Raw genomic sequence first — 144,179 nt, 5'->3', positions numbered from 1 at the left:
CCCATGGGCATAAGATGCGAGTGAATGTTTGTGTGGATGAGTAAACTGGGAGTATGTTGTCTTGTCTCGGCTACCTCCCCTTCTTTGGGGGAAGCGGCCTAGGTATATACAGTAGATGCGGTAAATGTGTAATGGTGCTCAAGGACAGTAACCTAGTCCCTGTGAAGGACAAACCAAGAGATCTGGGTGTCCATATTATGTAATAGGTTAGTGCATTGTCCCAGAAGTACAGTACTGGGTTGAGTCCCATCATTGGTTGCCTCAGATTTTTCTTCACGTTGACACTGATTTCCTATCATACTTTGAAGCCTCAGATTTTTCTTCACATTGACACTGATTTCCCATTATACTTTCAAGCAACACACCATATTTTGTAACACAAAGTCACATAACTTCCACACTAACCAGGATGTAGCCACTAAACATAAGGAGTGGGCTGTCCACCTGCCACCTTTAAGTTCAAACACTCTTGTATTACTCCCCAGACAGAATAGATACCTCATTGTAAGTCTTAGCAGCAAATTAACTGATTTAACTAAAGGGGAGTCCATGGCAAAGGCTGGAAAGATTCGGTGCAACCAATAGGACTTGACCCCATACCTCTGCTTTTCAAGGAAGCACACTAACCCATTACCCCTATGGCAATGATCTCTTGCCATTCAGAAGGCATACTGTCTCAAACTCTTCTATATAGTCAAGCCTCAGTATACAATACGTCAGATTGGTATGCGATAACGATGAACTAAAAGTTACACCTAGTTTTGCAGTAATGGTGGCAAAATTCATTTATACAATAATTGTGGTGGCTGCATATGACAGTCCTGTGCATACATGATGCCTCCTGCACATGCATATAGTTAGCTGTTTAAGCCAAGATATTTATTGTACATTTGCTGCAAACGTCTGTCTTTCATTCTGTTTTGTGTGTGCAGGGTCATTGAAACATCATTGCTATTGACGTAACAGTACAAATGTGCAATATGAAGTGGTGATAACTTTTTTTGTGTGAAATATTGAAACTTATGTCTTGGAAATCATGTCTGGCGAGGATGTTACCCCTAGTGAAAAGTGTGGTGCTAGTGAGGGTGCAGAGGGCAAACCTAAAAGGGTACCAGTTAGTATATTTTTTGAGGTTTTATGTTGTGGCCCTTGACCCTTAATGTATCCCCCATTGAACCCATGTGATATCCAGCTACGTACAGTCATGAGCAAAAATTCATGGACACTTCCTGTCAGATGCAGATTTAAAATATGTTATATTAAAATGCTGATGTGAAATCAATATGAAGCAAACAGCAAAAGAGGATGAGATGGAAGGATACTCTGTGATGTTCAGGGAGGAGTGGGAAATATAGAAGGCAGGAGACAGTCCTGGTAGCCTAGAGGACTGCCAATGAACTTTTGCTCATGACTGCACAAGTATATGATGAGTCATTGAGATCAGTTTTCACTTGACATAACCCCATCACCTACCAAGGCGTGACTGTTTATGGTCTGTGATGCAGTAAGGGAACCAGCCTTCTTCCCAGTTTTATGACTGGATTACATGGGTTAATAACCTTACTGTATATGTGTAATCTACTGAGTTACATAGTCTGTGTTAGAAAGCAGGGATGATTAGTGTCCAAAACATCACTTATGAAGAATGATGTTACAGTAATCCCATGATTATCTGACATAATAGAGCCAAAGACATGTCCGGGTAATGGCTCCATCTGGATAATGGGCTTCTCATCTGGCCTCCCTTCATACATAACCTAACTTTGAATGCCAGTGTTAAAGGCCACTGCAGAACATCGTACAACACTTGTTCCTATTGTTTAACGCTGTCTGGTCAAGCAGCCCTGTAAACCACAGCCAAGCAGTTACCATGGTCAAGCATACCCATCAAGCACAGACAGTGCAATCACCACTGCAGGGCCATACCTTGCAGTGACATGAGAACATGAAAAAACTGGCTACACAAGAAAAATGCAGTGGACACACAAAACATATGGTAAATTGGAATAAAATCATGGTACAGTACAGTAAGGTAGAATAAAATCACCATCAACATTCACAATTTGACCATCCTGCATCAGTCATACCCAGGATCTCCTGCTTCTCTGGGTCAGTACTACCCTCTTCCCTTTCCCTGGTGGAGTGGCCATCATCACACACCCTAGGAAGAGGCATGCAAGGAATAGCAAGGCCTGAAGCAGGTGGGGAACAACCACAAAAGCCACCACGTGCGCTGCCATAAGAACTGTCTGAGAGGAGCTGTTCACTACGCTGTCGCCGTGCGGGAACTGAGAACAACTGATGGGGTCTCTAACGGACACTGGGTGAACTACCCAGCCAGACAGGGCGGCACCACCGAGCTATTCCCGTCTGGCCTGGCACGAAACTGTTTGCACGGCTGTAATTTCCACTTGGACATATGCATTGTGTCCGGATAAAGTGAACAAATATTGGTTTTGAACAGCCAGCTCACAGTGTCCAGGTAATGGACATCCAGATATTAGAGGGATTACTGTATTTAAAGTCAACTTGATCACTTTATTTCAAATTATGATTTTTGCAACGGTGGCAGCTGACTACATTTAGTTAAAATGTCATAAGAGGGTCACTTAGCATGTTGAGTTACCATTCCATTCCATTCCATTGCCAGATGCCATGTATCCCAAATGGGGTGGCCAAGGGCATAGAGTTAATTGTTTTACAGGGAGGGGCACTAATCCTCCACCAACCCCACTTGACACGTAGGGATGCCAACAGCATCTGGTGTTCCCAGGCAGTCACCCATCCAAGTACTAACCAGACCCAACGTTGCTTAACTTCGCTGATCGGATGGGAAGCGGTGTACTCAACGTGGCATGGCCGTCATTTATTAGCTTAACCGGAAGACCGGGTCGAACTTGTGACACCTTTATCATAGTCCCAGGCCGGTCCAAGAGTTACCCATTGCATTATAATTAGGAACAGAAGACTGAGAAACTTTGTGAAGCTTTGGTACATGGCTGATCAAGTAGGGCTTTTGTGCTAATGATTTTCCACATGCTTCACACTTAAATTTCTTCTCCCCTGAATGAAGAAGTGCGTGTCTGTTGAGGTTACCTTTGTACTTAAATAATTTCCCACACTCCAGACACTCATACTTCTCCTCCACTCCTGTGTGTATGGCAGCATGTCTCATCAGTTTCTCTTTAAGTAAAAATGCCACACTACAAATCTCACACTTGAAGTCTTTTATTCCTGCATGTAAAAGTGAATGTTTAGTTAGGTGGTCTTTTCTGCTAAACATTTTACCACACTCCATACACTCAAAATTCTTCTCTTCTGAATGAGTTAGTGAGTGCTTGGTGAGTTTCCTTTTCATATTAAACAGCCTACCACTGTCCACACACTGAAACTCTTAGCGTGGGTAGCTGTTTCATTCTTCCTTTTAAACATTTTGCCACAAACATCACACTTAAACCTCTTGACTCCCGATTGAAGTAATGAGTGATTTTTCAGGTGCTCCTTTCTATAAAACATTTTCCCACACTCCAGACACTCAAATTCCTTTACTCCTGAATGAAGCAGTAGATGTTGGGTGAGGGAACTTTTTTGAGTAAACATCTTACCATACTCCATACACTCAAAATTTTTCTCACCTGAATGAATTAATAAGTGTTTGTTGAGGAAACTTTGTCTGTGAAATAATTTGCCACACTCCAGACACTTATAATTTTTTACTCCCGAATGAAGTAACTTATGATGTGCAAGTGAACTTCTGTGATTAAGTATTTTTCCACACTCCCCACACTCAAACTTCTCTCCCTCTGAATGGCTAAGCAGGTGTTGATTAAGGACATCTCTTCTGTTAAACATTTTTCCGCACTCCAAACACTCAAATTTCTTTACTCATGAATGAACTAGTGAGTGCTGGGCAAGGAGTCTTTTATGAGAAAACAGTTTACTGCACTCTATGCACTCAGATGTCTTCCCTCCTGAATGAGTAGATAAATGGTTGGTGAGATGCTCTTTTCTGCTGAACAGTTTACCACACTCCAAGCATTCATCCTTCTTCACTCCAGAATGAACTAATGAATGCTGCTTTAGCTGACTAGTATTAGCAAACCATTTACCACACACCAAACACTCAAATTTTTCACTTTTGCTGGTGATGCAACATGGTCTGATGCATTTTCCATGGCCCTGTTGGAAGCTGCACCACCCTCCTCATAATCAAATTTACCATCTTGCCCTTCAAAACCCAACTTCATTACATTTCTAACCGAGTCTGGCACATCATTGTCTACAGCACACACCTCGTCATCATTTTCACAACCAACCTCATCAATTGCTACTTCATGTACCTCCATCACTACCTTTTTTGGTTCTCTTATTGCCTGTCAAAGGTAGGCCTACACATTTTTTCTGCTCTGCTCCCTCTCACATGTGAACTGTCAAATTAACTATAACACCTCCAGGTGCTATACTCTTAATGAAACCTCCAGCTCTCTACTGTCAGCCAGACATAATTGTTCTTCACTGTCATCCAGCTTCCAGCCAGGCTCAAAATGTCATCAATATAATAAGTGACCAACACCACTGTCTTTCGTATGAGATGTTCACCTTATGGCTGAACCATCACTAACATACACACAGTCCGACATAATGAACACTTCATTACTGATATCTAAGCTACACCCACAAAACATCCATTAATGTCAAGGATATGACCCAAACCACTGTTTCAAACACAAATTGTCTGGGCATCCCAGACTGAAACTATCTTGAGTTTGGTTCAGCTTTCCGTGAAAGGGAGAGCTTTTTCAAGACTTTGCCCTCTGGTTCCTTATTTCTTGCATTAGAATAAGTTAAGTGATAAATTACTCAATAATGTATACACTTACATCTACTAGTACTGAGGATATCACAAGTTACCACAGAGGACCTTTGCCTCAGAGAAATATATCAACAGTTCTTGCATTGACTGGTAAATACTACGATGAGTTTGGGGTTGTAGTTGACTGTTATAGGATGTGTTGATGTGAGATGTTTTGTTGGAAAAGAAGTGACAGTGTGATGTGACTGGTGTCCAAAAACTTTGTGCTCCCTCCCTCACTCTAGGTCTTTGTGCTCCACTGTCACCTGAAATAATACACATTTCATCATTACCTTAGTATCAACACTGAGCAAGAAAGAAGTCTACATGAACATTTAGGGTCAAATGTAACACAACATTACCTCACAAATGGCATCAGCAGCAGCATCCTCATCAACAGCTCTGATGTGTTAACTTCTGACTAACAGACTGTTGTAGATCCAACACCACTGCTGCTATCAAACCACCCACCTGAAACACAAGACACTGAATTAAGTAAATTTAAAGCTATGCAGTGTGCACAGATCCATATACAGCATATACAATACTGCACATACACATGTGCAAGAGATGTAATACCAGTAAATCCTCATTTATAATTATTCTGTGTTTAGGTAAGTGTGAGCAGTTAAACCATTCCTCAGCTGAATTACATTTCTCTGAATTACCACAGCAATATGGGAACATTCCATTTGTTTCTTTTAAAGAGCTCAAAGCTGACCCTTTACGGGAATTTTGATAACTGCTTCTCATAAAAAGTCCAAAGCTGACCCATTAAGGGAATACTCAGGGATGAGTGAGACTGGTCACTCTCATCTTGAATGTCAAGACCAACTTCCCTAGCCCCAGCTTCCTATGCTCCTTATCGGGCGACATAGGATTGGATGATGGATGGATGGATGTGCACTACTGCTCCATCCAGATGGGTCAACCCCATAATTGTTCCAACACGTTTTGGTATGGTAATATACCATTTTCATGTGAGTCAGCCCTTTTTTCACCTGATGGCTACTGTCCAAAGTGCATGATTTTGTTTATCATTCCAGCTAAGTACCATAACCTTAAGGTCCCTTCTCAAAACTTCATCCACTGTTTTCCTTGGTCTGCCAGTAGGGGATGCCCCTTCCACAACCAACAAGGTTCTTGATCTTCTAATAGATCACTGAAATACCCAAATTCAGTTTTTTTCCCATAATACATTGAGCTGATAGCCAACCAGAGGACTGTACCATGTCCAGGCACAAGGATAGGGGATTCAGGCATGTACTAATTAGTTACAGAGTCCCCATAGCACTTTTTTACCAGTTTATTTCTTACATGCCTCTTTATATTCCACTCTGTGTTACTTATGCAATTTAATTTTGCATTAAAAAAGCATAAAAACTTAAAAGATATACTGAGATGGAATATTAAAGATAAGTTACTAATAAGGAGCTGCAATGGAGCCTCCTTTACCAACAATATTAACCCTGCTTAGGTGGAGGTGGGCCTGAGAGACCCCTCCCCCCTTCCCCCTCCCATTTTGTAGTTCATTAACTTCTAAATACCCAGGAGCCCTGTTCTCCTCAGTAGCTTCCTAACTTTGTATATCCATGCAAAGGGTGAGGGAGTTACTTCAAGCTCTCTCTCCATTTCCACAGTATAAGGGTATGTGAGTATAAGTTGGGTATGTGAGACCTACGTCTACCAGGTGTGTGAGATATTTTGTTTCCCCTGATTGCATACAGTAAAAGTCCAATTCTTCGGCATCCAATTCCCCGGCAAATCTGACATTTCGGCAGTTTTGAGAAATAGTCCCATTTACGAAAATCTCTGATCGTTCGGCAGATTTTCCGATTTTTTGCGTCCCCTCTACTGCTGGGGACTCCTTCCAGCAGTAGCAGACTCCAATCAACCCCTTCTATTGTACATATGTAAATAAGGAACCTACTGTAAGTTTAGGTAAGTGCATGTGAACTTGTAGGCCTACTGTATCATTACATTTATATACAGTATGTTCACTAATTTCTTTATTTTTCATATTCATGTATAGTACTGTATTCATTACAGTATTGTACAGTATCAAACAGTATACAGTACTCTCTCCAAACACATTTGTAATGATATGAGTAGTGATGATAATGTTCACCGAAACATATAAGGTACTGAGTGGGTAGGGTTTTCGATAATTCGGCAATTTTGATATTTCGGCACTTGCCTGGTCCCATAGATGCCGAAAAATAGGACTTCTACTGTATGTGAATGCAGTGTTTGGCAGCCCTTCTTCACACCATGAAGCACCATCCCATACCAAGCTTGGGATCACTCAAGCAACCATTCTGATTTTTTTTTTTTTTTTTAATAGAAGGCCAAAATTTATTTACTTTTTTTCCTTTTTTTTTTTTCCCAAAAATTTTTAAGAATATAAAAAAACTTCATTTTTTTTACATGTTTCTGTTGCAGAAACATTAATATATTACTCTGTTTTCAGTATTGGAATAAAGGAAACATAAACATTTTCCCAGAATTTTTATATTTTGGGGTCTGAGAGACCCACGTCTACCTGCTATGCAACACAGACCGACATCTGCCTAAGCAGGGTTAAGGCTGCAGGTTATCAAGCATCACCCCCATCCTCTTCACAATTTGTACAAAAGGATAGCATGTCACTATTCTTCATAATTAAAACTAAGAGTACCTTACCATTGACAAAGGTTTGAAGTACTGTACTGTAGTCATAGTAATGACTGAAAATCTTAAAAGGGTAACTGATGCAGGGGTAATGAGTTTGTAGACAAATTTGAACCATGTTCCTGGATTAGCTGCAGTTAATATTAAGGGGGAAAAAATACTGTGAAAGGAATATGTGAAGAGAACTTGAAGGTAAACGAAATTGCAACAAGTTAAAAAAAGTTAAGGTTGAAGCAAATGCAAGAGACAGTTGGCAGAAATGGCTACGTTACATTATAAGAATGATGGAGAAGAGATAAGTGATAAAAATAGTAGAGTACTGTACTGTATTATGACAGCAGATGAAATAATGTGATAAAATCAGAGAAAAAATGCATGATTTAACAATCATGCTCCTATGACTCACTCGGTTGAATAAAATCATCTGATATTAACACGTTACCCGCGTTTCGGCAATATGAGTTCTCTCCCAGGCCGTGTTTCACTTCAGAACTCACTCCCACCAGTCTGCAAGGAGCTATCACAGCGAAAGGATTTATGTTGCTTTACTGAGTACCAATGAGGGATATGCCTTCATAAAAGTAGTGTGTCACTGGTGGCCCAGCACGTGGTATCCTGACATTTTCTTCTCATGTTGCATGATGCACCACCAGTGGATCACTGAGGTAGTGTACTACTTTGGCCCAGGTAGCGCAGTCTCCGCTCACCCTTATCTGGCGCTTCTGTTTTCTTTGGTTTGTACGTTGGGTCTGGTTAGTACTTGGATGGGTGACCGCCTGGGAACACCAGATGCTGTTGGCATCCCTTCGTGTCAGGTGGGGTTGGTGGAGGATTAGTGCCCCTCCCTGTAAAACAATTAACTCTAAGCCCTTGGCCACCCCGTCTGGGATACATGGCGTCTGGCAATGAATGAATGAATGAATGAATTGTTACCATCTCATTCTCTGTCGTGAAGTTCCAGGTGGCACTTGGCTATTTAGGTAATTGAAGGAAGTGCAAGCAAAGGTCTAACACTACCTTTTTTATTATTATCTTGTTTCTTGTTCATTTTTCCTCCTTCTAATCTCTTCACCAGCATTCTAAAGTTTTTTTTTTGCATCACTGAAGACGGTGTTTCTTGCAACCAAGCATAATGATAGCTGGGTACATTGAATGCCGTAATAGTAATCATCAGTATCCAGCCATGGATAATTACAAGTATTGGTTATAATTAATCATTTATAATTATTAAACAAAGTTTAATAACCAGAAACATCCAGCACTTATCTTTTTTTGTTGTTCCTAACAAAGTAAATGTAGAACTGTTAGAAACAAGAGTGGTTACTCCATTTTTTCTTCTAGTAAAAAATCACAAATATTTATCATTATTAATTTACTCTGGTTGTTTGTTTTTTCAAGAAAAGTGTATTTGCATCTCATGGCCCTAGTTCTGCAACACGGAGTTGTTTTTCAATGTTTTTGTGTAATTAATAGTATTGTTTGACATCTAAATGAAATGTAATAGTCACTACTGGAAGTCTGATATATATTCTCCAACTAAATAGGCATTTCTCTAATCTTGTATCATCATCGTATTCATCATGTCTTCAACTGCAGAAGCAGCAACAAAAAATCTGCCCAGCCAATATTTGTGAAGGTGAAATACATGAAAAAGTGAAAATAAATTATTACACATTATTGCACCATCAGTGTACCAACACGCTAGGAAAGAAGACATCACCAGTGGCTCAGCACGTGAGTAATGTGTTAAGCTGGAATAAAATACAGTACCTAGGCACAACTGTTGTCCTTAGCACGAGAGGGTTAATGGTATCCATTATTAACATTCAGGATCTTATGACTTATTCAGCTGAATAAAAATATTTCACATTAACTGGAAAAAATATCAGAAGTTGACCCAATCATAAGTGGGTTAACTGACAGTACAGTAACCTATTACTGTACTATACTGTAATGGCAGATTCCCCTGCGCTACTGGTACACCTTGAAATGATGGAAATGTGAACAGTCTGTTAGTTTTTTATGTTACCAGGTCAGTACTTAAAGTATAATTTGTGTGTGTATGAGATATACTGTATATTGTTTCATTTCATTTTTCAAGACTCCAACATGCTTCCATGCATCAGCCTTGGTCACCTAATGGCAGCTCTCCATACTGCTCGATCTCGAGCAATCTCCCTATTCAGTCCCTTATGCGTGAGGTCACGCTCAGCGACCTCATCCCACGTATTTTTCGGTCAACTCTTGGAACTCTACCCCTAACGTTAACACTTCTTACTTTCTTACCCCAATTATCATCCCTCATCTTCTCCACATGCTCAGACCATCTCAGTCTACCTCTCCGCATCACAACACTAATACACTCCAGTCCCATCCTACCTTTCAACCCTTCCATCATAAACCTAGCCTCCTGAGGCCTCATGCTCAGGGACACACTTCTTATTCACCTAATCATTGTCATTTCTGTACATTTGACCCTGCGAATATCTTCTTCCTTTACTGCCCAGATCTCACTACCATACAGCATTACACTTCTAATGCATGCTGCGTACAAAGATCCCGCAGCATAGAGTGAGAGCCCTGTCAGGGTCAGGAGAGGCAGCAGCTCCCTGAACTTCTTCCAACCATTCCACACTTTAGCCACAGAGATGGCTCCAGCCCCACCTCCAGCACATAACATGTCCTCCAAAACAAAACTCTTCAACACACTCAAGAGACTCGCCAGCATGTTCAGTCCTTTCACACCCGACAATCTCCACCTGCTTTCCCAACACACTACCCACATGAAAGCATCATCATCTCACAGTCTACCTCTAACACCACTACATCTCTTATGCACCCACCTATTATCACAAACACTGCACAAGATGGAATTACTGTACTTATCACACCCTTGTGGCAAATTGAATGTGGCCACTCTTCTTCAACAGTACTGCCACCAGACCTAGATAGCAGCACTTTTGTTTCTTCTGCATTTTCTTTTAAGCCCTTGTGACCCATACCATCTCCCCACTTCCTAAATCTTTCCTTTGTCTCCCTTTCATTCTTTGCAATCAGTACCGTACCAAATCATCAGCATAGAACATCTCCCACAAGAGATGTATGCTAATGATTTGGTGTTATTATATATATATATATATATATATATATATATATAGGTAGATAGATAGACAGATATATTTGGTGTTGATAATATATACTGGTGTGTATATATATATATTATATGTATACAGGTAACTCGCACGGAACACGAGGGTTTCGTTCCTACCGTGCCGTGTTAGGTGCGAAATCGCGTATATTTAAACTACTCCGTATATTGCTCCCTAGACCCCCCAAATGTGTTGTTTTGCTGTTATCTGTCACTAGAAAGCACTTTAAGTGGTTAGAAGGTTTATTTAATGTTATAACTCACAAATACAGTACTCCTGAGCAAAACTTCAACACACAAATACTGTACGTAAACACAAGGAAACATTCCGACGCCGATCATAGGTAATAAATTAGGTTAACTGGTACCAGTGCTTTAACTTACAAGTACATACCAGAACAGTACATATTTAACTTAGAAATGCAGTACTGTGATATCGAATGATTTCAGTACATAATCTGTTAGGAATGGCTGGAAAAAAAAAAAAATGTTATGAATACATTTTCACCTTTTTGATATATGTTTATGGTAGTTTCGAGTTATTTTTTACGTTATCGTTGTGCCCATGCTTGGAAAAGGGAGCGAAAGAGTTGAATTTTCAGTCCTAAATGAGAAAACTGCACGTCCTCCAAGGCTAGACTCTGCCACGGGAGAATAAAGTGGAGGGTCAGTCCGATTAGCAATAAGGAAGTTGTGTCACAACTTCCAGCTCCCACACCACGAGAATGGCTAAAAATAGAATCGTAATGCAGTTTCAGAACTAACAATAAGTCTAATTATTACGAATACAGATACAAAGCAGAAATAAATACGTTTTCAGACAGGGAAAACTTATTTCTTCCGTCATAACATGTTCATCTTTCTCAATCATTTTATGTTCATCTTTATCATTTTACCTTGTTATTTTCGCAATGTATATTGCTGTCTCGTAAACAGGGTGGTTGTTTGTGTTTTGCAAGGGAGGAAAAAGGTTGTATTTTCTGTCTGGGTCGAGATAATGGGTGTAACTATGTGTGGTTAGGCATGGCCACAAGCGAAAAAATCGTACATCCACTCATCACGATAGCCGGTGGTGAACTGACAGATGATACATGAGACGGTGAAGTCAAGGTCATGTCGCAGATTTTCGTTCACTTCCCGAAAGTTTTCACAGTTTTCTACAAGTTGCAAACCATTACAGCAAACCTGAGCAAATAGGTAAAGATACCAAGACAAAAATGTATTTTTCTCTTATTATAAGTCTTTAACGAACAAACAAAAAAAAGGCAATATTCCGACGCCGATCATGGGTAATCATATAAATCAGGTTAACTGGTTACAAGGCTTTATTTAATGCTTTAATTGCTTACAAGTACATACCAGAACAGTAAATATTTAACTTACAAATACAGTACTGTAGAAAAGCAGTACAGTAAGAGTTTAACGAACAAACAAAAAAGGCAATATTCCGACGCCGATCATGGGTAATCATATAATTAGGGTTATCTGGTTACAAGGCTTTATTTAATGATTTAACTTTATTTAAGTGCTTTCAAGTACAGTACATACGAGAACAGTAAATATTTAACTTACAAATACTGAACAGCACTGTGGAAAAAACGAACAAATAAAAAAGGCAATATCCTGACGCCTATCAGGTAAACTGGTTATAAGACTTTATTTCTTGCTTTAACGTTATTTAATAGTACTTTCAGTTGCACATAAACTTACCAGAACAGTACAGTACTGTAAATATTTAACTTACAAATACTGTGCTACTGTACTCGGGAATGTCTCACCCACTGAATAATTTCCCGCCTAGATCGTCACGTAATCAAATCAAACCGCGCGCTGCGGTGACATTCGAGGATTTGATCTTTCAAAGGCCTCTCCTGCGTTAATTTGTAGTTTTCATAATGGTTTTTTAATCTTACGTTGTCTTATATGTATCCCAGCCCTTACCGTGTATAATTGCGAGCGCGTTCCGTGAGATCGTGTTCCGTGCGAGTTACCTGTATATATAGTTATATGTGTGTGTGTGTATATATATATATATATATATATATATATATATATATATATATATGTATATGTATATATATATTTATATGTATACAGTAAAAGTCCTATTATTCAGCAGCTGATTATTCGGTAGATCCGACATTTCGGCAGTTTTGAGAAATAGTCCCATTTACGAAAATCTTTGAATGTTCGGCAGATGTCTGGAATCATCTCGTCAGTCCAGGAAGTGTTATCTGTGACTTGTAGGCCTAATGTTTCATTACACTTCTGTATGTTCACTAATTTCTATTTTTTTTTCAGATTCAAGTATGGTACTGTATTGATTACAATATTGCACAGTGTCATACAGTACAATAACCACCCCCTCCAAATTAGCGAGGGTTACGTTCCAAGCCCCCTCGCTAATTCTTGAAATTCGTTCATTCTTGATGCCTTCCTGAAAATGACATTTACCAGTAATTGCGTAGCCCATGAACCACTGATACTGTAATGCATTACCCATAAATAAATGGTGCTTGTTAAATCAGTTTCCCCGTTGTTTTTAGCTGTACGGCTGTGACAGCTCTAGTATTTTTATTCCTCAGCATAATGGTGGAAGGGACTGTCCTGTTTAACTAAACCTAACCTAACCGAGTTTAACTGTACCTAATAATGTAACCAAACCTAACCTAACCTAAAGTCAGAAAAATACTTAAAAATAAACTGGAGGAATATGAATTTGCTAAGGTCTCTCTGATGAAAGTTAAACTTATATTTAGCGCTCATTCTTTTGTTTGTTTTTGTGTTTAATGTGAAAGAGAGAGTATTGATGCAAACAGTAATATATCCCATTAACCCCTTAATAACCTCCGGCATTGAACAATCCTTTACAGTACCGATGTCAGTGATGTCAAGTTAGTGTGAGCTTTAACCCGCGCCGTCCCGAGGATGTACTTCCACGTCCTCACGTTTTGTCACAGCCAGTCCCGAGGACGTACTTTAACGTCCTGCAATTGCAAGGTTCATAATTTCCACAATTTTCAAAATTCGCGGGAGATTTTCGTTTGGCCCGGGTACCCAAGCCTCCCCTACCTGCCGCCAGGCGGGCAGCATCCTAGACCCCGCGTGACCCGCGCTCGCCCTTGTCTCGGTCACTCACCTGCCAGCAGTGACCCAGGTCAGACATGGCGCGGAAAGGTCTCTCAGATGAGCAAATTGCATCCGCCCTGGAAGCCTTCACTGGAGACAGTGATTCTCCACTCGATGATGATGTGGTGGATCGCGATTACGTCCGGCCAGAGGAAGAAATAAGTAGCAGTGATGAGGAGGTCCCTTCGCCCCGAAAAACGCGGTATGTGACTTCCCGTAAGGCAAGGGAAGGCCAGCCTGCTCCCCAACCACGTGCACAGCTATCTCTCCATCACGATTCTGATCAGGACGAGGATGAGGACGATGAGGATGACGGAGGCCTAGGACGTGATATCGCCGCGTAGTTGGGAAAGGAGAAAATATCACCACGTGGATCAGAAGGTGGGGTGAGACGACACCTAATGTATGGTCCAAGTACTTTGTCTGGGGAAGTAGCAAGTGGTGTGGTGGGATTGCTTGGAGAAAGGGAAAGTGTTGTGGCGGCAGCGCGGGGTGAAAGTGAGAGTGGTGTGGGGATAGTGCGGGGTGAAGGGGCCAGTGGTGTGAGGGAGGCAGCACGAGCACATGGTGCTCGTAGGCCTAGGGGAGAGGAGGTTGAGTCACTCCCCAGCACTTCTTTCGGCCCTGAATATTCACAAACTTCCTCCCCACAGCCCCAGGATGTGGGGAAAGGAAAAAAAGGGAAGGGAAAGGGTAAAGGAAAAGGGAGAGGGAAGAGAAGTGCAAGTGATGAGAGGCGCCGCTCTCCACCTCCCCAACCTCCCCCACCACCCTCACCTCCCCACCCTGACGAAGGGGACGATGGTGACGTGGCTGGAGACGGTGGTGTCACGTGGAACTGGGAGGATGGGAGTAATTTTACTCCCATCATTCACCCTTTCACTGAGGAGTGGCGGTCAGGTTGCACGGCTCCAGGTGTAAATGCTGGGTCGTCACGTTTAGATTTTTTCAACTTGTTTTTTGGTGAGGCGTTTGTTGGGCGCATAGTAGAACAGACAAATATATTTTCACAATCCCAGCACCTTGAAAGTGAACGCCTAGGAACCACAAGCAAGCATGCAGAACAGTATGACTATCCCGTGACTATATCAGAGATGTTCCTATTTTTTGCCCTGGTAATCTTGATGGGTGTGGTGAGGAAAAATCAAATTCCTGCCTACTGGACAACGGACCCAATCATCCTAACACCTTTCTTTGGAAAGGTGATGGGTCGTAATAGATTTCAGTTTATTCTCGGCCGCCTCCACTTTTTTGATGCAGATGATCCAGCCAATGCAAATAACACCGATAAAATGAGGAGAATTAGGCTGGTATTTGATCATTTACGGGAAATGTTCCGCTCCTCATTTTATCCCTACAGAGACCTCGTCATAGACGAGAGTCTTGTGTTGTGGAGAGGCAATATTTCCTTTAGGCAGTACATACCCAGCAAGAGACACCGTTTCGGGTTCAAGATCTTTGTTATGTGTGACTGTAAGACTGGTTATGTGCAAGACATAGTCTTGTACACGGGCGCACAGACAGATATAATAGAAGATCAGAGTATAGGACTCTCTGGGGCCGTGGTGAAGACAATGATAGAAGAGTACCTTCATCGTGGTCATGTGTTGTACCTGGACAACTGGTACACTAGCCCTCTTCTCGCTAGGTTCCTCCACCAACACGACACCGGAGTCTGTGGTACAGTCAAGAGAAACCGTCGCCATATGGTCAAGATAGGGAGGAAACTTGACAAGAATGAGGTGGTTTTCTTCCAGGCCAATAACATCCTTGCAACCCTGTGGAACCACAACAGGGAAGTTTGCCTCCTATCAACTGTTCACAGCCCCCTGATGCACCGCACAGACTCCGTGGATCACCGTAGCGAGAGGAGGCGCAACGTATGGAAACCAGAGTCTGTACTTGCCTATAATCTGAACATGAGGCAAGTTGATCAGTCAGACTCGATGATTTCAAGTGTTGACTGTGCCAGGACCACGATGAAGTGGTACAAGAAACTCTTTTTCCACTTGCTCGACATCACGGTCCTGAACGCCCACTACCTGCACGCAATGACCACCGGAGTATCTGAGACCTTTGAGGGGTTTGTGAGGGAGCTGGCACGTGAAATAATCACCAAGCATGCCCAGGAAAGACCCCCACACCGCCCCCGCGCCCCCCGTGCTGCTCAGACTCCCTTACATCTTGCAGGCCGCCACTACCCCAGCGCAATCCCTTCCGAACCAAACCGTTGTAAACCCCAGTGTCGCTGCCATGTATGTAAGCACTCGACACCCCAGTGTCGCTGCCATGTATGTAAGCACTCGACAGTCAGACCATCCACGCAGAGAAAAGACACAAGATACGAGTGTGCAGTGTTGCGTTGTGCCTTCAGCCTTGTTTCAAGGAATATCATAATTTCCTACACTTCTGAAACTGTGTGGGAAGGCGAAATGATGCTCATGATAATGGTAAGGCCAGTCAGTAGGTGCTAAGTCAAATATAAAGTTGAAACGGGTGTTATTTTTTCAGAAAAGTAATGTATAAGATGAGAATTAGTGTAAGTGGAAAGAATTGTTATCAAAACTACACCCACTGTGTAAATCTGGTCAGTAAATATGTGATAGCAAGGAAATAAAGTGGAAACGGGTGTAATGTTAGCATGAATAAAACGTATAAGTTGAACATTACTGTAAGTTGTCATAATTGATGTCACGAGTACACCCACATTCTGGTCAGTAAGTATGTGATAGGAATTATATACAGTGGAAGATGTTGTAATGTTAGTAGTAAGGTATTTTATAAGTTGATTACTAGTGTAAGATGAAACAAATGATATCGCGATAACACTCCCTGTGTAAGTACGCGCAAATATTACGCTAAGTTCCATCGTACATTCAGAAATGATGTAATATCAATTATATCAAGTGTTTACATGTGCAATGTTAGTGTAGAATTATTATATAAGTACAAAAATAGGTTGTAAGTTGAATTAGTTGTCATAGCGACTTCACCGTGTGTGTTACTATGTGCTATTATTACGCTATATATTTACGTAAGGCCTGAAATAATCTCAAAACAGTTCTATAAAGTTGAAAAGTGTATAATAATATTAGAAAGGTATTATGTAAGTAGAAAAAGCACAATACGAGTTGAAACAACAGTCACAGCGAGTTCACTCACTACGTAAATAAGCGCTAGCATTACGCTAAATGTTATCAAAAGGCCTGTGAATACGTAAAAACAGTTCAATATAATGTAAAATGGTATAATGTTATTGTAGAAGTATTATGTAAGTAAAAAAAATTATATGTATCATGATTTTAGAATGTTAGCGATTCATCGGAACCAAGTTGGCCGATTTTGCTCGTTTCTCACGATGGTACAATGCTTATTTCTGCTCTATTTTTGTATAAAATCCAATATACTCTTTTATCACATGTTTTTATGTTTGTAATAAATTCATTTCTACTTACTTTCATTGGTTTCCCAAACTTATAATACCATAGAAAACGTTTGATGCTCACACCGCATAGGGAGAACACGGGGCCAGGTGGGACCAAGGCATACCTGGTTAAGCTAATTAGGGACCCCGGGGACCACTTTCTTTTGCCACCGGCCATTGTTTCTGACCAAAAGCGAAAGTTTAAGCAAAAATAAAAAGGGTCGAAAAATGCCCGGGATTGGGGGGTACCAGTGGTCGAAAAGTGGCCGGGACGGGGTGGGTTAAAGAAAACTGAACAATTATGGGAAGGGAACGAAGGTCACTGGTATGTTTACACGACTCTACGCTACGATTCCAAGCAGTCAGGCGGTCGGTTAATCTCAGATGTTTTCGTCTATTTGGTAAATGCACCATAACTTTATCAATTTTTCCGTGACTCATAGCGAATCATAGCATGGGTTTAGGAAGCTAAATAACACATTGCTAGGTGAGCCAGACGATTATCTTCACATCTTAAAGAAAAACAAATTGATTTCAGAAGAATGGAAGAAACTTACTCTTCATACTCAGAGAGGGATTAAATTTCTTCCATTTTCTTAAAGATGTGAAGATAATCATCTGGCGCACCTAACAATGTGTTATTTAGCTTCCTAAACCCATGCTATGATTCACGGGAGAAGTTACAAAGTTACGGTGCATTTACTAAATGGCCGAAAACATCTGAGATTAACCGACCCTCTGACTGCTTGGAATCGTATCGTAGAATCGTGTAAACATACCAGTGACCTTCGTTCCCTTCCCATAATTGTTCACAGTTTTTTCATAGCTCACTAACTCGACATCACTGACATTGGTACTGTAAAGGGTTGTTCAATGCCGGAGGTTATTAAGGGGTTAATGGAATACATAACTGTTTGCATCAATACTCTCCCTTTCACATGTTTATATATATATATATATATATCTATATATATATAAAAACGAATAAAAGAATGAGTGCTAAATGTACGTTTAACTTTCATCAGAATTCCTTCACTTAATTTTATGCAATTTTCCGACTATTTTGTTTTGTGTTTGGAAAAAGTACTGTATACATCACTCACTCCAAACATATTTGTAATAATATAAGTAGTGATGAGGTCACCAATACAAGTGATGTACTGAGCTGGTAGGTAATACTGTATTCCGTATCATTTCGGTCATCCAGGAAGTTTTATCTGACTTGTATGCCTACTGTGTCATTACACTTGTATATGTTCACTAATTTATATATATATATATATATATATATATATATATGTATTTCAGATTCAGATTTAGTACTGTATTGATTGCAGTATTGTACAGTATACAGCACTCTCTCCAAACACAGTTGTAATACCATAAGTGGAGATGACAGTGTTCACCAATATATTTAAGGTACTTAGTGGGTAGGTTTCTGATTATTCGGCAAATCAAATATCTCGGCATCATCCTGGTCCCATAGATGCCGAATAATGGGACTTTTACTATATATATATATATATATATATATATATATATATATATATATATATTAGTGGTAGGCGGTGACGACCATCATCCACTCACTTGATGTAGTGCTGCCTACTTCTTCCTTAGCCTTTATCATTCTTTTTCTCTGCCTGCCCTCCTCTCTTCCTATTTCTCCCATCTTTCCCGTCACAACTTAATGCTTTTCTTTCCGTTACAGGTGGCTTTACATTGAGTGACAAGCCAAATGGTTTCCTGTAAGCCAAGAAACCATTTACAGTGCTGGGTGGTAACCATATAACCAAACCATACGTGCTCCCTACGTGTCAAGTGGGTTGGTGGAGGGTTAGTGCCCCTCCCAGTAAAACAAATAACTCAAGAGTCAAATGGCCACCCCGTACGGGACAATGGCGTCTGGCAGTAGATAGATAGATAGATATATATTTATATGTATACAGTATATATATATATATATATATATATATATATATATATATATATATATATCCCATTGGATCCCAGGGGTGCTGGGCAAGGCATGACGCTGGGTGGGTACTAAGTGTACCGCCCTCCGCCTATCGTCTCATAGTCGCAAAGCTCATAGGTCCCTACCCGGGGGTTCCCTACTTTATAAGGACTTGAAAAATCCCAGTTCTGTCCAATATTCTGGACACTGGGCTCCGATGGGAGATATATACATATTTATATACCTATATATATATATATATATATATATATACATATTTATATACCTATATATATATAGATAGATATATACCTATATATATACCTATATATATATATATATATATATATATATATATATATATATATAATATCTATATATATACAGTAGAACCTCTTTGGTCCGGATCTCTTTAATCCGGACTTCTGTTAATTCAGACAAAATTTAAAAATAATAAGCTCCAAAAATATGTTGAAAGTAATTCTAAAGTCATTTTCAGTATCGGTGCGGAAAGCGATCATCATTCGTTTAGTCTCGGATCACGCTAGGTCTCAACATGGGCGCCTGTTTAAACACACGCTAGCATTCGTTCCATCAAGTAGTTCACCGACCACTAATATTTTTACGCTGTATTTCAAAAGTTAATCCTCCTTACCATGCCCCTTAATGCAAGTGTAGCTTCTGCAATGAATAAAGGTGTTAAAAGGAGGAGTTTGCTTACACAAAAATGGGTCAGAATATTCTGCAGTATTCAGTGATTACTGTAGGTTATTTTTTGTACTTAAATGTGCTTTACTTTTACATCAAACATTAGCTTCTTGCCCATATGGGCGTTATCAATATGCCAAAGATGACAATGCATTTTTTGCCTACGTAAGTTTTATTTTTATTCCAAATATTACAGTTAACTAATTAAGTTATTTTTTTGCCTGCACAGGCCTTAGTCACTTACTACAATTTAAAATGTAGGCTAGTTTCTTGTAATGGCCTTACCTGTAAATTATGCAATACAAAACTATCGTACATGATAGTTTGGTTATTTTAGTATCCTTTCATCTTTTGCAGTTATGTAGGGTTGACATATGCAACATATGTTAATAATTAACAAACATACCATTATGTAGATAGTTTTTGGTATGAACTGGAGATTACCCTGATGGTCCGGACAATCTGCTAATTTGGACAACCCTTCCCCCCCATATAGTCCGAATGAGAGAGGTTCTACTGTGTATATATATATATATATATATATATATATATACACCTGTATATATATATATATATATATATATATATATATATATATATATATATATATATATACACCTGTATATATATATATATATATATATATATATATATATATATATATATATATATATATATATATATATACTGTATATATATATATATATATATATATATTGCCAGACGCCTCAATCCTGTTTGGGGTAGCCACAAACAATTAGCCTCCAAGTCGCCCTGTCCCCCGCCATTTCACTGCCTTGCTCCCAACTCACACCCCCCTCTCTCATATACCTCTCCACCCCATCCCTCCATCTCATCCTCGGCCTCCCCCTCCCTCTTCCTCCCTCCACCTCACTCACATACACTCTCTTCGTCAGTCTTTCACCCTCCATCCTCTCCACATGGCCAAACCACCTCAGTGTATTCCTCATAACGCTTCCTATCACATCCACATCCACACCACAACACTCCTTTATATCCTCATTCGTCAGCCTGTCTCTCCATGTGACTCCACAGGCTCCTCTTAAATAACTCATTTCCACTGCTTTCACTCTTGACTTGTGTCCTTCCAACAACGTCCAAGCTTCACTTCCGTACGTTAGAGTTGGTATCATAATACTGTCATGTAGTAACTTTTTCACTTCCATGCTCACTTCCCTGTTTCTTATCACTGTTTTCAAAGAACCAGCAATCTTTCTTCCTTGCTGTACCCTTTCAAGCGCTTCACCCTCCAAACCTCCATCCCTACTCATCACACTACCCAAGTACTTAAATGTACTCACATTTTCCAATTCCTCACCATCCAACCTCGCTGTACATTCACTGACTTCACCTCTCTCAAAGACCATCACTTTACTCTTCCCTACATTCACCTTTAGATTCCGTTTCCTACACACCCTCCCAAACTCATCCACCAAGCCTTGCAGCTCCCCTTCGTCTTTACTCAACAACACAGTATCATCTGCAAACAACAGTACAGGGAGTTTCCAAACACTATTCTCTCTCACCAGGGCCACTCCAACATCCACTACCCTACCTTGTACCTCTTTTATTACCCCATCCTGTACAGATTGAACAACTATGGAGACATGACACATCCCTGTTTCAGCCCAACTTAGTTCACCATCCACACACACTGCAGCCTTCGCACCATCGTACATACTCCTCACAGCATTCAACAACTTCCCATCTACTCCATATATTCTTAACACTTTCCACTATCCTTGTCTATCCACCCTGTCATATGCTTTCTCCAAATCCATGAAAGCCGCATATAAGTATATACTGTATATATATATATATATATATATATATATATATACACTGTATATGTATACACAGTATATATATATATATACTTATATTTAGTATAATAAAATCAAGCATATATATAAAGTACCATCCATACATACCAGCTAACACGGTCTGTGACGTTAAGGAACTTGTATTTTTATAAACTGCCATTTGATCTGAGGACTGTGCAGCTTGTCTCTCTTGGAGCCTCCCCGAGACATAAATTTGAAGTCCAGATTTGTTTGACAGTTCCGTTGCTGTGACTTACATTCCCTGATAAACACAGCTGCAGCTGTTGTTTGCACTCCACCAGTTAAAGCTTAGTGAGTTTTATCTTGTAACCTCTTGAGTACAAATATCTTTAGTTTTATCATGCTGCTTCCAAATTATTTTATTCAACCTGAAAATTGGCTCAGTGGACAGTATTTAAAAAAAAATAATAATAATTCATGCTGTTTTGCAGGTTTCTCCTTGAGTGAATAAAACCATCTGAAAACAGCACTGAGCTATAAAATATGTCATTGGATCCCAGAGTTTAAGTAAATTAATAATGATAATGACATAACTACTTCACTATACTCTGCTTTGTAGTACTGTAGTTACCTACACACCAGGGAACAACTGAGTGAGTGAGCCTTTACAAATCTCTTGCATTACTCTGATCTTTTTAAAGCACATTGGCATACCTATCAGTTGTCAAACATGATGGTGCTTTTACTGGTTTTAGAAAAGCAAATCAGCAAATGGCAGACTTAGAAAGGTTGTGCTGTACCAAAGCTATCAGCACCTACATAGTTGTAGCACAATGAATGCTGTATACAAATACAGTATTCCAGCTAATTTGTTTTCCTTAAGCTCCTGTCACACAAAAGCGACTCAAGGGCTGACCGCGGTGCGACTGAAGGTCGTAACACATTTTTTCATTGATCGTCCCTTGATCTGCTGACAAATCCCGGACTCTTCAGGGCGCTCACGAGCCACTGGGATGACTCGTCGCGCCTCACGACTTGCTAAAAGTCATGTCACAGTTGCATCACAGTCGGGAGTGTCGTATATAGGTCGTGATGCTGTCTTAGCTCAATCGGATGCGTCGTGATGCTGTCGCCAACAAAAAACCACCTACCTACTATTACCCACCTGCCTCCTGCCACCACACACTTGTCTCCACCCACCTGCCTCCACCCACTTGCCATCTGCCACCACCGACCAGCCACCTGCCTCCACCCACTTCCCTCCACCCACCACCCACTTACCTGCCTGCCACCATCTTACTCACCTACCACTTACCCACCTACCACCCACTTACCCACGTACCACTCACCACCCACCTACCACCCAACCACCCACTTATCCAAGTACCACTCACCACCCACCTACCACCCAACCACCCACTTACCCACGTACCACTCACCACCCACCTACCACCCAACCACCCACCGACCCACCAGAGCCTTCCTAATCACTTATGACTCTACTGATGAAGCCAGCTCAAAATAAAACCTACTTTTGTTTAATAAAATTTGGAAATCTATTACCATACATCAATTACCTCTGTTAACTATATGATGTGGGGTTGATGAGGATATTGTGGGGTTGGGATGGTTATACTGTATAAGGTTGGGTTGGGTGTCATTGGTGGTCCGGGTGTGAAGCCCCGCCCCACGCTGGGTGTCATTGGTGATCCAGGTGTAATGCCCCGCCCCACACTGGGTGTCATTGGTGGTCCAGGTGTAGTGCCCCGCCCCATGCTGGGTGTCACTGGTGGTCCAGGTGTAGTGCCCCGCCCCATCCTGGGTGTCATTGGTGGTCCAGGTGTAATGCCCTGCCCCACGCTGGGTGTCATTGGTGGTCCAGGTGTAATGCCCCGCCCCACACTGGGGGTCATTGGTGGTCCAGGTGTAATGCCCTGCCCCACACTGGGTGTCACTGGTGGTCCAGGTGTAATGCCCTGCCCCACACTGGGTGTCATTGGTGGTCCAGGTGTAATGCCCTGCCCCACACTGGGGGTCATTGGTGGTCCAGGTGTAATGCCCTGCCCCACGCTGGGTGTCATTGGTGGTCCAGGTGTAATGCCCCGCCCCACACTGGGTGTCATTGGTGGTCCAGGTGTAATGCCCTGCCCCACACTGGGTGTCACTGGTGGTCCAGGTGTAATGCCCTGCCCCACACTGGGTGTCATTGGTGGTCCAGGTGTAATGCCCCGCCCCACACTGGGGGTCATTGGTGGTCCAGGTGTAATGCCCTGCCCCACGCTGGGTGTCATTGGTGGTCCAGGTGTAATGCCCTGCCCCACACTGGGTGTCATTGGTGGTCCAGGTGTAATGCCCTGCCCCACGCTGGGTGTCACTGGTGGTCCAGGTGTAATGCCCTGCCCCACGCTGGGTGTCATTGGTGGTCCAGGTGTAATGCCCTGCCCCACGCTGGGTGTCACTGGTGTTCCAGGTGTAATGCCCCGCCCCACACTGGGTGTCATTGGTGGTCCAGGTGTAATGCCCTGCCCCACGCTGGGTGTCACTGGTGGTCCAGGTGTGATGCCTTGCCCCATGGGTCAGTCTTGGGGGGGTCAGGGTGCATTCCCTAAATGCGTCACGCAGTCGTGTTGTGTTCGTGGGTGGTCGTGTCACGGTTGTGGCCGACAAAAATCTGTTAAATTTCAAATTTGAAGACTTGCAGCTCCGTCGCCTCGTGGTTGCCTCGCAATCTTGTCACATTCTTGAGGACATCACGACTGGTCGTGAGGTAGTCGTGACCTGGTCATGAGGCAGTCGTGAGCAGAGCAGACTCGGGGCCAGTCGGGAGGCGTGGGAGCCAACTAGGACATGACCATGAGTCGTATCGCGGTCAGCCCTTGAGTCGTGTATGTGTGACAGGCTTTAGACACTGGTTCTCTTGTTTTACTCAGGTATGTGGTATAATTTTTCAGTTTTAAAGATTTCAGACATTTAACTACATGACAGGAATAATTCTTCCATAGTTTATATATATATATATATATATAGATAGATAGATAGATACCTACATATATATAGATATACATGCATTCCGAATAAAAGGAATAGTCAGTGTGAATGACACACAGTTCTCCCAAAGAGTAATAAATGATTGGAACTGATTACTTAATAATGTTCTAGACAAAAACTAATGTGAACGAGTTCAAACATGTTTAACCCACGCTGTCCAGGCGACGTGAATTAACGTCCGCACATGATGTGCACTCATGTCCTGGCGACGTGAATTAACGCGGCAACATTGCAAGATGCATAATTTTCACATTTTTCAAAAATCGCGCCTGATTTCTGTTTCGCCCGCCTACACAAGCCTCACCTACTCGCCGCCAGGCGGATAATCCCGTAGACCCAGATTAACCTTACCAGACCCTTTGATCCTCCACTTACCTCTCAGCAGTCACCCAGGTCAGATATGGCGCGTCATGGGCTGTCAGAGGAGGAGATACAAGTCGCCCTGGATACCTTTACAGGGGACAGTGATTCCCCAATGGACGACGACACCCTCGATGTCGATTATGTGCAGCCTGAGGAGGTAACCAGCAGCAGTGATGAGGAGGTCCCTTCCCCAAGGAAAGTCAAATGTATTACATATAGGAGGGCAGGGGACGGTCAGCCTTCACCACGTGCCGCATCTAGGGAGCAACACCTACCATCAGATGAGGACGAGGACGAGGAAGCAGTACATGGTGGCGTATTTTCCTGGCTGGGGAAGGAAAAGATATCGCCACGTGGGACTGGGACAGACGGCACATCGCGACTGTTCCACAGGTATGTTCCTTCTATGTGTTCTGTGGCAGGAAGTAGTGGTGTGGGGATGGTTAGGGCAGTAGAAAGTGAAAATGTTGGGATGGGAGAGCTCAGACAGATTCGTGAAAGCGAGAGTCGTGTGGGGGAGGCAACACGTCAACGTGGTGTTCATGTTAGGCGTAGTGTGAGTTAGCAGAAGGTGAAAGCACTTGTCTAACATGTAAAGGGGTAATATGTTATATTAGAAGTAAAATAAAAGGTGAATAATTAGATTTTGCATTGAAAAAATAATGACGGTACCTGAAGTCACGTGGTAGCGCTATTGCTATGCTCATTCTTTTCGTAAAGCATGTACATCTATAAAAGCAATTGTATAACATGTAAAGGGGTAATATGTTATATTGAAAGTATTATAAAAGGTGAATAATTAGATTTCGAGCGACCTGAACTCACGTGGTTACGCTATTGCTATGCTCATGCTTTTCGTAAAGCATGTACATCTATAAAAGCAATTGTATAGTTACTGTAAAGTTAGTATGTAAGTTGAAAAATAGTCTAAGTTGAAAGTCATACAACATACATTCAGTAGGTAAATAAGCGCTAGGAAGAATTCTGTTCACGGTGTAAGAGGAGTGGGAAATTCCCCAAGGGCTCTAAATTTAGCCACCAATTATGGGATAAGCTGTCTCCCAGTGTACCACCATCCCACCTCACTCTCTCTCTCTCTCTCTCTCTCTCTCTCTCTGTATATATATATATATATATATATATATATATATTAGGATAAGGCTTACTGTAAATCGTCTACTACTGTGAAAGCAAATGTCTGACATGGAAAAGGCCAGAATGTAATGTGAGAAGTACTATAAAGGGGGAGAAAATAAATTCAGAGGTGAAAAAATAATGACATGACATGATTTACCTACGTAAATTAGCTATGCTAATTCTTTTCATAAAGCATGTACATCTGTAAAAGCAATTGTCTAACATATAAATGGGTAATATGTTATGTTATAAGTAATCAAAAAGGTGAAAAAATAGAATCTGAGTTGAAAAAAGCATGAAAGACCAAGTTGTCACTTGGTAAATAAGCGTTATTCTTATGCTAATTCTTTTCGTACAGCAAGTACATCTATAAAACTAATTGTATAACATGTAAGTGGGTTATATATTATGTTATAAGTAATCTAAAAGGTGAAAAAATAGAATCTGAGTTGAAAAAACATGACATAAAATGATCTCACTTGGTAAATAAACGCTACTTTTATGCTAATTCTTGTCATAATGCCTCAAAATATTTACAAACAATTATGTAAAGTTGAAAAAGGTATGATGTAATTGTGGAAGTAATATGGAACATGAAAAAATACAATAGCTGATGAAATAATGATGTTTTCTACCATCGGTGACATAATCGACCGATTTCGCTAGGGTCGCACAATGGTACATACCTTATTTCTCAGTTTTTTCTGTATAAAACCCAATATAGTGTGGTATACACATTTCCAACATATGAATACATGATAATAAACGTATACTGCATCAGTTCAGAGTACCCGTGCCACCATAGAAAACGTACGGTGAAAAGACTACTCATAGAGCATTGCAGTACCTGTCAAACTTACGTGCTCCAGGTAAGCCATTTCTGGACCCAAGGGACACCTTTCTTTGTGATTTTCCTTAGTTTTTGACCAAAAGCGAATGTTTGAGCAAAAAAAAAATGGTCCAAAAAAGCCGGGACTGGGGCGGACCAAAGCTCAGAAGACGTTGGGATTGGGCGGGTTAAGATCAATACAAAGCACATTAAAAATGAGTAAATGCCAGAGAGTTTAAGATGTAGCCAAAAAAGTGCCAATAGGTGTAATTAGCTAAATAATACTGGTAATTTCATATTCTGGTGGAAAGAGCTTGAAAGGAATATCCATTATCACAGCATCCCTAATAACAACAGGTGACGCCATTGTTTTCAGGTTTATGATTACATGCCTGTTGTTGGTAATCATTACAAGTTATCAAGTCCTCACTCTTGTTATAAAGTTTAATTGGAACAGCTTAGATTAGTGCTATATAATTAGACTAAGGCAACAGGCAAGGCCAACAGTGATAGTTATTCAGGCTTTACCAAATGGGCGCGGCCTCTCCATATTTTCTGTTGACATGAATCTTTCACAGGTTACTTATATTATTCTTGCATTATCACAGCTACTGGGCATTTTTATAAGCCAGAAATGAGGATTTAGAATGCGTAAATATTCCACTGACGTTTGCCAGTCAGCCGGTCATATTTAACGTCCTTAACGCGCATTTTTAAATTTGAAAGCAGTCAGTCAAACGCAAGTGGTATTAGGTAGGGTTAGGTTTGGTTAGGTTAGGTTTGGTTAAATCATTAAACGGGATAGACCGATGCGTCCAGTCGGGGTGGTGGTTGGTAAACAACGCGGATGGTTGAAGACAGGGATCGTCGGTAAACACTAGAGACTTTATAGAGAGACCGGACAGCCAATATTTTCTGCTGCTCGTTGATTGGTTGGATTATAATGGGCGCCATGATGGGTCCAATGTCAAGAAGCCTGTCTGCAGATTTGTCATTGAGTATATCTCGCCACCAACTGGGGAATGTGACTAATTGCCTAACAAGATGTCGTTTTAATAATAAGGTATATTTCTTATTTGAACAAATGAAGATTTATGTTAACTATAAATTTCTACACATCTGTTGTATTTGATTGCTTCTGTAAAAACCGTCATAAGTGCCAAATGGTAATGTTGACAAATCAGACTGTTGGTTGGTGCCAAGACGTGATGTGCTGGTACTTTTTTTGCCTGTAAATATGGTTGGTTGTGCTGCATATGGATGTACAAACAGAACTGGACCTCGTATGCGTCTTTTCCAATTCCCTAGAAATCCAGGAAGAAGGAAAATATGGGAAAATAAGGTCGGATGAATGAACTGGTCTGCCAGGGACAATTATCAACTTTGCCAGGTAAGGTATATTCATTTTACGTGTAGTTTTCCCATTAATAAAAAGATTTTCCATACTGTAATATACACTGAAGGAGACAGTATTAAGGAAACTGGATGTTTTCATAACGAAAGTGGAAGTACATTACATGAGAAGCTTGATCTCGTGTTTTGTCACGAGGTAAGACACTAAGATTGATGGCCTGATATTCCAGTTAGAAGTCTAAGTTAAGGATTTTCAACAAACAGTAACCTATAGAGAGATTATCTACTATGGAATTTCCTGCTATCGCTTCAGGACCAGGTACTGGAGCACTATTAATGTTAAGCTGATAGCTGGGCAAAATATGTAAACGCTTGGTAGTCATGTATCTAACGTCATCTGCAAACTCGCTCATCTTTATGTGCTTGGATATTAGCCTACGTAATGTATAGAGGAATATATCATATTGCTGCATCTTTATATATTAAAAAGACAACACCTAGTGGAAACATAGAATTAAAAATATTCAAAAACCGTCAATAATACGTGAACAATAGTTAACTGACTGGTGGTATCTAGCAACACGCCACTGGTCTCTATATGAACGCGAGAGAGCGACTCAAACGTATAAACATTGACACATAATGCCGGCTGTCCAGTCTCGCTTTCTATTGGGTCTCTAGTTAACACAGCTGCAGGCGACCAAAGGGGGTATGCTACCCCTGGGGAGGGTCATGGGGTCATAAAAATCACATACTACAAAACCTATCAAAATGTTCCTAAATTATCGGTACATATTACCCGACCAGTATTTCCCCTCCAGCACCAAATTTAAAAGCCCGAGTGAGAGTTTAAAGGGACGAAGGTTGGAAGCACGTGGAGGGGGCGTGGCAGTAAGTGGACCAAGTGTACATAGCGAATTTTCACTGAAATCTTGCACCAGATGTGTTGTTTTTCTGGCTGTGTTCATGGTAGCCTCTGGCAACTTTGTCTTGAACAAAAGGAGCAACCACGCGGCCGTACTCTCACTCTGGCAGGCCCGGTCCTCCCATTGGGGGAAAATACTACTACTACTGCTACAACAGCAACAACAACATCGGCCGCACTCAGTGCAGGACGAACGTTCATATTGTAAGCTTGCTCGTCTGTTTCCCGAGTCTGGCTTACTTTACCAGCTTTGTTATACCATTCGTGTTGTTTTCACCCCTTGTGTGTCACCACTACATTCATTATGGGTGACCAGAGGAATAGGAGAAAGTTCAAGAAAACAAGAAAGCAACATTTGAAGGAATTGAATGGGAAGAATAAACAAACGCCACCACCACAACCGCTGCTACAAACAGCTGACGCGTCCCCACTCACAGTACCACCACCACCAATCACAACTTCACCACCACACATTTCTGCCAGCAGGTCCTCATCTATCTCAGCTTCAGGAAGAAAGGTGAATATCAGTGCCCAAATGGAACATGTGAATGTGGAAATGAAGGTGAATTCATGCTGGTAGAGAAAAACAGCTTTTTGTAGTGGATAAATTCCTTCGCCCGATGCGAGTGTGGTGAATTGATGACAGTGAAAGTGAAAAGTGAATGTGGAATGGCAAAGACATTTGAAGTAGAATGTGAATTGTGCTCTGAAAAAAGCACATGGTGTACTTCTGGATGGTGCCACATCTGTGCTGCAAACTGTGAGTCACATGGAGAGACAGGCTGATGAATGAGGATATAAAGGAGTGTTGTGGTGTGGATGTGGATGTGATAGGAAGCGTTATGAGGAACACACTGAGGTGGTTTGGCCATGTGGAGAGGATGGAGGGTGAAAGACTGACAAAGAGAGTGTATGTGAGTGAGGTGGAGGGGGGAAAAGGGAGGGGGAGGCCGAGGATGAGATGGAGGGATGGGGTGGAGTGGTATATGAGAGAGGGGGGTGTAAGTTGGGAGCAGGGCAGTGAAATGGCAGGGGACAGGGTGACTTGGAGGCGATTTGTTTGTGGCCACCCCAAATGGGATTGAGGCGTCTGGCAATAGATAGATAGATAGATAGACTTATTATTAGTGTTATGCTGGTGGTCTTTGGATCGACTTCTCGCGCCAAAGACACCAGCGACTGAGCGGGGTCCTCTTTCTAGACCGGAAGTAGAACACTTACAAAGGAACAGGGCATAAAAAACTCTGCAGGACACTTTAACACATCTATTGCCTTGGATCAATTTCCTTTCAATATACATACAGAGGTACAATGGATATGATTGAGATAAAATGACAAGGGACTTAATATTACTATAACATATCATGGGTACAGTCTTTACACCTGAGTTAGCGTGGGGGTTAATAGCACAGAGTTGTGGTGACGCTCACTTATACAATTTACTTCACTGGAGTATTGTTAGTAAGTTAGTCCCCGAGTCGCTCACTTATGATATTGCTCTGTTTCTAGGGAACTTAGTACTCTAATAACGCAGTACATAGCATGATCTTTACAGCTTAGTCAATATAGGGCAAATAACACAGAGCTCTGGCGACACTGGTTTACATACTTCATATCACTGGACTTTTGGTAGTGAGTTAGTCTCGGAGTCACACAATCTAGGTATCACTCTGTTTCTAGGGAACTTAGTTATAGGCACAATACTCAGGGTTGACTGGAGTAGCAACCCTTGTCGGTTTTATTTCTGTCCCACTGCCCAGTATCACTGGAGGTCACTGTCACTACTAAGTCTTTTCACATAACACTGGGAGTTAGGGTGTCATCACTTCATCATTTGGCCTGGGTTAACCTGAGGTGGTGCCCGAGAGTAGGAGGGAGGCCTTCCGGAGAGTCCTCCTGCAGGAGACACTGGATCGCTCTCGGGTGCGTAATGACCCGGGCGTGTGTCTGGTCTGGGGTGCAGGGAGGCCCTTCCTTGTTAGGGCCTCGAACTGGTATGTGGCCCTCGGGACCAGGGCCAAACAGGGCCAGGAGTCCAGCCTGCCACCTCTCACTCCGGGTGGAGGGCCGACAGCGAGTGGGGCAGGAGCAGTCCCGCCTTGGGGTCCGTGGGCTGGCCCTGGGAGACTTGGAACTGCGTCCGCCCTTAGGTTGGGGTGCCGTCAGGGGTTGACTGCGGCACCTCGTCTGCGGGGCATCTGTCAAGAACCGGCATCGTCCAGGGGGTGGGTGCAGGGCGTGGACCTCGCCTTCAGCAACAGGACTTCGCCACCACTCCTGGAATGGCAGCACATCTAGGGAACCACACCTGGAGGGAGAGAGGGAAGGGCGTCCCACGCAGCACGCAGGTGGAGAGCGGGCCGCACAAGGGACCTTCCCCTCCAGGGAAACCCCGAGAGCTGTGGACGAAGGGTGTACAATGGCCGTCCCTTCCCGAACATGGATGATGGCCGTTGTTGCGACTCCACAGCCCTCTGGGGTAGCAGCAGAAGGAAGTACGGTGGCCGTTCCTTCCCTAGTACGGACGATGGCCGTTACCGTGGCTGTGCCTGCCCTACAGGAAGTAGCTGAGGGACGTACGGTGGCCGTTCCCTTCCCGGTATGGACAATTGCCTAGGAGGAAGGTAGAGTCCCAGAGGATTGGAAGTCAGGTATAATTATTCCCTTGTACAAAGGAAAAAGGGAAAAAGAATTGTGTGGTAATCATAGGGACATTTGTCTTCTTAGTATAACAGGAAAAGTGTATGGTAGGATACTTATTGACAGAGTTAGAGAAAGAACAGAGAAATTAGTTGGAGAAGAACAGGGAGGCTTTAGGAAGGGAAGAGGTTGTGTAGATCAGATATTCATTCTTAGATCTTTAGTGGAAAAGTTTCTAGAGAAGGGAAAGAAGTTGTATGCGGCTTTCATGGATTTGGAGAAAGCATATGACAGGGCCATGTGGAGAGGATGGAGGGTGAAAGATTGACGAAGTGAGTGTATATGAGTGAGGTGGAGGGGGGAAGAGGGAGGGGGAGGCCGAGGATGAGATGGAGGGATGGGGTGGAGAGGTATATGAGAGAGGGGGGTGTGAGTTGGGAGCAGGGCAGTGAAATGGCGGGGGACAGGGCGACTTGGAGGCGATTTGTTTGTGGCCACCCCAAACGGGATTGAGGCATCTGGCAATAGATAGATAGATAGATAGATATGACAGGGTGGATAGACAAGGATTGTGGAAAGTATTAAGAGTATATGGAGTAGATGGGAAGTTGTTGAATGCTGTGAAGAGTATGCATGATGGATGGTGCTAAGGCTGCAGTGCGTGTGGATGGTGAACTAAGCGAATTTTTCTCTTTAATGGTTGGGTTGAAACAGGGATGTGTCATGTCACCATGGTTGTTCAATCTGTACATGGATGGGGTAATAAAAGAGATACAAGGTAGGGTAGTGGATGTTGAAGTGGCCCTGGTGAGAGAGGATAGTGTTTGGAAACTCCCTGTACTGTTGTTTGCAGATGATACTGTGTTGTTGAGTGAAGACGAAGGGGAGCTGCAAGGCTTGGTGGATGAGTTTGGGAGAGTGTGTAAGAAACGGAATCTAAAGGTGACTGTAGGGAAGAGTAAAGGGATGGTCTTTGAGAGAGGTGAAGTCAGTGAATGTACAGTGAGGTTGGATGGTGTGGAATTGGAAAATGTGAGTACGTTTAAGTACTTGGGTAGTGTGATGAGTAAGGATGGAGGTTTGGAGGGTGAAGTGCTTGAAAGGGTACAGCAGGGAAGAAAGGTTGCTGGTTCTTTGAAAGCAGTGATAAGAAACAGGGAAGTGAGCATGGAAGTGAAAAAGTTACTACATGACAGTATTGTGATACCAAATCTAACGTATGAAAGTGAAGCTTGGACGTTGTTGGAAGGACACAAGTCAAGAGTGAGAGCAGTGGAAATGAGTTATTTAAGAGGAGCCTATGGAGTCACATGGAGAGACAGGCTGACGAAAGAGGATATAAAGGAGCGTTGTGATGTGGATGTGATAGGAAGCGTTATAAGGAACACACTGAGGTGGTTTGGCCATGTGGAGAGGATGGAGGGTGAAAGACTGACGAAGAGAGTGTATGTGAGTGAGGTGGAGGGGGGAAGAGGGAGGGGGAGGCTGAGGATGAGATGGAGGGATGGGGTGGAGAGGTATATGAGAGAGGGGGGTGTGAGTTGGGAGCAGGGCAGTGAAATGGCAGGGGACAGGTCGACGTGGAGGCGATTTGTTTGTGGCCACCCCAAATGGGATTGAGGCGTCTGGCAATAGATAGATACATAGACAGAAATTCAGTGAGTGTAAATACTTTATCTTCAGTGTATTTCAAAATGCAGTTTGACCTTGGACTTCGTGGTTTTCAGGACATGGCCACAGCAACAGGACTACCTGTAATAAATCTGAATACTTACGAAAGGTATCAGAAAAGAATTGAGAAATTGTGATATTAAATACAGTATAAGCAAATTAGTGAGCTTGTACAGTAGCCCAGGCTGTATTTGACTATTACAGAGAATAGCTGAATATATATCAAGATGAAGATGGTATTGTGAATGTTGAGATATTGTTTTATGGAACTTGGATGTCTAGAGGGCACAATTCTCTAGAGTAGTCGTGGAGGTGCATAGTGGCACTGGAGTAGTCGTGGAGGTGCATAGTGGCACTGGAGTAGTCGTGGAGGTGCATAGTGGATTTGTACTGGATGGAGTTTTATTTTCCAAATACTGTGCATCATGCAAGTACTGGGAAAATATGGTGAAGAAGGATCCCAAAATAACTACCAAGTATAATGCATGGAAAACAAGGCAGAGTTGTGAAAAGACTTTTGCAGAAGCTTCAGGAAAAATGGAGGCTAGTGAAGCTAAAGTGTTGTAGAGCAGGTCCCTGGAAAAGAAATTAAGATGTGATATTTTTGCTGGTGATGGAGACTCATCTGCTTATGTGGCTGTGAAGAGTCTTAATGATGGAAAAGGCCCCTATGGGGAAAAGTACCCTGTTGTAAAGGAAGAATGCCTAAACCACGGCTCTAAGAGGATGGGAACAAGACATCGTGAACCGAAATAGAAAATGAGTGAGCCTGTGAAGAGGAAGTCTGGAATAATGCAGATGAGGACAACACTTGGAGGTGCTGGAAGACTAGCAGAAAATGTGATTCTTAAAATGACTGATTATTATGGTGACACAGCGAGAAGGTGGGTAAAAAATGGAGCTGTTGTGCTGGAACTACGGGATTCGATTCTTGCTACTTATTACCATCTTACCAGTACAGATGAGAATCCCAGGCATGAGATGTGCCCCTCAGCAAGTTTAGGGAAGGATTTCTGGTGTTTCTACAATAAATTCAGTGCCTTAGGAGAAACACCCAGACACAAGAACACGAAAGTGCATCCACACAATCTTATAGCTTATGAAAGGAAACACTTCTTGACCATCTGCTTTGACTTGACAAAGAATGATCATCTTGAGAGATGCTTGAAAGGTAGAACTCAAAATGTAAATGAGTCCTTCCATTCTAAACTGTGGAGAGTCTCAAGGTAAAGTTCCGTGGCTTGTCTAAGGTCACATTTGCTATGTAAATGAAAGTTCTAGAACACAAAATCGAGTACATGCATAGCAGTCTTTATAATGAACTCCATGGAGGCATCACAAGGAAGTCGTCACTTTAACGTACTGAAACACGACGACTGAGCTCTTCAGGCAAGATGTCAGTAAACTACCCCAAATTAGGTAGCTATGCTTTGTCTATTCAATCACTTCTTGCAGTCACAATTCAACAGTTAACTGTGTTGCATATGAAAAAGTTACATTGAGATCGTGAGTTTGTTTTAACAAATCGCTGTGCCCGTTTAGTAAAGAATTCCTTAAAAACGGTTGTATGGAATTGAATATACGCCTGCATCAGTTACAGTGAATAAATGAGTACAGACTCGCATTAAACAGGCAGTATTGTTTCATGAGCCAAGGGATGAATGGTGCAGTTGATTCTGGACAAAATATAAACGATTCCTCGTCAGGACAATTCGCACCCTGGATGATTCCCCGTCATTCTTTAAATATAATTGATGAATGCTATACTAATTAATTTTCACGGGGAACTCTCAGGGTCTATTTTCATTCTATAGCGTAGGCTTTTTATATTGTAAGTTGCATATTTAGTCAATGATTAACTTGCTTCTGCCTCTCTGCTGACGACTGAAATATATTCTGGCGTCACTCATAGCTGTCCTCATTAATTTTTATTGGTACTACATCATCCTGGGTATGTTTTCAAACGAGTTTGAATTGATAAAAGCTAAGTCTACTAATACCAAGTCGGATCACTTCCTTCTAAAACAGCTCCAAGCTCGTTCAGGGGGCGGAGCATCGTAGTGATGTCGACTGGCTCTGGCATGAAACCCCAGTGTTCATTTGACTCCTGACCATGCCGGTGAGTGTATGCTTGCTCCACTCATCAGACCATGACACATTTTCAGTTCGGAGAAGTGAGGTAAGGGACTGAAATCTGTGAGGGAAGGAGTAGGGGTGTGAGGGAACCTACTGTATTATAGGGTTAAACGAGTCTGCACTTCTTCCCCTTCTTTGTTTCCCTTATCATAAATGTTTAATATGAGTCTGCCCTTTTATACATTTTCTGTTACTTAAGCCAGCTGACGTCACACAAGCCACGCCTCCCTGCGCACAGACGGAAAGTGAACCGACTTGGTATTAGTAGCCTTAGGATATAAGTGTATATTCATCTCAACAGTATCCAATGTCTTGCGTCTGTTAGCCATAGCGGACGCAAAGCGTGGGACAATGTTGCCAAATCAGCGGAAAAGTCGCTAGATCAAGAGTATTCTATATTTGCGGCAAAATATATCATCTAGCGGCTGGCTGAATTTTCTGGAGGAATAATTTTCTACCGACATTACAAAAATTATCACAGCAGGCCTAATAGCTTAAATGACCAATACACATTTAATATGAAAATTAATAAAAATATCAATAGATACTTTGCTATATATTTTAGCTTATTTCGATTAAAAAACGAATTTTGAACTGAAAATCTCAAGTGGACGTGTGTTATTGCCGTGCCGCGGTGGGGTTTGGCCGTTCGAGTTTCTAGGACGACGCTACTCAGTCAAGGCATAGAGTGTCCGAGTCAAGCTTAGTAAAGGCCAAACTTGAAAACAGACTGCACACAGAAACCGTAAATACGGTAATTTGTGTTCGTTCTGGCTTGAAAAGAACAGAGAAATGCTGTTACAGCTATGAACACCTAAGGGATGTATGTAGCAAGATCAACACTGTGCAAGTATATTCAGAGTCAAACCAACAAGGCACATCTTCCTCAGCTAGGAGTGAAGAAATGAATGACATCCGTAATTTTCTGTGATGTAAAGGTGAGTCCTCGCATAGCACAATTTTGCAATAATAATGTTATTAAATTGGGGGGAGGGGGAATCTAGCGGATATTGAGTAATTTTGGCGGAAATCGATTGCTTGTTTAGCGGAATTTTGTCTGAAGCATTTGACAGTGTTGCTACACGTACGATAATTATCGTACCTGTATGATAATATTGCCTCTGGTATGTTGTTCGATACAATTTTCAATTATCGTACGGTTTGTACGATAATTTTGGATTGAGAGCTAGCATGGCAGTAAATTTTGTGGCATGCATAGCTAATCATGCACAGTTGTCCCACAATTTGACAGATGAGTAATCTTAGGGGCTAATATAATGGTGATCACTGAAAGTACTTCTTTTATGGTCTTGCTGAGTTATCATCTGCAAGAGGAAGCACATTTCTATGAGTTATCTATTTAGGTTCTGTGGACTGCATTCTGCTGCTAGTTAGACTGATTTTCTAGATTGGCACAAAGGGTATTTCGTATAACATTATTTTTGTAATGAATGATATGATTATATTATACCCTGGGTGTAGGGGGGTTTCAAGAATACTCCCCCAGTATCCCTGCTTGTCGTACGAGGCGACTAAAAGAGTTGTTGGTGGGTTAGTGCCCCACCCCGTAAAAAGAACTAACTAACAAAGCGAATAAAGCGCCTTGGACCCGGACGGAGCATACGTTGACGACTAAGGAACGGACAAAGGACATTCTTAGGGTGGGAACATGGAATGTGAGAGGAGTGAATGATGAAGTGAAAGAGAGTGAGATTGTTCAGGTGCTTGAGGGTGCAAAAGTGGCTATATGTGGATTGAGTGAAACTAAATGGAAAGGTGAAAGGGTGAGAGAAAGGGAATATGGTTTAGGTTTATGTGCGGAAGTCAATGAGAATGAGAGGGCAAGAGAGGGAGTATGTCTGATGATAAGCAAGAAGTGGAAGGAGAATATAAGAGAGTATGAAACAGTGGGTGCAAGGATTGTATGGGTGAGGATGAAAGTAGGTATACAAGCGTGGGTGATTGTATGTGCGTATGCTCCGACAGAGGATCGAGTGGCAAGAGTGAAAGATGAGTTTTGGGCGAGAGTAGAAGCATGTATGGACAAGTTTGAGAGGAGCAAGAGAGTGCTGTTGATTGGAGACATGAATGGCAAAGTTGGGAATGTACGAATGGTTGGTCAGTGGGGTGTGCCAGCTGAAGTAGATGGGAATGGTAGTGCTTTGGTGGACATCTGTGCTGGTAAGGGGTTGGCAATAGCCAACACCTACTTTCGTCATAGGATGATCCACCGGTATACATGGAGATTAATGAGGAAGATGGAAGTTGAACTTGTTGAATGAAAGGCAATGATAGACTACGTGTGTGTGGATGAACGAATGAGAAGACAAGGGTTTGATTGCAAGAGTGTGGAGAGGGTGGGGAAATGGAGTCTCGGACCATCACTTAGTGATGGCCAAGGTAAAGCTGCAAAGAAAGTGGTTGAGGAGACGAAGGGGAAGACAAGAGGAAGCAGCTCCTGTGAGAAGAGTGGAGAAATTGCAAGATAGTGAGAAAATGACAGAGTATAAGAGCATAGTGGAAGAATGATTGGGAAGGTATGAGCAAGAGCAGATGGAAGGGGTGGAAGATGTATGTAAGATATTCACGGAAGAGATAAGCGCAGCGTGTGAGGCGGTTTGTGGAGTGAGGAGGAGATGCAAGAGTGTGCAAGGGACAGCATGGTGGAATGATGAGGTGAAACGAGCTGTGGAACAAAAGAAGTAGGCGTATAGTGAATGGTTAGCGAGTAGAGGTAGGGGAAAAGATGAGAGAGAGAAGAGAGAGGTATATGTGAGCAGGAGAAGGGAGGTTAAGAGACTGGTGAAGGAGAGTAAGAAGAAAGTGGATGAAGAGTTTGGGAAGAATCTGAGTGTGAAATGGAGGGAGAGTAAGAAATTCTTTTGGAAAGAGGTAAAGAAAGTAAGGCAGTGTGAAAGGGGAAATAGTAGGGGAGTGAAAGATAGGAATAATAGATTGTTGGTGGAGAAGGGAGAGAAATTGAGGAGATGGAAGGAGCACTTTGGGGCTTTGTTGAGTGTAGAGAGTGAGAGCAGTGCGAGTATAAGTGGTTGGGGAATGGCTGGGAGAAGAAGAGATGAGAGGAGGGAGGAAGAGATCAGTAGGGCGGAAGTAGTGGAGGAAGATTAAGTTGGGAAAGGCCCCAGGAATTGATGGAGTTAGTGGTGAAATGCTTAGGTATGGGGGTGAGATTGTTGTGGAGTGGATATGGAAGTTGTGTAGATTGGCTTGGGAAGAGGGAAGGGTTCCAGAGGACTGGAAATCAGGTATAATTGTTCCTTTATACAAAGGAAAAGGGGAGAGAGAAGTATGTGGTAACCATAGGGGTATCTGCCTATTTAGTGTGACTGGTAAAATATATGATAGAATATTTAGTGTGACTGGTAAAATATATGATAGAATACTCATTGATAGGGTTAGGCATATGACAGAGGAGCTAGTTGGAGAAGAACAAGAGGGATTTAGGAAGAGAAAAGGGTGTGTAGATCAGATATTTGTTCTAAGATGTTTAGTGGGGAAGTATCTAGAGAAGGGAAGGAAAGTGTATGCTGCCTTCATGGACTTGGAGAAACCTTATGACAGAATAGATAGGCAAGGTATGTGGAAGGTATTAAGAGTATATGGAGTGGAGGGGAAATTGTTGAGTGTTGTGAAGAGTATGTACGAGGGAGCTAGGGCTACGGTGAGAGTGGATGGTGAACTGAGTGAGTTCTTTGATCTGAATGTGGGACTGAAACAGGGTTGTGTGATGTCTCCAAGGCTGTTTAATATATACATAGATGGGGTTGTAAAGGAGGTGCAAAGTAGGGCAGTGGATGTGGGGGTAGCTCTAATGAATGAGGGTGAGATTTGGAAGATTCCGGTGTTGCTGTTTGCTGATGATACAGTATTGTTGAGTGAAGATGAATGGGAGTTGCAAGGTTTGGTGAATGAATTTGGGACAGTGTGTAAGAGGAGGAATCTGAAAGTTAATGTAAACAAGAGTAAAGTTATGGCGTTTGAGAGGAATGAAGTCACGGAATGTGCAGTGAGGTTCGATGGTGAGGATATGGAGAATGTGAGTGTATTCAAGTACGTGGGTAGTGTGATGAGTAAGGATGGAACTTTGGGGGATGAAGTGCGTGAAAGGGTACAGCAGGGAAGGAAGGTTGTTGGTTCACTGAAAGCAGTGATGAGAAATAGGGAGGTGAGAATGGAAGTTAAGAAGTCACTGCATGATAGTATTGTGATCCCTACCCTGACGTATGGAAGCGAGGCGTGGACCTTGCAAGAGGGTAGCAGGTCAAGAGTGAGAGCAGTGGAATTGAGTTACGTGAGAGAAGCATGTGGAGTGACATGGAGGGACAGGTTGACGAATGAAAAAGTGAATGAACGTTGTGGGGTGGATGTGGATGTGGTTGAGAAGATTAGGAGAAATACGCTGAGGTGGTTTGGACATGTGAATAGAATGGAGAATGAAAGACTGACTAAGAGGGTGTATGTAGTTGAGGTGGATGGAGGGAGAGGGAGGGGCAGACCGAGAATGAGGTGGAGGGATGAAGTTGAGAGGTATATGAGGGAGGCAGGGGTGAGCTGGGGGGAGGGTAGTCAAATGGTGGGTGACAGCGACTTGGAGGCGTTTTGTCTGCAGCCACCCTTTGCGGGATTAGGGCATCGGGCTATAGATAGATAGATAGATGATTATATTATAATATTATCATGAGATTTTCATGGTATAACCTAATTCTGATACAAAATAAAATGATTAAATATACACCAAAATAAACATCAGTACCTTAAAAACTTACGGGACTGATGAAAATAATTGTAATGGGTACGTTTTCAGTTAAAACACCAAGGTATTGGCGACAATTTTAAGATGCTCCAGATTAGTGAGTGAATGGTTTGGCCATGTGGAGAGGATGGAGTGAGAGACTAATGAGGAGAGTGTATGTGAGTGAGGTGGAGAAGGGGTAGAGGGAGGGGGAGGCCAAGGATGAGATGGAGGTATGGAGTGGAGAGGTATATGAGAGGGGGGTGTGAGCTGGGAGCAGGGCAGTGAAATGACAGGAGACTGCGACATGGAGGAGACTTGTTTGTGGCCACCCCTTACGGGATTAAGGCTTCTGGCAATAGATAGATGAATGAATTTAATTATGTACGATAATTCTAACGAATAAACGATAATTTTGAAGAGCCGGTACGATGATTCCCATCTAAAAGTGTGGCAACTGATTTGGCAACACTGGCGTGGGGAGAGGTATGGCTGAGCTCACAGTGTAATGTGTATTACACTGTGGCTGAGCTACAGCTCTTGAGAAACAAGGCGTGACATTTTCGACTAAACCAAGTCGGATCACTTGTAAAACGGCTCCAAGCTGGCGCGGGGGGCGGAGCATCGGAGTGACGTCGACTAGCACGAAACCCAGCCAGGGCCAGTTGAGTCCTTGAGTACAACGGTGGTGAGTGGATAGTTGCTCCACGAAATTATTGACACTACCTTCGCGAGACGACCAGGTGTACAGGCCAGCCAGGTCTTCGCTACAGAATGTCATATTGTGCGGTGCGTGGTTGCAATTCAAATTATTACAAACGGGAAAGAAATATTATGTTGCATCGCTTCCCGAGGGATGAAATATTGAAAAATAAGTGGATTGCTGCATGCAAACGAGAAAATATCAATCCAAAGTTTGCAAGAGTTTGCAGTTTACATTTTAAGCGAAGTGACTATGCAAGACACATGGTTTATGAAATGCTAGGCCGGCCAGTACCGAAAACTGTAAGGAAACTGAATTATGATGCCGTGCCAATGGATCACCAACGTGCATCACAAGGTAAGATTATTGGTTCTTCCCTCGCCTGTGACGTCACGACACGTAGCCCGACCCATGGTAAAATAGCTAAAGCATAGTAGTACCCATGGTAAAATATCTGGGAGTTTTTACCATGGCCTGACCAGGGACACACACTGCATCACTGACCCTTGAGGGTGGTGGCAGAGCCTCATGTGATGCAGGACCATTGGGTAATTAACCCGTGGTATGCACTGGAAACATTACGTTCTGTAAGAGCACCATCGTCTCAAGGAATAATGAGTGATAATTAAAAGCAGTTTTAAATAAGAATGGGTTAAAGGGTGGAATAACATGAATTCGGTCAGTGTTACTTTCATGACTTTTTTTTTTTTTTTTCTAGATTTAGCTTTTATAGTACACTGTTCTCATCCCCCACCAATAAAATTTCCATGTCAGGTCCTAAACTATGCCTGTTCTACCTCAGTTTTTCCTCTTAATTTAAAGTAGAGTTATAGGTTTTCCTCGCAGGGGACTGTCTTTTATATTTATTTTTCACAGCCATTGTCCCATGGGCATAGATATGTGAGCTGCCTAGTATGTCCGTCAAGGCCTTGCATCAGTTCTGAAACAAATTATACGAAAATAATTTTGACACTTCCCCTTGCCGCTGATTATATTTCAGGTGGTCCAAGTTCAGGCTCTAAGCTGTCAAGCGTTGACATCTGGTGAAGCGTTTTGTAATTTTTGGATACAGTAGGCTGTGATTCTCAAACGTTGTACATATTTATATACACGTAACATCTGTGTATTACTCGTATAATTTTAATGTAAATCGGTTGTTCACTTAAGGTTATCAGCCCAACGTTAAAGGATGAAAAAGTTATCGTACATCGCCTGATTCGCATTTCAATATATTTATACGGTATTTTTTCCTTTACTACATACCATTTGATGCCACATTTCACGTTATAAAACCAATAGATCACTTGTCACCTTTGTAAGTCATAACCCCAAAACTAGGATATTCGCTAGGTAAATGTTATTGATATTTAAATAAACGACGGGGAATCGTCCTGACGGCGAATTGTCTTTATGTTGCGAGTTGTCCCGCTCGGAGAACATGCCGTCCAAATGTGCAGTACTCGGCTGTATTTCGTCCTATAAACGTCACATTGGCATAGTTTTTCATAGATTTCCTGAAAATAAAGATCTTAGAAGAAAGTGGATTTCGTTTTGCAAGAGTGAAAACATCAATCCAAAGAGTGCACGAATTTGTCAGTTACATTTTAACGACGGTGATTATGAGAGAAATCTAAAATATGAATTGTTACGCCTGCCAGTACCCAAGAAACTAAGAACATTGAAGGTTGGTACTCTGCCGACTCTTCACATACCAGACATTGTAGGTGAGTTCAGCTTAGTTGTAATTCGAGTCTTCACATACCAGAAGCTGCAGGTATTCTTATCTGGGGGTTCATTATGATCCTTAGGGAATATACTGTACGTTAATGGTGCTAAAATTCCTGAACTGCGTATTGGCAACTTGTATAATAATACCGGGGCCACCACAGATCCTCAGTCCAGTCAGCAGCTGGACAGGAGGTGAGCAGCCCTTGACACGGTGACAGGTGCGCCATTCAATTGAGCAAGAATGTTGTTGCATGAATAGTGCTAACTGATTGATTAAATATACCATCAGGGAGTTTAGGTTTTGTTAAAATTCTAAGAGTGATGGAATTGGGATATTATTTTGGTTAATGTCGGTTTTCAGCCCATACTGCTTTTTCCCATGAAACATAGGTTTTTGTGGTATTATTTTACAAGTGGACAATATGCAGTTTTGGAATTTTAGCACCATTAACGTATAGTATAGTCCCTAAGAATCACAATGAACCCCCATTACCCCATTTAGAAATTGATATTTTCAGAGATAATGAATTTAATTTAAAATTCCAAGAAAACCCTACCTTGGATCTTCACTCAGCCACTCCAGGTAAAAAATGCGTGCATTCGTACATGTGTTTTTCTTAGGTCTGTATCACCCACTTATAGGCCTACTTTAGGTCCATCCATCCATCCATTGCCAGATGCCATGTATCCCAAATGGGGTGGCCAAGGGCTTAGAGTTAATTGTTTTACAGGGAGGGGCACTAATCCTCCACCAACCCCACTTGACATAGGGATGCCAACAGCATCTGGTGTTCCCAGGCGGTCACCCATCCAAGTACTAACCAGACCCAACATTGCTTAACTTCGCTGATCGGATGGGAAGCGGTGTACTCAACGTGGCATGTGATGGAATTCAGCCAATGGATTTGAATCACGTTCTTTGATTCAATCTGGATGGAAAATTCAAATCCTTCTCGCTATGGCCTCTGAAGAAGAAAGACGTGCTGTGTGTCCCGGGTGTGATATTGATTATTTACGGGTGATTAAGCGTTTCCACTCAGAACCTGAAGAGGCTATTGAGTTTTTTAGAAGACACGGTGTATTACCTTCTGAAGTTTATTGCCCAGACTGTCAGGAACCGTGTAAATTTAGAAAAGACAGACATCAGTGGTACTGTGGTCGGTACTAAAAGTACGCAAAAACCAAGAAACGGTTACAGTATAATTTTTGTGTTTCTGACTACAAAGGAACTTTTCTGGACAACACACACCTTCTGGCTTGGCAAATTATATTGTTCATAAACCACTGGATTCAAAGGTTCTGGAACCACGACGTTATTGCCAGACGACCCTCGTCCAGGACATTAGTATCTCTAGGGTAAGCATTCCCCTAGGATAGGTTAGGTATATTGGGGTAGGTTTGGTTAGGTTCAGTGTGTTTGGTGAGGTTATGTTACATATTCCCCTAGGATAGGTTAGGTATGTTGGGGTAGGTTTGGTTAAGTTTAGTGTGTTTGGTGAGGTTACGTAACATATTCCCCTAGAATAGGTTAGGTATGTTGGGTTGCATTTGGTTAGGTTTACTGCGTTTGGTGAGGTTATGTTACGTCTGTCTGGTTAGGTTTCGTTTGTTCCGTTATGTTACCCGGTGGTGCAGTATATTTTTCTGGTGGTTTTTGATGCGATTTGAGTTGTTTTTTACTTCATTTTTTTTTTTTTCTGCATGATTTCACCTACTTGCCCAATCAGAGTTCATGATTGGCAAAGAGGGGAAATGAGGCATTTCTGACAAAACTGAAGGTCAAAAACATTCGAATCGCATCAAAAACTGCCAGAAAAATATATTTCACTACCTGGGGGGTATATTGTTCACTTATAAAAATTTACCTTTTTTGTGATGGTTTTTTATGTGATTCATTCGATTTTGAGCATTATTTCCATCAGAAATAACCAGATTTTGATATCCCCCCCCTCAATCCCCCTGCAATAATGTGGGATCTGGGGAATCAGGGGTTTTATGGAGGGGAGAAACATGGAAAATTGTCATTTCCAAGTGAAATGGTGATAATCGAATGAATCATACCAAAATCCATCGGGAAAACCTAGGTTTTGTGGGTAAGATACGAAGGTCTAATCTTAAACCCAACCCAACCTAAAACCTAACCTAACTTAACCTAAACAGAACGTAACCTACTGTTCAAATCTTACATACTCTTACCTTACTCGTCAGATAGGGACACTGAACAGATAGGGGCAAAACACTGTGGGACCTAAGAAATTCAATGCTTGAACTGTTGTTTTCAAAACAACTTTTATGCGGCCAGGAACAGAGGGACACCTGCCACACTGGACAAACACATCTACTCTGATTTTGAAATGAAAGTGGGAGGTAGTGGGGGGAACAGAGCAAACTCTGAATGGCTGTAGGTGATTTGGTGACGGCTGTGATTGGCATACTTATTGCCGGCGTTGAGAGCTCAGTTTGAACCAAATTTCGTTGAGCCAGCAAGTCATCCTAGGTGGGTCGGAAGGGGGAGAGTAGAGTGGGGATACCCAAATATTATTATATCTGCCTTAAAACCAATTTGCGATGGAAGTATAAGGAAACTGTTGATGAACTTGAAGAGATGAGTGTGAACACAATAAAATTGACGGGAATTATTATGGGCTGAAAATAGATCTATCTATCTATCTATTGCCAGACGCCTCAGTCCCGTTTGGGGTGGCCACAAACAAATCGCCTCCAAGTCGCCCTGTCCCCCGCCATTTCACTCCCCTGCTCCCAACTCACACCCCCCTCTCTCATATACCTCTCCACCCCATCTCTCCATCTCATCCTCGGCCTCCCCCTCCCTCTTTCCCCCTCCACCTCACTCACATACACTCTCTTCGTCAGTCTTTGACCCTCCATCCTCTCCACATGGCCAAACCACCTCAGTGTGTTCCTCATAACGCTTCCTATCACATCCACATCCACACCACAACGCTCCTTTATATCCTCATTCGTCAGCCTGTCTCTCCACGTGACTCCACAGGCTCCTCTTAAATAACTCATTTCCACGGCTCTCACTCTTGACTTGTGTCCTTCCAACAACGTCCAAGCTTCGCTTCCGTACGTTAGAGTTGGTATCACAATACTGTCATGTAGTAACTTTTTCACTTCCATGCTCACTTCCATGGAAGTTGCCAATATGCAGATCAGAGATATTACCACCATAAATGCATGATATATTGGCAAATTTTTACAAGCTGCCATTACACCCCCAAGGTTGTGCAGTATATTTTTCTGGTAGTTTTTGATGTGATTTTTAAGTGATTTTGACCTTCATTTTTATCAGAAATGCTTCATTTTTCCTCTTTCCAATCATGAACTTTGACTTGATAAGGAGGTGACGTGAAGCATTTTTGACAGAAAACGAAGGCAAAAATCATTCAAATCGTATCAGAAATCACCAGAAAAATATACTGCACAACCAGTTAACCTAACCAAACAGACCTAACCTAACCTAACTGACAGAAAGTGAAGGCAAAATCACTCCAATCGCGTCCAAAATCTCCAGAAAACTATACTGCACAACCGGATAACCAAACCAAGCGGACCTAATCTAACCTAACCTAGCGTAACCTAACCTAACCTAACCTAGCGTAGCCTAACCTAACCTAACCTAGCGTAACCTAACCTAACCCAACCTAACCAAACCTGCTGCATTGGAATGCTTACAGGGATACTGTGGTCCAGGTTGTGCAGTGTAGTGTTCTGGTATTTTTTGACAAGATTTGAGGACCTCCATTTTTGTTGGAAATGCTCCATTTTACCTCTTTCCCACTCATGAACTTTGACTGGAAGAGGAGCTGAAATGAAGCACTTTCGACAGAAAACGAAGGCAAAAGTCACTCAAATTGCATCAAAAACCACCGACTGGAAACGTGTATTAATGCGTAAATAATCAGTTTCACACCCAAGACACAGATCATGTCTTTGTTTGGGAACCATAGCAAGAAGAATTTTATTTTTCCTCCCAGAAGGAATCGAAGACTGCTCTTCAAATTGATTGGTAGAATACCATCACTTGACCTAAAGAGTGCCTGTGAGTGGGTGAAACAGACCTAGCAGACGCATGCGCAGTTGAAGGACAGAGAAACATATGTACGAACGCATGGAATTTTTACACGGACTGGCTGAGTGAAGATCCAAGGTAGGGTTTTTTGGGAAATTACAATTAAATTCATTATTTCTGTAAAAATAAATTTCTGAATGGAATTATAAGGGTTCATTATCATTCTTAGGTAATACACCTGTACTATGTGTTTATGGTGGTAGTATTCCTGAACTGCATATTGGCAACTTGTAAAATACTGTAATACCCTTGAAAGCAGCAGCTGTGGCTCAGTGGGTTAGAGCACTCCGCTCTGGCTGAAGGGTCGGAGGTTTGAGTCCACCCAAAGGTCATCGGTAGACATCAGGAAGGGCATCCAGTCATAAAGCGCTGCATGCTCCAAACCTAAGTCCTTTGGCCAGGGGCAACGTTTTAGCCCTCATTGGAGAAGGGGCATGGCATTAAATAAAATTAAATGAAAAATCTACTGTTTCCATTAGCAGGGAGTTCCATGTGTGAGCTATCGGACTGAAAAAGAATCTTCTGGATTCTGCATAGGAACGTGTGGTTTTATTTTACTATCTGTCTATCTGTCTATTGCCAGACACCATAATCCCACAAAGGGTGGCCATTTGACAATGAGTTAGTTGTTTTACAGGGAGGGGCACCAACCCTCCACCAACCCACTTGTTGACACGTAGGGAGCACGTATGGTTTGGTTATATGGTTACCACCCAGCGTTGTAAATGGTTTCTTGGCTTATAGAAAACCATTTGGCTTGTCACTCAGTGTAAAGCCACCTATAAAGGAAAGAAAAGGAATAAGAAGTGACAGGAAAGATAGGAGAAATAGGAAGAGAGGAGGACAGGCACAGAAAAAGAATGATGAAAGCTAAGGAAGTAGGCAGCACTACATCTAGTGAGTGGATGATGGTCGCCACCACCTACCGCAAGTACGCAATGTGGAACCCAGTAAAATAAGGGTCATAGACAGGTAGGCTACCAAAAAAGAACTTTAAATTTCATACCATATGCAAATGCATAACAGCCAAAATATTAACCCTTTGAGATTCCGATGAAACGATTTTGAGATCATAATACCAACCTTTGAGATTCTGATGACTCAAATTCGAGTCAAATGAAACAATATTTTCTTTTGGCTTGTTTTTCATCTCCTATCTGGCCGTGTTCCACATACACTATTCTGTTTATCCTTTTCAAACTGTTTGTTTTTACCGTGACAGTACATCAGATAGATATGCATAATAAATTGCTTCTTACTGCGAATAATATTGGTATTACAGTACCAGCATGGATATTTGCTTGTGTGACTGAGAACTTTCGCTTTTCTCTGTGAAAATTAACATAAATTGCCATAACCTATATATCAATAGAAAGGGAATTTACTGTAGATTGACAAGGTGCTATCAAAATTCAGGTTTTTTTATTTTTATTTTTTTTTTTACAGGAGGGTGTGTGATTTTTCCCGCATGTAGTATTGGCCTTTTAGCTATCGTATTTGCTTTTTTCAACCATACTACGATAAAGATCAACTATTCAGCTTTAAAACGGTACCACATTCATCAGTCTACCATAAAAAGTTAGTGTACAGTGGCCGATTAAGTACAAAAATCGCTCCGCAACAGTGCGCTCTATGTGCACCAGGCTGAATCTGGCACAGACACAATCAGCAGAGAGCCGAAAATCGCAAAGGGTTAATACCGGTACTGTACCTAAAAACCTACCTCTTCGCCTGAACATCATACGTGTACAGTATGTTCATATACCCGTTTACACCCGACTTTGGGTATGCGCTCCTTCCTGCTTTTTTTTTGGCCTGTGTACTTGTAACATTTTACCGTTTAGGTTAGGTTAGCTAGCTTCTTGGGCGACAGTTTTTTCTGGTGTGTTTTGGATGATTGGACCTTCGATTTTCATGGATTTGCTACATTTTTTTTTTTGGGGGGGGGGGATGAGCACAAGGAAGCATTACCAACAAAATTGTCAAAAACATTCAAAACATAACCGAAAAAATTGTTGCCCAACAGTTAGGGGTGTATTGTATACGGTACTTGTAAAATTTTACCGAATGTTTAATATATATCTTGAATGAGTGACTCCTTGTGCCAAGTGCAGGTGCTACAACAACTAAATCTTAAGGTTTGATGCTAGATAATCCACTGAAAATTCTGTAGCAGTATATCATATCCTGTCTCAGCAGCTTTCCCTTGATTGAGTACAGACCCAGGATATGAAGTCTTTCTTCATAGGGGAGATGTTCAAGATTTTTTATTTGCTTGATCCGGCTGTGCTGTACAAATTCTAGCAGTTTCAAGTCATTTGCATATCTAGAACTCCAAATAGGAGATGCAAAGTCAAGAGTGGGACAGATGTCAGTGATGAATAAAGAATACAATATAACCTTGAAATAATGGACTCCAGTATACCGGAAATAATTCGCTTTTATCTGACTCAAGGAGCTGACCGGACTAAATTAATATACTATGTATCGGAGAAAGTTCAATAAAGCCAGAAGTGGTCCGGAATGCCTGATCACTTCAGCTATGTTCACCACAATAAGGTAAATGAAAGGCATGTTTATCGGTGTACAGTACTGTATTGTTTTATTGTTTTATGTTATATTATACTGGGTACCATTTGATTATTATAGAGAATGTATTATGCAGTGCAGTACAGCAGTGGTAGTGAAAACAGTTAAAAACCGTTGGTGTGATCCAGACTAATGTCTGATAAATCAGATAAGTCTGGGTTAGCAGGGGGAAGTCCAGATGTCACTTTCATTGGAATTTTGCTTTTTTTGGAATGGCTTGGGACCCAATTAGTCCATTATAGTGAGGTTTTACTGTACATAAATTGAGTTGTGCGGCCAAATGGCACTTGACTTGAGTAGGTAGTGGCAACACCTCCAGCTTTTGCAGTAGAGAGTCTTACATGGCTATGGAATTTCAGGTTGGTATCTATTGCTACACGAAGGTCTTGGTGGGAAGAACAGGTTTTAAAAGGAACACTGTCCAGGTAGTAAAAACGGTCATCCAGAGCATTTGCATGTGAGTGGGTGAATCTCCAAAATGTACATTTATATAGGGGAAATTCGAGACCCCAAAACTTTGAAGTGTTGTTGAGTGTTGATATTGTGTTTTAATTCTAATGATGCGGGGTTTGCTTACCTGGTTGCCTACCCCGTTATGATTTGACAGTATGGCTCAATAGAAATCTGTTTTTCAAGAATTATGGCAGCCCATACCTGCTGGCACACCAGCCCCATTTCCTATAGCTACACATCATCATCATCATCATAGAGAATAGAGTAGGGGCTGAGTTTTGTGCCATGTGCAGGGTTGGGGTTGGAGGTGGAGAAATGGAGATAGAGTTTCAAGCCATCAGCAAAGATCATATATTTGCATGTTATTTCAGAGCCAGTGTAGTTAATAAATTGCAATAAAAAACAGAAGAGGGCCAAGTACAAAACTGTGAGGCACTCTGCTGAGAACTGGTCTGGGTGAGCTAGCATGACCGTTTACAGATACTGACATAGCACATCCCAAAAGAAAGCAACGTAGCCATCTAAAGAGATTCCATTCATAATTAACTTGTCTAGAAGGACCTGGTGATTCACTCTATCAAAGGCTTTCATGTATAGTAGAACCCTGTAATTGCCAAACTCAAAATTGTCGGCATCACTAATTAGCGAATTATTCCTTAAAAAATGATAAAAATTACAAAAATTGGCGCAACACTTAGTTTAAACTTGGCACATGGTTGTACAGTACAGCTTGGTGCGGGCAGAGGGGCGCAGCTGTTGTGTACTGTTGATAGCGGCCTTTCTTGAGTACTCTCAGTGATGCTCTCGTTGTAAAGTGTTAATAAATTATGACACCAAAACGTCCTGCACCACCTTCAGGTAGTAAGCCACAATTTAGCAAGCGTCCTAAGAAAACCATGACTCATGAGGAGAAAGTGAATATCCGTGATATGGTAAAAGGAGGACAATTGAATTCGCAGTGACCAGGAAAGCTAAAGTGAACGAGAGTGTTGTGTGGTACCTTAAAAAACAAGAGGCCCAAATATGGCATGCTGTGACTAAAGTGTTGGTGGTAGTGCCAAAAATGCAACAAATATAAGGGACAAAGTGGTAACATGTATGGAAGTGGCACTCTCTTCTTGGCTAGATGATTGTAGAGGTAAAAATATGTCACTGAATTCAAACCTCATCCATGAAAAAGCTCGCAGTCTTCACTCCCATTACACAACTGAAGAAACAGCTAAGGCAGGCTGTTCAACAGACCCTGACCCAAAGTCCTTCACCTCTAGCAAGGGCTAGTTTGATCTTTTTCGAAAGCGGTTTTCACTGAAACATGTTAAAATTTATGGTGAATCAGTGTCGGCCGATCACAAGGCTGCTGCCACCTATCCAGCCATCCCTATAAAAAAAAAATAAATAAATAAAAAAAAATCGATGAGAAGGGCTACAAGCCAGAACAAGTCTTCAGCGCTGATAAAACATCCTTATTCTGGAAAAAAAATTATTGCCAATACCTACGTAAGTAAGCAGGAGGTGAGTGCACCAGGTTTTAAGGCTGCAAATTATCAATTTACTCTCCTTGTATGCGGCAGTGCAGCAGGCCATATCATGAAGTCTGGGCTTATCTAGTGTGGCGAATCCAAGGGCTTTGAAAAACCAAACGAAAGCATTTCTTCCTGTTTACTGGATGTTCAGCAGCAAAGCCTGGATGACCAAACTTTCTGTTCAGTGATTGGTTTCATAAATGCTTTATTCCAATGGTCAGGCAGTACCTGAGTGATCAGGGCCTGGAATTCAAAGTTCTTATCCTAGATAATGACCCAGGTCACCCAGATCCACAGCATTTATAAGCTGAGGGGGTTGAGGTTATGTACCTATGTCCAAATACCACCTCCCTTATCTAGCCCATGGATCAGGGAGTAATTTGTGCATTTAAAGCCCTGTACACCCATCGGAGCATGCAGAGAATTGTTGAAGCCACCACCTCCCCCAATCCTAATTGTACTGTTAGAGATAGATGGTTGCAATTAAGTTTCCATAATAGAAAAGATATCAATTTCCTAATAATAGCAAAAGCTTTGAACATAATACAACTTATTCCTTAAACAGTTTATATTTACAGAACCAAATGATAAAGAACTAAAAGTAGATTGCACCCATGATGGGGTTGGCTTTAGTTTTTTGTAGGCTTTGGGTTTGTTTGAGAGTCATCTGTTAGGTTAGAAGAAGGGTCTGCTGAAAGGCCAGAGTTGCCATTCAGAGTGTTGGCATGTGGGGCAATACAGGCCCCTTGATTTGGATCACTGGTGTGGTCTGGGTGCTTAGCTGCCTGACTGGAGCTGTGGGCTCGTTGTTTGTGTCTCTCTCTGCTTGTAAGTGAAATCACGAGTAATGTAAACCTGATTGTATCTGGAGTTTCTGGGGGTTTTTGGAGTGGTTCAGTAGTCCAGCTTAGTAATAAATTTTACATGCTGCAGAGAGGAGAGAGAATATTGGCAAATAGCTTCAGCTACTTTTAGCATACATTGTACTATCTGCTGCCACTGTGTAATCATTTTATGTCTTAGTAGCCAACCTGTAACTGAAAACAAATGTAATGCTTTTAATCTCATACATAGTAGCCTAATCATTCAAGATGAAGGAGGTTCCTAACAGCCTTGGATTAATTACACTATCAAAATGTCAATTGCAACTAAAGTTACAAACATTGAAGGCAGGGAACTCAGCACATTGTTTCACTCCTGGGCTGCACCCAGTCCTGGTAACCTAGGGGAACCGCACCTAGGTCAAGGGCATTTGCCATGAATGACTTAGTGTCTCACAGAGGAGCCTAATATCACACACAGTGCATCTGATAAATAATTAACCAAATTGGGGACTCTTGATTGACTGTAAACTTCATAAAATAGGTACTTCTTTCATTCAGTATTGGATAGCTGAGGTATATTACCTGAGATATGACATAAATATTTACCTATTTGCTCTCTTACAGACACAGGGGATACTGCAGTGCAACAGGCTGAGCCACACAGCATACCAGATACTCTGCAGAATATACTGTACATAATGTGGACTGTGGACGATTAGGTAGTTTTTTTTTTTTTTCCCACTGAAATACTGTTAGTCATGATTTAATAATATGAGAAATAACAGTTTCACACAAATACTTTGATATAATGATTATTTTAGAAAATTACACAAACTTACACTTCATGCTTACTTTCACACTGGTGATCACTATGTAATGGTCAGACAGGCACATCCCTTCACCACACATTGCTATGCAAAGTATGTCAAAGGATGCCTTTTTATTTGTTATTAAATGTACTTGTAGATGCTTCAGTGCAAGACAAATTGTCAGTTCCACCAGCTGCTACTGCAGAAGGCATTGAGATGCTGCAGTTCCAACATGAACAGTTTAGGAAGGAAAGGGATGCTCTTCATATCAGTACCAAGAGGGAAGTAGAATGCATTAACCAGCACATGTTGAGGAAATTGCAAAATTTAGTGAAAACTTGTATAGTGTGTCTGATAAAGTCAACTGTTAAAAGGAAAGATTAAGTTATTGTACTATTTATCTGAAACCCAACTTAAATCCATTTTCAGCAGTAAACCTCTTACATGCTGGAATGAGGAAAATATTAGTCGGACATTGATTCTCTAATTCTTAAGTAAGAGGACATATGAATTTCAAAGAAAAAAGTGGCATTATCCTCTTCCATCTAAATCAGCACTGTTGCTGGGTAGCAAATATTGATGTGGAGCCGGGTATGTAGACTGTGCTGCAGACTGTATCCCTCGTGATTGTCGCATCACACATGCATTATGTGAACTACTTGCGTCTTTTTGCAGTATTGTGTGGATTACGGTGTCAAGATGAGTTTTTCAAGTGAAGAAAGTGGTGGTGAACATCTGCAGATTACCCGGAAGCGGCAAGTTAATAAAGACAAGTGGATTAGGAACGAGAGAAAGAGAAAAAGGGACAGTGGTGAAGCTTACATGACTACAACTGGACAACTTCAGCCAAGACGCAGTATTGGACCTGCGTGTACATGTGCAAGTAAATGTTATGATGTGCTCGGTATGCAGTGTGTTACAGACATTTTCACTAATTATTGGGCATTAGCAAATTACGACGCCCAAACTAGTTACAGTATATTGCGAGTCGTGTAACATCCACTGATTGTAAGAGAAGCCGCGTTAAAGACAGGCCAAGTCGTGTTCTCCGAATTCTGAAGTACACGATCATGAAAGATGATTCAGTGATCAGAGTCTGCCGCACAGCTTTCCTGAACATTCATGGTGTGTCTGAGAAGCGAGTGCGTGTCGTTGCTAACAAATTAATAAAGACAGGCACTGTTAATAAGGATCAGAGAGGTAGGCATACACCTTCCAGTAAAGTGTCAGAATTCAAAAGAAACCTGGTGAGGGAACACATTAGAAGCCTTGTAACACTTTCAAGTGACTGTTCACAAGTTAAGAGCTCTCACCGTAAATACTTGCCGCCAGGTCTCAACATCAGCATTTTGTATGACCTATATAAGGAGTGGATGTGTGTTGAAAAAAAAGGTGATGAAAATGTAGTGAAACTGTGGTATTACAGAGATGTTTTCACCAAAGAGTTTAATATTGGGTTTGAACCTTCACGAAGTGACACATGTAATAAATGTGATAAAATAGATCTAGAAATAGCAGGACTAAATAAAGAAACTGATGAGGAATGCATTCGTGACTTGACAGATGAGAAGACTGTACATTTATCGAGGGCTGAGGCCGGGCAGATTCTTCTGAAAAGGATTTCCAAGGAGACTGATGAGCCACATATTGCTGCAGTTTGTATGGACATGCAGCAAAACCTCCCCACACCAAAGCTCATCACAGGACTACAGTACTACAAGAGGAAATTGTGGACCTACAACTTTGCAGTTCATGACCTTAAAAGTGGTGAAGCAACCATGTACCTGTGGAATGAAACAGAAGCTAAGAATGGGTCTGCTGAAGTTGCTTCTTGTCTTGATCATTATGTGAACAGTGTAATTGGTAGTGAAAAGACAAAACTAGTAATCTTCTCTGATAACTGTGCAGGACAAAGTAAAAACAAGAACATGGTGCTATCTTGTTTGCGGTACATTCACGGAGGCCGTTTTACTAATATTAAGCATTATTTCATGGTACCTGGTCATTCATACTTATCGTGTGATCAGGATTTTAGGCAAATTGAACTGAAAGTGAGGCCAGTGCCTGTGTACACAACTGACCATTATGCCCAGCTAATTAAAGCAGCACAGAGAGTTCTTCCCTTTAGTGTTGTGCGCATGAAAAGAGAGGACTTCAAGGATTATGACAAGCTACAACAGCAGGTGACATGGGGTTATGTGAAATATTCAGGGTTCTTTGAGGCAAGACTGTTTAAGTTTTCTGACCAGTACAGGCATGGTTTTGAAGTACAGCAAGACTATGATGCTCTTCGTCCAAGTAAATATGTCTGCCTCCAAAAGAAACGCCAGAAGAAACCCCTTGATCTATCAGAAACTCAGCTTCAGCCAAAGTATCCTGTACCTGTCAAACTGTCAGCTGAAAAACTGAAGGACATCCAGGATCTTATGCAGTATGTGGTAAACGATGATCCTGCGTACATACACTTCTATGAAGACCTTATGAAGGACCAGGAAGCTGTGATGGGGGCCATGCCTGGGCCAGCAGAGGATGACCTGGACCACGACGACCTTGGCACCTGCCCTCAGCTTGATACCAAGCTGAAGGCAGGTGTCCTACCCCACAAGTTTGACCATCAAGGGAGGAGTACACCAGTGAATGCAAACAGAGCAATATTACAGAGAAAAAGGTTAATTCAAGAAATGCTGGTAGAAAAAGAAAATAATCCAAGTGTCCCAGGTAAGTGTGTCATTATTCCAGTAACTAGCTAGGCTATATAGCCTACACGTACTGAGAAACTACCCTGATAACGGATATAACGGTACTGTATACCTTAAACTTTTATTTTTGGATGTAACAAGCTGATGATCATGCAAGAATATTAGGAATAAAAGATTACCATATTTGATGTATGGACAATTCTCCGCCAGGACAGTTCACACCCTGGACGATTCCCTGTCATTTTATAAATATACCGTATTTAATATTAATTAATACTATAGTACTGTAAACCCTCGATGCAATGAACTAATTGGGGGGGAGGCATGGGTTGCTATATCCAAAAGTTTGCAATGTATGAGGGGTTTGGTATTTCTGAGGGATTACCGAACTCAGTTCGCTATGTAAGGGGAGTCATTTGGTTGTGTGTGCTGAAACATAACCTAAACTAACTATATGAAGTTTTACATGGAGAATTCAGTGGTCTGTGAAGTTGTACATGTATATAAATACAATACTATATGAAGTTGTACATATAAATACAATACCTGTAATAAGAATACAGTACAGTATAACATAATACTTTTACAGTACACTTACTGTGCCAGGAAGGGGTGGTGCTGTCACCGTGGGCTGCTTTGCAAACTTCTCCTGCATTTAGCGATCTTTGTTCGCAATATCTGGGAGTAGTTCGGTCTTGATTTGGCTGTTTGTTATATCTGAATTTCGCAATACCGGGGTTTGTTATATCGAGGTTTTAGTATAATTAATTTTCATGGGGAACCAACAAGGTCTGTTCCTTCAATGATATAGGCTTTTGGATAGTACAGGTACATAAAACCTTACTATAACGGATTAATTGGGGCCCAAGCCATTCTGATAAATCAGCCTCTGGACTTTCCCCTGCTAACCTGGACATTTTCCGATATATCAGACAGTAGTCCGGATTGCACCAAGGGTTTTTAAACTGTTTTTACAACCATTGCAGTAATGTATTGTATTATACATTCACTACAATAATCAGATGGTATAATATGCATAATAATACACCTCTCCCCCACTATTCAACAGATATGAGTTCCATAAGAAATGGTTGAATAATGAAATGGCCAGATAATGAACCGATTTTTCCTTAAGATTGTTAAGATATAGGGGGGTTGGGTTCCTCACCACCATCATCATTAAAAAAAATATTCAATAAAGATGGAAAAAATACCGGTATATGTGAACGAAATTGTCACAGGGATTTGAGCTGTTTTCGTATAGACCTACATTCTCAAGGAAAAGTTATTTAAGTCCTACATACATCCCAGATGATTGACATATGATTTTTGATCAAAAAAATATTGGAGAACAAATGAAATATGCCTACTCATCGGTATTAAAGAAAGCCACCTGAACGCCTTTGATAGCATGTTTATTGCTGATCCTGCTGACTGGACGTGACGTCACCACACCAGACAAACTCAAATTTATTCAGTTTAAAACAATAAACAGCAATGGAAGCCTAACTGGAAGCGCTGAAACCTAACTGGGGGACTTCGACACCAGGCTTCCCAATGATTATTATTAGGGTACCTACATACTGAGAGCAGGCCCATAGCCATGGGGAGGCTATGGAGGGGCTTAGCCCCCAAAAAACTCAATTACCCCCCCAGAAGTTTTTCACTTAGAAGCGTATATGATTTGCTTACACGCAAACAGAAAATATACGAAAATTCAAGCCAGATATGCTACTTATGACACATGCTTTGATTCTATACAGCTACATGTTTAATGACTTAACATATGGTCATGATGTAATTCATTATGTGCAAAATAAGCTGGTATAGGTTATAGGTGTTAGACTGGAATATAGTTTCTAATGGTTGAATGAACCGTATCAGTGTTGCGGCGGTTTGCATGTTTATATGGCACATGCTGCTAGGAAAACGTCTTGCAACACTGATTCAAATTCAAACTTATACTGGTGAAAACACTGTGAAGCTTACCTGGCAGTCTGGGCCCTGGCACACTAAATTCTGTAGTAGGTGCAGTGTAGAGCGTCACTCAACCGACAGTGTGAAATGGTGTTTTGTGGGACAAGTGATTAGGTAAGCACATCTCATAACCTCATTAGTAATATCAGTGCCAGTTTGCAAATTGCAAATACTGCCGGAATTATAATTAGCATTGAAAAAGGTATGAGTTGAAACTTGTGAAAGTTGAAAAAGCTATGAGGCTTCATGTGTAGAGAAAAGAATAACGTTCATTTTGGTACCAAAAAACTGGTTTCAGCGGGTTTTAGTACTTACACTAGTACCGTATACCGGTAATGCTGCATATATTTAGTTCATGTTCATACAATACATTCTAGAAGAAATATATATATGTATAAAAAAATAAAGCCCCCCTTACGACGGAGAGGGCCCCCCCAAATTTCAAGTCCTGGCTACAGGCCTGATTGAGAGTAGCGTCACAGGGGGTCCAGGTATAATAGAAAATTGTGGACGCTGGTCGCCATTTTGACTCCACCTCGTCCACTCACTCACTGCACTGTACTGTAATGTCTTTTTCCACACAGTTGCTTGAATCTTGTTGATAAAAGTGGACGTGATGCCGCGCTGCTGTGCCTATGGATGCATTAGTAGGTTAGAGAATGGGTTTATGCTGTACAGATTTCCAGCAAATCCAGAAAGAAGGAAAATATGGATAAACAAAGTCCTTCGTCTGGAGTGGGAACCATCTTCATCATCATACTTATGTCAGGTACACAGTATGACTTTTCATGCACATGGCTGGAGGCTTGCTCTTGTTTTTGGTACAAAATAGAAAATCCATCCATCCATCGTCCAGTCCTACTTTGTCCCATGAGGAACGTAGGAGCCTGGGGCTAGGCAAGTTGGTCCTGACATTTAAGATGAGAGTGACCAGCCTCACCCATCCCTGAGTGGCATTACGTGAGCAATAAACCCCAACCACCCCTTGGATATAAATCTTCACTGGCTCAATCTGATTGGAGCACCTTAATTACCCACTAAAGCACCAGGCGCCATAATTTGATTAAATGGTTACCACTCAGCATAGTAAATGGTTTCCTGGTGTGCAGGACACCATTCGGCTTACCACTCATTGTAGAATTACCCATGGGCAGAAGGAAGAGGAAAGAATGAAGAAATGAAAGACAGAAGAGGGAGTGTAAAGTCACACGTCAGCAAAAGGACGAGGAAAGAATGAAGTAAAGAAAGACGGAAGAGGAAGGGCAGAGAGGAGGGAGGAGTGGAAAGGCAGACACCCTAGAGCAGCACTGTATCGAGTGAGTGGATGGTATGTATTAAATATGAGAGGGAGATACTCAAAGAAAATAAGGACAGGTTAATCATTGGGAAAAAATTACATAAGAAGTTACGATTCACAAATAGTCCACACTATTTAATACTGTATGCTTAATTGTTTATGCATATTTATCTGTGTTCTTACATGTCACGTGTTCTGTTCTTGCATGTGCTTTGTGTATTATGCTTACATGGAGAAATTGTGATTCACAAATAGTCTGCGCTCTTTAACGCTGTATGCTTATATTGTACTACTTTATGTGTGTTCTTACATGCGTCAAGTGTATTATTCCAACGTGTTTTATTATATGGTATCTGTGTTATTTTTACATGTACAGTATTCTTACGTGCAATATGTGTAATCATCTTCCATGTATTTTCATCCATCCATCCATCATCCAGTCCTATGCTGCCCCATGAGGAGCGTAGGAACCCAGAGCTTGGCAAGTTGGTCCTGACATTTAAGATGAGAGTGAGCAGCCTCACTCGTCCCTGAGTGGCATTTCATGAGAAATAAACCCCAACCACTCCATGAATATATACCTACACTGGCTCAATCCGACTGGAGTGCCTTAATTCCTCACGAAACCACCTGGTGCCATAATTTGGTTATATGGTTACCACCCAGCATTGTAAATGGTTTCCTGGTGTACAGGAAACCATTTGGCTTATTGCTCAGTGTAGAGTTACCCATAGGGAGAAGGAAGAGGAAAGAATGAAGGGAAAAAAATCAGGAGGGAGTGTAAAGTCGCCCATAGCAGAAGGACGAGGAAAGAGTGAAGGAAAGAAAGACAGAAGAGGAAGGATGGAAGAGAGGAAAGTGCAGACACCCAAAGCAGCACTACATCAAGTGAGTGGATGGTGAGCCCCCCCCCCCACACCTACCACTAACGTGTATTTGACATGTATTATTCATTTGTGTGTTCTGACGTGCATTGTGTAATATTTCGTGTATTCAGTACTTTATATGTATTACGTGTACCAGCTGTATTATTCTTTGATCAACCTTCTATGAATTTTGCAAGCTTATTTTTAATATATAATTAATCTATCTATCTATTGCCAGACGCCTCAATCCCGTTTGGGGTGGCCACAAGCAAATCACCTCCAAGTCGCTCTGTCCCCCGCCATTTCACTACGCTGCTCCCAACTCACACCCCCCTCTCTCATATACCTCTCCACTCCATCGCTCCATCTCATCCTCGGCCTCCCCCTCCCTCTTCCCCCCTCCACCTCACTCACATACACTCTCTTCATCAGTCTTTCACCCTCCATCCTCTCCACATGGCCAAACCACCTCAGTGTGTTCCTCATAACGCTTCCTATCACATCCACATCCACTCCACAACGCTCCTTTATATCCTCATTCGTCAGCCTGTCTCTCCATGTGACTCCACAGGTTCCTCTTAAATAACTCATTTCCACTGCTCTCACTCTTGACTCGTGTCCTTCCAACAACGTCCAAGCTTCACTTCCGTACGTTAGAGTTGGTATCACAATACTGTCATGTAGTAACTTTTTCACTTCCATGCTCACTTCCCTGTTTCTTATCACTGCTTTCAAAGAACCAGCAACCTTTCTTCCCCTTTGTACCCTTTCAAGCACTTCACCCTCCAAACCTCCATCCTTACTCATCACACTACCCAATTACTTAAACGTACTCACACTTTCCAATTCCTCACCATCCAACCTCGCTGTACGTTCACTGACTTCACCTCACTCAAAGACCATCACTTTACTCTTCCCTACATTCACCTTATCTTATCGACACTATTCACCCAAGTACCCAAGTTTGAAAGGGATGGTGTAATACATGCAGTGTACCTGTAATGTTATGATTTCCTAAGTAGCTAACGCTTCGCAGGAACACTTTGAGCAAGACCAGTTTGAACATAAACGTGCAGATGGTAAAAGGATACTTAAGTGGAATGCAGTACCAACTATCTTCTCTCACCGTAGTATTCCCAAGCGTAGAAAATCTCCCATTAAGTGAAGCCTTCCTGAGAAACATAGGAAAAATGATGACAGGTCCGATCATACATACTGCAACAACCAACAAAATGATGACGTCTTGAGTGCTTGTAAGTGTTCTAGTTTCACTTCAGTATTATGAAACTTAAACACTATTCATCCAAATAACTTGAAGCCTACATATCCACCAATCTACTTTTTTTTTTTTTTTTTTTTTTTTTTTTTTTTTTTTTAAATGCACAATACTGTTTTGGTGTCAGTTTTACGTAATGCACATCTTAATTTGCACTAGGTTGGGTAGGTTATACTGTAATTAGGGTACCTACATACTGAACGGACAAAGGACATTCTTAGGGTGGGAACTTGGAATGTGAGAGGAGTGAATGATGAAGTGAAAGAGAGAGAGATTGTTCAGGTGCTTGAGGATGCAAGAGTGGATATATGTGGACTGACTGAAACTAAATGGAAAGGTGAAAGGGTGAGAGAATGGAAATATGGTTTAAGTATACGTGCGGGAGTTAATGAGAATGAGAGGGCAAGAGAGGGAGTATGTCTGATGATAAGCAAGAAGTGGAAGGAGAATATAAGAGAGTATGGAACAGTGGGTGCAAGGATTGTATGGGTGAGGATGAGAGTAGGTATACAAGCATGGGCGATTGTATGTGTATATGCTCCGACAGAGGATCGAGTGGCAAAAGTGAAAGATGAGTTTTGGGCGAGAGTAGAAGCATGTATGGACAAGTTTGAGAGGACCGAGAGAGTGCTTTTGATTGGAGATATGAATGGCAAAGTTGGGAATGTACGAATGGTTGGTCAGTGGGGTGTGCCAGCTGAAGTAGATGGGAATGGTAGTGCTTTGGTGGACATCTGTGCTGGTGAGGGGTTGGCAATAGCCAACACCTACTTTCGTCATAGGATGATCCACCAGTATACGTGGAGAGTAATGAGGAGGATGGATGGTGAGCTTGTTGAACGAAAGGCAATGATAGACTATGTGTGTGTGGATGAGTGAATGAGAAGACAAGTGTTGGATGCAAGTGTGTGGAGAGGGTGGGGGAATGGAGTCTCGGACCATCACTTGGTGATGGCCAAGGTAAAGCTGCAAAGAAAATGGTTGAGGAGACGAAGGGGAAGACAGGAGGAAACAGCTCCTGTGAGAAGAGTGGAGAATTTGCAAGATAGTGAGAAAATGACAGAGTATAAGAGCATAGTGCAAGAAAGATTGTGAAGGTATGAGCTAGAGCAGATGGAAGGGGTGGAAGATGTATGTAAGATATTCACGGAAGAGATAGGCGCTGCATGTGAGGTGGTTTGTTGAGTGAGGAGGAGATGCAAGGGACAGCATGGTGGAATGATGAGGTGAAACGAGCTGTGGAGCAAAAGAATATGGCATATAGTGAATGGTTGGCGAGTAGATGTAGGGGAGAAGCTGAGAGAGAGAAGAGAGAGGTATATGTGAGCAGGAGAAGGGAGGTGAAGAGACTGGTGAAGGAGAGTAAGAAGAAAGTGGATGAAGAGTTTGGGAGGAATCTGAGTGTGAAATGGATGGAGAGTAAGAAATTGTTTTGGAAGGAGGTAAAGAAAGTAAGGCAGTGTGAAAGGGGAAATAGTAGGGGAGTGAAAGATAGGAATAATAGATTGTTGGTGGAGAAGAGAGAGAAATTGAGGAGATGGAAGGAGCACTTTGAGGATTTGTTGAATGTAGAGAGTGAGAGCAGTGCGAGTATAAGTGGTTGGGGAATGGCTGGGAGAAGAAGAGATGAGAGGAGGGAGGAAGAGATCAGTAGGGTGGAAGTAGTGGAAGCAATGAAGATGATCAAGTTGGGAAAGGCCGCAGGAATTGATGGAGTGTATGGTGAAATGCTGAGGTATGGTGGTGAGATTGTTATGAAGTGGATATGGAAGTTGTGTAGATTGGCTTGGGAAGAGGGAAGGGTTCCAGAGGACTGGAAATCAGGTATAATTGTTCCTTTATACAAAGGAAAAAGGGAGAGAGAAGTATGTGGTAACCATAAGGGTATTTGCTTTCTTATTGTGGCTGGTAAAATATATGGTAGAATACTCATTGATAGGGTTAGGCATATGACAGATGAGCTAGTTGGAGAAGAACAAGGGGGATTTAGGAAGGGAAAAGGGTGTGTAGATCAGATATTTGTTCTGAGATAAATAAGTGGAGAAGTATCTAGAGAAGGGAAAGAAAGTGTATGCTGCCTTCATGGACTTGGAGAAACCTTATGACAGAATAGACAGACAAGGTATGTGGAAGGTATTAAGAACATATGGAGTGGAGGGGAAATTGTTGAGTATGTGAAGAGTATGTACGAAGGAGCTAGGGCTAAGGTGAGAGTGGATGGTGAGCTGAGTGAGTTCTTTGATCTCAATGTGGGACTGAAACAGGGTTGTGTGATGTCTCCATGGCTGTTTAATATATACATGGATGGGGTTGTAAAGGAGGTGCAAGGTAGGGCAGTGGATGTGGGGGTGGCTCTAATGAATGAGGGTGAGATTTGGAAGCTTCCGGTGTTGCTGTTTTCTGATGATAGTATTGTTGAGTGAAGATGAATGGGAGTTGCAAGATTTGGTGAATGAATTTGGGACAGTGTGTAGGAGGAGGAAGGTGAAAGTTAATGTAAACAAGAGTAAAGTTATGGTGTTTGAGAGGAATGAAGTCACAGAATGTACAGTGAGGTTGGATGGTGAGGATTTGGAGGATGTGAGTGCATTCAAGTACTTGGGTAGTGTGATGAGTAAGGATGGAACTCTGGGGGCTGAAGTGTGTGAAAGGGTACAGCAGGGAAGGAAGGTGGTTGGTTCACTGAAAACAGTGATGAGAAATAGGGAGGTGAGTATGGAAGTTAAGAAGTCACTGCATGATAGTATTGTGATCCCTACCCTGACGTATGGAAGCGAGGCGTGGACCTTGCAAGAGGGGAACAAGTCAAGAGTGAGAGCAGTGGAAATGAGTTACTTGAGAGGAGCATGTGGAGTGACATGGAAGGACAGGTTGATGAATGAAGAAGTGAAGGAACGTTGAGGGGTGGATGTGGATGTGGTTGAGAAGATTAGGAGAAATACACTGAGGTGGTTTGGACATGTGAAGGAGAATGAAAGACTGACTAAGAGGGTGTATGTAGGTGAGGTGGAGAGAGGGAGAGGGAGGGGTAGACTGAGGATGAGGTGGAGGGATGTAGTTGAGAGGTATATGAGGGAAGGGGGGGGTGAGTTGGGGGAGGGTAGTCAAATGGTGGGTGACAGAGCGACTTGGAGGCGTTTTGTCCGCGGCCATTTTTTGCGGGATTAGGGCGTCGGGCTATAGATAGATAGAGACATACTGAGAGTAGTAACAACACAAGAATGGACGTCATTTTGACTCGGGCTATAGATAGATAGAGGCATACTGGGAGTAGCAGCAACACAAGAATGGACGTCATTTTGACTCCAGCCTAACATATTCGCTGACTCCTTCCTGCCCGATGTGCATGCTGCTATCTCTCTCTCTCAGGTGCAAAGCCACAACAGTACTTGCTGTGAATACTGAGGAAAGCATAACACAAGAGTAGAAGGTGATGAATGAGAAGTAGAATGTTTACAATCAATATTACTTTATACAAACCCAGGCTCAGCAGTACAATGCAACACTGTAGGACAGGATCTACTGATTACTTTTTATACTGTATTTTTTACTAGTTTTCACATTGCTATACTTTTACTACCAAGTTCTATCTTTTTTTTCTCCTCTGCTTTTTTAAGTTCTTCATTCATCTTTTTGCAGCTGAAATGCAAGCGAGCATTAATGAACTTACTAATAAGTTTATTCTTAAGGTTGTGACGGTTGGGAAGTTCAAAGTCTTTAATTAAATTCATTGCTTCATCCATGAGTGTTTTTTTAACATTTGCCTTTCCTATTATATCACCTTCTTTCCTAAACATAAGCTCTACTTTGAGAAGCATGTCATATGCTTTATCTGACACTGTAATAAGTTCTTTTTTGCACTCTTTGAGCAAAGTAAGATCTGCTTTGTGAACTGCCTGATCAGGTGATGCTATAACTTCTCCCAAGCACTCATTACAGGTGGTCTCTGTGTGTGAACACAATTACCTATCAGGTTGTACAAGCTTCCACTCTCTGTCACTGGCAAGTCCTGCTCACATTCATCACTGAAGTTTATCATGCTAACTTCAGACACATGAGAATTTCAATGCCTTATCTAAAAAGTCAGCACGGAACTCCCCATCATCTTTTGCATAACTACCTGAGCTTGGAGGAGTAAGGAATTGAGCTGTATTTATCATCTTCAGAGCATACTTGAAAGCAAGGAGAGATGGCGTAGGTTTTCTAAGGCGTACAAGTGAGAAGAAATTTTCTATACAGTCCTGAACTAGCTTCGATGTGAGCAGGAATTTGTGCTCTGCATCCAAAAGCTCTTCTGCAATATCCAAAACCTAGGATGTTGAAATAATTACTCCAGGTTGGATGGGTTTCCACTCTTCTCTGCTGCCAATTTTCACACTTCTGAAGATGTGAATCACTTCTTGTAAGAAATTTACAGCTTCATCATATTTTTTAGGATAACCTGATGTACCACATGCAAATCACAACTGAAGGACTTTTTTCACTGTGTGTGATGATCCCTGAACCCCCCTCGTGTTAACTCGTGTTATTGCTTGAAGTTGATCTGGTCTATAAAGTCTTCAGATCCTTCCTTCCTGCTTTACCTTTGCCTTAAGCAGTCTTCTGTTTTGTCTCTTCACCTTCCGAAGATTGATATTTAGCTCTGCGACCTTATTCCTACTTATAACTGATCTTGACTCTTCACTGTGGTAGGTAGGGGCACTCACCATCCACTCACTCGATGTAGTTCTGCTCTTGGGTGTCAGCCCTTTCCTCTCCTCCCTCCTTTTCTCCTTCCTCTTGTCTTTCTTTACTTCTCTCTGCCTATGGGTAACTTTACACTCCCTCTTTGTCTTTCTTTCCATCATTCTTTCCTCTTCCTTCTGCCTGTGGGTGACTCTACACTGAGCAACTAGCTGAATGGTTTCCTGTAAACCAGGAACCATTTACTATGCTGGGTGGTAACCATATAACCAAATTAAGGCACCTGGTGGTTTAGTGGGTAATTGGGGTGCTCCAATCGGATTGAGCTGGTAAAGGTTTATATCCAAGGGGTGGTTGGGGTTGTTGGTCATGTAATGCCATTCAGGGATGAATGAGGCTGGTCACTCCCATCCTAAATGGCAGGACCAACTTGCCTAGCCCCAGGCTCCTGTGCACCGCGTGGGATGACGTAGGATTAAATGATGGATGGATGGACTCTTCATCTTGAATGGTGTCATCTTCCTCTACGGCATATTTGGGGGCACAGTCTTCAACTTCAGCTAATGTGAATAGGCAGAGAAAACAGGAATGAAATTTGTCGTGAATTATTATTGAATTTAAAATTAAGAACGAATGTTGCCACCCTCGCATTATTTTACAGATATTTTTATGGCAAATGCTCAGACGAAGCTGCGTCCATGGTGCCACCTGTTCATGCCTTCGCTCATGCTACACGGGCATCTGGTAACGCTCATGACTGGAATGTCACTCAGCCATATTGCAGAACTTCTGTCCATCAAAATTCTTTCATTCCCCGTACTGCATCTCTCTGGAATTCGTTTCCCCAGAGTTGTTTCCCTCCAAACTTCAATCTACAGCTGTTCAAGGTTAATTGTTACACATATTTTATGAACGAGGACACCAGTAATCTGGTGTATGGATTATGATTATTATTATTATTTTTTAATTAATTTGTTTTTCCTTCCTCTGTTGTTATTTAAGCGCGTTTTGAATCATTGGCGCAATGGTCACCCGACCATGTGATGGCGAAACACTCACTCAGGTTGAGCACATGACTGCACTTGGGGGTAATAGAAAGGGCCTTGGATGGAGCCATTGTGATGCTGTAGTATTTCACAAGGCGAAATAGAAATGCAGACGGATGAAGAGGCAACCAATCAGCAGAGCAGAGCACAAGAGACTGGGCAGCTCAGCCTGTCTGTCTGGTGGTGCACAGTTTTAATTGTTGAAATGGTGGGGATAACCATGTCGAACAACAGAAAAGGGTATAGATTTATAAATGTTGAAACAATGAATTGTCGAATAATGATCAATTGAAAAGTGAAAACTTGGTGTACTGTACAGTACACTGATAAACATGTCTTTCATTTACCTTATTGTGGTAACATAGCTGAAGTGGTCAGGCAGTCTGGACCGCTTCTGGCTTTATTGGACTTTTTCTGAGATATGAGAATTTAGTCCGGTCGGCTCCTCGATTCCGATAAAAGTGAATTCCGGTCTATTGAAGTCTGTTGCATTGAGGTTTTACTGTATTTATAATTTGCACATTTAGTCAATAATTAACTTGTTTCTGCCTCGCCGTTGACAACTCTGAAATATAGTCTGGCTTGAGTGTGTGGAAGAGTTTTGTTATTTTGGAGACATGTTGTGTGCTGGAGATGGGGCTGGAGCTAGCTTTGTGGCTAGGGTGAGAAGTGGTTGGAAGAAGTTCAGGGAGCTCTTGCCTCTCCTGTCATTGAGAGGGCTCTCCCTGCGTGCTAAGGGGTCTTTGTATGCAGCATGTGTTAGGAGTGTAATGCTGTATGGTAGTGAGACCTGGGCAGTGAAGGAGGAAGATATTTGCCGGCTCAGACATACAGAAATGACAATGATTAGGTGGATGTGCAGTGCGTCCCTGCGTCCAAGGCCTGGAGGGGCTGGGTTTACGATGGAAGAGTTGAGAGGTAGGATGGGACTGGAGTGTATTGGTGTTGTGATGAGGAGAGGTAGATTGAGGTGGTTTGGACATGTGGAGAGGATAGGGGATGATAATTGGGTGAGGAATGTGAGAAGTGTTAATATTGGGGGTGGGGTTATGAGGGGTAGACCGAGAAAGACATGGGAAGAGGTCATTAAGTGTGACCTTAGGGTTAAGGGACTGAACAGGGAGGCTGCAATGGATCGTGCAGCGTGGAGAGCAGCCATTAGGTGACCAAGGCCGACACATGCAAGCATGTTGCCTTTAATAACGAAACGAACCCATAGCTGTCCTCATTAATTTTTATTGGTACTGCAACATCCAGGGTATGTTTTAAAATGACTTTAAATTGATATAAGTGTGTATTCATCTCATATAACAATATTCAATGTCCTGTGCCTGATCAGACAAAGTGGATGCAAATCATGGGGAAAGGTATGGCTGACCCTCAGTAGTTGCAGGTGAAGTGACTGAGTTTACTTAGACCAATGAGTAATTAACCAGTGACAGAAGAAGTTGCTTCAGTATTTCCGTTTTGCTTTGCACTGGAAACATTATGCTCTGTAAGAGCTGCCCCATTGTCTCAATGAATAATAAATGAATTGTAATAAAATGCAGTTGTAAATAAGAATGGGTTAAAGGGGGGAATAACATCATCACAGTCAGTCTTTTTTTCATTTTTTTCATTTTTTTTTTTTTTTCCCACTGACCTGATAAATACAATTACATATGAGTGTGTTCTCCCAGATGATTGGCTGAAGAGTGTAATTGTAAGTGTGTACAGGGGGAAGGGTGATGCCCTGGAAAGAGGAAATTCATCCATCCATCATCCAGTCCTATCTTGCTTCATGAGGAGTGTAGGAGCCCGGGGCTAGGCAAGTTGGTCCAGACATTTAAGATAAAGAAATTATGGAAGCATAAAACTTTTAGACCAAATAATGAAGGTAATATTGAGAGTTCTAGAAGGTATGATTAGAGAAAGAGTGAATATTGATGAGATACAGTTTGGTTTATGTCAGGCAAAGGAACCACCGATGCCATATTCATTGTTCAACAGCATCAGGAAAAATATATGAAAAAGAAAAGGGAACTGTACTTTGTTTTTGTTGATGTGGAGAAGGCCTTTGACAGAGTCCCTAGAGTGTTGGTAAGGTGGGCAATGAGAAAACATGGGATCGAAGAGTGGCCGCCTCTCACATGACTTGAGATATGGACTCCCATGGGAGATGTTGTTTGCTGATGATTTGGTGTTGATTACAGAGAATGAAAGGGAGGCAGAGGAAAGATTTAGGAAGTGGAGAGATGGTATGGGGCACAAGGAGTTAAGAGTAAATGCAGATAAAATACATGATGCTGTCTAGGGCTGGTGGTGGTACTGTTAAAGAAGAGGGTGATTGGCCATGTGCAATTTGCCACAAGGGTGTGGGAAGTAATTCCATCTTCTGCAGTGTTTGTGATATGTGGATGCATAAGAGATGTAGTGGTATTAGAGGTAGACTGTGAGATAATGCTGAATTCATGTGTACGGTGTGTCAGAGTGAGCATGTGAAGACTGTCAGGCGCGATAGGATTGAACTTGCTGGTGAATCTCTTGAGTGTGTGGAAGAGTTTTGTTATTTGAGAGACATGTTATGTGCTGGAGGTGGGGCTGGAGCTATCTCTGTGGCTAGAGTGAGGAGTGGTTGGAAAAAGTTTAGGAAGCTTTTGTCTCTCATGACATTGAGAGGGCTCTTCCTCCATGCTAAGGGATCTTTGTATGTAGGATGTGTTAGGAGTGTAATGCTGTATGGTAGTGATACCTGGGCAGTAAAGGAAGAGAATGCAGGCCCAAATGCACAGAAATGACAATGATTAGGTGGATGTGCAGTGCGTCCCTGAGTGTGAGGCCTGGGTGGGCTAGGTTGAGAATGGAAGAGCTAAGGGGTAGGATGGGACTGAAGTGTATTGGTGTTGTGATGAGGAGAGGTAGATTGAGATGGTATGGGCATGTGGCAAGGATGGGGGATGATACTTGGGTACAGAAAGTGAAAAGTGTTAATGTTGGGGGGTAGGGTTGTGAGAGTTAGACCGAAAAAGACTAGGGACGAGGTCATTGAGTGTGACTTCAGGGATAAGGGACTGAATAGGAAAGCTGCCAGAGATCAAGCAGCATGGAGAACCGCCATTAGGTGGTCAAGGCTGATGCATGCAATCATGTTGAAGCCTTAAAAGACAAGACAAAGTGAAACAAATCACTTCCCCTTGCTACTGATTATATTTGTGGTGGGTCCAAGCTCAGGCTCTAATCTACACAAGCAGTGACATATGGTGAAGATTATTGTTATTTTTGGATGTAGTAGGGTGAGAATCTCAAACTTACATATTTATCGGTGGAATCTTCTAAAAATTGCAGTCTTATGAGGCTGGGTACACACTGTAATTTGAGAACTCCGCAATTTCAAAATAGCTGATATTATGGGGAAAATTACTGAAGGGTCTGTCATTGCAGAAAAGTTGCCCCCCTTATCAGGGCTCTTGTTTGGCAAGTCACAGCTCGCAAATGCGAGTATTTTTTCCCTTCTGCGAACAAATTTTACATGCAAGTCGCCTTTTGGCGAGGAGAAAATACATCCACTTCAAAGCCCAGTAAACTACAAAATAAGTAAATCTCATTTAGATGAACAAAAAAGCACGTTGTGATCGATTATTAAGTCTTTCCTTGTTGCCACTGTGAATTTTTAAAACATTATATGATTCTAGTTATCACAGTGTGTAAATAAATAAATACTGTATATTTATTGCTCATAAAATATTTCAGCTTGTAGTCAGTTTGGCTACTAAAAATTTCTTTGGCTTGTTAATCTGAAACCTTAGGAGCCAAATGGCTCGCAGCCATCGGCAGTTAGCAAGAGCCCTGCTTATCCCCAAACCTACATCAAACTGGTCACAAGCAAACAATAACAACCTTCATGCTTGGCCTGGGAAGGAAGTGCTGTGATTGAGTGTGATTTGTTTCATAATTGCCATGCTTGACTAGTTTGGTTTATGCCCAGCTGGATGCATGGACTTCAGGTAATGGTGGCACATAATGCACTAGGGGGAGGCAGTGGCTCAGTCAGTGGACAGGTGACCTGCAGTCCTGCTGGACCCAGGTTCAATCCCCATTGGGGCAAGGACTTGAGTTTCATGAAATCAAACTTTACTGATCTACCAGAAGACCTGCCGACATGTCATAAAAATACCCTCGCTAATACCAATACACCAATCATGTATGAGACAGCCCTAGCAAGTGTTCAATATGGACTATAGGTGTTAGTGCTGAATTGGTAACACGTAGAGATGTGTATGGTATGTAGGAGGACTACTGGGCCTTGAAAGCAGTCTGTCAAGCCTATGCCCAGAGTCGAACACATTTTAAAAGGGGGTGGCGGGGCATTGGAAAAATGTCACTTTTGATGGCAACATCCCTCGAATTTCGTGTCATTTCCACAATTTACGAGTGTTGCAACCTTGCCTAATATTGCCACGTATTATGAATCCGCTATTTAGAATTGCTCGATTTAAGAGATTCCACCAAATGTGTATGTATGTATGTATGTGTGTATATACAGTATACATGTAATGTATATAGTTAACCCCATTTTGCAGTGGGAGAATAATTTTATAAAGGGGGACTGGTGGTCCCAGGCAGGGGGGTGGGAACCACAGCGGAGGGAGTGCAATGTCTTCAAACACAGACCCCCAGCCCTGTTTAGAGATAGCCCCCCCCCCCCCCCCTTTTTTTTTTTTTCCAACCTTGACTTGCACCTTACCGACTTGCCAACAATACCCATGTTTGTAACACACCAAACTTCCTCTTGCATGTCCCACCATCCCAGTGTAATGTGCTCTCCTGTCTGTTCATCTCACCCATTTCTGCTGTGACACTAAATATAATAGCTTTGTCTACCAACCAACCTGCATTATGGTATGGACAGCTAAATCTGATGAAACAGTATTACGTGAAAGTGTTTCATTGCCCACAGCAACATGTGGGAGGAAGAACTTGGGTTGGTAAGGGTACAAAGAATGAAGATTGACAACAGTGGAAATTAGACTGCATGTGAATGTGTGTGTGTGTTGTGCATAAATTGGGTTGGATAAGAAGCATCGCTACCATAGTTGTGCTGCAATGGACAGTGTCATCCTTGTTGATGAAAAATAGCCAATTTTCAATTTTGACAAAATTAGATCGCAGTATGCCAGCATTTGTAAGACAGGAGATGATGGAGTTGATGAAGTAATTATTATTCACTTTTTTTTTCTCTCTTTTTCAGCAGCAGGCACAAGCAGACCAGAAACTAGTGAAGGAGCAAAGAAGAAAATTAAATTGAAGAGCCATGCGTCCAGCCAGACCATCCTTCAGGTAAGCCTATACAAGGAGGTTATATATCTCAGTAAATAGGTTTTTGTGCATGAGTTGCCAACTGTTTTTGATGCCTCTATTCAGTAGTATGCCTATGAAAAGCATCTTTTCGTTGATTATTGTTCTTCAGTCATATATAATGCCTGTATGTATTTTAATAATTATAAAGTTGTGTTTTCATCTGTAATTATAATCTTTTTTTCCATTTAGAATGAAAATTATATGGGATGTATCTGAAAGAGCTTTACAATACTGAAACAACATACTGTATATATTAATTAAAAAACATACATAGTAGTTTGAAATGTCATTTTGTAGCAAAAACACTCAAGTAAGATGCATGCAATAGCCTAGTACCAGTACTGCCACTGGGAGCTCTCCCATCATTTGAGATCAAGATGGTGATGTGGACAGGTGCAGTGTGTGCTCATTGTGTGTTTTGGTTTGAAGAAGCAAAGGTTGCTACCCAAGTTCATAGGAAGTTTCACACACAGTATCACAAGAAACCTCCCAGTAGGCCTACAATTTACTTGTGGCACAACACATTTGTTGAGACTGGATGGTATGTGTGCCATGCAAAGTCACCCAGTCGCTCATGTTTTACTGACGATATCGTGGAACAGGTAATGGAGAGTTTCACTCGAAGTCCACAAAAAGTCAACACGATATACGTCTCTGGAATCTGGTATACAGTATTTGCATGCAGGGTACATGTTATGTTTGGGTTGGTGGAGGGTTAGTGCCTCTCCCCGTAAAACAAATAACTCAAAGTCATATGGCCACCCTGTACGGGATAATGGCGTCTGGCAATAGATAGATAGATAGATAGACATTATACCCATACCACATGTAAAATCAGCTCACCAATAAAGTGGTTCATTGGGATTGGTTGACATCAGGAACAGTTTTATGGAAATCCAAGTTATGGGAGATACAGAGCCTTTGACTAACGCAAGAAAGCCTTGGTTTAATCACGCTTGTTCTAATGCTGTCCGCAACAAGGAGAAGGCCTACAAAAGGTACCGGAGCCAACCCACCCCTGAATCACATAATCTTTACGTTTCTGCCCGGAATCGTGCTAAGTCTGTTCTTCGCTCTACTAAAAATAATTTCATCCATACTAAATGCTCTCAACTCTCCAACTCGAATTCTTCCCGCTCCTTCTGGCACCTTGCCAAAAATCTTTCTAACAACTTTACCTCATCATCCTTCCCTCCTCTTTTCTACTCTGATGGTTCTGTAGCTATTTCTTCTACTGATAAAGCAGATCTCTTCGCACAGACTTTCTCCTCCAATTCCACCTTAGACGATTCCGGTGCTGTTCCTCCATCACTTCCCCCCTCTGACTTCTTCATGGCTGACATTAAAATTTCTTCAGTTGATGTATTTTCTGCCATTACTGGCCTCAGTACTAACAAGGCATATGGGCCTGATGGGGTCCCTCCTGTTGTTCTCAAAAACTGTGCTTACACCCTGCCTAGGCAAACTATTTCGCCTTTGTCTGTCAACTTGTACCTTTCCTTCTTGCTGGAAGTTTGCTCTCATTCAGCCAGTCCCAAAGAAGGGTGACCACTCCCAACCCTCCAACTATCGTCCAATTGCTTTAACGTCCTGTATTTCAAAAGTTTTCGAGTCAATTCTTAATAGAAAAATTTTAAGGCATCTTTCCTATCACAACCTTCTTTCCGATCGTCAGTATGGGTTCCGTCAGGGACGCTCCACTGGCGATCTTCTCACCTACCTTTCAGACTCCTGGTCATCCTCCTTTCGGGACTTTGGCGAAAGCTTTGTCATTGCACTTGACATCTCAAAGGCTTTCGATCGAGTCTGGCATAAATCTTTAATTTCCAAACTGCCCTCCTACGGTTTCTATCCTTCTATCTGTGCCTTCATCGCTAGCTTCCTTTCTGGTCGTTCTATAGCTGCTGTCGTAGACGGCCATCGTTCTTCTCCCAGATCTATCAACAGTGGTGTTCCTCAGGGCTCTGTCCTATCACCAACTCTCTTCCTTTTATTCATCAATGATCTTCTAAGCTGTACATCTAACCCTATCCACTCATACGCTGATGACTCCACCCTTCACCTTTCCATTCGGTTCCCGCAACGCCCATCTCAACAGTTACTTCAAGAAACAAGGGATGAGGCTATGGCACACCTAATGTCTGACTTGGCTCATATCTCTGACTGGGGTAAAATAATATGGTTGTCTTTAATGCATCTAAGACTCAGTTCTTACACCTATCAACCCGACAAAATCTTCCACAGGTATACCCACTAATGTTTAATAATATTCAGATTAATCCTGCATCATCCTTGAACATGCTTGGGGTTTCATTTACTCGGGGCTTATCTTGGAAAGATCATATTACATCTCTTGTAAAATCTGCTTCCAAGAGATTGGGTGTGCTAAGCCGACTCCGCTCTTTCTTTACCCCTTCACAATTGTTGACTCTATACAGGGGTTTTATCCGCCCCTGTGTGGAGTACAACTCTCATGTGTGGGGAGGCTCCCCACATACAGCTCTTCTCAATAGGGTGGAGTCAAAGGCTTTTCGTCTCATTAACTCTCCTCCTCTTACTGACTCCCTTCAACCTCTGTCTCTTCGCTGCACTGTTGCATCTTTATCTCTTTCCTATCGCTACTTTAATGGTCACTGCTCCTCTGAACTGTCTGCTTGCATTCCTCCACCTCTACGACGGGCGCGTAGCACCCGTCTGGCAGCAAACTCTCATCCCTTTTCTGTCCAACTCTCTAATGCAAGAGTTAACCGTTACTCCCAGTCTTTCATTTATGCAACAGGTCAGCTCTGGAACTGTCTCCCTCTGTCTGTATTTCCTTCTGCCTATGATCTCCAGTCTTTCAAACGCAGTGTGTCCAGGCATCTCAAAATGATCGGATCTTGAATTTGGCTCTCTATTGTATTTTGTTTTTCTCTTGGAGGGAACTGTTACTGCGGGCTCATGGCCTTTGGTTCCTTCTTCCTCGCATAAAAAAAAAAAAAAAAAAGTGGTAAAAACGATCCTGGTCAACACCCTCCCCCTGAGTCACCCTAAATGACCCTCCCGGGCCTGCCCAGACCATTTCAGGCTGGCCTTAAATGTCCCTAACAGTGACACTAATCCTTGTGTTTCTTAAGTTGAATAAAATTGTGTGGAAGATGCAAGAATTAAAAGAAAACTCTTTGGTAAATTGGACCATGTCAGCAGATACAAGTCCAAGTATTGATATCACCGTTCTTTCACACTTATTTTTTTTGCTACCGTTACTGCACCTGTTTTATTTACACATTTGCATGGTAGGAAACAGTTACTTCATTATTCGATGCTCTTTTTTGTTTGGTAGGTGGGGACGCTTACCATCCACTCGCTCAGTGTAGTGCTACTTTCGGGTGTCTGCCTTTTCCTCTCCTGCATCCTTTTCTATCTTTCTTTCCTCGTCCTTCTTTCCTACGGGTGACTACACTCCCCCTTCTGTCTTTCTTTCCTTCATTCTTTTCTTTTCCTTCTGCCTGTGGGTGACTCTACACTGAGTGACAAGCCAAATGGTTTCCTGTACACCAGGAAACCATTTACTATGCTGGGTGGTAACCATATAACCAGATTTTGGCACCCGGTGGTTTAGTGGGTAATTATTGCGCTCCAGTCGGATTGAGCCGGTGAAGGTTTATATCCAAGGGGTGATTGGGGCTTGTTTACGTAATGCCACTTGGGGTTGAGTGAGGCTGGTCACTCTCATCTTAAATGTCAGGACCAACATGCCCAGCCTCAGGCTCCTATGCTCTTTGTGGGGCAATGTAGGATTGGATGATGATGGATGGATTGACCACTAAGTTTGAAAATGTTACATACTTTACATACTTTAAACGAAAGTAGAGTAACAGCTGGAAGCAAGGTAGCAATGCAGAGGAAGGGTGCTAAATACAGTACTAGCAGTCAGCTGACTGTGTTTATGTAACATCACATCATAAATATTGATAGTTTCCACCTTTTTATAATCACAGGTATTTTTACAGTTCCAGAATGTTTTATTACAGCTTAAAAGGGGGAGTCAGTATAGGGATTATCCAGCCTGTAAAGTTTGAAAAGTCAGTCCTAAAAGCATGGACAGTTAGCCAGCAGTCAGCTGTATGGAATGAATGTAAAGTACTCTTGTGGAGAGGAGAGAGAGGCTGGATGAGTCTGAGAGACACTGTTGCTTCATGCTTTGGTTACGAGGGCCACAGATACATAGGTTACTGACCACACCAAGGTATTGTAATGAGGTGAGGTGTGACTCCCAACTTAGTAGAGTACAACCCAAGGTTCACCTCCCGCAGATACAGATAAGTCTTGCATAGGTGTACAGTTTTTAATATATGATCTTAGCCTAATTACAGGGTGTCTTTAAAGGTACTGTACACAGCACCACAGGTATGCAGTAGAAAAAATTATACAGAAGGGTACACAATACAACCTTTCCTTAGTAAAGTAAGGTCCCATGTAGTACTAAGTAAACAACAATGGATATGCACAAAACAATACTCTTTTATTTCTAGAGTAGTGTTCTCTGCCAGGTGTCCACTTTCCCCACTTTAATGCCAGCCCACTTAGAAACCCAGTGTACAAAAACTTGCTCCCACAGTTATACACAAATTGTAAGCCTCTTTCTAAATGTCCTGACTATTATATGTCACATACAAAACCATTTCACTTCAACATCCTGATCACTGCATGCCCCACAAAGCCTCAGTGCCAGCCACCAACTCCTCACTGTGCCGCAACTGTTTCCTCGGCTGCGCTTCCACTGTTTCTCCCTGTCAGCGATTTGGTTAAAACAACCGGTTGTGGTCCTCTCAGCTTCCGCTCCAACCATGCCACCATTGGTAACCCCTCAAAACTCACTGTACGGAGGCTGTCTCCTGTCTGCACAAACAGCCAGGTCAACATCAGCCAAAGACTCCTGAAAGAGGTTCCACATTCTCAGTCCTGGGCGATGTAGTTCCTCAAAAGTGGAATCCAGGATACATATTTTATTGCATATCATTCTATAGTTTCCACGACACAGTCAGACGCCTGCTTAAATCACAGCAAATCCTGAAGAGTCATCTGCCACCCCACTCATGTTTACCCTCACCGTCTGTCAGCTTGAACCTGCACAGTACACGTTTTACCAGCCCACTAAATTCGTAACACTGACCTTACTGTACTACAATATTATAAAAAGGGTTTTGGTCAAGCTTAACCCCTTTGTTACCACATTTCTCCCCCTCCCTCCCCTGCTCACCTACCCCCCCCCCCTGCCAAACTGAAAGTCCCTCAGACGTGGCTGTTTTGTGGGGTAGTATTTATTTTATCATTACATTGTTTCTTTGCTTTATATTATTTATTTTTGTATTGGTAAGTAGATATTGACCACGAGATGTGTTTATGATATGTTACAATATTGTAGATGACAATATTACATGTCTAACCAATCGATTTGGTAAACATACAATATACAGATAAATATAGTAGACAGAGATATAAATCAATGAATGGGGAAGAGAATAATGATTGTATTCTTTACCTTGTAAGTATGAAGAAGATCCATGAAGAATGAGGTAGGTGGCAGGCAGCTCAAAAGTAGGTGGGGGTGGGGTGATGCGCTTCAGGGCCAAACTGATACCAGAATCAGTATCACTTTCCACACTACTATCACTCACTTCACTGTCATTCTCAGGCATGTACTCCTCATCAGAGTCGGTCACAGTTGTATCAGATTGTGTTTCGTTATTGTCAGACACTTCTAAGTCACCATCCAAGTCAGATTCATTGTCGGAGGATGCCATGGCACTGAAGTAAATCCAAAGGCACTGACACATGCGGCTGCTTGAAAAACACTACGGCATGCTCCCACACACTTTCCCGCGGTACCACTGTTGCTAAGCTAGCGAGAGTCCCCTTACCAAGAAGCATTGTCTGGTTATGTTATATCATGTGTTATAGGGCATTATATACACCAAATTCAAAATATGTAGGGTACAATGACCTACACAGCATATCGGGGTCATTTTCATAAAACTATGCCCCATGGCAGGGGAGTGCAGCATCAGAGACAGAGTTGCCATATGTCATCGCACATGGGATCACAAAGCACCCAAACCGAGGAAGAGGAAGCCTAATAGGTCCCTATAATGATCGTGAGTACCCTAGTACTCACGATCGTATTCGGTTCCGCTGCCCTAATTTCATCTTGAGTACAGGGATACACATTTCAGAAATTCGGTAAAGAAGGGGTTAATGTCAAAAATTAATAAACCTCAAGAATGAAACTTATATCATGAACCTTTAGTATGTTATCAGAATACACAAAAAGTAATGCATTTCAAGGGCATTAAAAATTGAGGCATCTGTAAAAGAAACAGTACTAACATCAAGAAAAAAACACCCCAATAAGAAAAAAAAAAAATCATGTTAATGGTTTAGAAAGAGTAAAAGCAAAGTACAGTACGTCCAGAATTTAGAATGTGAAAACATGAGCTATATGCTAATATGAGATTACAGACTTAATGGCAATAATATTACAAACTTCAAGCTAGCATTTACATTATTGTATTGTTATTATACAAACAGAAAAATAGCACTGAAGGCAGGTAAAACAGGCAGCAAAATATGCATGCATACAAAATTTCACACAACACAGAATTATGATACAAAGATAAAGTCATGTAAATATTACACACTTCCTGCTTTGAAAATCTGACAGAGAAAATATCTTGGATGATAAAAATAACTTTATTTCTAATGTGTTATGATAACGGGCAGTGTTGGATATCATGATCTGTCAGTATGCCCTGTCCACAACAGCATACGCCAGAGCAGGCAGCCACAACTCCTCGCACTCCACCACTAGAGAGTGTACACGTACCCTGAAATGAATAAAAACAATTTTATGTTGTTTGATGAGACTGTTTGATTTATTTTGTGCACCTCAAGACTGCGATTAACCATCCGTTTTGTCATATCCTGTGTGGTAGGTGGGGCGCTCACTATCCACTCACTCGATGTAGTGCTTCTGTCGGGTGTTTGCCCTTTCCTCTCCTCCATCCTTCTTTCCTTCCATCCTCTTCTGTCGTACTTTCCTTCATTCTTTCCTCGTCCTTCTGCCTACAGGTGACTTTACACTCACTCTTCTGTCTTTCTTTCCTTCATTCTTTCCTCTTCCTTCTGCCTGTGGGTGACTCTACACTGAGTGACAAGCCAAATGGTTTCCTATCCACCAGGAAACCATTTACTATGCTGGGTGTTAACCATACAACCAAATTTTGGCATCTGGTGGTTTAGTGGTTAATTATTGTGCTCCCGTCAGATTGAGCTGGTGAAGGTTTATATCTAAGGGGTGGTTGGGGTTTACTGCTCATGTAATCCCAACTCAGGGATGAGTGAGGCTGGTCACTCTCATCTTAAATGTTGGGAGCAACTGCCTAGTTCCGGGCTCCTATGCCCCTCGTGGGGCAGTGTAGGATTGAATGATGAACGGATGTGAATTCAAGGTCAGGTGACCAACCTACTCCTCTAATTGGCATTACATGAGCATAAAACCTCTCTGGAGGCTTGAGTCAGTGAGTCATATATTTAGAAATAGCAATTGTTGGTCTTCATCTGTTTCTCCAAGTTTCAGTGCGTGGTAGTTACTGTACAGTCATCAATGTTTGGTCCAAACATACAGGTACTGTATTGATTGAAGGAAATTTAAAAGTTCACGTGAACCGTAGTTTCAGTAGGTGTTGGTATTGATCAAGCTGGCTGGATGAATATTGTGAGGAGAAGCGCATGATCAGGAATTTGGGACCCCATTTTAACATGACGGCATCCAAACTGACTCTGTTGGATACGTTTATCATATCAGATAGAGTCGTGATTCCGGGGGCTTGAATGGTGAGTGAATGGAAGCGTGGCCCATTGGATTGGGCAGACTTGGGCTGTCTGGATGTTGCTACTCTTCACCCTGCCCTAGGGTGGGAAAGGAGGTCCAGATGATGATGGTGATGATAAGTATTGATAGGGTAATACTATACAGGCTAATGGTCATCTTATTTAGGTGACAGGTATTAATATAAGCTAGGTGTTTCCCACTTTGTCTTTCAGGTGAACTGTAAATCTCCCCCAATTTTCCTTTATTACCTCACATATCCATTGACCTGATCAGCCCAAAGAGGTCACTATTATTTGTCATTTCCTAATTGTATTATTTAACTAAAATTATTTAACTTAGAAATGGCTTTTCACACTTAAAAAAAAAAAAAACTTGAATTATCCCATCCAGTTTGAAAAGTCTCTCCTTAACTAAATAAAATCATCTTTTATCACCAAGATACAGTCGAGGAGGTTCTACCCCACTGAAGTGGTTAAAATTACTAAACTGTACTTGGGAGACCAACAAGCACTGCTTCATGATCAGTTAGGCAACAAAAATCTGTCACGTATAAAATTGTGGAAATGCCTTTCCATCAGGGTCATAACTGGAGTATTTGGCACCCACGGCAGACTTGTCCACTGACACCTTGTACGTTTCATTTCGTTTCGTCGTTTCGTTTTTAAAGGCTCCAACATGCTTGCATGTGTCGACCTTGGTCACCTAATGGCAGCTCTCCACGCTGCACGATCCATTGCAGCCTCCCTGTTCAGTCCCTTAACCCTAAGGTCACACTTAATGTACCCGGAGATGAATTATATACTGGCACTGATGAAAATTCACTGTAATAGTATTATCGTAGTTTCAGAATTCAGGGGTAATGAAAATTAAGCAGCATAGAATCATTTACACTAGGTCTAGTTTGTGATAGAAATACTAAAAACCTTGCAGCAGTGAAATGAAAAAGTTACCATTCATCCAAATGGCACCCCCCCTATGGCTGTCACCCAGGGCAGACTGCCCCCCCCCCCATTACTATGCCACTGCTTTCCATCACAATTCTTAACCCTTGCTGAGCTGCAGACCTCATATGTAGTACAGTGAAGGTCTGCATGTGCTGCTCTGTATGCCTCATATACAAGAATGAACCTGGCAGGAGTTAAGGAAGCTGAGCTTGCAGATATTTTATTTCTTTTTTCTTTAACCATCCTTGTGAAAGTACTGTAAATAATATAACAGTTACAATTATATTAATTTTGTTCTCAGGGTGTGCCAGATTCACCTCCACCCAAAGTGAAAGAGGAGTCCAGTATCGATGAGGTCATCATTAAACAGGAAGAGGAGAGTAAGTTAAAATATGTAAAAGCAGAGGTTGAAAGGAAAATTATAGGCTGTGCTGTAGTAGAATAGAATTTGAAGGAATGTAAAGAGTACTGTAAGTAATGAAGGGACTGAGATAGACTTTGAAGGAAAATAAAAAGTTGTTAAAGGGCTGGGATAGATTGACATGTTGATTAAAGCAGGGTTGTGGAGTGGGAGGTGGAGTCGTGGAGTTGTCTGTTTTTGGCCGTCGTTGGTAAAATTCCCACAACTCTGACTCAAAGTGTTTTGGTTCTGAAATTGTATCGGTTATATCTTTTCAATACATTATTCAGTTTATTTTACAACCATGTATAATGGTTTATTTGTTATTATGCAAGTGCTGTAAGTAGAGAATTTTAAAGGAAGATTTTAAGAATTGCATCTATCAAAATTCATATTATTCATTTGCCTGCGTCATGTCCATATGCTGTATTATCATTACAGTATATGCTGAGTCAGAGTCGTACTTGTAAAATTTCTGGAATCAGAGTTGGAGTTCTAGTCAGGAAATATTATCACTAGCTCCACATCCCTGGATTAAAGATTCAAAAAGTACATGGATGGGGTAATAAAAGAGGTACAAGGTAGGGTAGTGGATGTTGGAGTGGCCCTGGTGAGAGAGGATAGTGTTTGGAAACTCCCTGTACTGTTGTTTGCAGATGATACTGTGTTGTTGAGTGAAGACGAAGGGGAGCTGCAAGGCTTGGTGGATGAGTTTGAGAGAGTGTGTAAGAAACGGAATCTAAAGGTGAATGTAGGGAAGAGTAAAGTGATGGTCTTTGAGAGAGGTGAAGTCAGTGAATGTACAGCGAGGTTGGATGGTGAGGAATTGGAAAATGTGAGTATGTTTAAATACTGTACTTGGGTAGTGTGATGAGTAAGGATGGAGGTTTAGAGGGTGAAGTGCTTGAAAGGGTACAGCAGGGAAGAAAGGTTGCTGGTTCTTTGAAAGCAGTGATAAGAAACAGGGAAGTGAGCATGGAAGTGAAAAAGTTACTACATGACAGTATTGTGATACCAACTCTAACGTACGGAAGTGAAGCTTGGACGTTGTTGGAAGGACACAAGTCAAGAGTGAGAGCCGTGGAAATGAGTTATTTAAGAGGAGCCTGTGGAGTCACATGGAGAGACAGGCTGACGAATGAGGATATAAAGGAGCGTTGTGGTGTTGATGTGGATGTGATAGGAAGCGTTATGAGGAACACACTGAGGTGGTTTGGCCATGTGGAGAGGATGGAGGGTGAAAGACTGACGAAGAGAGTGTATGTGAGTGAGGTGGAGGGGGAAAGAGGGAGGGGGAGGCCGAGGATGAGATGGAGAGATGGGGTGGAGAGGTATATGAGAGAGGGGGGTGTGAGTTGGGAGCAGGGCAGTGAAATGGCAGGGGACAGGACGACTTGGAGGCGATTTGTTTGTGGCCACCCCAAACGGGATTGAAGCGTCTGGCAGTAGATAGATAGATAGAAGTACTGTAACTGGAAATGCTAGAAACATTTATGAGTAGAATTATGGTGGTGTATATTAGATGACATTGAGTTTTTGTTCTGCTGGACAACCAAATGATCAACGCTTAGCAAATGTGTATCACAGAGACAGTTTATTTATATGTTCTGGGGTGAAACAGTGGTTATAATAGTTGTAAGAATCCTGGGTACTGTATACTGTACATGTAATTTGTGATGTTACATCTTAACTCGTTCAATGTCAGAACCATTGTCGACCTTTGTGCCAAGATTCCCGAGGGTCTGAGGGTCAGAGTTACCTAGAATGTTGGACATTTTCAACTTTTTTTTTTTTTCTTCCTTTTTTTATGAATAGACCTGAAAAGTGGTCAAAATAAGCCTAGTGAAAGCTCACAATCCACTCACTCGATGTAGTGCTGCTCTCGGGTGTCTTTCCTTTCTTTCCTTCCATCCTTTTCTGTCTTTCTTTCCTTCATTCTTTCCTTGTACAGTACTTCTGCCTACGGGTGACTTTACACTCCCTCTTCTGTCTTTCTCTCCTTCATTCTTTCCTTTTCCTTTTGCCTGTGGGTGACCCTACACTGAGTGACAAGCCAAATGGTTTCCTGTACACCAGGAAACCATTTACTACACTGGGTGGTAACCATATAGCCAAATTTTGGCACCTGGTGGTTTAGTGGGTAATTGTTGCACTCCAGTCAGATTGAGCCGTTGAAGGTTTATATCCAAGGGATGGTTGGGGTTGATTGCTAATGTAGTGCCGCTTAGGGATGAGTGAGGCTGGCCACTCTCATCTTAAATGTCGAGACCAATTGCTTAGCTCCGAGCTCCTACGCTCCTCATGGGGCGATGTAGGGTTGGCTGATTGATGGATGGATGGTACAAAGGGAAAGGGGAAAAAGAAGTGTGTGGTAATCATAGGGGCATTTGTCTTCTTAGTGTAATAGGAAGAATATACGGTAGGATACATATTGACAGAGTTAGGAAAAAAACGGGAATTAGTTGGAGAAGAATAGGGAGGTTTAAGGAAGGGAAGAGGTTGTGTAGATCAGATGTTCTTTCTTAGATCTATGGTAGGATACATATTGACAGAGTTAGGGAAAAAACAGGAATTAGTTGGAGAAGAATGGGGAGGCTTTAGGAAGGGAAGAGGTTGTGTAGATCAGATATTCATTCTTAGATCGTTGGTGGAAAAGTGTCTAGAGAAGGGAAAGAAGTTGTTTGCGGCCTTCATGGATTTGGAGAAAGCATATGACTGGGTGGATAGACAAGGATTGTGGAAAGTGTTAAGAATATATGGAGTAGATGGGAAGTTATTGAATGCTGTGAAGAGTATATATGATGGTGCTAAGACTGCAGTACGTGTGGATAGTGAACTGGGTGAGTTTTTCTATTTGAAGGTTGGGTTGAAACAGGGATGTGTCATGTCTCCATGGTTGTTTAACCTGTATATGGATGGGGTTATAAAAGAGATGCAAGGTAGGGCAGTGGATGTTGGAGTGCTCCTAATGAGAGAGGGCTGTATTTGGAAACTCCCTGTACTGTTGTTTGCAGATGATACTGTGTTGTTAAGTTAAGACGAAGGGGAGCTGCAAGGCTTGGTGGATGAGTTTGGGAGAGTAAGAAACGGAATCTAAAGGTGAATGTAGGGGAGAGTAAAGTTATGATCTTCGAGAGAGGTGAAGTCAGTAAATGTATAGGGAGGTTGGATGATGAGGATATGGAAAATGTGAACGTAGGATTGGATGATGGATGGATGGATGGAGTACGTTTAAGTACTTGAGTAGTGTGATGAGTAATGATGGAAGTTTGGAGGTTGAAGTGTTTCAAAGGGTGCAACAGGGAAGAAAGGTTGCTGGTTACTTGAAGGCAGTGATAAGAATCAGGGAAGTGAGCATGGAAGTGAAAAAGTTACTACATGACAGTATTGTGATACTAATTCTAACGTATGGAAGTGAAGCATGGACGTTGTTGGAGGGACACAAGTCAAGAGTGAGAGCAGTGGAAATGAGTTATTTGAGAGGAGCCTGTGGAGTCACATGGAGAGACAGACTGACAAATAAGGATGTGAAGGAACATTGTGGTGTGGATGTGGATATGATAGGAAGTGTTAGGAGAAACACACTGAGGTGGTTTGGCCATGTGGAGAGAATGGAGAGTGAGACACTGATGAGGAGAGTGAATGTGAGTGATGTGGAGGGGGAGAGAGGGAGGTGAAGGCCAAGGATGGGATGGAGGGATGGAGTGGAGAGGTATATGAGGGAGGGGGGTGTGAGTTGGGAATGGGGCATTGAAATGGCAGGGGACAGGGTGATGTGGAGGCAATTTGTTTGTGGCCATCCCATATAAGGGATTAAGTCCTCTGGCAGTAGATAGATAGATAGTGTTCTGCTTTGAATGCATACCCTTGCATGGGATAGTCAGGTGTCATGTGAGACTGGGTGAAGTCGGGCAATGTAAAGTTAAGGCATTTTATATCAAGAATATTTCCTAGGTAATCCCCTTCCCAGCTCTTTTCCCTCCTCTAATTTAGTCACCCTCAGTATCTCCACCCCTAATATTAACAATTCTCATTTTCTGCACCCAGTTAACATCCCCCATCCTCTCCACATGCCCAAACCACTTCAATCTACCTCTTTTCATCACAGCACCAATACACTCCAGTCCCATCCTACCTCTCAACTTGTCCATCATAAACCTAGCCCCCCCAGGCCTTGCACTGAGGGATGCACTGCTCTTCCATCTAATCATTGTTGTTTCTGTATGTTTGAGCCTGCCAATAATCTCTCTCTTTACTGCCCAGGTCTCACCACCATAGAGCATTACACTCCTAACACATGCTGCATACAGAGATCCCATAGCATGTAGGGAGAGCCCTCTCAATGTCAGGAGAGGCGACAGCTCCCTGAACTTCGTCCGACCATTCCTCACCCTAGCCACAGAGCTAGCTCCAGTCCCACCTCCAGCGCGTCTCCCAAATAACAAAACTTTTCCGCACACTCAAGAGACTCATCAGCAACTTTAATCCTTTCATGCCTGACAATCTCCACCTGCTCTCCCCGACACATCACACACATAAAATCAACATTTTCTCGCAGTCTACCTCTAATACCACCACATTTCTTATCCACCCACTTATCACAAACACTGCACAGGATGGAAATACTCACCACGCCTTTGTGGCAAATTGCACAAAGCCACTCTTCCTCCTCTTTGACAGTACTGCCACCAACCCTAGATATCATCACTTTTGTTTTATCTGCATTTACTCTTAAGCCCTTGTGCCCCATACCAGTATTATCTTAATGGTGGGTGGGGGTGCTTGTCATCCACTCACTCGATGTAGTGCTGCTCTTGGGTGACTGCCCATTCCTCTCTTCCTTCGTTCATTCCTTCCCTCCTCGTCTGTCTTTCCTTAAGTCTTTCCTCTTCCTTCTGTCTACGGATGACTACACTGAGCGACAAGCCAAATGGTACAGGAAACGACCTACTATGCTTGGTGGTAACCATATAACCAGATTATGGCATTTGTTTTTTTAGTGGGTAATTAAGGTGCTCCAGCCAGATTGAGCTTGTGCAGGTTTATATCCAAGGGGTGGTTGGGGTTTATTGCTCATGTAATGCCACGCAGGGATGAACGAGGCTGGTCACTCAATTTAAATGTCAGGACCAACTTGCCTGGCCCCGTGCTCATACGCTCCTCATGGGGCAACACTGGGTGAGATGATGGTGATGATTATCTGCAAAACAGCTAAAGTGCTCACAACTGTGATCAAGGGAGTCATGATAATTCTACCAAATAACATTTCTGAACAAATCATCAGTTCACCAATAGATGCTAAAAGTTTATTACTTTAGTTTACTTTTTCCAGTTTGATTTGTAAAATAATGAATAATATTTAACCAGATGGACTTACTGTATGCATTTTGCATTACTGCAAGACACTCAGTTGTGTGTCATGTTGGTGAGGTGTGGTGAAGGGGTTATTTCAAATGGAAAATGTTAATGTGGCCCTGGATGTGAGTGATATTGTTTATAGTACAACGATATAGCCTATGCATAAGAATATATATCAGACATCCAGGAAAAATTGGTAACCAGGAAGGTAAATTCCCCAAGCTTCCTTGTTAACTGGGATTGTATTGTAGATCAAACTAAAAATAAGTGTTCTTGGGGGGGGGGGGAATTAGGAGCAGGGGAGGCTCTCAGAGGGAGCAAAAATCTCCCATTCAACTTGTTTCCAGGTTGGTCATTGGCACACACGTAACTACAGCATCCTGTATTAGATCACATGACTACTTTCATGCTCAGTCATTGATAAAATAGTTCATAGTGGAAGGGCCGAGTAACTAGCATTCTTACCACTTCCTTCACACTCGGCTCTTTTTAGAGAGGAATAAAGTCCAGCCAGTGACATAATTGTCTCAGCATTGTGTTTAGAGAGGTAGGGGAAGGGGTCTGTGTACATTTTGGCCACATATACCTGGTGCATCAGAGGTAGATAGTATATTCTCATCCTGCGTCACTGACCTGCAAATAACTTTCCCAATGACCCACAAGTTATAAATTAGAATAGTTGTAAATTACAGCAGGAATGAGTTTATAATTTTTATCAGTGGTGTGGTATCTGTATCATACACCTTTGGTAGGTCAGTTGTATGTGGCGACAGTTGTGCATGTTAATGCCTATGGTTTACAGCTGTGGATTTGTCACTTATGCTAGTGGCACTGGAAGACTCTTAATTACTGTACCTCCAATGGCACAGGAGAGAGGATATATTATTCTTTGTTTCTACTCCAGTTGATATCACCAGAGAGGCCAGTGCTTTGCCGAGTATATTTCCATTCATTCATTCATTATCCACTTCATTGTTGCTGCATCAAGAATGTAGGTATTAAAGGCTAGGCATCCCAGTTCTGACATTTAAGGTAAGGGTGACCATTCTCACTTGCCCCTGAGGGACATCATGAGATCAATAAGCCCCAGCCACCCCAGGAACCTAGACCCATTTGGTTAGAGCTCATTTACCCATTAGATCTTCAGGCATCTTTTGGTTATATAATTACCACTCATTATAGTATATAGTTTGCTAGATTACAGTAAACCATATGACTTGTCACACAGTAACCTGAAGGCACCATTACATTGAGTGAGTGGATGATGGGTCTACCATATTCTGACTCCTATTAAGTATAAGGTACTTGAGTGAGATGATGATAAATGAAAAACACTGGCCAGCATGTGAGTGTACGAGTACTAATGTATTTGTTTTTGCAGTCATGGACACACATGAGGCAGACTGGAATTTTGAAGAAGTTGTTTTCAAGCCAGAGCCAGTGTTTGTTGATTGTCCTTCTGAGGAGAACACATCATTACAACACCAGTCATTGGAGGTTAGTAATTTTATAGATCATGTGTACAGTGCATATTTGTGCATCCAAAGGAGAACACAGCATTAGAGTATCATTTCTTATTGTCTAGTAACTTTCATTTATGTTTGATCATGTACAGTATACAGTACTCATGTTTACTTTATTTCTCTTTGTACTTTCCTAGGATTTCAAATGTGTCAGCTCGAGATGTATGTATGCCAAGTTCAAATTTGAGAAGGTGAAAGTGGCAGTGATTGTAGCATATGCACTGTGAGGACAGGAGTGAGACAGAGAGTGACAGGTTTTGGGATGAGGTTGATTAAGTAGAAGGAGCAATGCCTAGGAGTTATAAATTGATTGTAATGGGCAATATGAATGGGAGAGTGGGCACTGGTCCTGTGAATGATAAATTGGGTATTAATGGAGTACCAGGAGAGAATGATAATTGAAAGCAGCTGAGGAACATGTGTCAGGAAAGGAAGTTGTGCGTTTGTAATTCTTATTTTAAACACTAAGATGCACATAAATATTCATGGTATAAAGGGAACTGAGATCTTGTTGAAAGGAGCCTGATTGATTATGTGCTCGTAGAGAGGTCGCTGCTGGGTAGTGTTGCTGATATGAGGGCAGTGAGAGGACGATGTGGAGATCTGTCAGATCATATGTTTCTTGTATGCTAGATCAGGCTGAAAATGAGGTGGACCAAGAGAGAGAAGAACTGTCAGGGAGGGAGACTGAAAGTTGAGAAGCTGAGGATCAAAGAAATGGCAGATGAATATAGGGCCAAAGTAGGGGAGGAGTTAGAATCAGTGAATTGGAATGAAATGAATCTGGACAGCCTATGGAATGTATGTAGGGATTGCTTGGTTAGGAATGCTAAAGCAGTGTGTTGTGTGGCAAGAGTAACAACAAAGAAGAAAGATGCAGCATGGTGGGATGAGGAGGTTAAGAGAGCAGTGGAGGAAAAGAGGAAGAAGTGGCTAGAGTGGATACAGCACAAGGGTTAGTTGAAAGGAGAACTGAATATGTTGAGAGCAAGAAACACAGAAAGAGACTAGAAGAGGAAGGAGGAGGTAAATGGTGATCTAGGAAGAAAAATGAATGCAAATTACTCTGAAAATTGGAAGTTATTCTGGCAAGAGGTGCAGAAATGTAGAAGTGACAGTGGAAAGAATTGTGAAAGTTTGAAGGCTTTAAGTGGTAGATTATTAACCCCTGGGGATGAAGTTAGGACCAGATGGCAAGAATATTTTGAACGTCGGATGAATGGGCATAGAGAGAGCAAAGTGATTGTTAACATGATTGGTTTTGGGGATGTACAGAGAAGGATTGCAGTCCCAGGAAATGTGACACTCACAGAGGTGAACAGTGCTGTGAAACGGCTGAAAAATGGGAAAGCGGATGAAGTTGATGAGATGTCTGAAGATATAAGTTTAGTGGACAGAGCAGAATGAGTGCTTGTTGGAGGTATGTAAGAAGGCATGGATGAGTGAAACTGTGCCAGCAGAGTGGAAAAAGGCAGTGTTTGTACCCCTGTACAAAAATAAAGGTGAGCAAAGTGAGTGCAAGAAGTATTGTGGCAGCTTGGAAAGGGGTGAGGCACGTGGGCTACCTAGCCTACGTGACTCATCGTGTGGGCTGGCAGTCGCTCCCACAGTGGTGATTCACGGGAAAATTGGCTGATATATGAACTAACGCCGGATACAGCGAACAAAGGTCGCTATATCCGGCAGAAGTTCACTCTGGAAAGGGCGGGTCGCTGTATCTGAAGTTTGCAGAAAGTGAGTTGGCTGTATTGAGAGTTTACTGTAATGATAACTAATGAGAAAATTGTGTAATAACTTCTGCAGACCTTTGTTTTATGATGAATTGATTGTACACTGAATCGCTTGTACGGTGGCTAAAAAGTTAGTTAGGTTTATTTTTATTTTTATTTTATTTTTTTTTTAATACTGTATATGATCTTATTTTCCCTCATTTGATCATTACTGTCCCATATAACGCCTCAATGGTAGATGTATGGTCACTCTTTTCACCTATACAATTGCCAGCGTGGAAGCTTACAGCTATATGCTTATTCCAAGATGGCCGTTGAACTCAGTCACTAGTGGGTGTGTTAGTGTCAGTGGTGGAATAGTGGTGAAGTATTGGAGTTGAGGTATCAAGTGAAGTGGAACAACCACTGTACCAATTTAGGTCAGTTAGAAGCTCATCCATCCATCCATCATCCAATCCTACATTGCCCCATGAGGAGCTTAGGAGCCCGGGGCGAGGCAGTTGGTCCTGACATTTAACATGAGAGTCCTCACTCATCCCTGAGTGGCATTACGTGAGCAATAAACCCCAACCATCCTTTGGATATAAACCTTAACTGGCTCAATCCAATTGGAGTGCAATATTTACCCACTAAACCACCAGGCACCAAAATTTGGTTGTGAGATTACCACCCAGCGTAGTAAATGGTTTCCTTGTGTACAGGAAACCATTTGGCTTGTCACTCAGTGTAGAGTCACCCACAGGCAGAAGGAAGAGGAAAGAATGAAGGAAAGAAAGACAGAAGAGGGAGTGTAAAGTCACCCATAGGCAGAAGGAAGAGGAAAGAATGAAGGAAAGACAGAAGAGGGAGTGTAAAGTCACCCATAGGCAGAAGGACAAGGTTTTTAGACATATTTGGCAGTAAGCAGCAAGTGAAGAGTAAAGTAACTACTAGTTCAGGCAGGTTGGATACATGTTTTTAGACTTTGTTGGGTGGGTGGCCCTTGGCCAAACTTGTCTCCTCAATTCCCCATTGAACACTTGTTGTATTTGATGATATATGATAAATCATTATGCGAGGATTTTTTCAGATGCATATTAATCATAAAATAAGGACATGCTGTATATTGAAGTATCTCTAACAGTAAATATGTAGAAGTACATGTAGCTTGTTTTTATTTTTTTATTTTATTTTTTATTTTTTTCCAAGGGGTGGTTGGGGTTGATTGCTCATGTAATGCCACTTAGGGATGAGTGAGGCTGGTCAGTCTCGCCTTAAATGTCGGGACCAACTGCCTAGCCCCGGGCTCCTACGCTCCTCATGGGGCAATGTAGGATTGGATGATGAATGATGGATGTCCACAGAAAAAACTTTTCAAGTGTGCAATGATTATTTCAAACCAGGTGCTTTCAGCTACCTGTAAATGCTTGAAAGAATGTATAGGAAAGTGGAGGTTATTGGAAACAGCTTTTGGATTAGAGTTTTTTGTTGTCGTTCAGCCCCAGTCTGGATGGCCAAGCAAACCCACTAACTGCAGGCAAGCAATTATCCCTGCAGGGCCACCCTGTTTTGTGAACAATGCACCCTTGTGGTTGACAGTGCCCCACGACGGTGAGTTATGGCAAAAAGTGTGGGGGTTTGGTTCTTGGGTGGATGCCACATCTGTGTTGCTCCACCTAGTTAGCAGGGGCACCATAGCAGACTCCACATCACCCCCTTATCAGGTTATATGGTTACCAGATACTGGGGTGAAACAGGAACTCATTAAGTCTGTCATTCAGTGTAGAACTGCCTGAAGTGGAAAGAAGAGTAATAAAAAGTGAAAGGAAAAGGAGAACTAGGCATTGAGTAGGGCAGACACAGAGATAGAATGATGAATGTGCAGGAGGAACTAGGCAACACTGCATGAAGTGAGTGGATGATTGTCACCACCACCTACCACCCAGAGAGTTTGTACTGTATATAAATGGCAATTTGGAAACTACTTTGGCTGGTAACCATATAACAGAATGGATGCATGGTGAGGTAGTGATTAAGATGCTTCAGCAGGATGATCAACATCACAGTGTAGGGTTTGTTATATTTATGATTATGAGTGATTAGAGAAAGTGCAGTATAAGTTTTCTGAGCCATTTTGGCTTCTCCAACCAACTGAACTTCATATTCATGGAGGTGGAGAGGGGCAATGTGTCCAGTTACCACGGTGTTACGGAATTTGGGTTTTGACTTCCCCTCCAGTAGTTGGCAAAAACTGTGGGCTTTGAGTCTACAGATTTCATTATCATCATCTTCTCCAGTGCCTTAAACCTTCCAGGAAGCCACTGAACCAGGGATGGCCATGACATAAATGCATCCAGGCTGCTTTATCTCTCTCAAGTTTCTCAACACCTCTCTCAGTCTCGATCTTAATATAAGTTGTTGCCTGTTGGGCATTTGTGACACAAGTTGCCATTCTTGGGTTAATACCAAACTTATTGTTTCAGAAGTCTTCCTGGAAAACATGGCCTGTGTTGAGTGAAGTGGTGGAGTCCTTGAAAAAGGAAGGTGAGTTACTGTTAGTTTTATGAAGCTTTGAGGCAGCACCAAACCCATAATTCAGCATCAGTTTTTAGGCAGTCATTTATTATTTAATCCAGTATAAACCATCTCAAGACTCAGTAACCACAATACTAGTGGCTGTTTTACCTGCCTCATCCAAAATAACTTCAGTACAGTCGGCCTAAGAAGTGATGGCAAAGTATCCAATAAGATTTCCATCAGTGATATTGCACATATTCTTTCTTATATCTTTACAAGGTGAAGCCTGTTATGTAAAATTGTTACAGAAGACAATAAGTTAGTGCTAGAGTACCAGTATATTTCAAAATTGCAGGAAGCTATTTGTTCGTTTCAATAATAGGAAATCCTTTACGAGACATAGAAAATTCAGAACTGTCGCCCAGGGACAGTCAGGAATAATTTGTGGAGTTTAAATCTAGTATGGTAACAAACAAATAATTTTTTAGTAACATGAGCCAGAAAAGAAAAGAACGTCAATAAACAATTACAATCAGTCATTATTATCTGTGAACAGTTTGCTTTACAGTACTGTACTAGGGAATAATTTAAAGTCATTTATTCTGTTTCTGTTGTATCTATGGACGACGTCAGATAGTGGGAAAGCAGCGTAAGTTAGTAGGCTATTTTAAATGGTTCGATTAATAAGCATGAAAGGAGACAACTTTTACTCAAAGACATGCAGTTATTACACTGCATTTATCCAGTTTTCCAACCCTATAGCAACCCCTGGAACGATTATTGACCATTTCAGATAAAGGCATTGTACAGGAAGAAATTCAAACGTAACCATGTTTATGTTTGTGGTGTGTCAGGGAGAGCAGGTGATGTCAGGTGTGAAAGGATTAAAGTTGCTGATGAGTCTTTTAGTGTACGGAAGAGTTTTGTTATTTGGGAGGCATGTTATGTACTGGAGGCGGGGCTGAAGCTAGCTCTATGGCTAGGGAGATTGGTTGGAAGAAGTTCAGGGAGCTGTTGCCTCTCCTGACATTGAGAGGGCTCTCCCTGCGTGCTAAGGGATCTTTATATACAGCATGTGTTAGGAGTGTAATGATGTATGGTAGCGAGACCTGGACAGGAATGGAAAAGGATATTCGCAGGTTCAAACGTACAGAAATGACAATGATTAGGTGGATGTGCAGTGTGTCCCTGAGTGCAAAGCCTGGGGAGGCTAGGTTTATGATGGAAGAGTTGAGAGGTAAGATGGGACTGGAGAGTATTGGTGTTGTGATAAGGAGAGGTAGATTGAGGTAGTTTGGGCATGTGGAGAGGATGGGGGATGATAATTTGATGGAAAAAGTGAGAAGCATTAATATTAGGGGTGGGGTTGCGAGGGGTAGACGAAAAAAGACCTGGGACGAGGTCATTAAGTGTGACCTCAGGGATAAGGGACTGAACAGGAAGGCTGCCAGAGATGAGCTGCATGGAGAGCCGCCATTAAGTGACCAAGGCCGACACATGCAAGCATGTTGGAGCCTTCAAAAACAAAACTAACCACAAAGTAGACCACTGGTACAATACTTTACCGTATCAGAATCCATTTCTTACTTGAAAAAATAACATTTTCTTGTTTGTTGGGAAATGCCAGCATTTACATGGCATCATAGTGCAATCTCATCATCATTGTGTTTTCTGTCTTCAAAGGGTATTTTATGTCAATTACGGGTAAGCCAGTGATATGAAGAATTTCTTAAATGTTTTTTAGGGTGTATAGAATGTTTATAATGTTTTTGAGTAAAAACTTATTATTGATAGTCATAAAGATGTGTTTTCCTAAAGGTTCTAGAATGTCCCAGTGGTCCAAATGACCTTGAATGATTATTTTCTTCAAGTATGGAAGAACCATCACGATTTTATGGTGGCAGTTGTCATTCAGACACTGCTTTCATCGATGAAGAGGACATCATACCTGATGATGAGCAATCTGAGGGCATCATTGTAATTAATTTTGGTAAGAAAGATCGAATAACTAAATACTGAAAAAAATATATACTGTACCAGTATATATTTATTAGTGAATGCCTGGTGAGGTGCTTCCGCAAGAGACAGCATGGATAACAATAAAGATGATAAAGCATGCTATGTACCTCTTTTTAGTAATGTTTTTCTTAGCGATTAGCGTAGACTATTCATGTAACACGGGTGATGTGATGAAAATATTCATTAAAAAATGGTAGCTCATGAACGTATATATATTGTACACTCGCTCCAGAAAGTATCGGTGCACTGTAGGTCTGATGCCATCCGGAATGATTCGACCATATGGCAGTGATAGCCCATTAATACCCGTATATGTTATAACATTTACGGCCATTTCCTAAACATTATGAAGGATACAAGAGGTATCTGATATAGCAGTCATCTATCATCTGGGATGCCTGCATGGGGGAGGACAGAACCGCAATTACCAGTTTCCTTTGTTCCGTGTGTCATAATATTTAACACATATTCTGCACCGATACTTTCTGGAGCGAGTGTACCTGTATTTCACTTGTATATACAGGTAGTGGCAACACCCAGATAATGAACATTATTCCCCTAGCCTACCCAGACCCTACCTATACCTAACCTATTTGTACGGAACCTATGATTAATTTGGCAATGTTTTCCAGTCATTCAGGCATATTTAGACATCAAAACACACAAAGGAATACCCAAAGTAATGCTAAACACCAAGAAAACCATGCAGAAAAAACACTGAAAACCAAAAGAAAAAAAAAAAAACTATACACCACTGTATGTACAATACCCCTCCAAATTTTGGCACTGTTTTCAGGTCATTCTGCCGTATTTTGACATCACAAACTACACAGGATTATCCAAAAAAAATTACAACGCTAAGAAAATCATGGGGGAAAAAAAAAACATTGAAAACCAAAAAACACCCGTCCTATGTGCTATTGTGTGTACAGTAGCCCTCCTAATTTTGGCACTGTTTTCAGATCAGTCTGGCATATTTAGACATCAAAACACACATTGGAATATCCAAAGTAATGCTAAACTCCAAGAAAAACACACACACACACACACACACACACACACACACACACACACACACACACGCACGCACCCAGCTTATACACTCCTGTATGTACAGTAGCCCTCCTAATTTTGGCACTGTTTTGAGGTCAATCTGGCGTATTTAGACATCGAAACACGCATAGGAATATCCATAGTAATGCTAAACATCTCGATAACAATGCATAAATAACGAAGATCTAAAAAAAACCTGAAGATGGTTTGAAAATGGCTATCTGTGATGAGTGATGCTCCCGGGGCTCAAAGAAAATTCCATGGCCAAATATGGCACCGGAAATTAGTTATATTGGTATAAATGGTATACCATCATCTTTGCTGGTGTTTATACTGTAAGATAATAAAAACTTCTATCTATCTATCTATCTATCTATCTATAGCCCGACGCCCTAATCCCGCAAAGGGTGGCCGCAGACAAAACGCCTCCAAGTCACTCTGTCACCCACCATTTGACTCCCCTCCCCCCAACTCACCCCCCCCTCCCTCATATACCTCTCAACTCCATCCCTCCACCTCATCCTCGGTCTACCCCTCCCTCTCCCTCCACCTCACCCACATACACCCTCTTAGTCTTTCACTCTCCATCCTCTCCACATGTCCAAACCACCTTAGTGTATTTCTCCTAATCTTTTCAACCACATCCACATCTACCCCACAACGTTCCTTCACTTCTTCATTCGTCAACCTGTCCCTCCATGTCACTCCACATGCTCCTCTCAAGTAACTCATTTCCACTGCTCTCACTCTTGACTTGTTCCCCTCTTGCAAGGTCCACGCCTCGCTTCCATACGTCAGGGTAGGGATCACAATACCATCATGCAGAGACTTCTTAACTTCCATACTCACCTCCCTATTTCTCATCACTGCTTTCAGTGTGCCAACAACCTTCCTTCCCTGCTGTACCCTTTCACGTACTTCATCCCCCAAAGTTCCATCCTTACTCATCACACTACCCAAGTACTTAAATGCACTCACATTCTCCATATCCTCACCATCCAACCTCACTGCACACTCAGTGACTTCATTCCTCTCAAACACCATAACTTTACTTTTGTTTACATTAACTTTCAGCTTCCTCCTCCTACACACTGTCCCAGATTCATTCACCAAACCTTGCAACTCCCATTCATCCCCACTCAACAATACTGTATCATCAGCAAACAGCAACACCGGAAGCTTCCAAATCTCACCCTCATTCATTAGGGCCACCCCCACATCTTAAAAACTGTTTAATAAAAGTACAGAAATGCAGTGATGATAAAGTTTTCAGGAATCAAACTTACCTTCTTCCCACCATCCTAGTGCAAATTTAGCTAGTGCCTTCCAAGAGTTAAGCATATTTCTAGATGCAGAATTTCATGAGCTTTCTCGTTTCACTTTGGAATTTTGATACGACCAATAGTAGTCGAATAATTCGCAGAAAACTTTGAAAACTCATGACTCAGTGTTATCACCATGGAAGAGGATAAGGACAGAGGGAGTGAGGGGGGGAGCCGGGAGGTTAAGGAGGAGGGACAGGAGAGGGGGAGAAGCGAGGCAGTGTGCAGGATTCTCCCCCTTCTGTCAGCAGGCAGATGGGTGGTTTTACCGTACATTTACTTGTGGCTTGTGGTCTGTTATATGCCGAGTGGCCCTGTGAAAAAACCCAGCTCATGGTAATTGGGGAACTTTTGATGTTCGGTAGAGAGGCGGACGGACGCTATAGCTGTGGTCTGTGTTCAGTGGTGGTGGTGGATGAAAAGGACATAGCCTGGTGGCTGCACAACGTTGTGCATTCGGTGGGGATGTGTATGGACGTTTTAACACCGCTTGCGGGTTACAACCGTATTACTCAGGTGCTGGAGGTTCGTTGGGAGTGATCGGACAAGCGCACAACTTTGACCATTCAGTACAGGGACGGATGGATATTTTAGCTCTGATTATGGGTTACAGACTTCTTCCCCTTCACGGCTTGAGCCCAGCAGCCACGATACCAAATGTTTGAACATGTTGGCTGCCCGGCAAGTTCTCTGGGGCTTTTATGTCCGGATAATATCGAGTAAATTCAGATAATAGTTTAGAGCCAAGGTTCAGCATCCGGGTAATGAATACGTCTGGATGGATGAAGGATTACTGTATACAGTTTTACATATAGTGATGATGATGAAAATGGCCCTGCTATAACTAGATGAAGGAGGAAGAACCTGCTGAAGAGGTCACAATACAAAGAAGCTTAAAGTGAAGCAAGGGGTAGTCGAGACACAAAAAGGCAGGATGCAACACCTTGGCGTATTGTCTCAGATGATAGCTCCCATCGAAATGTTCCTGAGTGGGCTGGCAATATTCCTGAAGCTGAAGCACTTCATCTGCCAATTGAGTATTTCAAAGATTTCTTTGATGATGCTTTTATAGAATTCGTTGTGTCATAGAGTATTTATATGCCACTCAACAGAATGTGAACAAGCCATTGAGATGATAAAAATGAGCTAGAGCAGTTTTTAGAGAAACTTTTTCTCATATCTTTGATGAAAGTGTCAGATACTGGGCTTTACTGGAATGGTTCATTTGAGTTCTATTCAACATCCAAACTTTTTTGTAGGCATCGATGGGAAGAAATAATGAATTCTCTGTATTTCAGTGACAACCTTCAAGCACCTGATAGGAATGATCCCAATCAAGATGAGCTTTTCAAGGTTCATCTTGTAAATGAGCAATTGCAATCTTTATTTCGCAGTACAGTATTCCAGTGTCTCAAATGTGCTCCATAGATGAGATGATTGTACATTTCAAAGGATCATGCGGCATCAAGCAGTACATCCCTAGTAATTCACACAAAGGGGGATGCAGGATATTTGCCTTATGCGATACTCTTGGTGTTGTTTATGAGTTTCATGTTTATGATGGAGCCATAAAGCCAGGTCAAGGAGAACCAGACTTGGGTGCCTCTTCCAGTATAGTGCTGCAGTTGGGACACACAATTCTTGTGAGGGCAAACCATCTTTTATACCATGATAGTTGGTTTACCTCACCTAAACTAATGGCTCATTTAGCAAAAAAGCAGGTCTGCTCTGTTGACACTGAGACAAAATAGGCTGAAAGGAATATAAAATGTTCTGCCTTCAGGTAAGGAAATGATGAAGAAGCAAAGGGGATCTCATGTAGAACCGAGTACAACTTATACTGGTGTAGAGTTGCATGCTATGAAATGGGTTGACAATCATTGTTTAACTCTTCTCACAAGCTTCTTTTCTGCTAATCCCCTGGGAACCTGTAGGAGATATGACAAAAGGAACAAGGAAGTTGTCGATGTCCCATATCCCAAAATAGTCACAACTTATAATAGGGAACAGGAGGTGTTGATGTGATGGTCTCACTGATTGCCATATACAGAATCCATATTAGGTCTCACAAATATTACCATAAACTGGTTTTCCATTTCCTTGATATGGCATTGGTAAATGCATGGCTTCTCTATAGGAGGGATGTTAAGAGGCTGGGAGTGCCTCGTACATCAGTTGCAGTCATTCAAGTTGAAATTGGTTAATTCTCTGTTTTGCCAAGGCAGACATCCTGCAGAGACCTATTGTGGGAAGACAACACACTAGCAATCTTGAAACAGAACTTCTATCTATCTATTGCCAGACACCATAATCCCGTACGGGGTGGCCATTTGACTCTGAGTTATTTGTTTTACAGGGAGGGGCACTAACCCACCACCAACCCACTTGACATGTAGGGAGCACATATGGTTTGGTTATATGGTTACCACCCAGCATTGTAAATGGTTTCCTGGCTTACAGGAAACCATTTGGCTTGTCACTCAATGTAAAGCCACCTGTAACGGAAAGAAAAGCAGTAAGTAGTGACAGAAAAGATGGGAGAAATATGAAGAGAGAAGGGTAGGCACAGAAAAGAATGATAAAGGCTAAGGAAGAAGTAGGCAGCACTACATCAAGTGAGTGGATGATGGTCGCCACCACCTACCACTTTGCTGCCAAGAAACAGAAAGGGCACGGAACAAAGCCAATCCCCAATCCTGCAGTTACAAAATTTTGATCGGGTTAGGCATTGGCCCAGGGTTATGCTGAACAGCGAAAGACCTCGATGTAAGGTACCTAATTGTAAAGGAAAGAGCAGCATATACTGTAGGAAATGTAATATCTCACTGCCTAAACAAAGAAAGAAACTGCTATTTAGATTTTCATACTTGGTGAATACTTCTTATACCAGTGAATCCATAGTTCAGTTCATGTTCTTTGTATGTCTGTGAATCTATAAGTTTCCTCTTTACATTATCAGTAGCTAGTTATTATAACAAAGGAAATTTTGTAAACTTTTTTTAAACATTAATATAACAATTATCATTTGTTCTAGTACTAAACCCTCACCCATTTAGAAATGAAAAACTTTTGCATGAAACAGAAATTATAGAACCTAGATTTTTCAGGTTCAGTTTGACCATTGCTACTTTTTTTTTTTTTTTTTTTTTTAACCAATTCAAAAAATCCTTAACTATTATGAAAAAAATTTAAGTTTCAGTAATTTTTAATAAAACAAATTAAGATAAGTAGATTTTTGTGATTTAAAAATTTTTCAGAAGCATAAAAAAAATTTGGGTAGAGAAATCTGTGGAAGATTCAACAGAAGCCAGAGGACTATCAGTGCATGAAATAAAAAGAAAGAACCACGAAAATTTGCCGAGAGTCTTAGCTCCTTGGAGAATGCCAGCTTGTGTCATAGTCTAATGTCCTTAGTGTCTAAATGACTGGAAAGACTAATAAAATGCAGAGGTTCATAAACAAATCATTGAGTTCATAACTTCCGAATCAGCATTTTCAGGTAAATAGGACACAGCTGTTTGTTTATAAAGAACAATATTACAGATTAAAAGATAAAGTAACAGGTATGTGCTTTTGCATTGTAAGAATTTATAAACTCATGTTTTGGTTTCTTTATTATTTAATGTAAGAGAAAAGGATAAAATCTACCATACTTCCTTACTGTATAAGCAGGTGGAAGGCAAGGAATAAAAGGCAGAATGGTCTTGCTACTGATGCAGGTAGGGTATCATTACTGAAAATAATTTCTTTGTAGTGGCATCCATGTCACTATATCACCACCATAGCATTTGAAAATAAGATGGTGTATTGTAGTCACAAGAACTTTCCTTAACCCCTTAACCACAGGCTTGTTTTGCTTTTTCTTGCGGCTCCGGCGGGCATATTCGCGCTCCGACAGACTCTCTAAAAAATTTTGCCAAAAATCAATTATTAGTCCTAGAATATTAAAATCACTTATGTTTATGGCACATACCTTCAGCTTTCTCCTGGGGTGTTTGTTGAGCATTCGTCGAGTACCGTAGGACTTGTGGAGACCTCTGAAGTTGGGTAACGAAGTCTGCACTTTACATTTCCCGACAACCTGTAATATGATTCCACAGCCTGATATTATCACTAGAAACACTATTCTATGATTCTCAAAAAGTTTGGAATCCATACTCCAAAATAAAAAAACACTGTGAAAGCAATGAAAATTACGAGGGCATATGACCTTCCCACTTGACATCGTTCACTGCTGGTGTTCTGTCATTTATTATTCATAAAAACACTCACAGTTTATATTTCTATTACTGTATAACACTTATATATATCTACAGTCTTTATCCATAAGTTTCCTTCAGTAATAGTAGTTTATTATCACTGTAGGGATTCAATTTCTCTTTCAGTAAAATACGTAGCATTCACTTTCTTGTCCTGTATACTAGCATTGAGAGTGAATCTGTCACTTGCACCTTCACTCTCATAACTCATAGTATTCACACATGCTAGAGTGAAACTTTCACTTTCATTACTCCTAGTATATATACTCGTATTCTTATAATACTACAGTACCCTCGCGTCCAACACGGTAATATTGTCATGCATGGGTCCCGTGTTGGACAAACAACAGAGCTTATGGGAAAAAATGAATGATGTCACAACCCTAGGAAAAGTCACCCTAAATACCTACCATATACCTATACATATATTGGTACTACTGTAATTATAATAAATGGTACTGTACTATGAATGATAACTAACCTTTTAGGATAGTGTTGGTGGGCTTGCTGGGAATGGAAGGTGGTATCCGAGGCTGTAGGTAGTTCTACTGGGTCCCTGGAGGATGGCTGCTGGTGTCACTAGCGGATAATGGCTGCTGCTCCTCCTCAACCTCCCTCATAAATCCTTTGAAATTCCTCTCCCCTTTCTTCTGCCTCTCAATGAATTCTAGCTTGGTGGCCTGAGGGAGGTGCCGCTGCTTCTTGGGGTTCTCAGAAGGCTTCCTAGGCATCGTGAGCAGGGTAAAATGCAGTAGCAAGGGCAGAAAATGCAGTGAAAAAAAAGCACCATCCAATGTGAATTACGCGACTGAATGGCACTGTGGCGGGAGAAATTTAAACAAAACATCACTTGAGAGCAGAAGTGTTTTTCATTGGGCGACATCACAATCACGTCATGATAGCGGGTGGGGGATTCTGCTCGATCAGAAATTTTGATTGGCTGTCAGCATCATGGGAATGTCCAGTATGACCGTGTTGGACCAGGGGTGATCGTGCTAGAAGCGAACTCTGCAGATTTCGCCCACTTCTCGGAGCTCCATCAATGTTATGCTTACGCACTCGTTTTACGGTACTTAAATCGTATTAAATCGTACTAATTTTTTGCTTTCTGTGCTGGACGCGAATCGTGCTGGACAAACGCGTGTTGGACGCGAGGGTACTGTACTCATTTACATTTCTGTTTACGTTCTCTATTTTATTTACATTATTTACATTTCTATTTTATTTACAATGTGTTATGCATTGTCACTTGAAGTAACTTATAAAACTATTTTCCACTGTTCACTTATATTTACATTCATTGCTTTCACTTGCTGTTTATACATTATTTACAGTTCCACTTGCATTGTTTTACTCACCAGAAAGAACGTAGTCACTCTCTATCAATTGTCAGCCCTTTACCTCTTTCCACACGAGGTTTAGTAGGGGGTAGAGGTCACAGGGCCCTTTTCATGGAGCTAAAAAGCAGCGGAATTTGACAGGTGTGAATCCGACATACTCTCACCTAGAAAGATGACAGTAAACTGATACGGTGGCCTGCCTCTAGGGGGAGTACAATACTGCCAACGTCAGCCTTGTGACAGCTGCAAATATATAGCTATGAAATGATTGGCAGGAAATCTAGACAATACATTATAAATTAGGTAGTTCCAGGTGACTGTAAATATCACTTGGGCTTCTCCCTTCCCTCCTTGTACATATTTTTATTACGAGAATAGATTATACGGCATATTTCAAGGGGAAATAAACAGCGGAAATTAGCAAACGAGGGCACATGAGGTGTTGTCAGGTGACAATTAGCCAATTCCAGGTGTATGGCACTCTCACTTACCTTATTTCTTTTTTGTATATATTATTTGGTATAAGAATAGGGCATATGGCTTATTTCAATGGATGAAATCAGTGGAGAATTCCATGGAAGATTTACTTAGCGTAGCACGGCCGGGCAGGCGAGAGGAGAGGGTAATGGAGGGGGGGTAGGGAGGGGAGTCAAGAATGGGGAGAAATGGCTAAATTGTCAATAATGAATGGGAGTACAGATGAGATTAGGAGTGCTGACTAGTGTTGGACATTGGCAGTACTGATAGATGGTACAAGCCACCACTTGGAAGCCCGGGCGAATTCAAAATAACACAGAATCACAAAAGTGACACCCCGCGGTTAAGGGGTTAACTGGTTTTCAAAACTGGAGCATCTGTTAATGAAATTCAGGGAAACAAATACAGTAGTTCAGAAACACAGGATTATACTGTGCCCTGCGCTTGGAGTAATACATTACACGTTCATTCAAATCATGAACTGTAGGTGCTACAGTAAAATGTAATATATTCTCATGTTATTCATTTTACATGATTCTTAGTGTGATATAAGGTATATTTTATTTGAAATGATGTGATGAAGGCACTGAATTTTTAATTTATAGTCACCGTGTTTTCATTGAATGTATGGCAGTGCTGGGAAACAAATACAGTACTTCAGGAACACAGGATTATACTGTGCGCTGCGCTTGGAGTAATACATTACACATTCATTCAAAGCATGAACTGTAGGTGCTACAGTAAAATGTAATATATTGCCTCATGTTATTCATTTTACATCACATAAGGTATATTTTATTTGAAATGATGTGATGAAGGCACTGAATTTTTAATTTATAGTCGCCGTGTTTTCATTGAACGTATGGCAGTGCAGAGTGCGCGACGCAATCTGAAACTCTGCTATCACTTCTTGGGGTGACTGTACCATCCCTCACCCCTCCATCCTTATCACATAATTCTACCTACCCTCCTCCACACAAACCGTTGGTGTGCCTTACTTATTGTGCAAGGCCTTACTTGCAAAGAATTCAGGTGCTGGTGAGGAGCTTACACATTGTGGCATTGTACACCTTGGTTGGAGTAGCTGCAGCATCCACCTAGGAGCCAAAACCTTATATTTCCTTGCATCTTGCTGTGGGAAGGGCCCCAGACTAACCCTATTGGTGTACTGTCTACCACAAGGGGATGCTGGATTGCTGCATGGTGTATTTAATGTACTATACCTGTAGGATGGCCCCATAGAAGCAGTTGCTTGCATGTGGTTAATGGGTCTGCTTGAGTTTATATATATATATATATATATATATATATATATATATATATATAAAAATGCAGACTTCATTTTAATGCAGATGAAAACACCAACATGAGAGGTACAATTTGCAATATTATTGTTTTGTATTTATGAAAACTGTGATAGGATTAACTTGAATCAGCGGTAATGATTGTATTTGGTTTCAGACTTGTGTGACCCACTTGGGGATTATAGTTGACATCTGATACAAGATGGAAATTGTGCAGAACTGCAATGTACCTAAGGTTAGTGACAGCCAGTTGTACATAATAGTTTTTGTGGAAAAATATGTATCTTGTGCATGTATGTTTGATGGTGAATTAACATGATCATCATTTATCCTAATCATCCTAACCCTCACATTTGCCACAGCTTGAAGGAGCACTGCCTTATCATGGTAAAGAATCTTGTGGATCCCAGTGATCTGTGGAAATATGTTATTCAGTGGTAGTCATACTAGGCAGGTTCACTTTAACCCTAGGGTACGCAGTTCTCCAGCCTCGACTACCCCCCGGGACGCAAAAACAGGCCTATTTTTTGACATTCTCAAAGATTAAAAGTTTTATGCCCGATTTATAGAGCTTGAATTTATACACCTGAAAACGCAAACCCCACCCTCCTAGACCCGATAGTTACTGAGCTATGGCCCGTCAAAGTTGATAATAGTTACCCGTCACGGTCCCAATGAAAGAAAATACGTTGCTCGCACCTGTTTTCTTCACAAAAATCACCAAAATCAGTTTTTTTTAGTGTGTACAGATGTTATAAACCAATGTACTGTGCTTAGAAAAAATAAAATGGTGACAACCCCCCCCCCCAATAAATATGATAAATAGTAAAAATTATCCTCCCCTCCTCTTCTCTCCCCATACCTCCAATCCCCCCCACCCCTCCCCCCCTTCACTTCCCACCGAGCTGCCAAATCTAGCTTGGGAAAATGGTCATGAACCCCACAATAAAAATATGATAAATAGTAAAAATTATCCTCCCCTCCTTTCTCCTCCTGTTCCCTCCCCTCCCCTCCCCTCTTAGCTGTCAAATCCAGCTAGGGAAAATAAAATTTCTTTTTCGAGTGGGTTTCAAATAAAGACACCTAAAATAATTGTGGTGTGCGTATCTGTATGCAGAGACACGAATAGATTACAGGTAATGATTAAAAAACACGTGCCATAAAGCGTAAAAAATACGCAAAATATTTGAGGCTGGGGAGGTAAAGATACTGCGATCTAGGGGATGGTGGTGGGAGGTGGTAAGGCCAGGAGGGGGTGTATGGGGATGGAGGGATGGGAGGAGACCACCACCAGACACAAAGGAAGGACCCCAGTGGAGTAGAGGGACATGGAGTAAGGGTAGATGGGAAATACACTACCTCCAGATGACGCAGGGGGGGGTGCACAAGGAGGGTGTGGGAGGGGTGTTAGTGATGGGAAGAATGGTGGGAGGTAGGGTAGTAACAAGGTAGTGGGGTAGAGGGACGTGGCGAGAGGGAGGTGGGGGGTACATCCCCCACTGCCTTGGTTCCCCCTCCGGTGTGTCCAACACTTAGTTCTGATTGGTTAGAAGCCATCTATGTCAGCCGGGTTGGAGCCAGTTGCCGCCAGTTTTTGTGAATGTTGCATGATCGGTGTTGCTCATCCTTTTAAGAAATTGTGCAAAAAGCTCGGTCAACGAGCTTAGTACTTTAGGGGTTAATTAAGCGGTCCAACAAAAGGTGTTCCTGTTGGAGTAAACGCCTCTGCCAGACCTTCTGGTTACCATCTCAACCCCTCTTTACATAATCAAGTCGACGATCCATTGACCCTTATACCCAATTGTAATGGAGCAGCTGGTCATGGCATCAGTCAGACATGCTCCAAATTGTATATACTGTAGATGTAACAGTCTATGTTAGGGCCTCTGGAGGTTTGGACTTTTTTAGATGGATTGTGATAGGCAGAATTAACCCTTCCCCATGCTGACAAAGGGTTCAGCAGTAAGTGTGATTCATGTTAAGGTTGTAGTGTTATAATGACAATGTTGGTATATGATAATTTGTGTATCAGCAAAACTGACAAGGTGTGAGCTTTTGAAAGAACATACTGTCAGCAGTCACCTGAATTATCCACCATGGCCTTAGTTGTGACACATGCAAAGCAGGACTGTATGCAACTGATCAGGTGACCCCCAGCTCACGAGAGAATGGTGCTAAAAATCTAGTATATTCCGGCTGCCAGTGGAATTTGAACCTTGAAACTGTCTGTGGCTAGTGAAATGTTTTGCATTTTCTCTTGAAAAACTTAGAGCTGTCTGTTGGGATATCAAAGGTCTTACTTATACTGGTAGCAGTGAAAAGTGACAAAGTGCCTCCCCTAGGGTGGATTAAGGAAGAGACTTTCCATCCCTCCTCTCTGGTTGGTCAGCCAAGCTCAGTAGCATGGGGACATGTGAACATCTACATTTTTCTTAAATATTTCTTCACATACCCTGTATTGCTTCCTGGAATTAATCTATTCATCTTGAATATATATTCTCATAAAAATTCACAAAATGCATTGTACATTATCTGATAATTAAATTTGATGAGAATTAAAGACTCACTAAAATGGACGCAATGGAGTCCTGAAATCAGCCACTCACCTTCTCTTCCAGGTACTATATAGATTCCCATTGTTTAAATGTTTTATATAAGGGTAAATGCAGATAAAACAAAAGTGATGATATCTAGGGTTGGTGGCGGTACTGTCAAAGACGAGGGAGAGTGGCCATGTGCAGTCTGCCACAAGGGCGTGGGAAGTAATTCCATCTTGTGCAGTGTGTGTGATAAATGGGTGCATAAGAGATGTAGTGGTATCAGAGGTAGACTGCGAAATAATGCTGATTTTATGTGTACGGCGTGCTGGGGTGAGCGGGTGGAGATTGTCAGACGTGAAAGGATTGAACTTGCTGGTGAATCTCTTGAGTGTGTGGAAGAGTTTTGTTATTTGGGAGACATGTTGTGTGCTGGAGGTGGGGCTGGAGCTAGCTCTGTGGCTAGGGTGAGAAGTGGTTGGAAGAAGTTCAGGGAGCTCGTGCCTCTCCTGACATTGAGAGGGCTCTCCCTACGTGCTAAGGGGTCTTTGTATGCAGCATATGTTAGGAGTGTAATGCTGTATGGCAGTGAGACCTGGGCAGTGAAGGAGGAAGATATTCGCCGGCTGAGACATACAGAAATGACAATGATTAGGAGGATGTGCAGTGCTTCCCTGCGTCCAAGGCCTGGAGGGGCTGGGTTTACAATGGAAGAGTTGAGAGGTAGGATGGGACTGGAGTGTATTGGTGTTGTGATGAGGAGAGGTAGATTGAGGTGGTTTGGACATGTGGAGAGGATGGGGGATGATAATTGGGTGAGGAAGGTGAGAAGTGTTAATATTGGGGGTGGGGTTATGAGGGGTAGACCGAGAAAGACATGGGACGAGGTCATTAAGTGTGACCTTAGGGTTAAGGGACTGAACAGGGAGGTTGCAATGGATCGTGCAGTGTGGAGAGCCGCCATTAGGTGACCAAGGCCGACACATGCAAGCATGTTGGAGCCTTTAAAAACGAAAACGATTGGCTAGTGACTACAACAGTTTAAAGACATCTATAAAGTGAGCTTAAAAGAGTATTAAAATAAATATAGGTGTAAATTTTGATGTTTTGTAATAAATGATGTTTGCTAGAAATATAGAAAGAGTGAAACCTGAGAAATAACATTCAGTAAACACCCAGAGTCAGTATCAAAGCATATATTCAGACAAGCAGACAAAGTGGAAAATGGCATGGATGTGGAGTGTGGTGAAGCTGCAAAGTGGAGAGACAGACAGACAGATAGAAAACAAAAGATTAAAAAAAAAGAGAAAGAGTGAGACAGAGAGAAAGTGAGAGATAAAAAGAGAAGTGAATGAGGGAGAGAACGAAATGGCATGGAAGCAATTGTTTATGGCCAAGCCTTATGGGATTAAGACGTCATATATATATATATATATATATATATACACACACACACACAGAGGCAAACCCCAGTTTAACAATGCAGTTGGTTAAGTAAAAACCCATCTCTAAGTGGCGTATCGTAAATCGGGGATGATTTAATGTGTAAAGTATAGGGATGCATTTTTGAACCTTGGATTTCCCCCCAAACCAAGTCCTAAACCCACCTAAATGAGTCCTGAAAAGAAAGTTTAAGGCCAGTCTAAATGGCCTAACAGCTGTAAAAGAAGCAAACCAAAGCCTAACATCCGTAAATAGCTCATTAAACCAACAAATAAAATCTGAAAATCATAAAAAACAGGTCAGAAAGTATCACACACCACTCATCACTTACTTCTTGTAAGTCCATGTCCAGTCCCGGTTGTCAGCCTAGCCATCCCCCCTGAGGCTAGGGGACATGTTGTGCTTCCTAGCATTCACTCATCCTTCGCAAAGCCCTCAGACCCCATCGTTAAACCAGGGCTTGGCCATCATTAGGAGGGGTAGGGTGGTATTTCTACCCTCATCACTAATCCAAGCTATTGCATATAGGGGTATCATAAATTGGGGTTTGCCTGTATATTTATATTGGATGATGGATGGGTGGATATATACATATACTGTATTCTTAAATTTAGACACCATTTATTACTGTAAAAAGCTTGCAGAATTTAAGTCTTCGATTCTCAAATTTGGTACTATAAAAAAGTCATCATTCATCATCTAATCCAGTGTTGCCCCGTGAGGAGTGTAGGAGCCCAGGGCTAGGCAAGTTGGTCGTGACATTTAAGATGAGAGTGACCAACCTCACTCATCCCTGTGTGGCATCACATGAGCAATAAACCCCAACCACCCCTTTGATATAAACCTGCACCGACTCAATCCAATTGGAATGCCTTAATTACCCACTAAACCATCAGTCCGCCATAAGTTGGTTATATGGTTACCACCCAGCGTAGTAAATGGTTTCCTGGTGTACAGGAAACCATTTGGCTTGTCACTTGGTGTAGAGTCACTTTTAGATAGAAGGAAGAGGAAAGAATGAAGGAAAGGACAGCAGAGGAAGGAAGGAAAAAAGGAAAAGGCAGTTGCCCAAGAGCAGCTCTTCATCAAGTGAGTGGATGGTGAGCACCCCCACCTACGAAATTTAAGTCTTAGATTCTTAAATTAAGATACTATTTGGTACTTTTTAATCATCATCATCCGGACCTCCTTACCCACTCTAGGGCAGGGTGAGGAGTAGCAATGTCCAGACAGCCCAAATTTGCCCAATCCAATGGGCCACGCTTCCATTCACTCATCATTCAAGCCCCCGGAATCTCGACTCTATCGGATACGCCAAAAACATTCACCATGTTCTGTAGCATCACATAAGTGTATCCGATTGAGTCAATCTGGATGTGGCCACGTTAAAAAGGGTGCCAAATCTGTGATCATGCACTTCTTCTCACAACATTCATCCAGCAAAAAATTTAAGTCTTACATTTTTAAATTTAGATGCTGTTTGGTACTATTAAAATACTTTTAAGATTTAAGTCATCCAAATTTAAATGGACTTCTAATTGAGAAAATAAGTTGGTGCTAAGGCTGATCAGTGACAATGCTAATGAAGTAATAAAATAATATATACAGTGCTCGTCAGAAGTATGGAGCGCCCTGCGTCCCTCCTGAGAAACAAACCTTTCAACATTGAAAAAACATAAAAATAATGCATTTTATTTACCTTTAGTGCTTTGTAGGGTAGCCTTTACGTTTCTTCACGGACCTGAGACGTCTTGGAAGTGAAAGGGCGAGGCTCCTGAGGTGCTGGAGCGGTATTTTGTCCCAGGAGTCACGAATGGCGGCTTCCAGCTTAGGCAGAGAGCTCACGTCCTTCCCTTGGAGACTCTTCTTTACGAGGTACCAGAGGTTTTCAATCGGGTTGAGGTCTGGGCTATTTCCTGGCCAGTCTGTCATGAATGATACCTCGCAGTCACGAAGCCAATTGGTGACCGATTTGGCCTTGTGAGCAGGTGCACCATCCTGCTGAAACACTCGTGCACCTGTTAGCTCGAAGGAGTCTGGTAAATGATCACACAGAAGCTCCAGGTAAACATCCTGATTCACTCTGAGGTTCTTGGGAAGTACAACAAGCTTCCCCAAACCCTTCCCTGAGAAACAACCCCATACCATGAGTGAATCAGGATGTTTAACTGTGCTTTCTACATACCGTGGGTCAGGTGGGTCACTACCTTTTCGTGCTCCTCTGTTACAGGTAACACTAAATGTTGCCTCATCAGACCACAACACTGACAACCATTGCTCCTCACCCCAGTTTAGATATTTATTAGCAAAGGCAAGCCTACGAATTCTCTGGCTGCTAGAGAGAAGAGGCTTTTTCACAGGCCTGTGACTTGTGTAACCAAGCTCATGCACCCTACGAGACACTGTTCTCACTGACACCTCACCAAACACTTCTGGGTTGCTCTCCTTAATTTTCCTTGCACTCACATGAGGATTAAACTCCACTGCACGTTTTAAAACATTAACAGACCTTGGGGAAGTTTTCCTAGGCCTACCAGACCTCGGTTTCTTTGTGGGAACTTCACCACTGTTTTCCTCCCGAAACCGCGCACACCAACGACGCACTGTCGATCGTGCCACACCAACCAATTCACTAATTTCCTTTGTCTGGTGGCCTGCCTCCTTTAGAGCAATGATCTGGGATATGATTTCACTCGATAGTTCACGGGTAGGTGCCATAACAAAGTTTTAAAGGCCAAAACACTGCGGGACACTCGGTAAAAAATGGCGCAATTTGAGAGGGACACTCGGCGGAGTTCCTCTCTCTCAGGCAGCCCGTGGGCAACTGAGGCGGGAACCAACCAGCGTGTCGGAAGGCCTCAGGCTACCGTGACGTCATGCTCGGAGCTCAAACTTGTGGCTCAATTCTTACCCCCAAAAATGGGTGATTCTTTTTGGGCCATAAGTATTGCGCGCCCGGCGGACAACGCTGAATACTTCTGACGAGTACTGTATACTATATTTTTTTCATTTGATTTTCTCCTCATACTCCTTCCTTTGATCTTGAGAACAATATAAACAAACTTACACTTTACCATTTCCACTATCTCCCTTTCAGTGTACCTGTAAACTCTCAGTTATCTGTCATCACAACATTCAGCCCAACGCAATATCCTGCACGTGGCTGGGTGGTATTAATGCAATATCTGGCACCGAAACAGGACGTGACCGGTGGTTATATACAATATCTGGTGTTGAGTTGTATCAATTGGCTCGTAGATGATAGCGAACCAGCGCTGTATTACTGTATTGTATCATTACTTATGGTACTTTATGCATAAGTTTCATTTTGTATGCATGAGAAAGTTTTTAGGATAGAGGGTCGAGGTGGATGGTAATGCCGTATCCAGCTTAATGCTGAATATTGAGCTGATGGGGGGTACTGTGTAATACCCAGTGTTTCACATTATTCAGCATAGGGCTTGGGTGAATTATGCTGGATTATTTAGACTTCACAGCATTGCCAAGTGAATAATTACTTGCTGTTGGATTCTTAATACCGTACGAGCACAATCAAGAATGTTATGTCATATGGCAGTGTTAAAAGATATATAGTATTAATGCTGAAAAGGGTCTGTCAGCTGGAACATACAGGCACCTCCCAGCTGCTAATTTCATCAATGTCCGATCACCGATTTGTGGGGTCTTTGCCATACTTTATTTTTAGATATTGTGTTTTCATTTCTCTCTCTCTCTCTCTCTCTCTCTCTCTCTCTCTCTCTCTCACCTGTTCACTCATTGTCGTTATTACATTCCTTTTCTGTCTGTAAGTAATGCATTGTGTGATATGTCTTATTTTGGCACAAACAAGATTAGGAGTGAATTATTCTAAAATCTAACAAAGGATACACAGAATGCACACAGCTAGTGCCTAATCAGCCATTCACTCAGTGTCGTTATTTCACTCACTTTTAATGTTCATTCATTCATTCATCATCTGATCCAGTGTTGCCCTATGAGGAGCATAGGTGCCCGGGGCCAGACAAGTTGGTCATGACTTCAAGGTGAGAGTGACCAGCCTCACTCATTCCTGAGTGGCATTACGTGAGCAATAAACCCCAACCACCCCTTGGTGTGCAGTGTACAACGTTGCTATTCACATATTTTTTTGATGGGGCAAGAGCATCACTGCTTGCATCTCTGACCACATGAGACTGTTTCCTTGACCATGTGAACAGCTGACACAATACCGGATGTGCCATTAATGATGGAGCTCCTGTTATATTTCTGTCTTTGCTTAATTCTGAATGGCGATATTTCGGCAAATATGAATACCATGAGAATGTAACTTGATTCAGAAGAAATAAACTGAGTCTCTTATTCATGCTGTTTGCAGATTATACTGCTTGGCATAGGAAAGCACCACATTACATTGAGGGTGTATTGAAGGATTTATATAACCCCTCAAGCTGGAACAGTTTAAGTTCAATAAAAGGACCAGATTACTGAAGTGGTTAATGAAGGTTATATAATACTCAAGTTTGAAGACCCTTTCTTAAGGTGAATAATATTGATTAGGATGGCTAAAGAAGACCAAAAATACAAGTATTTCTTTGGAATAAATGGGCTAATAATGGTGTTCTTTTGCTAATTTTGTTGTAATTGTTTTCAGATGCTGTCTTTTCCAGGGCAGTGGAGTTTGTGGAGGATGATGAAGTTGAATAAAAGAAGTGAGTCAAGAAACTGTTGATGCATCATCCTCAAGAAATACATCCTCCATCCATTATCCAATCCTTAATTAAGAGCATAGGAGCCCAGAGCTAGACCATCCAGGCCAGATGTTAAGGCAAGAGTGACCTGTTGTTTTCTCAAGAAATTCATAAAACAAAATAAAATGATAACAGCCATATTGAGATGCAGGGGTGTGAGACTTAGCTGCTGTAGTCTATTACATATAAAGGAAGATGACCAGCCTAGTTCCCTTGATGGCATTTCATGATAAAAATAACTCTAGTCATCTTTTGGGGGTTGATCCTGTAAAAAGCTGTCACTCCTGCAGGGATGGTCTTGCTACTAGACCATCAGATGCCATTGCACTTGTGATTAAATGCAGGTACAGTATTAGCAGTCAGTCTTATTAAATATAAACATTATTTGAGACTTTGTATATTCTTCAGCTCTGAATATGGTACGGCATTTGCTTAACAAACTTTCACTCCTGCTTTTTAAGGACTACTATTGATTCTAAAAAGTTGTTATGACAAGATTCAGACAGTGATTTGTAACAGGTTCATGAGTTGGCAGTGTTCAGTAAAGTGAGACTTGTTTGTTGTACTGACCGTCTTCATTTATAGTCACTAGACATAATATTTCATTATTAAGTTGCTGATAAATTAGCACCTTTGTTCACTCATAGCTGCCTGTGATTCGGTATAAAGTAACCTTTTTTTTGAGTTGTGAACCAGAACATAGTTGCTTCATGTAAAGAATCATTTTTCCTTTGTTCATTAAAAAGTCATGGATGATTAAGCAGCATCTTTTAGTTCACAGAATGAAGTACTTGTAAACCCATTGTGCCTGGGGACATCATTTTCATATTATTCTTGCCATCACTTCATGAGAGATAAAAAGGTTAATCTTGAGGAGAATGTTAAGTACTAGAGGCCTTTCCTAAGTTGAAGGAAATAATAAACTATGAGCAAGTTTAAACGAAAAAGAACATTACCCAGTTTCAAGGGGTTAAAGAGTGACTTCTGGTTTTAAACCATGGTTGTTCAATCTGTACATGGATGGGGTAATAAAAGAGGTACAAGGTAGGGTAGTGGATGTTGGAGTGGCCCTGGTGAGAGAGGATAGTGTTTGGAAACTCCCTGTACTGTTGTTTGCAGATGATACTGTGTTGTTGAGTGAAGACGAAGGGGAGCTGCAAGGCTTGGTGGATGAGTTTGAGAGAGTGTGTAAGAAACGGAACCTAAAGGTGAATGTAGGGAAGAGTAAAGTGATGGTCTTTGAGAGAGGTGAAGTTAGTGAATGTACAGCAAGGTTAGATGGTGAGGAATTGGAAAATGTGAGTACGTTTAAGTATTTGGGTAGTGTGATGAGTAAGGATGGAGGTTTGGAGTGTGAAGTGCTTGAAAGGGTACAGCAGGGAAGAAAGGTTGCTGGTTCCTTGAAAGCAGTGATAAGAAACAGGGAAGTGAGCATGGAAGTGAAAAAGTTACTACATGACAGTATTGTGATACCAACTCTAACGTACGGAAGTGAAGCTTGGACATTGTTGGAAGGACACAAGTCAAGAGTGAGAGCAGTGGAAATGAGTTATTTAAGAGGAGCCTGTGGAGTCACGTGGAGAGACAGGCTGACGAATGAGGATATAAAGGAGCGTTGTGGTGTGGATGTGGATGTGATAGGAAGCGTTATGAGGAACACACTGAGGTGGTTTGGCCATGTGGAGAGGATGGAGGGCGAAAGACTGACGAAGAGAGTGTATGTGAGTGAGGTGGAGGGGGGAAGAGGAAGGGGGAGGCCGAGGATGAGATGGAGGGATGGGGTGGAGAGGTATATGAGGGAGGGGGGTGTGAGTTGGGAGCAGGGCAGTGAAATGGCGGGGGACAGGGCGACTTGGAGGCGATTTGTTTGTGGCCACCCCAAACGGGATTGAGGCGTCTGGCAATAGATAGATAGATAGATAGATTTATTTTTTTAAGTTTAGAGAGAGATGAGATTGTGAAAGGGTTACTGGAGACTCTTCATAACCCTTTCATTACTGATGATCTTTGTCTTCATCATCAGTCAGACCTCCTTTCCCACCCTGAGGAATTAAGTAAATTATTGGAGGCAGCAAAACAGAGAGACAGAGAGAGAGAATGAGTGAGAGAGTGACTAAGAAGGAAAGTAGCTGGTACAATGAAGGCCTTGATAAGAAACAGAGGCTTGAGTGTTGCAGCTGTACGAGGCTTGCATGAAGGAGTGTTAGTGCCAACTTTAACATATGGGTCTATGGTGTGGCATGAAAATAAAAAGTCATGAGTGAGAACAGTGGAGATGGGACTGCTGAAGAATGTATGTGGAGTACATAGGGTGGATAGGATACGAATTAATGTGATTCATGAAAGATGTGGAGTGAGGAAGTCGGTGGACACCATAATTGAGGAGAATGTACTGAGATGGTATGGTCATGTGGAGAGAATGGATAACAATAGGGTGGTGAAAAAAGTATATCTGAGCGAATTGGAAGGAGGAAGGAGGCGTGGTAGGCCGAGGAGGAGATGGAGGGACATGGTGGATGAGTGTTTGAGGAAGAGAGGTTTGGAAGTCGGTGAGGTTAGGGAACTGACGAGATCAAGCTGGCTGGATGAATATTGAGGAGAAGCACATGATCAGGGATTTGGCACCCCATTTTAACATGACAGCATCCAGATTCGCTCTGTTGGATACTTTTATCTGAAGGTACAGAATGTGGTGAATTTTTTTGGAATATCAGATAGAGCCATGATTCCGGGGGCTTGAATTGTGAGCGAATGGAAGTGTAGCCCATTGGATTGGGCAGATTTGGCTCTCTGGACATTGCTACTCCTCACCCTGTCCTAGGGTGGGAAAGGAGGTCCGGATGATGATGATGATGATGATATAGATAGATAGGTGGTAGGAGGGGGTGCTCACCATCCACTCACTCAGTGTAGTGCTGCTGTCGGATGACTGCCCTTTCCTTTCTTTGCTCCTTTCCTTCCTTCCTCTTCTGTCTTTCATTTATTCTTTCCTCTTCCTTCTGCCTGTGGGTGACTCTGCACTGAGTGACAAGCCAAATGATTTCCTGTACACCAGGAAACTATTTAAAATGCTGGGTGGTAACCATATAACCAACTTAAGGTGCCGGTGGTTTAGTGGGTAATTAGGGCGCTCCAGTTGGATTGAGCCTATGTAGGTTTATATCCAAGGGGTGGTTGGGGTTTATTGCCCACATAATGCCACTAGGGTTGAGTGAGGCTGGTCACTATCATCTTAAATGTCAGGACCAACTTGCCTAGTCCCGGGCTTCTATGTTCCTCATGGGGCAACATGGGGTTAGATGATGTGTGTATATATATGTATTATATCCAAGGGGTGGTTGGGGTTTATTGCTGATAATGCCACTCAGGGATGAGTGAGGCTGGTCGCTTTCATCTTGAATGCCAAGACCAACTTGCCTAACCTCAGGCTTCTGCACTTTCCATGGAGCAACACAGGATTAGATGATGGATGAATGAAGAATACATATGTGGTAGATACAGTATACCATAAGATGGGGCTATGCGACTCACCTGAGGCAGTTAGATTCAGTAAGGGGTAATGAGACTTTCATGGTGCAGACAGAGTATATAAGGGTTTACGGTAATCCCTTGATTATCTGGCGTAATAGAGGGTAAGGCATGTTCAGATAGTGGCTCCATCTGGATAATGGACTTCTCCCCAGGCCCTCTTCGTACATTCCCTAAATTTGAAAACCATTGTAACAGGCCACTACAATTCGTCGTACAACACTTGTTTCTGGTGTTTTACACAACTCTGTCTGGTCAAGCAGACCTATAAACCACAGCCAAGCAATTACCATGGTCAAGCAGACCCATGAACCACAGACAAGCAGTCACCACTGCAGTGGGATTTAAAAAAGAAAGAGAGAAAAAAAAAAAGCCATGCAGAAATGTTTAAGCAGCCATAATTTCCACACTGACACAAGTATTTTGTCTAGATGAAATGGATAAATGTACAAATACTGGTTTTGAACAGCCAGATCACAGCATCTGGATAATGGATGTCCAGATAATCGAGGGATTACTGTATTTGACACTTTCATATGGTACTATATCCTGGAGTCACCAATTTATAATGTGAAAGAAATTTAGAGATAGCTTGCTGAAGGTTAGTGAACTGTGATACATTTTTCATTTCTGTTATTTTCAGATTTTTTTGAGCTGTGATTTACAACAATAAAGACAAGATTGCTTGTATTTTCCTCCATTGTGTCATTAGTGTTTATCCACCTTCCATAGTAAGTTAGCTGTTTTCATTTATAAAATATGATTTTAGACTAATGGGGCAGTTTGACTTGGTCCCCTGGGGCAATTTGACTTGTCATTTTGGGACAATTTAAATGCTGCAACTTCATCAAGTACGGTCTGGCCAGTTGTAGACACTGCATCGCAGATTTCAAAGATACTCTCCCAGGTGTAGACTGGGTTCGTGGCTTCCTGAAGAGACTTAAAGTCCCGCTGTCCTCCAGGATGTGCCAATATATTTCGAGGAAGCAGGCTGCTGTCTCTGAGGAGGTCATAATGTCTTACTTTTAAAGGCCAGAAGACAGCCTTAGGGGAGTACCTCCTGCAAACATCATTAATTATGATGAAACTAACATCATGGATGATCCTAAGGGAAAGCCCCAGATATTGCAATATAGTATAAAACATGCGAAGCGTATCATGAATATGACGAGTTTAACATCCATCGTGTTCTCCTCCCTGCCAGTGGAAAGCAACTTAGTCCATAAGTTGTTTACAAGGCTGAATGCTTGCAGCAGTCATGGATTGAAGGAGGACCAGTTGACATACTGTATTTAACTAAACTCTTTCTGACTGGGTTGATTCGAATTGAAGCAGGGGGAGTGGAGAGGCGGGTCTCCTGAAGGCACATGACCAAAGGACAATACTGGGCAAGAAGTCATTGAAGGCCAGAGCAATCAAATGAAAACTTTGAATATTCCACTGAAGGAAAGCCCACTGAGTCCAATTACCCCATGTCAGGTGTTGATAAACATTATTTTTCAAATATGTCTTTTCTGTGTTTTCCTATGTTAAAATTCATGTTCACATAGGAAGTTGGATCGTTTGTGTTTCACTACCCATGCAGTAAAGCTTTTTAAGTGCCCTAAATGTTGCACTACAAACCTTAGTACAACAAAAAATGGCCAAAAGTGAATTGAATAGCCCCATCTTACAGTATACAGTATATATGTATCTTAACATTGAGAAGGCTCTCCCTCCATGCTAAGGGATCTTTGTATGCGGCATGTGTTAGGAGTGTAATGCTGTGCGGTAGTAAGACCTGGGCAGTAAAGGAAGAGGATATTCACAGGCTCAAAAGTACAGAAATGGCAGTAATTAGGTGGATGTGCAGTGTGTCACTTGAGTGTGAGGCTTGTGAGAGCTAGGCTTACAATGGAAGAGTTGAGAGGTAGGATGGGACTGGAGTGTATTGGTGTTGTGATGAGGAGGGGTAGAATGAAATGGGTTGGGCATGTGGAGAGGATGAGGGATGATAATTGAGTGCAGAAAGTGAGAAGTGTTAATGCTGGGGGTAAGGTTGCAAGAGGTAGACTGAAAAAGACCTGGGACGAGGTCATTGAGCATGACCTCAGGGATAAAGGACTAAGTAGAGAAGCTGCCACAGATCAAGCAACATGGAGAGCTGCCATTTGGTGACCAAGGCTGATGCATGCAATCATGCTGAGGCCTTCAAAAATGAAACGATCACCAGATATATGAATGACATTACAGTATTTTTGGTTACATATAATATGACCTTAATTAGTTTCATAGATTGAAAATGTATAATTTGCCAAAAGGATGCAACACAGTGCATGGTATTGACTGTAGTATAGTATCCGTCTTCTTTATTTTACAGACAAATAAAACTGTTTTTGTAATGAACATTTTTTACGGTGGTGTTATTAATCTCCTTCTTGCTAATGACTTTGTCGTATGCTGTAGTGTCCAGATGATGAGTTGTCTCATTTTTGTTGTGACGGCGAATTGTCCCTGAACCGTGCAGTTGACGCTAGGATAATACACCATCACAGCAAAAACAAAACCATTCCCCGACATATATTTACATATCAATTTATTTAGCAAATATGTAGTTCTTTAAGTTTTGAGTGAGTAGTAGGGGGTGGTGACTATCATCCACTCACTTGATGTAGTGCTGCTTACTTTCATAACTTTTATAATTCTTTTTCTGTACCTGCCCTCCTTTCTTCCAGTTTTTCCCATCACTTCTTATTGCTCTTCTTTCCTTTTCAGGTGGGTTGACATTGAGTGACAAGCCTGTTGGTTTCCTGTATGCCATGAAACCATTTATAACGCTGGGTGGTAACCATATACCTAACCCATATTTGATCCCTGCGTGTCAACAAGTGGGTTGGTTGAGGGTTAGTGCCTCACCAACTCAAAGTTAAATGGCCACCCCTTATGGGATTATGGCATCTGGCTGTAGTGCCAACTCTAACATATGGGTGTGAGACTATGGTGTGGCATGAAAATGAAAAGTCAAGAGTAAGAGCAGTGGAGATGGGACTGCTGAGGAATGTATGTGGAGTACAGAGGGTGGAAAGGATACAAAATAATGTGATTTGTGAAAGGTGTGGAGTGAGGAAGTTGGTGGACACCAGAATCAAAGAGAGTGTCCTGAGATGGTATGGTCATGTGGAAAGAATGGGTAACAATAGGGTGGTGAAAAAAGGTATACCTGAGCGAATTTGAAGGAGGGAGGAGGTAAGGTAGGCCAAGGAGAAGGTGGAAAGATATGGTTGATGAGTGTGTGAGGAAGAGAGGTTTGGAAGTCGGTGAGGCTAGGGAACTGACAAGAGATCGAGCTGGCTGGATGAATATTGTGATAAGTGCTGATCAGGGATTTTGGCACCCCTTGTGAGCATGGCAGTGTTAGGATTGACTCAAACAGATATGCTGTGTGAAGCTGCAGAATGTGGTGAATGTTTTTGATGTATCCGGTGGAGCCAGGATTCCGGGGGCTTGAATGATGAGTGAATGGAAGTGTGGCCTATTTGGATTGGGCAAGTTTGTGCTGTCTGGTCATTGCTACTCCTCACCCTTCCCTTGGGTGTGAAAGGAGGTCCAGGTGGTGATGATGATGAAAATTATTGTAGTGCTAGGTGTTTAGGGTCAGCCTCCCGTCCCTAGAGCACCTAGTGAGTAGCTGGGTTCGCTTTCCGGAGCTTAGACAAATACGAGAGAGGCAGGACACAAAAACTCAAGGCAACACCTTACATGTGTATTACTAAATCTTACACAGGAACGAGCAGATGTCACAAATACAAACAAGCTGGACAATTATAATTCGTGGGCTGCAGATATGGAACACTAGTATCACGCAGGTACTGTACAGGACCAGATTGGTTAGGGGGAACGACACTTGGGCTAGACACTTATGTTGGAGGGGGAGTTTAGATTCCCTAGGCCGGTGGTGGTGGTTGTCTCGATTTCCCAGGGTAGTGTTAATATTTTACTCTGGGCCCAAGCGTGGCCTTATCGAGACGTGCCATCACTGTTGCATAGAGTGTTTACTGTACCTTGGACAATAGATCACTTTTACATTACTCTACTGTGTACCTGGATGGAGCTGGCGGTACCGGAACTTCAACTCAGGGGCCTATGTATTATCTTCACTGTCTTACTATGGTAGGCCCATCCTTCAGTGTCTTACTATTGCACTATCTTTTCCACCGCTTTCTTTTATGCTCTAACCACTGGCCCACATTACTCTGTCACTCCTACACTGTCTGTATGCTGCGTGTGTTCACTTTCACTCACTGTCAGGTTGGACGTGTCACAGTCAGGCGCAGGGGCGGCGGCAGAGTCTCAGCCTCCCTACTGATGGGGCTGGGATCCGCCAGGGGCTGCTAGGTCCCGGGGGCGAGGGACAGCACGTGGGGCATCCTCTCTCGTCCGGGGCTGCTGGGGGTGTAGGGACCCTAGGCTTCTGGGCTCAGGGTGGGAGTCCGGCTCTCTGGGCTGGGGCCGAACAGTCTCCTGAACTTCTGAGTCAGGTGCCTGACGGAGGATGAGGATCTCCGGCGTCTGGGTGCAGGGAGGTCCCGCCCAGGAGTCTGAGGGGTGGTCGGGAGGCTGCAGTCCCCGCAGGTCGGGGACGCTGTCAGGAGTGGGCTGCGGCATTGGGGTCCGTCAGGGGCGTCTCCACTGGCTGTAGGGAGAAGAGCCCGATGGTGGTCACAGCTCCTCTCCAATACTCCTCCAGGTTGGGGGCTCCCTCCAAGTCGTGGGTAGTTGAACTGGGCTCAGCACCTGACGAAGGAGTGGCTTCAGGTCGTCTCTGGTGGTAGGGCCCGGCTACTGGCCGTGGCTGTCTCGGGACACCTTCGGAGCAGCTACTGGCTGCCTCCTGCATGAGGGTAGAGCGGCTACAGGCCATCTCTCCCAGGGCACCTTCGGAGTGGCTTCCGGCCGTCTCAATGAGGGCAGGAGCAGCTTCCGGCTGTCTCCTGATTGACCTCCGGAGCGGCTTCAGGTCATCTCCTGTAGGAGGGTGAGCGGCTACTGGCCATCTCTCCAGGGGCACCTTCAGAGCGGCTTCCGACTGTCTCCTGATGAAGGCGGGAGCGGCTACCGGCCATCTCTTGATGGAGGCGGCTACTGGCCATCTCCTGATTGGCCTCCGGAGCCACTTCAGGCCATTTCCTGTAGGAGGGCGAGCGGCTGCGGGCCATCTCTCTGAGGGGTACCTTCCGAGTGGCTTCAGGCCGTCTACTGATGAAGGCCGGAGCGGCTTCAGGCCATTTCCTGTAGGAGGGCGAGTGGCTGCAGGCCATCTCTCTGAGGGTTACCTTCCGAGCGGCTTCAGGCCGTCTACTGACAAAGGCCGGAGCGGCTTCAGGCCGTCTCCTAGTTTCCTCCAGAGTGGCTTCTGGTCGTCTCCTGTAGGAGGGTGAGCAGCTATCGGCCATCTCGGGTGCTGTTAGGAACTGGAGAAACAGTTCCACCCCGGTCTGATCTGTGGGCAGCTCGCCCGGCAGGTCATCTTGTATTCCTGCTATGGTGGCGGCGGGCGAGTTCCATATCGTAGGGCGCGCGGCCCGAGTGTACTTAAGCTGTTTCCGTCTGGAGCTCATTCGCACCGTGTACACTCCTCCGTGGGCTCCTCGTGGCTCGTTACGGTCTGTTTTGATGTCCTGCTGCATTTTAATTATTAAATGAATGGCTTAGCTGAAAAAATTTCTCTCTCTCTCTCTCTCCAGTATATAGTATTTATATGTTTAAGGTGACCAGATTTGTTGGAGCTAAAGGCGGGACACTATGGTGCGCATGCGCGTGTGTGTGTATATATATATATATATATACAGTAATCACTTCAATATCCGACATAATAGAGCCATTGGTAGGTCCGGTTATTGGTTTTGTCTGGATATTGGGCCCCAGCTTATGGACTTGTACTTATGGACCCTAACTCAGAGAAACACCTATACAACTCCCTCTGGACATGCATAGCACCTATTTAAGACCCAAATCACACCAATAAGGCACATAAATGACTGAAATAAATGCAAAAGAAACATAAAATGAGGGTTTAGAAGTATGTTCATACATTAATAGACATTCTGGTACTTATGGACCCTAACCTAGCCTAACTCAGAAAAACACATTCCTACTGCACATGCATAGCTACAAACACCCTATTCACACCAATAAAGGACATTAAAGAGTGAAATGAGGTAAGTATAGTATGGAAAAAAGTACAGTATGAAACATTCTGGTAAGTATAGTATGGAAAAAAGTACAGTATGAAACATTCTGGCTACTTATAGCAAGTCCCTAGCCACCTCGATGAATAACCGCCTCCTCTCGGACTCTGACAGTAAGAACGATTTCCTGAAGCACTTGCAGTACACTCTTCCTGAAGTCTTCCACTGAACTTAGTCAATAACACACAGAAGTCCGTTCTCTTCACAGTGTTCACTTTTGTCCAAATAATGCTCCGTTGTAACTTAGTGTTGCACTTTAACTTTTCCCAATTTTATTCCATTTTCCAAAGCCAAAACAAAGAAGTCTGTTCACGTTAAATTTCTTTTCTATTGAGTCTTTTCTCTCAGCTTGAAAACCTTAACACAACACACCGTTTTTTTCACTGCACAACACTCAAAATTCCCATGTGGTCTAGTGGAGAAGTTCTTGCTGTTTATTCACTGTCAGAGTCCGAGAGTATCACTGGCAGGCGACCCAGGGGTGCATCGCTGGGTCGTGGTGATGGCGTACCCACTGCAGAGGACTCTGAAGAAAGCCGCAAACTCACGTCGAGCGGTGACTCCACCGTGGCTGATGTGCTGGGCTGTGGCTTGGAGCATGAGGGCCTGTCTTGGGGAGGCAACGGAGTGGAGCGAGGGCTGGGCACAGCGGGGGGTCACGGGCCTGAAAAACTGTCAATCGTTGACTGACGCAAGGAACGACGATTCTGACGATTGATGATGCGCTGCCTGAAAGCTTGCACTTCCTCCTCGAGTCCCAAGGGCCTCATCTCCCTGTCGCAGTCCGGGTGTTCCAGGTAGTTTAGGACGAACTCTAGATGTTCCCGGAGTGCGCTCAGCTTGGGGATGGCTGGAGTAGTGTCCTGCTGAGAGGAGTCCGCATCATCGTCGCCTTCGTCGTCGGAATCTTCAAGTTCGGTACTGACACCAGCAACCGAAGACACGATCTCAATATCAGACAACGTCTGATACCCAGGATCGCCCTCGTCGTCGTCCAACCACTCACGAACATCGTTCATATCAACATCGTCGCCGTGTGTACGTAGCCGTGCATGGAAGTCATCCACGTCAAACCCCAGAAAATCGTACTCCACATCCATTCCGAGAAGCAGACGAGACCAACCATTTTCAAGAGTTTTCACAGGGACTTCCTTCCATGCACTAGCCCAGTTGTACAGCGCAGACTTGATGTTGTAGCGGCGAAGGTTTTCCAAAGTCCACTTGCCTCGTGTGTCCCGTCCTTCCCTGCGCTCGTCCTCGAGAACAACCATTACCTCGTCCAGGAACATCCGACGGTATAGGCACTTTGTTGCCACGATCACTCCTTGGTCCATGGGTTGAATGAGAGCAGTCGTATTAGGTGGCAGAAACATGCACCTAATACAGCCATTCTCAGCAACCAAGTCCTTGTCGCACGGGTGGGCAGGTGCATTGTCGAGCAGAAGGAGAGCCTTTACCTGGTCGCGAGGGATTCCCAGTGTCTTCATCTGGTAATGGATGACCTTGACGAAGTGACGGTGAAACCAGTCTTTGAAAATCACAGCTGTGAACCATGCTTTCAAAGAATGGTACCAGACGACAGGAAGGACATCCATCACCCTACGAAGGCACCGAGGCTGCTTTGCACGGCCAACAACAACGGGCTTAAGCCGGTGCATGCCGTTAGCACTGGCACAACACAAAGCAGATATCCGTTCCTTGGAAAGCTTGCGGCCAGGTACACGCTTCTCCATCTCCTCGGCTAGAGTGTTCGTTGGCAGCGAGCGATAGAATAGGCCAGTTTCATCAGCATTGTAGACTTGACCAAGAGTTAGGCCCTCCCTGTCGATCAAGCCTTTCACCCTGTGCCGAAACTCGTCAACTCCATCCTCGTTAGCGTCCAATGCTTCGCCATGTGCTTTACGGTTAGTAAGGCCATGTCGCAACTTGAACGCGAAGAGCCAACCCTCAGATGCCTTGAAGTCTAGGGCGTCGTGAAGCCTTGCGAACTTCTCAGCAGCAGCCTTCAGCTCCGTTCCACGTACATCACACCAGCTGCACGTTGCTGTCGATACCAAATCAACGTGGATCGGTCGATTTCTGCAAACTTGGGGGTAAACATAACCTTCCTTTCCACGTTGCGTTTGCTTCTCGACGAGAAGTCAGCTGTGTACTGCATGAGTTTGTCTTGGGAACGTTTGATATTGAACAAAGTCGACTGGGCCAGGTTGTACTCGCGGAGAATGCGGGAAGAAGACCAACCCGCATCAACTTTCTCCAATATCTCCCTCTTCTTTTCCAAAGTCAACACCACTCTCTTCCTTTTCTCAGGTGGCAGGGCCATCATCACACACACTAAGAGGAGGCCCGAGAGCAGCAGGAGGCCCTGCAGCAGGTAGGGCACCACCACAAAAGCGAACACGTAGGCAGCCATTGCGAAGAGCGTACGTCCACTCGTGGTAAGAGACAGGCGGGAAGTGGGGAGGATGCAGCGGCGCTCTATCAGACGTCGGAGGAATGACGCACCAAAACAATGCTCTCCCGCGGCGCGCGCGGCAAGTTCAAATTACAGACGGGAAAAAATCTTTTTTTTTTTTTTTTTTTGGGGGGGGGGGGGGATGTTGGATCCCAGGACGATTAGGTCCGGGTAGTGGGGATGTTTAGTTATTGGGCGTCCGGATATTAGAGTGATTACTGTATTGACTTGCGTGAGTGACAGTGACCGCTCCTGCGCTGCACCTCACCCTGAGGCTGCTAATCAAACACAAACGTCTCATATGAACAGTGAACATAACGTACGGTACAGGGCCGACCGAAGTTACCAGCTAGTGAGTATTACAGATTTTATATTAATAAATCGGTATTTCATTTGGTTAGGATTATGTATAATTTTTCTAATTCATCCTCATTTCATAAAAGAAGGTCATGTTATATTTAATGTAATACTGTAGTAATTTTCTAAAAGCGGGACATTTAAGTTAATTTGCTGAAAAGGTTGGACATTCTAGTCACAATTAAAAAAGCGGGACAGACGTCCAAAAAGCGGGACTCTGGTCACCTTATATACTGTATGTAGTACATGTATTACGATGAGACAGGCAGTGCACGTTGTTACCAAAATATTCAGTTGTGCGATATAAGACTGATAGTTCTTTTAAAGAATATTCGGAAATATTAGAAAACTAATAATTCTTTTACAGAATACAGTATTCAGGTAGTGTTATTTTACTTAGGTTATTCAGATTAGCATGTTTATGGTAATCTAAAATGAAAAAAAGGGGGGGGGGAGTGTAAGGACGCTTCATAATTTGACCCATGTGTTGGTTTTTTTTTTTTTTTTTTTTTTTTTTTTTTTTTACGAGTGATACTTATATTATTTCCTAATAGCCGTAAGTAAACATCTTGCAATGCTAGGTGAAAAAGGCCCGACTCCTTGGTCCTAGAACACCTAACATGTAGCGGGGTCCTCTTTCGAGACCGGGACTTAGTGCAAATAAGAGAGGTAGGACATAAAAACTCCAGGCAATAACCTTCACACGTGTATTCCTTCAGTCAGACACAAGACAAAGCAGCAGATAGTACAACACAGTATTTGGTGAATGATAAAACCTTAACTAGATAATCAGTATCTCGCAGGATACTAGTTTAACAGGCACTGATGCTAACACTCTAGGTTTAGTGTACAGGTTTACTTAGAACACAGGGTCGCGGTGCACGTGGGGGAGTCGGGGGGGGGGAGTCTTACATGGGGGGGGGAAAGGGGTGACGCACTGAGGGTCTGATTATAGCTATAGTAGTATCGAGTGGGAGTTGATGTTAAGGAGTTTGACTTGTTATTTTTAGGTAGCAAGGGGGTTTTGGTAAGTTATTATAACACGAGTCCAGGTTTTCACATACTCGTCTAATGCCGAGAGATTGACTAAGGGAGGGTGTAAGGCACTGAGAGTCTCATTATGTTGATAGTAATATGAGGGGGGAGGGTATTACTATCACTTTCTCTTTACTATTTTCTGGTAGCAAGGGACATCTGGATATATTACTAATGTGAATCCCTCGGGTTGAGCGTCTTAATGATTTCATACAAGGGCGTCACTCCGTGGGTCTGATTCACCAGCACTTCGACTCTGCACTTGTTATTATTAGTCCGCCCCATGGTATCATTCAGTCCCCCTCTATCTTCTCGTGAACACTTGACCTGTTATTCGGGGTGCACTATGTCACTATATCTCTGTTAAACTAACCTGGGGCAATATCACACTTAACAAGAGTCACTTATACAGTAGGAGCGGTGGGGAGACACACTGGCGATGACTCTGCCGGGACTGGGGCACCGCCAGGGGAGAGCGTGCCGAGAGGGCACGGGACGACTCCCAGGGGTGTCTTCTCTCGTCCGGGGCTGCAGGTGGTGAAGGGGCCCGTATTCTCCGGGCTGGGTACAGGGGTGTGGCCCTCAGGACTGGGGCCAAACAGGTCCAGAAATCTCTGGCTCAGGTCTTGGCCGGAGGTGAAGGTCTTCCGCCGTGGGGGAGTAGGGAGGTCTCGCCCGGGCGTCCTGGGGAGGGCCTGGAGTACCCTAGGGCTGTGGTCCCCAGAGCCAAGAGGCGCCATCAGGGAGGGACTGCGGCATCGACCTGAATCGGAGTCCATCAGGTGGGTCTTCTCCACGGCCAGGCTTAGGGAGCAGAGGCCAGGGGAGGCGTTAGGACCTCTCTGGAATTCTCCTGCGTCCCCTGCACTGGGAGTCCGGGCCCTCGTCTCACGCTGGGGCGGCAGGACTACTCTCGCCTATCCCTGGCCGTGGGGCCCGGTTACTGGCCATGGCTTCCCAAGGGCGCGGCTATGAGGCGCCAAGGCCCGGCTACTGGCTGTGGCCTGAGTGGGGGAATCATCATGCCTCTGGACACCTTCGGAGCAGCTACCAGCCGTCTGACGAAGGTGGGAGCGGCTACAGGCCGACTCCTGCAGGAGGGAGGGGGAGCGGATGCAGGCCGACTCGGGGGCAGCACCTTCGGAGTGGCTACTGGCCGTCTGACGAAGGCGGGAGCAGCTACAGGCCATCTCCTGCTGTGGGGAAGAGCGGCTGCAGGCCGACTCGGGGGCAGCACCTTCGGAGCAGCTACCGGCTGTCTGACGAAGGCAGGAGCGACTACAGGCTGTCTCCTTCTGCCGGAGGAAGGAGCGGCTACAGGCCGACTCCTGGGCAGCACCTTCGTAGCGGCCACCGGCTGTCTGATGAAGGCGGGAGCGACTATAGGCCGTCTCCTGCCAGGGGGAATACAGGCCAACTCCTGCAGGAGGGGTGTAGGTCGGCTGCAGGCCGTCCCTGGAAGGACACCTTCTTACAAAGGTGGGAGCGGATACCGGCCATCTCCTGATTACCCTCAGGTCGGTTGTTCACCGATTCCCTTACGAGGAGCGGGCAGCTACCAGCCGTCCCAAAGATGAAGACACCTTCGGAGAGGCTACAGGCATACTCCTGTTGAAGGCGGGAGTGGCTACGGGCCAACTCCTGAGGGGCGCTGTTTGGAGCTGGATAGACAGCTCCACCCCAATCTGACCCGGCGGTACCTCTCCCCAAAGGTAGTGTCCTATGTCCGCTAGGGCGACGGTGAGGCAGCTGCGTGTCATAGGGACGCACGGCCCTGGCTGACTTGTGCCGTTGTCGCACTGCGTCTCGCGATTCGGCTGCGGCTCCTCTGTGGGGTCCTGGTGGGGGTGTAGGGGAGTTTTCGGCGGCACTATGCTGCAGCTCACGCATTTTACATCTCATATGCATTTGATTATAGTAATGTCCAAAAGTTGTATGAACATGTAAGTTTGAGAATCATCATCCTGTGTCATGAACTAACCGATGCATGCAGTTTGGAGCCTTTACAGTACGAACAATTTTGTACAATTGCAATTTTACCTGTTTGCAGATGGGGCAGTTATACCATATTATAAACAGGGCAGTATTTATCTCTGTGATTAGATAAAGATATTTCTTAGGATCATTAAAAAAATACAAAGCCAACAGATCAAACACTGACAGTCTCCAGTCTGACTTTACTGGCCATCAACCAAGCTGAAAGAGAGTATGGATCTCTCTCATGTCAAAACAGACCGACTGCAGTATAAATCAATAGAAATAAAAATGCACAGAAAACCAGCTCATATCTCTATCTGTAGCTTGAAGCCATAATCCCGTAAGAGGTGGCTGTTTGTCCTTGAGTTAGATGTTTACGGAGAGGGGCCCTAACCCTCCATTAACCCACTTCCTGAGACATAGGGAACTCTTATGGGTTGGTTTTATGCTACCACCCAGTGTTGTAAATGGCTTCCTGGCTTACAGGAAGCCATTAGGCTTGTCACTTAATGTAAAACCACCTGAAAAGGACAAAAAGAGTTGTAAAAGTGACAGGAAAGATGGGAGAAATATTACTATACAAATGTACAGTCTTGGCCATAAATAATCACTTATCCTGCACCCCGTGCCTCAGACTGGCTCCTTTATGCGCGGCAAGTCACACAGGAGTAAGAGGGGCTGAGAGGGAAGGGAAGGTGGGTGGGGGAACGAGTGATGGCGCTGGGGTGGAGTGAGGGCGGATAAACAGGGGAGGGAGAATGAAGTGCGAAGTTGTGGCCACATAATTTGTCGATTTTCTTTCGTTCAGGACATCATATGAAGGAGTTACTATTCGGTAGATAATGCTGCATTACACCTTGTATAGCGGCGTCAGATAACAAGCTTTAGATAGGTGGTGATTTACAATGACTGGTTCGTGAGAGAAATATACTGTACTGACGTGACACCTGACATTTTTGCGGAGCCAGATATTTGTGTTACCCACGTATTTTGACTTCAGACGCAGAATGGAATCTGGATGGCTTTGATTTCCGTAATGTTTATGTAAGAAACGTCCTCTACCCTTACATGTAATTAATTTTTGGAAGTATATAATTATATGCAGCCTTTGACATGGTAGTGTAGTAAATACGATCACCCTCTCGGTATACACTCCCTCTATACAGTCACCATCATTTCAATTCAATAATTATTTAATGACATCTCTATATGGAAAGGCTATTTAAAATAATTGTGCATAAAAAGGTAAATAAATTTGATACCTGCAGTCACGGGTGGATGTGGTAGCGGTATCTATCATAAATGTTTGGGGGAAAATGAAACAAAATCATACCCAAACTTGTAAAATATATCTGTGTCAATGTTTACCGACACCGGTCAAGCCAAAGCAACAGAAAAGCCTTAGTAAGTAGTCCAGTGGCCTCATGCCTTAAAAACCTCACGCATGCGTCGTTGTACCGAGGAAACAACGTTGTTGATGGTTTGCTGGTTTCGTCTGAACAGCCCCCACTCGTCTTTGGTGTGCGGGAGGAGGGGGGCCCGTGTCCTCTCGTTCTCTGGCTTCCATGCGTAAGATGACTATTAAGGCTGCGGCCACACCGAACGCGACGAGCGGGGCGACTTGAGCGGGGAAGGATTAGGCGACACGATAAAACACACTAAATTCTATGTGGGTGGCCACACTGAATGAGCGGGGAGGTTTGTCGCCCTGCTCACCCTCCCCGCTCGTCGCTACGCGATGCAGCATGTTCCAAAATGTCGCGCACCGCCTAGCGACATCCCCACTCCCCACGCAATTGCATCATCATTCATTCGTGCTGGTACTGCATGTTGGGGCTGTTAGGTTTGGTAATTATGTCCACTGAACAACTTATTGGAGCCGTGTACAACAGCAGAGCTGTGTGGGATCCAACTGATCCACTCCACAAAAATACTGGAGTGTTGAAGAAACACTGAGAGGATATCTGTGAACAGCTGCATACAGATGGTAAGTTATAATCGAGCCATTATTTTGTCATAAGATTGCTTAAGTAATGATTGTTCCATTGTTGTTATAAAACTTATCAAAAACCAGTAATGTCATACTAGTATTTAGTGCTCAGTTCCCTTTGTTACAACGTAGTCTTAAAACTAATAAACATAAGTGTATACACTGAAAGTATGTGTGTACATATATACGTAATGAACATCGAAAATTTTGTTATTTATCAGTACAGAAATCTATGAAATATAATTCAGCAGATAGTGAAATGTCCAGTGGATATTTCATTATAGGCAATCAGAAACTGGTATCGTGAAAAAGTATACATGAAAAATCAAGAATTAATCACATGATAAATAATCTTTAAGGTATCGTCAAATAAAGACATTAATATCAGTTAGACATTGAAACTTTATTCATTCATTCATCATCAAATCCAGAGTTGCCCCATGGGGAACGTAGGAGCCCGGGGCTAGGCAAGTTGGTAATGACATTTAAGATGAGAGTGACCAGCCTCACTCATCTGAGTAGCATTTCGTAAGCAATAAACCCCAGCCATCCCTTGGATATAGACTTGCACCGGCTTATTCCGATTGGAGCTCCCTAAGTAACCACTAAACCACCAAGGTGCCATAATTTGGTTATATGGTTACCACCCAGCGTAGTAAATGGTTTCCTGGTGTACAAGAGACCATTAGGATTGTTACTCAGTGTAGAGTCACCCATACACAGAAGGAAGGGGAAAGAATGAAGGAGAGATAGACAGAAGAGGAAGGAAGGAAAGAAGGAAGAAAGGAAAGGGCAGGCACCCAAAAGCAGCACTACATCGAGTGAGTGGATGGTGAGTGCCCACACCTACCTTTATGTGTACAAATACCCTATTACTTTTGAAATTGATAAACTAAAATGCTTAGGAAGCGATGGGCTATCTGTAGTTCATTGTGGCTTTGGCCAGCCTCACTTCAACTTTGGTGAGCAAAAAATCAATAGTCTCTTGGCTCATACGTAAGTACTCATGAAATTTATCATCAAACAACCGAGATTGTTGGTACACTTGGTAAAATTCACTACGTTCATCTCTCTCCTCATTATATTCGTGAACCCAAGGTCTCTTCACAGGCAGATGATCTAGATTCAGATGTGCATTTTCAGTAAGGAACAATTTTCTTGGCATCTTGGACAATGGCATGTCTGCACCGATGAACAGCTTCTGACTATCTCTCGCCTGCGAGGTTGCCGCTAACCGCTTCGTATCTGGACATGAATCGCGTTGACGCTTACCTCGCTGCTCATCGCTTGACGCTACCTCCCCGCTCGTCGCGCTCGGTGTGGCCGCACCTTGATATATATATATATATATATATATATATATATATATATATATATATATATATATATATATATATATATATATATATATATATATATATACACACACACACACACACACACACACACACACACGTGACAGTGGTCCGCTTTTAGCTGCAATAAATCTATAATAGTCATCTTAGAAGAGAGTGAGTGACTTATGCGAGTGACAGCGACGGCTGCCACGGAACACCTCACCCTTAGGTTGCTAATCAAACACTAAACATCTCAGACAAACTTCAGAGACCTTCAGACCAATATACAGTACAGTACGGTGAATGGGCCGACCAGAGTTACCATTTATTACAGATTTTATATTAACAATTCGGTATTTCATTTGGTTTGGATTATGCTTAATTTTACTCATTCTTCATAATTTCATAAAGGAAAGTCATATTATATTTAAAGTAATAGTAATTTTCTAAAAGCGGGACATTTTAGTCACAATTAAAAAAGCGGGACTGTAAAAAAAAAAAAAAAAAAAAAAAAAAGCGGGACTGTCCCGCCTAAAGGCGGGACTCTGGTCGCCTGATCCACGTGTTGACAATCTGGGCCGACATAATCTGGATGGCTCTGCACTAATATTTGATGTCACGTCAGTATACTTCTCTCACGAGCCAGTCCTTGATATCACCACCTATCTAAAGTTTGTTATCTGACGCCGCAATGCAAGGTGTAATGCAGCATTATCTACCGAATAGTTGCACCTTTATATGATGCCCTGAATGAAAGAGTATAGACAAATTATGTGACTACAACTTCGCATTTCATTTCCCCTCCCCTCTCTCACTCCACCCCATTACCATCGCTGGCCCCCCCCCCCCCACCTTCCCTTCTCTCTCTGGCCCCTTCCTCTCAGCCCCTCCTACTCCTGTGTGACTTGCCGTGCGTGAGGGAGCCAGCCTGAGGCACGGGGTACGGGAGCACCGCCGGATTAAGGGGGGGGGGGCCAAGGGGCCCGGGCCCTGGGCCACCCACCAAGAGGGGGCCTCCCACCAGAGCAACTTGTGTTCATTTCATTTCGTGTTTATGCATTACATATTACAGCATTGGATGAATAGTCCCCGTTCAGTATTTCCTAACTAAAAGTGTCCTATTTATATATTAGGATTTAGGTTACCAGTCTGTGGTGTATGCCATTGGGGGAGTTGGAAAGGGGGCCTCCCTTCCAAGCGGGCCCCGGGCCTCCCACATGCTTAATCCAGCCGTGTACGGGAGGATAGGTGATTATTTATGGCCACGACTGTACAGTCAGCCGCGGGGGGGGGGGGGGATATATTAATGACATGTTTTTTATAAATGAAGGGGAACATCTCAGTGTTCAATAATCGTTGATAGAAATGAAGGCAAACCAGTCGGTACTCGTTAATCTTTGATGTAAATGATGGGAAGCAACTTGATGCTCTAAATTTACTCTTTGAAATAAATGAAAGGTAATAACTCGATGCTCCTTAATCTTTGACAAATTAAGGGAAGCAACTTGATGCTTGTTAATCTATCAATATATCTATCGCCAGACGCCTTAATCCCGTAAAGGGTGGCCACAAACAGATCGCCTCCATGTCGCCCTGTCCCTGGCCATTTCACTGCCCTGCTCCCACCTCTTAGGCCCGCACCCCCCCCCCTCATATACCTCTCCACTCCATCCCTCCATCTCATCCTCGACTTTCCCCTTCCTCTCCCCCCCTCCACCTCACTTAAATACACTCTTCTCGTCAGTCTTTCACTCTCCATCCTCTCCACATAGCCAAACCACCTCAGTGTGTTTCTCCTAACGCTTCCTGTCACATGCACACCACACTGCTCCTTCACTCCCTTATTTGTCAGTCTGTCTCTCCATGCGACTCCACAGGCTCCTCTCAACTCATTTCCACTGCTGTCACTCTTGACTTCTGTCCCTCCAACAAGGTCCGTGCATCACTTCCTGAATTACAATGCTGTCATGTAGTAACTTTTTCACTTCCATGCTCACTTCCCTATTTCTTATCACTGCTTTCGTTAATCTTTGATATAAATGAAGGAAAACAAACTCAAGTTGCTCATTAATTTTTGACAAACGAAGGAACATTAACTAAGGATGCTCAATACAGCATTCTTTAATTTCTTGGTGCTATTTAGGGCAGCATTTATGTAGGGAACCAAAAGCTGTAAGACAATGTTGCTCCCTCCAAGAAGTAAAAATACAAGAGCCAAAATCAAGATACATTAATTTTGAGATTCCTGCACACATTGCGTTTAAAAGACTCGGGGTCACAGGCAGAGGGAAATGCAGTAGAGAGGGAGGAAGACTTCCAGAACTGACTTGCTGCCTATTGAAGTCTAACATAAGGAGGGCTGTAGGCGTATACTTCTTCCTGTGGCAGATTGTGCAGCATATCATTATGACACAGCAATAATAAATATGCACAGATAACATTACCAGAAATTTGGGATAAAAATGAAATTTCAATATTTCAGGTAAAATTGTCTATCTATTCCCAGACGCCTTAATCCCGTAAGGGGTGACTACAAACAAATCGCCTCCATGTCGCCCTGTCCATGCCACTTAGTGTAGCGGTACTCTGTTTCCAGGGTAGCTCTACACTGAGTGGCAGGTCAAATGATTTACTGTAAACCAGGAAATCATTTACAACGCTGAGTTCAATCTTATAACCAACCAACACGTGTTCTCTATATGACAAGTGGGTTTGCGGAGGGTTAGTGCCCCTCCCTGGAAAACAGCTACCTAAAAATACAAGAAGTCTCAGATAGAATTAAATATGCAGAACACGTATATTTATTGCTATAAAAAAAAAAAATCACTGTCTTGTCAGTAAGTCCCTTTTGTGACATTGATTTGTGGTCTGAGCTGCAATTTTCTTAACGTTTTACCAATGCCAGTTGTTATGGTTGTCCCAGGCTCATCTTAACTGTTCCCAAGAATCACAATGAATGGTATAAGACTAAATACTGGAATTTAATGAAAGGCAATATGAGCATCAAATGGATGACAGTTAATGCTCCAAAATTATCGTTACAGTATCGACTACCCTTTAATTAGCAGCACCTCATTCATGAAACTATTCTTGTGTGAAATGATGAGCACACACAGGTAAGCTACAAAACAGCTGACATTGTTTTGCTTGTTCTAGGATCAAATACTGTATCGACAAATATGCTGAAACTGATGATATATCGGTTCAGAGAAATGGTTTGGTCACAGCACTACTACAGATAAAGCCGGGACCGCAGCAACAGCAACTCAATTTACTGATCCTTAATACAGGGCTGCCCATATACATCGTGTATGTTGTGGCAACGTGTAAGTCTCTTGATATGGGGAACGCTGGTATTTTGATTTCTTTAACAAACACCTGCTCCACTATGTTCTGCTTAGTGTAACTGTGCATTAAATAACCATCTTTCCTTCGTAAATTCTTAATTGAAACCATACTGAAATAAGGAGCTAGTCATGAAGAAATTCTGTAGAAAGTATGTTGAGTCACTATTTTATTCTGCCAGTGAGAAACCTGCACAAGGACAAAAACTTGTGTCATGTCTCTGTGGTGGTTCGGTTTCCATAAAGGAGACATAAGAGATAATTGGTAGTGAATGTTGGAGTGTCTAATGCGAGAGAGTAGGGTGTGAAAACTTCCTGTACTGTTAGCTAATGATACTGTATTGTTAAGTGAGGATGAATGTGAACTGCAAGGCTTGGCGAATGAGCCTGGGAGTGTAGCCTATACAAGAAATCTAAAACTGAACGTAGATAAGAGTAAAGTTATGGTCTTCGAGTAAGGGAAATTAAGTTGCAGCATACACAGACTGGATGATGAGGAAATGGAGAAAGTGAGTGCATCCAAGTACTTAGGTGGTGTGATGAGTGATGGAAGTTTGTAGGAAGAAGTGCTTGCAAGGCCCCTGATTCATTCTTGCAAACTTTCACTACAATGAAGTTTTTTCGAGCTCATTGCTACCACCAGACATTTTGAGAGCGCATTTTTTTTTCGAACTACAGAGGTCATATATAGCTTTCATCAACCCCCTTGATAAAATTTCTGCCGTAGGATGAATAAAATCGGCTGGAGGTAGAAAGAATTAAATTAGCCACGGCATGGAAGGGGTTAATGGAAGAAGGTGATCAAGAAAAAATAGGGTATGAATCAGCTTCTCATTTATTCATTAGATTTTTGTTCTTTGATAATGTTGTGTACTTTTGTATCGAAAACACTTAAGATGATTGTTGTGATACAGGCTTCAGCTTCACAAACTTAGGCTACATAATTTCCACTTCTCATAACTTATATTTTTGGTTACAGAAAGACTAAGACATGGGAAGCTTCAAAAATAGGTATGTTGCAGTGTGCGTGTGTTTACTAATATTTTCGCTTGGAGGAAGAAGTAAGACACATGGGAAGTTTCTGTAATTCCCCTTTCTCGTCCAGCCCACTAAAATTAAAGAAATAAAGGTCATGATAGTTTTTCACGCATAATTGTTCTTGGTGAGCTAGAGACGGGAAGATTCTACTCTCTCTCTCTCTCTCTCTCTCTCTCTCTGCCATTCGAGAAGCTCCACAGCTGAGTTCGCCCTCCATACTCGAACCTTTAACCGCCAGAAATGTTCTAAAGACCATCATGATTAAATTTCCGACATAGAATACAGAATTTATTGTATCTCAGCTTAAAATACAACGGATTGTTTTTTTGTTAGCTTATAGAAACCAACTGAACCAAAGCAATATTACGGGCCTACGTATGAGTCATTTGAAATCTTCACAGCCAAGTTCATCCTCTTCGAATCATTTGAATCCCTGAATCCCGCAACGGTCCTCTTAGTGACCAGCTAGACTTGAGAGGGGAAGGTACGTGCTTGCAGACGACGGAAGCGAGGTATGATTCCCCCCCCCCCCACCTTAACAACAACAACTCATTATTTGTGTTGTATGTGACTGACGTTTATGATTAATCTTGATACGATTCTCCTAAACTTCTTTGTTGCATAGTAAAGTATGACTTGTTAACTGTGCTGCCATCTATAGGGAACCATTGCAGGGAAGTAGCCCAACTCCTTCAGTACGACATCCTGGCCACTATCTTTGGTTACTTGTTTCGTGTGTGTGTGTGTGTGTGTGTGTGTGTGTGTGTGTGTGTGTGTGTGACTTAAGGTATAGTCCATGTTTTAAGTGATTATTGAGAGAGAGAGAGAGAGAGAGAGAGAGAGAGAGAGAGAGAGAGAGAGAGAGAGAGAGAGAGATGAAACAGGGAGGATCTTTGTGACTAAACAGGCAGAATGTGGTGACGAAGTGAACTGTATCCAGTTGACGTCCAAGTGCAAACTGAAGGGTTGATTTGTCTAGTAACCAAGGAGATTTAAATCCAGGCTCATGACCAAGACTTACCGGTATCGAATTTCTTGCAGTCACGACTCAGTATTAATGACTTTGTGTTAGTATTACATGTTATGTTGTGTTAATATTAATGTTATATTATGTTGTGTTAGTATTACTGTTATTTTATGTTAGTAGTAATGCTATATTGTATTATAGTCGTGGCGCGCGACTCTGAGGTTATTATCGTGCGCTGGCAACCTACCATTCAAAAGTACGTCTGATTTCATGTATATGAGACGCATGTGATTCGTGTATAACATGTTCTTGTATAATAATATTCTTGTATAATATATTCGAGCATTATAATGTTTCGTGTATAATATGATACGAAACTGGACGCACATTTGAATGGTAGGTTGCCGGGGTACGATAATGCTAACCTCAGAGTCGTGTGCCGCGACTACAGTATTATTATTATTATTATTTTTTTTTTTTTATGTATCCGACTCTGGGCATAGGCTTCACAGCCTGCTTTCAAGGCCAATGTTATGTTAGTATTAATATTATGGTGAAAACAAACCAACTTTATTAAGGATAAACAAAAAATGACGTCACAGGATTAAAGGGGTCAAGCTGTCCAGTAAGGCTCAGTGGACAAATTTCAGCCATTTTATTCCTGAACCACCAGATGATTTTACTCAGCTCAGGAGTGTCCTTTCTACACAAGAGGCTAGTATTCGCAGCACCTCTTACTAAGTGATTTATTTTGCACAATGCACTTGACATTCACATGCATGTTAATCCTGTCCTTGTAATATCAGTATACAGTAGTTTGCATCGGGAATGACATTAAAATACCAGTAGCTTTTTAGCAGAACAATACTGGCTATAAAATAGTTTGACTGAATTGTGATGTTAAATGAAGGAATAAAAACTAAGGTCGTATTAAAATATCGTTCATAACTGTTCATGTTAACCAAATTTGGGGACCGTGGGCAGTTGACTGATTTTCCCATCCCTAGAGCCACCTGTACTGCCGTTTCTCCATCATGAATGCTGAGGTACGGCAAGAGATTGACTAAAATAAACGTTAGTCACGATGGGATGCTGCGGAAAAAAGTGGATCCATGCTATTGTATTCTGCCACTGAGCTACAAAAAATAAGCTGCAAAAGGGACCAAAATTTCCACCCACTCAAAGTGAATGAACTGTACTGTGTGCCCTATATGTAAACTAGCGACCAGAGCAAGGAACAGTGGGAGGGGAACACTTTTCGTCTGATCTCTAACAGTGGACCTGCCTTGTAGTATAGCTGCACCGTATCGCTGGGGTGCACAGATTTTTATGCCACGGCAAGGCAGTGTTAATGATAGGCTAGGGTGGTTGGTGGTACTATTGTGGTGTGGGATGTGGTGGTAGCAGAGTGAGATTCGTAAATTGAGTGTCAAAGTACGAGCTGCAGTGCAAAAATATCGTGTTACCATTTTACTGGTGTGGTGGAGGGTGGCAGTGGGCAACAATTTATTAAGACATCGCAGTTCAGCAGCGGAGAGACTAATCATGATCGGTAGGTGATCTTGGTTTTCCGGCTGTCGGCTGCGAACGTCAATGAAGGTCAAGAATTTTTGTTGGGTATGCTTACGCTTCCATACCGACAGTCATCTCCCGCTGTTTGGGTTCATCTGGTTTTCACGATTTTGTTCTGCACGATACTACCATTTTGATGTGGTTAAATTTTGCAAAAACTCGGGAAGACATTTTGATGATTAACTTATAGTCTTTAGCTCATTGAAAACAAGTGTATCTCAAGAAAAACTGCGAAAACATTTATGACTTCAAGGGTTATTTGAGAAATTGTGTTTTTCTAGTGGTTTTCTTATCTCTGCTGCAAGTATAAAACTGCTCCTTATGGGAATTGACTAAGTAGTCTGTTGCTAATTAGCCATTTATCCCGTGTGTTTTCATTATTTGATAACTCATGGTGCAGATATAAGTAATATGTCTTTCTCAGCATGTACTGGTGTCATTAGCAAAAATGAAAATAAATAATAAAAGTTTCAGAGTGGCAGGGCCGCTAAAAAATTTGACTGGCGACGATGTAACATTCCTTTGCATTTTTGCAGGACTGGGGCCTAACCACTGCTGTATAACATGGAGGGACTATCTCATTGGTTGCGCCTGATACTTTGTTAGTCCGCTTCCAGAGCGGCACTGGGGTAGTAGGCATAGCAGCATGTTTGACCACCCCGCCTGATACCCACGCCCGTTGAAATCAGTCGAGGAGTCCGGAAAATATAGTGCCATGGTCCACTGTGCAGCTTCCGAATGCAATAATGGACACAGAGTCGTCGAACAGAGATGGCATTACATTGCACAAGTAAGATATATATTCTTGCTGTTTCTGTAAAAGATTATTGCTGCAAACAATACACTTGTTTACATTCGTGCAACATGTATGATATTCGCATCACATAAAACATTCCATGGTGCAAAAAAAACAGGTGTTCAAAGACGAGAGAGAGAGAGAGAGAGAGAGAGGGAGGTGCTTAATACATAGTTATTGTCACATTGTTCGTGCTGTAGCAAGCAGTATATTAGAGATCCGTCTTAGATGCATACTATACCTCAGCATCAAATAACATACCATATGATGTAGTGCACCACTCATTAATATACGTAAACTGCAATGCACTGTTGAAATTATTCATCTGCATTAAACAGGCATTAGGAAGGAGGACATAAAGAAAAAAAAAATGTATGTTCTGCATTGCAGCAACATGTGACGTTGTTTTATTCATACTCAGCTAAACGTATCCCATATAGTTCGTTGAGCTAGGTAGAAATAAAATCCTAATCCATATATATTTTTGTATTATGATACGTATACATAGCAGCAGCATTGAGACAAAACAAGAACAGACTATGATGAAGGCAACGAGAGTTTCAGTACGGCGACCGTAAGTTGCCCGCTCGATACGAAGACAGCCCACTGAGCTTATAATAGCCTCTCCGTGTCATAGAGCTCAGTGGGCCTAACGTTGTATATTATATGTAGTAAAAAAAGGTAATAGCTTATTGCTTTAGGAATCACTCAGATTTAGCGTGGCAAAATTTCCGAGCAAAATAAATACTAAACCATAACAGTGTTGGATGAATGTCGGTGACTTTTTCTGTAACTTGAGAGTAAACTATAATTTGATTAATGAGCACATTTAATAAATTATAGTATGTAATATACTTTATTATTATACTAGAAACATGTGGGCGATCTTTTTAGAAGTCTGTTGAACAAGCGTCCTGTGAGAAGGGCAGTGTTGCCAGATCTCCCGAAATATCGGTAAATCTACTGAAATTCTGATGAATCTCCAGAAATTAAGAAATTTTTATGGATTTTGCCATTATCTCCCGAAATTTCGGTCAGTGCTCCAGAATATCTACAGAAATTTGCTGAATGGTAGTTAAAATCCACAGAAGCTAACTTGAGTGTCTGAGAGAGAGAGAGAGAGAGAGAGAGAGAAATTCCCCTTTGCTGATGCTACTCACCAAAATTTCGAGGTACTGGATCCCCTTCTTATAAGATCAGTAGTATCAGTTGCTCCATTAAGGACCTCATTTCCCTCCCTTGTTACCTCTCAGACTGCACCAAATATAGACAGAATGAAGGCTGCTCAGAAACAATGATGTACTGAGCGGTGATATCAGCACAGCTCCGTTTTGGATATAAGTGTGTGACGCAAAAAAAAAGGAGAAACAGCCTATGTATCCACACCTGTCTGACTTCATGCTAAATTTGCTGTTTGCCTCACTCGAGGGCAACAGCAGAAAGACTACTTTCCTATAAATATATAAACCGCATGAAAAAAATGAGAAATAGGGTGTCATCTCAGACTTTGTGTGGAATGCTGCACATTAAAAGGCTTCTTTAATGTGATAGTTGTCATAATTTTAAATTAACAAAGAAATAAGGAAGAGAATGGCTAGTGCCATGTGTAAGAAAAAAAAATGTATTGGTCAAAAAGTTGATGATTCTGATGATCATCGCATGAGGGGTGATGGTGAAGAGAAAGATTAAAATTTTGGTGCATCTTTGCACGTTTAAAGGTATTATAGTTGTTTGAATTCGTGATTGATAGGGTAATTTTCATGGTACTGTTTTATTTAATCCACCAATTATTGCAAGTGCCACAAAACTTTATTTTAAAAAATGTAAATTTCAATCATTTCTTCTCTATTTGATCTACCAGTTATTGTAAGTACCATAAAGTGAGTAGTATACACTATGTAATGTATGAATATGAGAAACTCCCGAATTTATACTCGTTCCTCCTGAAATTTTCGGTCAGAATCTCCTGAAATTACCTGCGAACCATCTGGCAACACTGGAGAAGGGTCAACAGTCAACATGGAGGATGGGAGGGTGTGCTAGTGTTGATAATAATTGATATGCGGTCTCATCCTAGCTCGTGTCCAGCTTGATGTGAGTATGACCTCTAATTAGACTAACAAGAGCAAACACTACCCGTGTATATTAACACTGTCTAGGATAAAGTAAGGCAAACCGTATCATGCGCAGCTGTAAGTTATATTTTGTTTCCCGTGATGTATCGACAGGAATTTTCGAAGTGTTCATAAAGGACCATCAGTTTGTACTATAAATTAGCCACCTTAGCCATTTCATTGGAGATAACATTGCCGGGAATTCCAAGGTTTTCCCAGTGGTGGATGCTGTACCTTCTAACCATTTCAGTCAGTGAATATGGGAATTACTTTTTACTGGTGTTAGTTGGCATTATGCCACATTGTATTGTATTCTCTTTGAAGTTTGGTCACAGGTGAGTATTTAATATTCTGTTATAATCAACTGTTACCCTATGAGATGCATAAGGACCCATGGCTACGGTAGTTAATCCCAGTGTACAAGGTAAATGACCTGTCAGAGCTGAGTAGCATTATATGAGTAGTAAACTATAACCATTTCTCTTATGTAAACCCTTAAGAGTTATGTCCTGGAGCCAGGCAGACATGGAGACATGTGCAGTATTTGGTCATGTGGTTACCACCTAATGTAGTACCAACAAAGGGCATCCTGGGTTGCAAGAAATAGTTTGACTTATCACTTATTGTGTACCTACCTGAAGGTAGTTCTACATTGTGAGAGTGGATGGTGGACACCAACATGAGTATTGACAACAGTGAAGCTTTTAAATATTACCCAAGTTGGTGTCCAGTTCTGGATCGCTAGAATGCCATTGCTCTTTGGTGTGAAGTAATTTGCCCTACATGTGTATCAGCCAGTCACATACTGAAATAGGATATTAAACAATTTGCATCACAATACCGGGTACTTCACTTTGTCATAGAACATGGTGTCAAACATTTCCTGAACCAGAACAGTGCCCATAGCAAACCTTCCCACATAATACTGTATTTTATTGGAAATTAATATTCTTTTTTTAACCATATTTCATAGAGTAAATTTTCAGTGTGAGATGTATCAGCAGACAAAACGAAATACCCAGACTTGATGGTTGTATGAAAGGACAAAATTAATTGTCCCACTCTTTTACCTAACCCAACTTGAAATCCAGCCTTACATTAACCCGCCGCGTGCCAGTGCCATTTTAAAACAGTCTGAAATAATTCTGCGGCCAGTGCCAGTGCCGTTTTAAAACGGTTTGAAATAAAAAAGTTCACTGTGACTGCATCTTTCAAGATTCGCGGGTAAAAATTGGCAGGCACGTATGATAACTGTTCCTCTACCATCCCCTAGGCAGGCCATACACTCACTCGCTCCCCCCCTCACGCTCGCTCTACCTCACTCTGCCTGTGTGCCTAACCCAGTGCTGTACATAGTGAAGGTATTTTGAAAATATTTTCACGTAAGTGTAAGTTGTAAATATTTTCTTGTAAGTGTAAGGACTATATAGTGAAGTCAAGTTGTAAATACCTTCTTGTAAGTGCCAGGATTGCACATAATGAAGTCAGGTTGTACCTATCTTCAAGTAAGTGTAAGATAATGCATTCACAGTGAGAAAGACAAGCAAACTGTGATAGACGTTGAAGTAATAAGTAATCAGGAAAGTGTACTGAACATTGCTATACCTTCCCAGCATAAATACTTGAGTATCTCACCTACGAGGTGAGCATGAGAGAGCAGCTGTACCTGTATACGAGTATGCAGGACTCAATAAAACTCAATTCCGAGCTTCAGTGAGCATTTTAATGGCGAAATTTGTTGTTTCCACATCAAAATTTATCATTTTAGCCAAAAAAAAAAGAAGAAAAGTCGAAAAATGGCTGGCACTGGGACGACCCATAGGGCTAAAAATAGCTGGCATGCGGCGGGTGAGATATAGATTATAGCCACCTAAAACACCATGTACTGCCATTGTAAGCTGTTTTAGGTACATACTGGTAGGTTATAAAACATAATGAAAAAGACACTCGGGGAAACTTCACGTAGTGTAATGGTAAAAAATAATCATACCAGGCTGCTCCCACATTTTTTCTCTGTAGTGCCACTATTTTGCATACATACGGTATCTATCTGTCTATCAATCTAGAGGTATACCCCGAACTACGACACCCCAAGATGCAAGACCCCGGCTTTGCCATGCGGATAGAAATACCATATTACCCCACTTAACGATTGCCAAACC

The 144,179-nt window shown here is 42.4% G+C and overlaps 1 protein-coding gene, 1 non-coding gene and 1 pseudogene across 2 annotated transcripts; 1 reads left to right on the top strand and 2 right to left on the bottom strand.

The window, feature by feature from the left end:
- Positions 1 to 2,748: 2,748 nt before the first annotated feature.
- On the bottom strand, positions 2,749 to 2,867 carry LOC145402386 (5S ribosomal RNA). Its single transcript, XR_013897743.1, has one exon. It is a non-coding gene; the product is annotated as a 5S ribosomal RNA (ribosomal RNA).
- Positions 2,868 to 41,572: 38,705 nt separating this feature from the next.
- Positions 41,573 to 113,870, top strand: LOC145402032 (uncharacterized). The gene is made up of 8 exons (XM_080274130.1): positions 41,573 to 41,608; positions 42,810 to 42,975; positions 72,348 to 72,433; positions 81,573 to 81,651; positions 88,411 to 88,526; positions 92,745 to 92,805; positions 104,710 to 104,787; positions 113,184 to 113,870. Exons 1-7 carry the CDS (start codon positions 41,573 to 41,575, stop codon positions 104,739 to 104,741), a joined length of 576 nt encoding a protein of 191 aa, XP_080130256.1. The 3' UTR covers positions 104,742 to 104,787; positions 113,184 to 113,870.
- On the bottom strand, positions 43,751 to 43,871 carry LOC145402421 (5S ribosomal RNA; annotated as a pseudogene).
- Positions 113,871 to 144,179: the final 30,309 nt, after the last annotated feature.

The sequence above is a fragment of the Coenobita brevimanus genome, chromosome 57, assembly GCF_032717465.1.
Source record: "Coenobita brevimanus isolate Jiangsu-jjx chromosome 57, ASM3271746v2, whole genome shotgun sequence".
NCBI lineage: Eukaryota > Metazoa > Arthropoda > Malacostraca > Decapoda > Coenobitidae > Coenobita > Coenobita brevimanus.
The sequence above is the reverse complement of the archived record's forward strand: the minus strand, read 5'-3'. Positions and strand labels throughout refer to the sequence as shown.

What these genes read in the sequence shown, in the direction of transcription:
- LOC145402032 (XM_080274130.1), top strand. Translation starts at nt 41,573, where the DNA reads ATGCCGTGCCAATGGATCACCAACGTGCATCACAAG. An exon ending in TCACATACCAGACATTGTAG is followed by an intron (nt 42,976 to 72,347) that starts GTGAGTTCAGCT and finishes CTTTTTCAGCAG; the next exon opens with CAGGCACAAGCAGACCAGAA. An exon ending in CCAGCCAGACCATCCTTCAG is followed by an intron (nt 72,434 to 81,572) that starts GTAAGCCTATAC and finishes TTTTGTTCTCAG; the next exon opens with GGTGTGCCAGATTCACCTCC.